This window comes from Athene noctua, chromosome 4 (assembly GCF_965140245.1).
Source record: "Athene noctua chromosome 4, bAthNoc1.hap1.1, whole genome shotgun sequence".
Classification (NCBI taxonomy): Eukaryota; Metazoa; Chordata; class Aves; order Strigiformes; family Strigidae; genus Athene; species Athene noctua.
In genome coordinates, this window is record NC_134040.1 from 76,566,643 (window position 1) to 76,710,821 (window position 144,179).

The window sequence follows — 144,179 nt, forward strand, 5'->3', positions numbered from 1 at the left end:
ATGGTTAGAGTCTTCTGGCAAAATACGAGATAAATCTCCACTCACTGGTTCATATGCTGGCTGTGCGATCTTCCACTGCCTGCAGCTTTGTCCGTCCACTGACTTTGAAGGAACTCTTGACTGCAGAAGACTCACTACTCCTTTCTGCAGAGGACCTGACCACACGTCTCTCTGCTGGGAATATTTTGAATTCTCTAGTATCTCTCCAGGTATGAAATTAGCTGGTCTCTTCAGCCTCAGCTAGTGATTTCTGTGCTCAGCTAGTGGTAATTACTCTAGTACAATTACTTTGGCAAAAGTTTCATGCTGTTTTCAAATTATTTTATATAAATTCTTAATCATGGAGAGGCTATTTAAAAAGGAAGCACTTCAATATAGTCTTAGATAGATTTGTAAACTCCCTGAGATCTTGTTTGCTTTTCCAACCCTCTGATAAAATATGTCTGTATATATCATGTTTAATTTTTATTTGGAGTAGAACTGTTAAAATTTCTGTAATACAGTTTCATAGTTAACCTCCTCAGCCCTGAGTTAACTGAAAATTGTTGAAACATGAAAGCTTCAAAGCCACCTATTGTTAGAAATAGCTCCCTGTCTTCCTTTTCACTTTCACCTATTGCTAAATTGCCTTCCTTTTATTACCTTTTCGGCTGTTGTGGGGTTTTTAAATGCTTCATTCTTCAAGGTCTTTGCTTAATTTGCTGCAGTTCTGTCTCAATTGTCACTCAGAGCCAAGAGTTCTGCTCAGAGTGCACGAATTTTGGCTGGTGGATCTGCAGTCTGGGTCTCTGCCCAGCCACCAGATCCCACTGCCTCTGGAGTTAGATACGGATCAGAAGAATACCAGTCAAAATCATTGTACCGGTGGGCAGTAGGTATATAAAGGATGGATGGCTAAAATCAAAAGTCATTTTTGCTACCGGAAGGATGTTTAAGTACAATGTTAATTCTGGGTGTCTCCAGAGATCCCTTTGGTTTTTGAGCTGAAGATCAAGCAATCAATCACACATAACAGAAAAAGACTGTACATTTTTATTACTCAGAACATATTGTCAGATGGCAAATTCTATCTAATGATAATATACAATACACATGAAAGAAATCAGGGACTAATCATGGTATGGAAACTGAGTGGAGGGGAGAGACATATGAAAGAACAAGGAAAAATCAGAAGTGGGAAATCCAGGTTATTTGTGTCCCTCTGTTTTCCAGGAGGTTTTGTGAGTTCAAATTACTGACAGACTTTTCTGAAGATTGATTTGGATGACAGTTCCAACATAAAATATATTTCACCAGTTCAGACTTCCTATTGAAAGCCCAATTTCACACTCATTTACACTGAAATCTCTTCAATTTAAGCTGGTACTCTTGGAGTTTTTTATATTATTCTTGTTCTCTGCAATCAAGTTGACTATTCTAGTTTTGTCAAAGCAAAAAAATGCAGCAGCCACAGCATAGGCAAACACAGGGAAAAAACCGCAAAACAAACTAAATATAAAAATATAAATTGCTTTGAATTCCAAGGGGGGGGGAATAAAAATTATTTATATTAAAGGTTAAATATACCCTAAACTATAATTTTACAAGTTTTGTAATGTGATGTCTCTATATCCTTTTGAAATACATCATCAATCCACAGCCAAATACCACAGACACTGTACATTTTTTATCTCTACAGAACAATATTTGGATACCATTTACCTCTGAGGCAGTTCTTCTGGAAATTATAAATATATTTCTTTCTTGGGATCAAGAGAAAGCACATCAAAATGAATGATGAAACCTGCAAACTGAATTTGCAGCTGTTTTATGTAAACTGGGAGAAAGTGTAAAATTTCTTGTTCTAATTCACTCTACCCAGAGTTTTGACTATAACAATCTGAAAATGTTCCATCTGTAATATTATTTACTTATCTTTAAGTAATTACCTAATACTTACTGAGCTGTATAAAAGATCGCAAACAATCGTTCTTCCTGGTGTGAAGAAGGATCATGATACTACAAGCTTAAAGTAACCCCATGCAAAATCATGAAGTTAATTCTATCTGGACTGGTAAAACACAACAGTTTAAAAATAGCATTTCTGAAGCTACAGTTCATCTTTAGTTGCAAATTTGCAGCACTCACTTTTTATCTTATACTAAAGATATTTTATTCCTCCTTCTGGTGATCCAGAACACCAGTTCTGGCTAGAAATTACACTGATACAGACTTATCACAAGATTGCATACTACCCCTCTTTTATGACTCTCAGGACTTTGATAAGGAAGACATCCATGATCAAGACAGCTCTCTGCTAGAAGCTGGAGAATATTATGTATAGAAATCAGTGGTCCAAAATGACTGAAAATATTTTTAAAGCTGAATATAAACAGATAAGCATTACTAACTGTAATCAATTACAAACAATTCAGCAGGATATCAAAGTCGATTTATAACTACAAAAATTCTTGAATCTTCTTGTAACCTATACAGCTTGTAGATTCAAAGACCGGTTGTATCACTAAACCTACTATAAAGTAATTAAGATTATTTTATTTTTCAAAGATGCGTCTTAATGTCCTCTGTTCTATTACATGCATTATTCTTTCATGGTACCACTAACACAGTATTGTGGAAATGCTGTCACTGTGCATAGAGCCTGCTTGAAAGGGAAGACCTAGACAACGGTCTCATATGGCTAATTTGCAATACTTCTATTGGTGTACTATTGTGTGTGTACGATGACTGTCAGTTCATTAGAATTTAAATCCGCTTATAAATATTTGATATTAAATTCTTTGTTAAAGAAGTTTTAAGCCTTGTCTAGTGTAGTGATATGTTTATTGTTTAAATTAAGCCTTAATATTTGAGTTGCTCTGATGTTTTATATGTCAATAGAATTTTACAAGGGCTTAATAACTATTGGCTAAACTTGCTCTATTGTCATGAAAATGTTGGGATTTTATTTTTTTGCACTTTCCATTCTCATTCCAGTCACTCTCAGTGATTCTGAGATTTAAAGGCTCATGTGTTCTCACAGACATAGTCATCTACTATACTATGCTGCTGTGACTATTTCATTATTCTGTTTCTTGACTTCATGCCCATGTCATCAATTCAACTATTGGTTATTCAGTTTGTTAATGAAGGAAAAGTGCAATGACCATTCAATCAAATTACAGAATATAGAAAAGGTCAAGGTACTATAGTACATTATTCTAATTCATGGAATATCGTACATAAGGTGATATATTTTCCATTCCCTGATACTTCATTTCATAACAAAATTATTACAAGAACATAATATGGCATAAAATTAATCCACACTAAGAACAAAGCCTGCAATTAAAATGTTACATGGCATAACTTGAATCCTTTCTTTTGACAATTACTGAAGTAAGAGTAAGGATTTAATCTTGTACCACATGAAATCATAATTTTATAGTTATCATTTGCCACAGGATACCAAATATATTTCATATCTACAGCAAGACACGGATGTCGAAGTGCTGCCTAACCTTTCCACCTGATAAGTAACTAAGTGCAAATTAAAATCCTGCTTAGTTTCATCTCATACTAGAAACATATGAATCCCACACAGTAAAGTTTTTGATCAAGGAAAAGACCGCAATAAGGAATACAGCCAGAATTTTGTAGCCTCACAGTTTCTAAAATCACCCATGATAGTCAAGATCAGGATGACAGTCCTTGCCCAGCAACTAAGCAAATATTCACTCTAAAAACTGCTTTAAAACTGAAACTCTCTTCCTGGAGCGGAAACTAAAGTCTGATCTCCAAATGGTAGTCAGAAGACAGGGGAATTCTGGTCATTTTCTCTGGTTTTGTTTGATTATTCTTTATTATTTTACAATGTATGAAATTGAAAAGCATTGAAAAAAGGAGTTTTAGAAATACTTTTCCTTCTATCTCAACCACGGTGTGATTGTTGGGGTAATTCCAGGAGGTGTCAGATACAGTCTTTCATGCAGAGGAGAAATTAATTCCATGTCTTACCTCTCAACACTGACTATTTTAACCACTACAGTTTCAGATAAAAATAAAAAGAAGGGCTAGATTTTAAATGAAATAATGTTCTCTTTTTTATTCCTCATTCTCAATTTCCTGGGTAGTTTCTTTTTATCAGAAAATGCTTAGGTATGTAATGTAAGAGTCTTCATGTCAGTGAAGGCAAGAACATCAATCCAGAAGAGACGTGGAGTTTAAAATACATTTTCTAATTTCTTAATGGATAGCATAAGTTCCCTGTCCTTTACTTGTAATCGCAAAGGCTGTGAGACATTTTGTGACTCCCAAACTTTATATTTAATTTAGCTTGGTATACCTTTAAAATTGCATCTGAGTGTGGAACTTCTTATTGGCATATTTTCCATAATTTTGGTCTTTCGACTAATCCTGCACATCTACCTACTTATTCCTCCGATTATCCAGACCTGTTATTATTTTTATTCATACAAATATGTGGTCTCTCATGATAGTCATACGAATTTGTATATTTCTGAAGCCTGTAATTTCACTTCTATTCTCTTTCACTAAATGGAGTTACTGATATTGTGATGAATTGAGTTATTGGACTGTGTCTCTTTCAGTTCTTTCTTGCCATTAATTACACTCCATTCATTAATATGACAAATTGCAAAGTTTTAAATTTTGTTATTATTTTCTTCAGTATTCTGGAAAATCAGTTTAGTCTTAATCAATGAAAATTAGAGCCTAGTAGCAGATAAAAAGTGAGAAGTTGAAAGGCAAATGACAGGTTGGGTCAGGCCCCAATCTGCATCTGACCTGTGCTCACAATAACTCTGAATTATGAACCAAGCTGCTTTTAACCAGCTAAGGGCTTGTTTTACATTCAGTCCCCACTGTCACAAGTAAAATAGGATTGCTAAAGTGACCCATTAGTCTCTAAAATTCCATTTTACATGCAAACAGCAATCACTTTGGGGCTTTTAGCAGCTTTTCACCTGTTTAAACAGTGCTCTTTCACCAGTCATTTGGGAAAGTGGGTATGTTTGGGTAAAAATAATATGCAGTTGTCATTTATTTCAGATTACTTTATTGAAATAAAATTTGGGAACACGTTGTTTAATCTATATTTAAAGTTACGCATTGAGAAGGTAAGAAGAGCATGTACTTCAACATACTATAGAGGATTCACAGTTTTGTCTGGCACATATGCTACTTGAACAATAACTGCACCTGAAAACCATCACCTTTTATAGCCAAATCCACTGTTACAGACTTGGAAATCTGAAAGACATAATTCAGATAAATCTTGGAAATTGTCAAAGCACACGTATTTCCATTGACACTTTTGGCTGTATTTTTTTCAAAGAGGATTTAATCATGTTGAACTACCAAAGGAGAAAAAGGTTATGAACATCTTTACACAGAAAACAGATAAAAATATAAGAAAAGACCATTATTTCAATACTGGGAGGCATTTGACTGAGGATTTTTGGTATTTCTAGTAACGTTTCACTTCTGCTTTCTCTGACCTCACATTATGCTCTTGACCTGTCTTCGTGGTGTTTTGCGGAGTTTTACACCACATATTTTTTGTCCTTTTTTAAAAAAAGAGATTAATTATGTATCCTAAAATGGACACCTAAACACTTTGGAATGGAAGTACGATATGCACGCATAAATTTAAGTATTATCCAAATATATTAATCAAAGGGCTGAAGAGGTGTAGAGGACATGATCTCCAATAAGCCAGAGACATTTTAAAGCTGGAAATGCTGCTTCTCTTACCTTTGCTGCTGTGGAAGAAAAGGTTGATGATTCTCTGGTGATTCTGTGATAGCTCAAGACACGTCAATGACTCATCTGTAAATATCTATTCCCCTGAATCTAGCAAGGAAAACTCCACAGAATGTGCTTGATAATATAAATCTCATCATGAAGTGATATACATCTTATAATTGCCACTTTAAGGGTGAAGGCCAGGTTTTCTGGCAGGTGTGAATTGGCATATCTCTGCTGAAATCACAGAACTGCCGTGTTACTTCAGTTTGAGAGTCTAGACCTGTTTCCTGAGCTATTTTTGTCGTGCCCCTAAAAACAATTCCTTGAGGGCTAAGGCAGTGAAGAAAGGAAATAACTGCCTACTACTGGGATATTGGTAACTACATAGGCTGCTGTCCAGCCTAAGACATTTGGGTTTTATGCTATCATAAATTATAAAATGTAATAAATCTATATAATATGAAAAATGTAGAAAATTAAAAAAAAAAAAAAAGATAAAAATACAAAATAATACATGACTTCTTGAAATTACAGTTTAGTGAATTTTCTTCTTCAGTTTGGACTATGTCAAATAGTCTGGATGTAAGTTAAAATAAATTAAAATTTATGAAGCCAGTGTTTACTTCTCACTTCTTCTAGCTTTCACAGTAGGGTCAGAATTAGACCCATAGGACTCCACACCAAGGAACACTTAAGGATTACTGAATGACCAGACTTTCCTGAATATTTGGAGTTATTTTTGTTATGATATCTTCTGGATTTGTCTTTATGGATAGCCTTTCTATATTTAATAGCACACATGACCCCATATTTTCCATCATCTCTGAAAAATCACAACAAACAGTTTCATTTTCCATGTTTCCCACCAAACTGCTTATTCCATTTCTCATTCAGATATCCCTTCTCTTCACTGTCATTGGTCTGAACCAGAATGCCAGTTTACTACATCTCACATGCTCTGATAGCAGTCAGTTCATCCACTCAGAATTGCTGGGTGAATTACTACTCCAGGATAAGACTCTGGTGTCACATTCCTTTGTGTGAGGCGTGTTCAACTGGAAGATTTACACAGGTTTATGGGGTTTATTTTGGAAATGACCTGTTTAAAGCATATAAAAAGTAGTTGTTTGATGAGAACTGTTTATGTTAACAACAGATTACTTGGTAAATCAGTCAGAGCAAAGGACTGGAAATCTGTGGGCATAAACTATGCATGAGATTTTCAGCCTCACTGAGGGTGTATTTGCCCAGATCCTTAAAGACGTTTTGAGGAAGTCAGTAACTGTGGCCTTAGCCAGAAACCTGAAGTAGGCGCATCTGCTTTATAGAGTATGTCTACCTGGCACAATGCAGACATCCTGGTCTAAATCACGTAAGGTAGTTTGTTTCCATATTAGCTGTAAATGATAATTTGTTGGCAGTGAGAAGACTGCAGGAGCGGCCTCTGTGAGAAGAGACCAGGGCTGTCCTGTGCCCAATGCAGCTGGTTCCAGGCAGCTCCAACAGACCCACTACAGGACACAGCTGAGACTGTCAGCCACGCTAGTGGTGCCTCTGTGAAAATCTATTTGAGAAAGGGCAGAAAATGCCAGACAGGTGGAGAAGGAGGAAAAAAATAGTGAGAAACAGCAGGCAGGGTAGAGAAGTCGGCAATAAAGGCATGGAGTTGGGCATAAGAAATTGGAGAGTAAAGGTGTTGTTTTAATGTGTCTTTGTTTTTCACTACCCAAATCTATTTGAATTGGCAATAAATTAAACTAATTTTCCCCAAAATGAGTCTGTTTTGCCCATGAGAGTAATTAATAAGCAATCTTCCTGACTTTATCTCAACTAAAGAGTCTTCTCATCCTATTTTTTCCCCCTATCCCACCAAGGAGAGGGAATGAGTGAGCAGCTGGATGGGTGATTGGCTCTTAGCCAAGTGAACACACCACAGGTTCTTAGAAACAGACTAAATGGGTGTACACAACACTGTCTGGGATGAATTATGGTATATTCATCTGTGTTGAGTTCTATGATCCTGTACAAATTTTGCTTCCAGCATCTGTTGCAGGATTTTTTGGGGTATCCCTTCAAGGCATTGCCAAGGGCATAACTAAAGTTCCAGTTTCTTCACACGTATCTTTGAGTTGCCTGGATTTATTCTTCATTAAATCCTTTGAGATCTTCATATGAAAACCAGTATATTGAAGCTGAGTTATTAAAATTTTTGCTGTATGAGCATAGATCATAATAGAAGACATCAGAAACTGACATGATGTTTGGGAATTTAATGGGATATATTTTCTTCTTGATAGGCACATATATTTCCCATTAATGCTAATGGGAGTTATATGTGTGCAACAAGAGAACATACCACTTTGCATGTAAATTTCACATTTTATTTTACAGAGGCTGTGTAACCCTATTATCACCAGGATCTTAGGTCTGGCACGAAAATTTGTCCCAGCTCGGTTGGTTATAATCAAACATTAAAATGATGTCGCTGAGCATAATTGTATTTTACCTTCCCACCACTTTTGTAATAAAAGTACTTTAATCCAAAGCATTTTCTGTGTCATGTGGATGAATAAATAGCTTTTTTCTTGAAGTTAAGTTGGTTTTAAATTCAAGCTAATAAAACTACTTATCTGCATTTCCATCAGAGTTACAAGTACAGTTAAAAGGCTTACACAATTTAGATTTAAAACATTCTACAGGAAGAGAGACTGGTGAAAGATTATATCCTTGACTTTTGAAAGTATCTTCAGATTTTATGAATCCTATATTTGACCTAGAAAGTGCATGTTTTTTTCCCCATACAGAGATTTTCAAGAACAAGGTATGCAGGTCCATAGACATAAATTTTAAATAGCACAAAGTCTTGTGTAAAGTCATGTGAAGCAATTTAGGGTAACTGACTATGCCTCACAAGTTGCATTAGAATTAGTGATCTCTTATATTTTCATCTTATTTGTATGAAATTTCTTCTTTTTTTCTCGACTAACCTGTCCAGCCGTACCAAAAGCAGGTCCTTCTTCCCTGACACATTCAAAAGGTGACCTCGTTCAGGAGAATTCAAAATCAGGACTCTTGGCTTGTTCAGGTACCACTTATATTTTCACTGAAAATAAAAAGAAAAATGGTGGATGTACTTGGAAACAGAAATGTCCTTTTGTTAAAATTCTGGAAGAGAAAAAAAAAAAAAAAAAAAGGAAAAATATTTTTTCAAAATTTCCCATAGATAGAACTGGAAAATATCACCTGAACATAGCTGAAGTGCTTTGCCTTGCTGAAAGCATATGAATCTAAGAAAATTGGCTTTATATGTAGTGTCAGGAATCCCAGGATATCAGATTCATGGCAAAGAGCTAGCTAGAGATTTCTATCATGAGACAGGACTTTCATTGCTGTCAGTCTCCATTTTCACAGCAGAAAGCCTCTGCGAGAGGTTTAAATCAAAAACCCACAGGATTTTGCAATAACACTTTGGTTCTTGAGTAAATTCCACCCAACTTCAGCCCAAATAGAAATCACGCTAGGGTAAAAAAGGTAAAACCAATAAGCTATGTCAACTGCTGGCAAGACTGAGTTGTTTTATTTTCCAGTCAAGCCAGAGGCATTGTAAAGGTTAAATGGGAGACTACAGCAGTTTGAACAATAACTGGAGAAGATCCAAGTTCCTTCCTACCATATAGAAGTAGAACTGATGTTTCAATTTTCACTTATAGGTGGAAAAATCCATAAAAGTTAATTTAAAATAACGAGAACTGTTTGGGATTTCATTCCCAAATCAGAAACCTGAAGCCAAAGGGAGATTTACCATTGACAGCCTAGGAGTAAAGTAGGGTTTATAATTTGACACAGGTAGACACCTTGTGATTTCAATTTCCAGTTATTTCTTCTGCTGTTTGACCTTCTCTTTCTCTTGTAATTCCCGCACTCTGTTTTCATCCCTTCTGTCTTATACTAATTTTACTTTTGCATCTTGTGTCAGATCCTCAGAAATCAAGGTGGCTGAAGTTATTCTAGCAGAGCAGTGGCTTTCGATATACTATCAATTAGTCTAAAATTCCAATTCTCTTTGAATAAGGCCTAAACTTTTACTGTCTCTGACAGTGTTTGTGTACTTCAGATTCTTGATATAGAGTCCTGCTACACAGTTTTCTACTAATATTAATAAGATATTTTTTAAAAATGATAATCAGTATAACTTAATTTTAACAATATTTTCTTAGTATTTAACTTACATTCTTTTTAATATTTATATTTCTTTATTTTTAATTTTGAAAACAGCATATATAAAATTCACCAGAGAAGTATTGGTCCTTAGAAGCTACCATAAGACTTTGGTTCAAGAATCATCATCACTGTTTGCCCAAAAGCATTTGATTTAAAAACTAACCTGCACATCTCTTATGCTGAAGTATAAGGGTAATAAAGCAAACTAGTAGGGAAAGTCACAATTAGCCAGTTTTAAAACATTCTTTTCTCAAGAAGACATAAAAACATAGTAAAGAATGACAACGTTTCTGCAAAGACGTTAAACTGGAAAATTTTATAATGGGTCTTCAGTATTCATAAATACTAATTCCATTATCTTTTAAAATAAAAAATGTGGAAAATGTGAAATTCTGTATTAAATCCTGTAATATTTCAAAGATAAGCCTTAGTGCAAATGTTGGTCACATGAAAAAAACTAATTACAAGCATAGAAAAAACTCATGTTCCATGCTGCTAAGCTTATGCAGACATTTTGGAATAATCTTGACTTTAGTTTCTGTAAAGTATCATGACTTTCCTCCCTACAGAATCCTTTAGAAGCTTCACTTCAATTGCTGATCTCAGTACAGAAAAAAAAGCATTGAAATAATTTTGAAGGGACTCCTGTGTGCTGGATATTTGGCTTTTCTCAGAAATCTACTAAATTTCATGAAATTTGTCACATGGCATTTAGATAGAGAGTAGGCTGTCTAACATAGACCAGTGAGGCCTGGTGGGAGTCAGCCAGCACTAGTGTTAGAAAGGCATTCTTTCTCAATTAACTGAATTCACTGAGGTTTTAAGCTACAGGCGGTATGGCTGGCCATTGGAAACTAGGTGTCAAAAAGATCCTCATTGAAAGAGACACAGAATGTCCCATAAGGGTCAGCAACTTTAGGATTTCAGAGGAAAAAATACATTTATTTTCTGACAGAAAAATCTCTGCCAGAAACATCGAACACTTTGCTACATAAAACCATTCTTTCAGTTTTAACAGAAGACAAAATTGATCCAAAATAGTGTCAACTTTAGAGCAATTCATACTTCATAAGTATGTTTTAAAGTAAGTCCGGAAAATTTTGGTCATTCCAGTAACTCTCTGATTTACACCATGGCTATCAGTGCTACTTATATGGGTGAGACAGAGCTAGAACAGTAAAAGAACTACTGTAATCAGAAGCAGAAGTTGTCCCAGAATGTACTGTGAAACCAGAGCAGCTGCAGTGTCAAACAATTCATAGAACACTTCAAAAAACCAAAGTTACCTTCAAACCAATATGGTAAAACTCTTTTATTCCTGTAGTTTCACCCTTAAAAGTAGGTTAGACTATTTGGATGTATGAGACAACATCTAAATTGAAAACCCCAAGAATGCCACATTTTTGAATTTAGACATAGATCCTGTGACATGTTTCAATTATTCTGATTTCGTGGAAAGGAAATAAAGAAGCTTGGGCCAACTGGGATACCTGGAATCAGGAATGCTGTAGAAACATCATTTTGGATATAGTTTGGACAACTAGACTTCCACTGATTTAGAAATTGTCACACTTTAAATTGTGTTTAACACATTGGTTTTGCACCAGCATCAGGAGTAGTAATGAGGGATTTATAAAAGTGGCTGAGGATCTGCTAAGCTCTACTTCATGTTGCCAAGATGACTAATGAGTTGCACCAGTCAACAGTCTCTGTGTCACTGAAACAGTGCAAAGGAAGTCAGAAGGCGGAAAAGGATCTATTCACATACTCGAAGAGATATTAGGTAAAATTTATGGGAATATGTAAACATCAGGCATGCCTAAAAATGTTGCAGCCAAATCCTCTCTCTGGTTCTTGAATGGAACCAAATTGAATTTTCCTAAGGATGTGATGTTAGCTCTGTAAATCTACTTCTCATGGTTTTATCACCTTGTTTTAGCTAACAGCTGTGTTTTTTAGCTGTGGTCTAGATCTACAGCTGGGATAAGAACTTGTAGATAGGAATTGATGAATGAAGAATCTATGCGCATGATTTTCTCACACTGATTCTTTTAAACCAATTTGATAGAATCTGCCCATCTCCCTACTTGTTAATATTAACAACTTTCAGAAGTGGTAAAATGAGCAGGTTGATCTAAAAGGGATAAGTGGAAACAAAATCATGTGCCTCTTTTTAAAATGAAGCCTTGAATATTTTTCTGTATGCCTCCTTGGATTTGTTGTGTCAGGTTTTTAATCAGACCCCTCGACACCATGTTTTTTTCCTAAAGAATTTCAGTCAAAAGGGCCATGGCTTTTGTGTGGACATTTGAGGCCAGATAACTGTTGCCCCAGGAAGTAGGGAAATTCTATCCATATTAATGTTAATTAATATTAGCTGAGATCAAGCCCTTTGTTTTCAAATATTTGTGTGTTAGAGAGTGTTTCTTCTAGCTATTGGAGGACCCTCCATGTTAAATCCTTGCAACTCACAAGGCTTTGTGTTTTTTTTTTAAATTCTTATTTTCTTGCAATTCCCAGATGGTACTTAGGTCTAGTTCTTCTGTCAGATAAGAATCACTAGAGAAAATGTTTAAAAATGACAAGTCACACAAGAAGAGGTTCTGCTAAAGCTTTCACTGGTTTAGACTGGGAGTGTATCTCAGCATTTCAGTCATTCTCCACAATGAACTTTTGAGCTGTTTGAGATTCATCCAAAATATCTTTTTCTCTTTTTAAGTAACATCTAAAATAATCCTAGCACATTAACTGTGACACTAATATACCTCAGGGCCACCTTCTTACTGCACAATTTACCTACAGTATTCATTAATGGCTGAGAAAAACACACCCTGTCATGGCTTACTGCAACCTAACAGACTTAAATTGCATCCAGAAAGCTGACAGGCCAGTGCATTATTAACTGAGCCACTGAGACACTTTAAACTGTATTGTATGTAAGTTTATAGAGCAGGGAGTATAGAATTTTAAGCTTGCACATTTTAATGTATTTAATTTGCCGCACTCGGCAGTTTGCTTTGTGAACTGTTAATCTTTTCAACCGATACAGCAAAATGTCACTGTATTCATTTGCGGAGTATAATAGGCTTATATCCTGAAACAATAAAGTTATAATAGCCTGCCTGCTGCCTAGAGAAGTTTTACAAATTCAGCATGTACAAGGTGTTGTGTGTCCTACTTACCCTCTAGGTTTTTAAAACTCATCTTCTCATATCTGTGCCTTGAAAATCAGTAGTGCACATTACTTTGGTGAGATAAAACCAAGTAAATGTCATGGATCAAACTCTGCTGAATCCTCTGTCTCACTCTCTGGAATTGCTTTCAGTACCTTTTATACTAATTCGTTGTTGCCATCTCCACCCATGACAAATGCAAGCTGAAGTCACAGACATTCAGATTTGTTCTGCACCCTTGGTACATGTACCAGTCTGGAACTGATGAGTGATACCTCCAGTTATGGTGGTGGTAGGAAACATCAGACAGGTAACCACAGATCTTAGGGAAGCAAAACTGCTACTAAGCTGTCCTCCAGCGAAAAAGTCCTACGTACTCCCTCAAACTTTACTGATGTTTCTTGAATTTGCCCTCCATTCTTCCTTCTGATCATCTCTGCAAAAAAATGTCATCTCTCATTTTCTACAAGTATTATGAAAAGGACTATACAGTCATGGTGGTATCACAGTGTTTCTATAGTAGAGAATCATTGCCCACAACAGAGAATCATGGGTGTACAGATGAAGATGATAAAAGTAATAAAGGTAGTACAGACACTACAGTTTTGGCATATAGAGCACTGATTATTTTTTGTACAAGTTTTCTGTATTTCTCAAATTAAACTTACTGGAGAAGGACTAGTTTGGTTACTTCCATCATAGGATTTTCATTCTTAGGAGTGGAAATGTGTCATCTTCTCACATTGAATTTCTGTCAGGTTGCTGAATGACATTGCAGTTTTATTTGGGCAAGTTTAGGTCCAGCCTGTGAAGTGTTTAGTTGACCTGCAGGGCATATTATAAAGCCTGTCTTTATAAAAAAAGGCTATATTTCTGCCTGAGGGAAAGGTTCATGGGGGTACTTTGTCCATAGCAGGAATGATGTGGGGGTTAGTTGAGCTTGCACACTTAGATACCGTTAAATTCTTTATAAAAAAAAAGATCCGAAAACAAACAAACCAAAATGCAATAAAAAGAAACCACTTGTCAAATGGAGCCTTTGTTTTCCGGATCATTTCTACTCATAGTGATTAATTAAAATGTAGCCTGAAGCAGAAGAAGGTCATGCATCTCAGTCCACAACCAAGCAAAATCTTTAGGGAAGGATCAATAAAATGATCCCTGGCTGATTCTTAAAAATATCATCTAAAGAAAAAGAAGATTCTCTAAACCAAACATAATACATTCTTAAAAAAAAAAAAAAAAAAAAAAAAAAAGACACACTAGTCATAAAATATAACTTTCTGGGTATCTTGGGCTTTAGTGGCTCTAAAGAGGAGAGGGGATCTGAAAAGGAAAGATGTCAGTTGCAGGAAGGAGGTAAGAGATCTACACTTTTTTTTTTTTTTTTTTTCTGCACAATAATTGTCCAGAGGCTGTACAAATCTGTTTCTTGTATCAAAGCAACGCCTTTAAATTATATCAACTCTGCATTTTTCAGTGAAGCCCTATTACTAGTGTCTCCTTTGTCTGAAACCATTAACAAAACCAGCCATCATCTTAATGAAAACTATTTATTTCAGCAAAAGCAAACTTTGCTTTTAAAACTATGCCCAGGGTGCAAAGAGAGTGTGACATGGAGAATTAAAAGAAAAATTAAACCTGAAGTTGTTACATAAGGTTTTGATGAATCTGTCTCTTCCTTCTTAATGAAGAAATAAGGTGCATTACAGCAAGAGTTCAAGAATTTTCCATTAGTAACAGCATTTATACTGAAGTGTTTTAGACCTTTATTCCAGGTACATCCTGGGCTTTTTGTTTTGTTTGTTTTTAATAGGTAAAAACCTCACAGATTCCATCTGCAGCTGAAAATAATGTACAGCTATAAGTGAAAGCATGGATTTGCTTCTTTTAACTGTGCTGATTATAGTCTTTTAAGTTTCTTTATTTGCATATAGAGTTCAAAGATTTCTATGGCAAAGTATGATTAATCTGAAACATTAAATTATGCATCTGCTAACATCTAGTAAATGAAATATTATCTGGCAATGGATGGTACATGCTCCTTTTTGGCCTAGTAGACCACGAATACACTAGGTAACAAAACTTGCCCAGCTACTGATTTTGATTCATGGGAACATGATTATATCTTTAAGGTCTTAGACAGTATAATATTGGAAGCATTACTTATTAGGAACTCATTGCTACATCTAGTTGTTTTATGTCTGCTATAATCTCTTGATTTATTCCTTTGATATTATTTCAGATTCAGCAATCAATGCTGGTTTTGAGGTCCTGATCATCTGAATGAATTTATCAAACTACAAGAAAAAAATTGTTGTAAGTGAAACCTTTTCACATTTTTGCTGTGGCTGGGGTCAGGGAGAGATTTAAATAAAATATTTAAGAAAAATATGAATATAACCCAATGAGAATGTGGGAAAATTACATTATTTCTTAGACTATTTTAACATCAAAGTTAGCACTAGAGAGATGAATAGTCATTAAAAGCTGAATTACAGAAAGTGTCTGGATAGTGCACTTAAACACATTTCAATCGAGTGAAATAATTTAAAATCTGAAGTGTGATCCTGAATCACATATGTCAATTACCATGTTGTCTATGATATTAAAAATGTATGCAGCTGGAGGCTTAATTATATGAGATCACTCAGAGTTAGAAACACTTCATCCTTTCCCCTTTTTTAAAAAGTGTGGTCTTTTTAGATATTGAATGCAAATAAGGCACAAAAGGATGGGAAAGGTTCTTCTGTCATTTGATATTATTGAAAGCCAGGATAACACTAGAGATTTGCAAAAATTAACTTCAAAATATTGTTGTGCTGATGGAATTTGATTACCTGATGATGATGTTGATTGACTGAATGTAATGAATTTTTCAAGTGGAACAAAGACTTTTTCATGAAGAATTAGTTAAAAGATATGGTGTCTACTGCATTTATATGTCTGCATCACTACCAAAGCTGTAATTTTTCTATCAATATGGTCGGCACAAAATTTTGAGTCATCTTTATTTTTCCTTAAAACTGATGCATTTGTTTTCTTTTCCTGTCCTAAATCACAGAAAAACCCTTGAAGCTAGTGCTGCTGAAGTTAATTTGCTGTACACTGCTCTGTTGTCTCAGTTGCCCACCTCCATGTTAACTTTAATGAGGGTAAGACTAATCACTGCAAACTATTACTCACAATGAGACACTGTGTCTTTCCTTATGTCATGACATGAGCTGAGGTCAGAAGAGATGCTTTAGCTACTTGCTTATAAAGGGAGGAAAAGGGAAAATGTTGGAATCCAAGATGCTCCAGGTGATTCTGGCAGAATACAACTCAACCTCAAATTTATCAGTTTTGGGAATAAGTACGCAGGTGGGAAGAAGGAAAATTTCTCTCCTAATTGTCTTGATGAATATCCATGTAAAAGCTGCTGATTTTTTTTGTTTGTTTATTTATTTGTTTGTTTTGTTGTAATGTGCAATTACTTATGTATGGATCTTGGCTTTTACTTAGTTGCTGTAAGGTTCTCCAAATGAGACACCAGGGAGTTGGATGAAACTCCAGGATGTGTGATTTGTACAGCAAATTAGAAGATATTTTCTTACTGGTGAGTCAGCATTTCTGGTCAAAAGCTGCCTGCTCAAAATTTTATCTGCCAGATTCCATTGTGTGGAAAGGTAAAGCTTCATGGAGAGGCATTAAATGGTGGTTTTGTGATGGTGAAGATGATACAGTGGAAACAATGCAGAGGTACAGATTTGCTGAGATCACAAGGACAGCAATAGAATTAAGAGAGCTGAAGTGTGGTGTAGTCCTGCTGAGAAGACTGAAATTGTTATGGCTGGATTTGATCAGCTTGTTTAACGGGCTAAGAGCTGGACTGCCTGAACTCTATAATACTGTGAACTGTCAGCATAAATTTTATAGTAATTTTTACAGATATTAGTTAATGATATTTCAGTATTCAGCACCTGAAATTCACTCTTCAGGATTCCATTATGACCAGCCACACAAATGATCCAACAATTCATTTTTATCAGCTGTTTGCTCAAGTACAGTATGATGACAAATAACAGTAAATAAGAATGCTTTGTTTCAGAAATTAGAGGAAAAGGCTTGTGAAACTGCAACTTTAATTTCAGCCAAAGTTCAATATTGCTCATTCTGTTCTTTATTCCAGTGTTGTCTTTTTTTTTAAATAAAGATTATTTTATAAGAAAAAAATCACAATGAAAGATGCTTTAAGTAGTACCCATCTTGTTTATAGACATAACCAGGAAAACTGCTTTTCAGCTGCTTCTGCAAGTATACTTTTTTAAAGGTTTCAATTCAGGTTAAAAGAGGTCCAGGAGTTTTTGATTTCCTTTAAGTTAAAACCAACATTTGGACTAGCCAGTCATCCTGGGCACTTATATTCTTGAGTCCTGTGTTGTGATTTAGAGGATTACATTTCTTCAGATGTTGCCAGAAACCTATAAGTGGTCAGAGGATTGAATGTCACCTGAAAATGATACCTTCCTTTTATGATCTGACTTGAAGATTGATATATTTTAGATGAAAAGTCTCCTGACTGATTAAAACTACAGTTATGAGAATTTAACACGGTCTTAACAGTTTACTCATTTGCTTTAATTCCTGTTTTTTTTAAGCAAAGGTTGGAAGGCTTGTCTTTAGTTAATACTACAGGGCACAGCAATTTAGATGGAAACTGTAGTTCATACATCAACATGAATTATGAATGTTCTTGTTAAGTCACTTGCAATAGCTTACATGTGCCATATTATTACTGTTGTGGTTGTTGTTGGTTTTATTATTCTTCTAGAAAAGGATGTGTTATCAAAGTTGAACAGTCAAATATGTTTCTGGCTGATTTTACAATAAAACGGTGTGGAAAATTTGATCATATGGTCCTCCTTTCAACTGTTAAGAAAATAGTGTATGCCGGGCTAAGAAAAAAATTCATTCAGGATTTTGAGTGTGTCTCCATCCTGTACAAAGACTGAACTTCATCAGCATCTCTCCTGGGTCATAAATCTGCATAAGGAGAGTTCATATGGAGTACGCATACTGTTTTTTACCTAATCACTACAAGTCTGTGGATGTTGTTTTATTTATGTTTATCTCAGGTAAAGGTTAGCTGAGATAGGTAATGGTTATTTTATTTATAATTGGTATTCTTGGTGGACCAAGAGACAAACTACTATGTTAGGCACTTTTCAAAAGCCAGTGACAGCTCCTGTCCCAAAGAATTTAAAATTTTCTTGTGATTTGTGACAATTTAGAGAACTGCCTGTAAAATAGCAAAATGAAAGACCAATTAATAATGACAGCACTTTTCCAGCAGAATGCAAAAGCAATTCAACAACATCCTTCAACAGTTTTAACCATAAATACAGATTTTTGAGCTCCAGATTGCCAGAACATGCTTGTCTACAAAACGTTAGCCTCCAACCACGTTATTTCACTGTCCACTGAATTGCATCGTCCACAGCACTTGGACGCGCCTCTATGCTACTGATCCGAACTAATTTTGGAACAGACAAGGGCTCTGACACCGTGCAGCTAAAGACAATTGCTGCATCCACAGAGGGCTCTCTTAAAATATGTTCAACTTTCTCTTAGAACCAGCAGTCACTGTTATGATGACAGGTGACCTAAGAAACCTGAATTTGTGCCAGCACATTCTTGAGTCCCGTTATAGCATCATATAGGTATTTTTCACCTGATGTAGGATCTCTGGTATGACCTTCTCTGAAATTTACTGACTTTATTGTAAGTGGTATCTTTCTAATACTGGCAACACCTTCATACATTTTAATGAGCTGCCCTGAAAATAATAGACTTTTGTCATCTGGTTCAAAATACCTCTGCTCCAAAAGGAATATTTTGCATCAACATCAATTCTTATACTCATATTCCCAGCCTCCCCTTTACATCCTGGAGGAAAAAGACAGCTTGTTCTCATTTTAATGTGGCAAGGGACATTGTCTTGTTATTGGTCTGTTTATCATCAACTTGTAATTTATTTGTATATTAAACTAACTTATTCTATTTTTAGTTATTTATTTTGTGCTGCAGCTATAGTCTAGATTACTGTGTTCCTGTCTGTGGATCTGTTCCAAGTAAGTCTGTTGAGCCAATCTAGCCGCATGATAGTCTGATAAAGCGTTGGCACTTACTTAGCAGTAGTTTTCCAGATGTCAGTGGGTTACTTCAAAAAACACAAGCTTTAAAAAAACCTACAACAACAACAAAAACATTGGCCCCAAAAGCTATTCCAATGCATTGATTGCTACCTCAATGTTTTTATGTATGAAAATGAGACATCTGGTACTCTAAGCAGTGGCAAGGAGCTGTATAACAATGCTTGTTTAGAGCAATGCCTTGTTAAATGCTGTCTTTTTTTCTCTTTTGAAAATTATAGTTTGTAACTAATAGCATTAGATATTAAAGTATGATAGGCATTAAAAATAAGTTATGTGATATTTTAATTTTTCTTATCCAAGTGTTACTCAGTCAAGTAGGCCTAGTACAGTGCATCTTACCATCCTACTGATCCACAATTAAATGACTAGCATAATTATTAAAAAAAAAAAAAAAAAAGGTAATGAACCACGACTACCCAAACCTTGTCAGGTGTGGTCGGTCAGGAATTAATATTTTTTTTCAACACAAGTAGTGAACGCATCAACTAATTTCCTTAAATACTGTTAATGTAGCAGCAGAATTATATATTTTAATATATTAAGGAAATATAGTAAAATCTTACGGATTGTATATATACAATGAACTTAATTTAGCAAAGCTCTTACCATTAACTTAGAGTTAGCCATGTGGTAAAGTACTCTCAATAACTTCAAATATACTACCCATATTCATGAAGTTAAGCATTTATTTAGATGATTTACTGAACTGAGAAATTAATCATTTGTGGTTTCTGAGACCACACTTAAAAACTTACTGAATTTATTAGGGAATAAGTTGTTACCAAAAAGAACATTGAAACATCCTCTAGAATACTGCAGTAGGGATACATTTTCTATTAAATTACCTGGGACTTTTCTGCAGATGAAAAGTTGAGTTCATATAATCCCATCTGGGAAAAAATAATCCAATAAAGGAGCAAGCCCTCAGCTAGGGGATGCAAAAGTCAATAGCAATGACATTTTGTGAAACTTTACACATGCTGAAGACACACTTCTTTATGGGATTTTAATACAACACTCAATATTACCAGCATTAGACAAAGTGTCTGAGACAGCATTATCAGCACTAGAAAATGTCTCATATGCACATATATTGACATAACTGCATCTTTGTGGGTTATTTTTCCCCTCTTCTGTTTTGAAAAAAATTCTCTATGCTTTCACTGACTTTTTTCTGAAATAAATAAGGAACATTATGTTTTGAAAAAAAACCCTGGGAAAAACATTTGGAACTTTTGCCCAGAATATTGTCATGTACATGTTTCATTGCAGCAAGAAATTCTGTGTCTTATTTTTAGTTAATATTGCTATTTTTCAACAAGACACACAGGCTCAGTTACATACCAGCTGAACTCAGATGTGCTAAGAGGATCACAACAGTTATTTCAGTCTTTAGGGCTGTCAGTTGAACTGAAAATTCATGGAAAGAGATTAGACAGATAGAAATAAAATCTCCTAAACTGAAAATAAATGGCCACTGATTTTCTTTTTCTTCCTGCTGTGTTGTCATGCTTTGAAGTTGTGGTGCAGAAGACAGGCTCCAAGACCCAGCCAGAAATCCCCCTCCACTGCAGCCCTATGCTCAGTGTGCTTTTGCTGTGCAGTGACCCAAACTTTCAGTTCCAGGCATCCAAAATAAATTAAAGAGTTTAGTTCAAATTCTCTGCTGGTATAAACTAATGCAGCACCACCAGAGTCAGTAAAGCTTTGCCTGTTTACACCAGTGGAGAAATTAGTCCTCTCTCTATAGAGATCTTGTAGTTCAGCTATCATGGAAGACTGATTTCCTGCCAATAATAAATGTCCTCAGTATCCTACACAAGTCTTCAGTTTATCGCCTCTGGACATTTTTTAATAGCTGCAAGTCTCAAGATGGAAGCAGATTTTTATGCTTTATTTTGAAGGGTGAGGATTGTTCAGAAAAGATACTTCATGAGCTGCCCAGGGAAAAGACTATTATAACACTAGTGTGGTTCAACCTATCAGCCTAACTTGCGTAAGAAAAGAAACTTATTTCTTTGTAACTTGTCTTTCATTTTCACATCCATTTGTTCAAAGACATCTGAAAGTCCCTGAGCACTGACCTGAATAAAATGAAGAAGGAGGCTAATAGAGTGTTCACCTACAGTATTGTTTCCTCTCTTGTTATTAGATGGATATGACCCTGTCTTTGATCTTCCTGCAGATGGTACAGCCAAGGGTGCCTGGAATAAAGAGTGCCACACTCCTCCTAGGAGGAAAGAAAGAAAGAGGAGTAGAGCGGGAATATGCACAAGCAAGAAAATGGCCACTGTGGTAATTACAAGTGACAAAGATAAATGAGTAAGAATGTGTGAACATGTTCCTCAGTGGGTCCTTAAATAGGTAGAAAATGTAAAAAATGCAGCGTGGGAGTCGATGAAAGCAAGGTGAAACGATACTGAAATAAAACCAGGACTTTCCCTTTGATTCAGTAACCTTGTAAGGGCAATGATTAAAGAAATACAATATTTTTAGTTTGTTTCTATCTCTTGGTGGTTCTTAACGTACCAGCACACCATTTATTTTTCAAGGGTATATCTCCTTATTTCTGACTGCTTGTCAAACACTGAACCTATGACTATTGTCAAACAACAGTGAAACAGTTGCTGTTTAGAGAGTCGTAAGCAAGAAATAAGGTAACTGCTTTGCTGCCTAAGGAGAGCTTTAACAGAAAGTACATCCTACTTATTTGATTGAATAGACTAAATAGGTTGCCTTCTTTCATGTGTTTATCCCAGTGTCTTGTCTGTTCATTGCTCAGGTAGTTAACTTTTGGACTATGCAGTTGGGAATTTGAATGAAGGAAAAACTATTGTCACTTTGACACTAGAGAAGAAACTTCAGAGTTGCTATGGATCCTTTTTTTCCCCTAAAGTTTTTTAAAATAAAATAAAATTACTGGACAAGTCTTTCTGGATTACAAAACATGCATTGCTGGATTGAGTCATAGATGAGTTCATACCATATTGGCGTTACAGACTCAATGCATCTATCTCCAAGCATAGATTTTATGAATCTGTATTAAAAAAAAAAAAAAAAAAAAAAAAGTAGTAAATAAACAGTTATGCTTCCAAATTTTGTAGATGTAAGTCAAAAAATAATATTGACTCTTTGACATCCTTCTGTGGCTTCCATTATTACCATGTATAAACACCGAAGAGGTACATCTCCATTTTATGCTGACAGCTACAGGACACTTTATCCCAGTTTTCACACAGTCCTGCTGCCACTGCACTGTTGCTGAGTGCAAAATGCTCTTCGTTATTTCTTTACCTACATGCTTGTCACACCAGGCTGTGACTGACATTGGAAGAAGAAGAGAGAATGGTAAAAGTTTCATATCTTGTCTTCACATTTTGTCAAAAATTCGTTATTCAGAATCGGAATCCAGTACTAGATCCCGATACCATCCTTAGCTCTGCTACTGACTCAGCTTGTGACATTGGTTGAATCACTCAATCTGTCTGTGCTTGTTTTAAGTGTCATTTAACCCCTCTGTTTCAATAATAAAAGATTAACATTTCTATCCTCCCCGGCCACTTTGTGATGTTCAAAGTTTGCAAAATACTTTGAGGTCTTTAGGTAAAAATATCTTGCCACAAAATTCATGAAAGCATTCCACACATCTTCAACTGCACATATGTAGGATAGCATTTGCTTTTGCTCTCACTTATAATTTACGCTTTTTCCTTGTTGTTTTTAAGGAAAATATATGAAAAATCATATGGACCCAAATAAGACCTCTAGTGCTGGATGTGATTAAAAAGTGAAATATGAGCCCATTCACTCATACCATCTGTTTTATTAACCCTCCAGAAGGAAACAACAGTTCTACATAGTGATTAAAGTGTATGGCAGATAATTTTATCCTGCACATTTCCTGATTGATTAAAAAGTAGAGAAATATAAATGAAGTAGTTGGAATTGTATTTCCTCCTAAAAATAAACTGTCAGGAATATTAGAATTATTTTGGAATGGCACAGCAGAAGTTTTGGAAGCCTGAAATGTCTTGATTATCTCACAGCACATTGATTCTTGCACTTGGAGAGTATAAAGGTATATATTATAAATGTGCGCCTCTCATAAAAGAATCTTAAAAGCCTATCTTCCATATGGCAGGGACTAAGGGGGAAATGTCAATGCTCTTAAATTCTTTAAGCAACAAATAATTATGGCTCTAAATGAAACAAAGTTAACTAAGCAACAAGGTATTAATTTTTTCATCTAGCATTTTCTAAATAATTCCTACTGAGGCCAACACATGAGCCTTGTGCTATTTCTCTGCTTACTTGCATTTGAAGCATTTTAGCAGTGCTGACTGTGAAAAGCCAACAAAATATGAACAGTGATTATAAACTTGAAGTGCAAAGGAAAGACCTTGAAATACTGTTAACTCCAATATTTCAGTACTCTATAGATATATCTTCTCTAAAGCTGATGAATCATTTGTAGCAAGTAAGCTTTTTCCTTAAATCTAGTCCTCTACATGTTTATGAAGTGTCAGGGAACAGACTGCTTTTTGAAATTAATGTGCACATTATTTTAAAGTGTTTGATAAAGGCCTTATCCAAAGTCCACAGAATCGATGGAAACACTCCTATTGGCTTCTCTTGACAGAGGCCAAATACAGTGTGCAAACATATTTTATTTGATGGATTGTTCAGTGGCTGTTTGCTGCAAATATTTTTTAGGAATGTAATTAATGCCATTCAATGTGGTCTTACAGCAAGTAAGTCTTGTCAAAGAAACCTTTTACAAAATTTCCTCAGAAAGGTAACTATATAGCTGAATTATTACTGAGGCATTTAGCATGTATGAATGAGGCATTAATGTATGAATTATAATTTTAATGTATTTAATATCTAAAACTATCACAGAAAGGTTAATGCTGTGAGATATCAGTGAGAAACATGTAGCTAAATCAAAAATTAATGAACAAGCTGATCAAAAAAATAACCGATAAATGGGAAACTGCTATTAAAGAGGTTTTTTAAAGGAGTTTCTGCAAGCTTTTCTTATTGGATCCAAAATTATTCAATACCTTTCTCAATAGTTTCTTGGTAAATTATATATATATATATAGGTAGAATTTGTAGCATTTATGGAGGATATAAAGACTGAGAGTATGCTTAAAAGATGAGGATTGATCTCTCATAAACTGACCAGGCAGTTTAAATAGACAATCAAAATAACATAGCCAAAGTTTTGCATATAAAAAAAACAGTAAGAGAAATAGATCTATAGAATGGGAAATAACTACTGAAAACAACAACTGTAAGGGTGATACATGTTGCTACTGAAAGGTTTGCATAGTCCTTGGGCATTTACGTGTCGTAAGTAGGAGTAGCAGAGAGTTTGCCTGTGTGTCCAGTGCTGGTGAAATCAGTGCTACATTGCTCCACACAGATCTGGGGTTTAACTGTGAAACTGAAGAATGTACAAAGCAGAGCCACAAACATTGTCTAAGTACTGCACAAAAATGACTTGTTATGCAAGACTTCAGAAGTGGCATCTATTTAGACTGTCAGAAGTAAGATTGGAAGGTGACCTAAATACAGAGTGTTAGCAGCCCCACTGAATATTAATTGCCTTATTTTCACTAGTGGAATAACTCATAACAAGAACCAGTGTCAGGAAACTGAAGCGAGATAGATTCAAACATGAAGTTAGTCACCTTTTATAATATTTTATTTTTGTTTTCAAAAATACAAGTGATTCACCAGTGAAACAACACTACTAATGAAAGTAACCAGTACACCAGGGCGAGTACTGGCCAAACGCAGCTGTTGTACCCAGAATACAAAAGGAAAGAAAAAAAGCAAAAGATGTGATTTAAATAGGCAGTATCATTATTAACTTAAGTCAGCTGGGATTTATAAGCAATAAGTCTTTTTTCAGTTGTTTCTGCTTGTCAGAGCCTCTGTCTGTGTTTGATCCCCAAGGCAACGCTTGGGCCAGACTCCATTTCTACCAGAAAGGAAGAAGCTGGAAGAAGAGTGCTATCTTCTTTCTGCTCTGAATAGTAGATCGCCCTGAATCCTATTTCATAGAACACACTAATAATTCCATGAAGTATAGGATCACCTGCATGGGAGGTACTAGCAATTAGTTTGGCCAACTGGTGCCTGCCTGCAGGTAGCTGCCAAAGAGGTAACATTACCATTTTTAGCAGAAGCTGTAGCATTCTCATTCTCTGGCTCTGAGCTTTGTTACTGGGCTTTGTAAGTAAGATATAATGACTTGCCATATACTGGAGATCAGATTAGATGATCTAATGGTTCCTTCTGGCCTTACATTTTATGAGTCCTTCACAATCCACTTTGTGTGCTGCCTCATTGGTCCCAGGAATCACATGCCAGTACTTCCATTCCCTGGTTTTTATGACTGTGACCTTTATAAACAGGAGTTCTTGAATAATTTAATGGAAGGAAGGGAAAGTGTGAAAGCAATCTAAAGTGAGGTAAATGAGCAAGGGATAAGAAAGCCTCAGAAATGTTAGGACATTTTAAACCTATTTACAGAGCATAATAGTCTGCCTGCATATAGAGACACCAGATTTTAAGCATCTGTTTTATTTCCTGAAGGAAAAGAGTGAGTGGAATGGTGTCATATCACTCGCAATGCAGTATCTTTTAGAACAAGTTCAATATTTTTTCTCTCACTTTGTTACTCTTATTTCCTTAAATTTCAGGTCCCCATACATGATTTCCAATGGCTTTATGAATTCTTAAATTATGTTTAATAGTCAATATCTTTGACTAAACAGTGCCTTTTGGGCTTTATCTGATATAAGAAGTGGTAGTGTATTATCAGAATTCTTCTTCAAGTTCCCTGGTTGTTCTGGAGATATTTTGCTACAGCTCCTTAAAGGGTGTGACATTTTTCTCCTGGTAGAATAAACTAACTCTGCTGGCTGATGTGTGACCAAGTTGAGTTTCTTTTCTATTTGTTTGCTACTTCGAGTGAGTTTACCCTGAATGGGTACATTACTGCAGAAATCACTGTACATATCTATACAGCAGCTAAGTTGTACTGTATTGCTCATGGTACTCTGCAAATGGAAAGGCTTCCTCTGCTTGCGCTGCAGGTGGCTGTGGCAATGCCAGTCATCAGCTAACATTTAACTTAACTGGTTTTATTCTGGTTTGTTTTTTTAGGGTTTTTGTTTGTTTGTTGGTTTGGTTTTTTGTTTGTTTGTTTTTCTCCAAAGAATGTTAGCTTTGGAAAGGTTCAGTTTTGTGAACGATATCATTTTACTTTCCAGAGTTATCAGAGCACTTTATAATTTTTATTTTTTTTTTCTGTTTAGGGCAGAATAATTTGAACCAACACCATCACTGAATGGCTACACTATCTGGTGAATTTGCTAAAAGTGAAGATGAGATGACTTATTTCCATGGAGAAGCCTTGTGTGACTCTTAAAATCAGTTTCTTTCCCAGATGAGTATACTAATTACATTGTTGTACTTCTACATTTTGGCCAATTATAGCCACACATTTTTCTTTTGTGAATACAGCAACTTTAGAACTAGGAACAAAAACGAAATTTCACATTCTATAAAGAATTGCATCATAGTGTAAAAGTCTCTATGGCAATATCTCAAAATGGATGTAAATGCAATTTTTCAGAAAAAAACAAGTGCTTAACTCTATTTGATTTCAGTGACACACAGATGCCTTAATGCTTTTGAAAGTCTATGTTATCATTACTTTGATTTTCCCCATTAAGCAGAATAACAGATCAAGAATAATTTCTCCTTGTCTGAATATCAGAATACATGAAAAATTAATCCCTTATAGATATGCATTGGCTTTCTGATCTATAAACAGCAAGGGTGATTAAATCTTTCCAATATATTTTGTTAGTTTCAGTTGTAATGTAATAATAATATAATACAACATTTATTTAGATAATAAAGTGGACTTATGAGGCTGTAATTGTTTCCTTTTTTTACATCTATAGTGAAGAGCTATGAAATATGTAAATATAGTTCAGCATCTTAAATGAAAATGTGTATTTCCTTGTAGCTATACTATGCAAGGGTCTAGGCACACAATGTAGTATGGCTTCACAGTATTCCAAATATCTTTGTAAAGCATATTTTTTAAGAAGTATTAATGTATTTTTATCTCATGTGGGCTTTATGTTGACTTAAGAAAGATTCGGTTCCAACGCAAGGTTTTTGATTCTTACTACACCCTGTTTAGCAAGATACACTACAACCATTGTGGCATCCAAAGAGAAACCTCAGTGTTAGCAGTGTTAACAAATACTTAACTTTCAATGAAGGTAAAGTGGGTTAGGTTCTGAATTGGTATTTGTGCCTCTGCTGTTGTTCCAAACCTTCTGTCTGGTAATTACTTAATTTCAAAATATATGCAATTTCTGTTATGCCAAGATTAGAAAGCTAATGAAATGGAGGGCTGGTGAATCAATTGTATAAAAAAAACTCCTTTAACTAGATTTTCAAAAAGTAATGTGATTAACATTCAATGTGTAAAACTTGACCAAAATGGCAGATTTTCTTATTCAGTGTAAGACAGGTAATTGGCTCTGTCTGGGTTATCCTATTATGTACCAAAGAATACCTTTTATCAAAAAATAATAATCACCAAGAAATTGGGTTGAACCTTCACCTTCTTCCCTATTACATAGAAAATAGAGAGGCTAGATAAGGAGCTTATAAAATGAAGAGTGAAAAAGGATAAAATTGTAAAAAAAAAAAAAAAAAAATCAGGTCCACATGATATTATCTTTATTGTAGGTGGCAACTGAACAATTAACAACTTTCTGTATTTGTTTTTTATCATTTTGATAACAATTAAGGACCAGATTCTATTTACTTTCTCATAACCCAGAGGTGGTGCATTTTCAAAGTCAGCTGTTATTCAGTTTTTTAGAAAAGATGGTAGAATCTGGCCTGAGGTCTGCCTTTGAAAAGTAGAGGATAGCTATAAGAATATCATTACATTAAGAAACAGAACTGCCATTTTAACAGTGTTCTCCAACACACATATTAAGCATCCCGTCAAACCCCATTCTGCTCATCTTTCCATCTGGTGACAAAATGATATTTTTTCCTCTTTCACTTCCACTTTAGCATTACAGTAAACTGCACTGTGGCTTCAGACACTAAGATGTCAAACTACAGTATATTAAGCTGGACTGTAAGTGAAGATGAATGCATGTCTCAGCAGAAGGGTCAGGCATGGGAGACAAATTAGAGATTGTTTTTCCTTTTCTTGGCAGCAGATTCTGCCCTCTGTTTTCACAAAAGACCTTATAGATGGAATTTGGTAATATTAAACTAGAGAAATATCGTAAATCAAGCCCACGGAGTACCATCTCACTTTTCCTCACAAAAAGGGTCACTTGTACAGGGTAACTTTAATGAACTGAGTAAGGAAGGATCGTTCTGGTCTTTAATACATATGAATACTTACTGTAGATGTAGGAATACGTGTGTGACATGGACAGGCCGTATTATGGAGGAGATCAGAATAATGGACAAATGGAACTCCTGTGAGTTTAAAACTCAATATGCTTGTATGAAATGAAGTGACGAAATAATCTGTACCCTTCTTGGGGGAAAAAAAGAAGTTGAATATAGATTTTCCTGATTAGTGAAACATATTTTTTTCAAAAACTTTTAGAAGCTTCAAAGTAGATTTTTGACTATTATCCTCTCATTTCCCAGTAAGATGGAGAATGTGGAAGACAGTAATTATATATTTAGCTTTCTTTCTGCTTAAAAAACCTGGGGTTTGTCACTAATGTACCATTTTTACAAAAAACTTCATCTGAGTACATGTTTTGAACTGCTTTTGTTATAGAAAAAAAACTTAATGGAAATAAAAAAGGATACAAGAGGGAATTTTGCTTTGCTTTTGTTAGGATGAGAGGTATTTTACTTTTGGCTGAAGTCACAAAATTTTACGTTACTCAAGTTAGAGAGTGGTTGAAGAACAGACACCTTTGTAAACCATCCCTGAGGTTTCCTCCTCTGATGCTGTTTCATCCCTTGGAAGCCTTTGAGAGTGTTTCTAATCGTGATTTGAAGTTGTGCCATCTATTTTACATAAAAATTTTGGGTTTGTCTCATTCAGTACTAGTGATGGTGTTCAGAGCAAATATTTAGGAGAATTTGAGAGATATGGTATAAATGCCCGACAGCAAATATTTGAAAATGTATGTGTAGTTTTAATGATCTATGCTTATTCCTTTCCCTCAGACTGTTCTGCTTTGCAGATGAATTTATATGACTTAGTAAATTCTAAAACTTTTTCAAAATAGTATTGTTTAATATTTTAAAAGTTGTGTCAATGTTTTTACCATCTCCCTTAAAATTAGTTCTGCAGAACTAAACCATTATCAGGATAATCATTACTACTAAAAGTAAAATGCTGTCTGTATATTAAATAAAATAATCACACAACTTGACAGAAATGCAGAATTATTTTCTATCTATCTATCTTCCTATGCTTTGTCCATTTTAGTAGATATTCGAACCTTCTGATTTAGTGTAGCAATTTAATAATTTTTTTTTATCTGTTTACATGAAATACGCACTGCACTGATGATGAATTTATCATATCTCAGCATTAAAATAATACTTTACAGACTGAATCTTTATGTGTGAAGTGGGAAGATACACTGTTGTAACCAAGGGAACAAACTCTTTTTTGGTATACCCAGACCATATCAGAAAATTAATAGAGATCAATATTCATGTCACAAGAAAAGTATTCATGCTGATCAGTATAACTTCCATTTGCTGCCCCATATTTCTGCACATGCCTTTGTCTTTTGAGTTGTAAGGACCAGTGTTTGGAGTATTTTGTACATGGAAAGAAAAATTATTTAATGACTCTATTAGAAATACATCGCTTTATGATGTACTAGTTTCGAATAAATAATTGTTTATGCATTAAAATGATAAAATATTTTATATTTCATTGGCTTTTGGCCAGATATTAAAATACCAACATTTGGCATCTGGCCTTCATTACAAGAGATCCTGGCTGGATAAAGTGTTTGTTTTGAAGTACATGGCCTTTAATAATTAAACATGGATGAGGTTGAAATAATTAGTATGGGTTGAAGATTATTTTGTGTGTCATAACTCAAATTATGGCATTTTTTCATGCTGCTGAGCATTGGATTGATTTATATAAATGTTAGTGATGATTATTTAGAGAACTGGCTAGTGAATTATTCATAGTACCAAGATGTGGTGGTGGAATTTTTCCTTTTTTTTTTTTTTTATGTTGAACAATTGAGGATACAACGAAATACGGTTTTAATTCAGAGGTTAGATAAGCTGGGCAAGTTTTCCATTTCGCTTAGTGCATACAGTGCAATGTACCCATTTGGTGTCTGGGCGAGGCAGTCTACTGGGTATTAAGTATTCCTTAGAAAGAAAAAGGTTTCAAAGTAGCTGGCTGAAACAAAACAAACATGGGTCATATTGTGGAAGAGATTTGATCAGATCATTTTGGTCTTCATTTAGGTCTAAACCTGGAAGACAACTCATTGGCTATGACCAGAATAAGAGATTTAAGACATGGCCTGAATAAAATCTCATGGAACTAAGAAAATAAAAACTGTCCATGCTTTCTCTTTCAGTTCACCATGTTTTTAGACAGTGTGACAGAGTGGTAGGGTCATAGAAAGGGGTCTAAAACCTTTTCCTTTTTTTTTTTTTTTTTTTTCTCCTTTTCTTTTCCTTCTCCCGCTGCCCCCTCCACAAGATTGTTCTTTTTCCTTGGTTATATGCTCTTGACATAAGAGAATGTCTCTTGGGCAATTCCATTTTCTATTCGTACTGAAGTGGTGGACAACATACACATGGAAGAACAAGGCTCCACAGACAAGAGACATACAGTTAAGTGTAATAATATTGAAAAATAAATGGATAATTATAATTTTTCGCAGAGTAAGGGATCAACCCGGACAAGGAACGTAGGCAGCTAGTTAACGTCCTCTTCGGTTTGTATCACTTCACTACAGTGCGAGTCTGGTTCGGCATTGAACACCTGTGATCGCCTTAAATAGCCACTGGATGTCGCTGCTGATCCACACAAATTCAGCTTAACCCTTTGAGTATTTTCTTGTAATGCGTGGAAGAATCAGCAGAAAGGGCACTCCCATGACTTTGGGGATTTGAATTGTCTACCATCAACATCTTCAAGAGCAGATAACTAAGAGACTCTCTAAAGAAATAGGGATACGATCAACAGCAAGGCATAGAATGAGTTAAGATAATTCAAAGTACTATTTGAATGTGAGAGGATGGCTACTTATGACTCTTAAAAATGTCATATCAGGCCTTCCTATATGTTTCAATACATAACCACCTAGATGGAAGGACATGCCTCTAATATTGTTCTGTGTTCTTTTTACAGTCTGTTCAAGCTGATGGAAATTTGGTGATTCATATTTAAATGTTTCAATAACTCTAGAATCTTTCTGGAATGACTGCAGGAATTCCTCCCCTTATCTGGGGATTCGAAATTACCTTAGCTGTTTAATGAGAAATACATCATTTTGCAGCATGTTCCTGTTATCTAAAAGGTAAAATTCCCAATGCCAGTCCACAGAAGAAAGTAGGTAGCTGCCTACCATAGCAAGAAGCGTGGTAGAATGAGAACAACATCAAACACAAAGCATTTATATTCTCCAACAGCAGTTGTTTCTTCTTATAATTGGCAAATTCATGATAGTGATGAACCGGTTCTTTCCATTCTCTACTAGTAAGTATATTAAGAGGAGAGCAGTGAGAAGTGCACTTGTCTATTGCAGAAACGAGGTTAAAAATAAGCTTTTTCAATCTTTTTGTGCCATTGCATTCTATCTGAACTTAAATAGCTTTCAGGTTTTTTTTTTTTTCTGCATGACAGAAGATTTTTTTTTTGCTTCTTCAAGCAGCAGCCATCTCCTTGAGAAATCTATGCATCAATTAATTATTTTTACCCCTAACATTTCAACATAATATTTTACTTGCTGCCTGATGCCAGTGTTTCCTTTTGTTCATGGATAGTATAGAGATAGTGATCAGAGCTTTTAAAGACTCCTTTACAGATAGAATAAGACACATCACAATGAATTCTTTTTACTGATAGGGGTTTAGATAGGTCATTAGCTATATGCTATGAAGCAATTGAATCTTTAAAGAAAACCATAGTGTGCTCTCCAGTTAAAAGAGTACTTAGCTGCCCTGTTGCAACTGAAAAATGATTTAAAATGTTACAAGCAGTTAGTAATTTGTCTGTACAAGCAACTCAGAAGCTAACAGATAATGTTCTAGGAAATGGAATGTTGCTTGTGAGGCAAATAAAAATTATGTTGTTTTAAAACTTAGCTTTTTCACACTGTATTTCTCAGTTGGCTTCATCATCCTATCTCTGTCTTTAGACTTGACTTTAGACAGCAGCTATGGAAAAAGATAAGCCAGGATCCAACCTGTCCTCCAATATTAAAAGTAACACCAAACCGATGAGGCATGTTTTGGTCCACATTGAAGTGAAATATTCTGGCCTCCATGGAGATAAATTATTCCTCAAAGTATATGATTTGACTATTAACATTAAATAACGAACAAACTAACAAATTTCTACTACTGATTATAAAATTAGCTTGCCTTTAAAAAAAAAAAAAATATCTTCAGGAATCCTTCTAGCAGTTGCTCTCCTTGCAGTGCATTCTGCCTGATAACTACATGCAGTCTAAGGAGAAATGAAACCTCCATCTATCTTGAGATGAATAGTTGAATTGTTTGTTCATGAGTGAAATAGTGTAGAGTCACCTGTTTTGAGAGGACTTTCATTTGTCAGGTCTTGTGTCTAAATACCACTTTCCCATCTAGTGCTGTAAAACCTGATGTAGATTGAGTGGGACCTGAAAATGATGTGAGGTACTCTGACCTCCCCAAGTCTTCTGTATTTGCCTTAGCTGCCCAAGCTGGCTCATTCACTTTTGTTCAGAGGGGAAAGAAGGGCTCTCCCAGAGGAAATTCGGAGATTCATAAAATTATATCACTCTACAAAGTACTGCCACACAGTAAGGGTGTCAAAAGTGTTAGTGGTCTTGTCCTGGCATCCACACTGTATGTTTCACATTAGGTTTTGTTTCAGTGGGGTTTTGCGTCACAACTGCTCTAGTATTTGGTGCCATTGACTGAATGTCCATTAGCTACTGGAGCATATATTCTTGGGTACATCCCATAGCTTGACTTCTTCTAACAGGAATCAAATTCATGTGCTCAGAGGCAGCTCCTTGATGTCAATCAAAGCACAGAAAGTGAAGGTTACACACTTAACAATGCACTCCTAAATGGAACTATAATGCTAATATGGACCCACTGTAAGGGTACTATAAACTTGTATAGAGATTGTCCAGTTAGTGTAGCTGATACATATGCCTTCTTATCTGTATTTTAGTCAATGATAAATATTGCTACATACATTTGGAGTACAGTTTGAAAGACATATTCTTTCTTTCTTGTAGGTTTGTTTTTTGTTTTTTTTTTTCAAATTCTGTAGCTAGACCCACAGGTAAAGGAGTTAAGATCCCATTTACTTCCTGCTACTGACTTATTTAACGATGACAAGTAAGAAATTTAGAAGAGCAAAAACTGGAAATGAGAATTTCATTTTGTCTTCCAGGAAGCACTCTAAGAAGGCAAAATTTTTTCCCCTGCACCCTGCTTTGTAGGCTTCGATGTTGCCAGATACAGTCAAACCCATAATATTATACTGAAAAATAGGATTTTGAAAAACTGTGAAAGAGATTATTATAATGCTTAAAGAAAACAAAACCAAGAACAACCAACCTCATCTTCTGAAAGGAAACAGAAATTCTTCATCATTCTTTCCAAGACCAAATATTTATAGATTAACTGCCAATGTGTGTGTGTCAAGAGATTACTATACATATTTGAAAAAGAATATGAATAGAGAAAATGAAACTGCAGAAATAGAATGAGCACTTACAGACTATGGTGACAGATTTATTAAACTGAGACCAGAGAAATAAAAATGAATCAAAGTACATTTAAGAACATCTGTGTGATTGGTGATTCTTTTCAGAGGCTCTTTAGTACAGAACAGTCAATACACAAAACCAGAAAACATAAAAGCAACAGGAAGTATAACCTGGCACCTTCCTTCTCAGGGAGGCCTTTATGGAGGCAGCAGTGCTTGCTCTGTCCTCATACACCCCCAACCCAACCTAACCTCCCAGGGAATAATTGTGTGTTCTTCCAAACTGAATCAAAATCCTTTGAAAGCATCTCCTTCACACCAGGGCAGCCTGTGCGGTGATTTTCTTTACAGGTGAGGTCTGAGTCTTCTTAGGCAGGAGAAGAGTCTGAATGTAGTATTCCCTGACTTCACATGCTACCTGCTGAGCTGTTGCATACCAGGGAAAGATGGTGAAAGCTCCATTTTCACCAGCTTGTTAGATGAAAGGATCACTTTTAGGCTTTGGTACTAACCTCCAGGAGAAGGCGCAAGGCTATGTAGCAAGTGTATGTAAGATAAGAGGCAAGCCCCAGAGATGAGCTGGGTTTAAGACATACCCTTTCATCTGAGTTTCTTTCTTTGCAACTTACATCTCTCTACGCACCCATGTTGGTTGTTTAGGATGTAATTTTGAGGGGCCTATCTCCCTTCATGCAATGTCTGGGGAACCCAGCTGGGGAACCAGCACAGTGAGTTCTGTTACTAGTGGTCAACCATCTTATCTGCTGCGTAGGCTTACTCTATTACATTAAATGTAGAAGCTAAGTGCTAAACTGTAGGGTTTTTTTGAAAAGAAAATGCAGTTTTCTGTCAGTTCAGCTTTTGGCTATACTCATATTTGATGCCTGCAAAATGGAGCCTTTATAGAGTACTTAATTTTTCATATAATGAACTCAACTAGAGCTATCAGGTTTCAATACAATATATTAAGAGGAAAAAGCCCAGAATTTGTAAAAGTAATCTGCTGTGATTTTAGTAGTAACATTTCTACTGACATCGTCTATTGCAGAGTTAGGAGAACACTGAGCGTGAGACAAGGCTCTGCAGTCTTTAATACTGAACGGTGCACTGTTTGGTTGTCCAGCATTAGAAATTTGAATCAGCACAGGAATGAGCTCACAGCTGTTTTGACAGATTAGCCAAAGGATATGAAAACCAGCGTATGTTATTTTTATGCTTTTATATAAGGTTTATGCTTATTACAGGAAGGCACAAGTTTTGTGATCTAGCAAAAAGCCTGCCAGTATGTACCCAAATGTTCTGAATAAATATGAGATGACAGAGTTTATACTCATATAGCTGATAGAGTGACGGAGAAGTGTTTTCTGTCATGTGGCTGCAGTATTTTTGATCTAGTATGAGCTACCTTAAAGATGAGTTGGCTACATCATTCAATCACAGCCTGAGTCTCTCAGGCTTTACCAGTATGGTGTTGAGTAGGTGGATACAGGCTTTATCTGTATGAGCTTTGCGTGGGCTGGATGGGATCCAGCTGTAATCTTGCAATTGTACAGCTCCTGCTGGCCTGGTGTGGTCATGAACTATCAGATCCTTTGAGAAACCTAGTTATGTTCTCCTAGGCTCAGGCTCTTGCTAACAGTCTGCATGTTGTTTGACCAGATTATAAGATCACAGAATGAGATATATTCATTTGAAAGGAAAATAAAAGGATAAACTTGCATGTTACTGCAAAATACTGTCCAGATGCAGCCTTAGAAAAAACCCATAGCATGCTCAAAAGTATCTTTTGTGAGTCATCTGTGAGAGAGAAGGGCAAAACCCCAGAGACCCAGAGCACTGCCATGTGCAAGTTTTGAGCATTGCCATCTTCCTGAACTAGTGATAAAATAGATACATGTGCCATCCAGGTGACCAAAACCTAATAAACCAAAAACTAATTAATTTGTCTATTTCCGTGTAGCTTTTCATACTTGTACACAAAGGAAAACAGGACTGAGTTCTCTCTGAAACTGTAACTTTTTATGGTTGCAAATCAGGGCTAAAATGTGTGCTAAAGCGAATGTAAATCAATAGACCTAGTATGTTAACTTACGAATGCAACAATGGTGGTTTTCCTCAGTTTACAAGCAGGGCCCCGGATATCTCTGTTGCAGACTACTATTTTTCCTGCTTATCCTGACTCTATTCACAGCTCCGCTACGTGTACCTCTGACAGAGATCAACCTGCTAGTGACAGCAATTCCCTTCTGCACAATCCAAAAGTGAGTGCTTTAAAGATGAGATGCTAAGAGTAGAATATTTTAAAAAATACTAGTATCAGAACTTCTTCAAATGTTTACTAGTTTGTTTAATCTGAAATTTTTAAAGGTGTTTGAGGATGTTGAACTGTTCTAGGCTTACTGAAAGTAAGGTGCCTTAAGCAGTCCTTGAAAATGCCAACTTTTGCTAAAGTTTGACTGTATCTCAGTACAGTCAAAATGCATGTAACTAACCAGTGTGGCTTCATATAACCCTTTAAGCTTCTTCTTCCCCTGTATTATTCATTACATTCAGTTATTGTGCCATTTTCTCATCATTTAGAATAATGTTTTCTAATAAATTATTCTAGTAAAGACGTTAAGTTAATCTCTCAAAAATACTCTTGCCATGAAAAGATACATTGATTTTCTGAGTAAAGCATATCTCCATTGCAAGACTTCTTCCATCAGATATTGCTAGTTGTAAACAGAAATAAAGCGTACTGCTAGCTGGCATTTGCCTCTAAGCCTTACCCTTGTCTTGGATGCTGACCAATAGATACATGCCTTTGGACCTGTGTGCAGTCTCTGAATTTAGTGGGAAGCTCTTCAGTTTGGAGAATTGGCATTCTCCATTGACTGTATAAGTGAGGTCTGCTGAGTGCTCTGTCATCCCCTGAGAGAGCAAGCGTAGCTTCAGTAAGTTGTGGTTCCTAATTTATCCATATAATTAAGCTCATTAGGCTGAAGTTAAACTCTGTGAATGTGATCCATGTCTCTCTATGTATTTTTAACTGTGCCTAACGTAACTATCCAGATCATAATGAAGGTTTCTGAAATTCTAAAAGGAAAAGCAAAGAATGAATAATATCTTTTTATCAGTCATAAGCTATCTTCTTTTACAAAATAAGCTTGTTGCTACTAGGGAAAGCAGCACTTTAGAGGTGAAGTTATTCACTATCGTACAGTAGAGCTCTCTCTGTAATCTCTTATCTCACCCCAAGTTATCTTTTTAACAGCTCAGAAGGCAAGTGTATCTGAGCTCAGGATTTTTTGGTGTCACTCTTTGTAAGGTTTCAGCATCCTTCTGTGTGTGGTGCACAGATGCAAGGACCTCTTAATGAAGGCATGCAGGTGAAAGAACAGATTCACAGAATACCTTTAAATTGCAAGTTGCAACTCTCTCTAACAACAGAGGAGGGCATTCAAAAGCCCAGGCACAGTAGGATGTCTTTGGTAGTTATAGACCCTTGCCATATGATCAAATTTAATGAAACACTTCAAGAGACCCTCAAAAGTCTCCCTGGATAGAGGGATGGAACTATAGGAACCATGGGATGTTTGTCCTCCAAGATTTGAGCCCCTTGTCTTCCTAAACAAAAGTTTGTGGTGATTTGAGTGATTGGTGATTGACAATATTTCCGAAAGAAACAAGAATATTTGAACTTTAGCATTTCAAAAATAACATGTTCTGGGGGTAATTCTAGATAATATTAACGAAGAAAAAGGAGATGAAATATTGAGGATGACACAAAATGTTTTTGTTCTATGTTCATTTTTCTTGTCGGATGTACTGGGTTTGTGTGGTGAGGTTTCAACAGCAGGGGAGGGGCTAGAGGGGCGGCTCCTGTGAGAATTGCTAGAAGATTCCCTGGATCCAAGTCAGACCTGCCTCTGGCCAAGGCCAAGCCAGTTAGCGGCAGTGTCTGCACCTCTGTGATAGCATATTTAGGAAGGAGAATCTGCAGTGGAGAGATGAGTAGGAGTGAGGGAAACACCTATGCAGACACCAAGGTCAGTGATGGAGGAGGAAAAAGGGGACGTGTGCCCAAGAAGTGACTCCCCTGCAGCCCGTGGTGAGAGTGCCGTCTGTCCCCCTGCAGCACATGTGTTATGGAGGCTCTCAAATAAACAACCAACCACCAAAAATTTATCATCAGCACAATTAACTAGTTCTCCACAAATTACATATTTGAATGTCTGTGAGAGGAGAACATCTTACTAGGGTTTAACGACAACCCAAAATGCATAGCAAAGCACAAATCCTCAGGGTTTTAAGGACAATCCAGAACACAGAACAAAGCCCCACTCCCTAGGTTTTAACAACAACGCAAAATGCTTTATCACTCACCCAACAAATGAGGACTCTCAACCTCAAGGACCTGCTCAGGGCAGCGTCCCGACCCAAGGCCCCTCGAGGAGTTTCCTTGGGCAGCGTCCTGACCCAAGGGGAGAGTCCTCGACTGCAGCTGCTGCTCCAGGGGACTCCATTGATCCCCAGGCCCAATCTGACCTGTAGTCAATAGTGGCTCCCACTGACCAAAGGTTCCAGCTACCATGAAGACCAGAGACCAAAAGCAATTAGTAGCTGCTACACTTCAGCAGCCAAGAAGCCCCATTTTCTTTGGGAAGGTGCACCTGCCACAGCATGGACGTCCACGCTGGAGCAGTTGCCCACCTGCAGCCCATGGATGACCCCACTCCTGAGTAGGTGTTGTCACCTGAAGCAGATCATGACTCTGAGGGAAGTTTGTGCTGGAGCAGTCTGTTGCTGGGACATCTGCAGCCCATGGAAGGGGCCCATATTGGAGCAGTTAATGAAGAACTGCAGCCTGTGGGACGGACACAAGTTGAAGGAGTTCACGGAGGACTGTCTCCCATGAGAGGGGTTCCATGCTGGAGCTGGGTAAGGGTGCTGGGAGTCGTCCCCTTGAGGAGGAAGGAGCAGCAGAAATGGTGTGTGATAAACTGACTGCAACTCCTATTCCCCATGCACCTGTGCCACTTGGTGAGAGGAGGTAATCAGGAGGAAACCTGAGCGTGGGAAGAAGGGAAGGGTGGGAGGAAGGTGTTTTTAAGATGTGGTTGTATTTCTCACTGTCCCACTCTGCTTTGATTGTTAAATTAATAGTGGTGGTGATCACTATTGTGGTGGTAGGTTTTTTTCCCAAATCAAATCTGTCTTTTGCCTGTAACCATAACTGATGACTGAGCTCTCTCTGTCTTTGTCTCAGCTCTTGATACTTTTGTTATATTTTCTCCTCCCTATCTCACTAGGGGGAAGGAGCAAGCGAGTGGCTGTGTGGTGCTTTGTTCCCACTGGGCTTAAACTATGATGTCAGGAAAATAAAAATATTTTCGTTTTTCTGAACAATTTTTATTTTTGATTTACTGAAATAGTGTGCATGTATGACCCAGAAAATGAAAATTAGTTATTCTCAGAATTATCATCTTGGTCCTTCCATTTAATTTGGGTCAATTATCATTACCAAGATACTTTTCACGGCATGAGTAATTTACTTACTATACCTTTATCATTAATAAGCATGGATGGACCATAAACTGATCCATAATATATCCCCATCCATCATGGATTTGAACTGAAATGGCTTCAGACTAGGCAGGCTAATGTGGCCTACCTGAGCGGCCCACTGCACAAGCAAGAACTTGTAGACCTACATCTGATCTTTCCTTTTGTGCTTTCTGTAATTCTAAGGGATTAATTGTAAACCCATCTTGTATCTCAGTGGTAAAACCAATTTGGAAGTTTTACAGTTTCACAGTCCTAAGAGATGTTGAATCTTTCATGCTGTGCAGCTGCAAGGAAGACTTCAAATATCACCATATCTCTAATAAGAAGACAGTACCTTGGAAATACAACAGGAAAGTTCCTGAATATTTGTTTGTCTTTTTCAAGCAAGATTTTTCTTGTTTGTCTTTTACTATTTCAGGTGATCTTGTCTATAGGCAGACAATGCCTGCATACCTCTCTAACTATATAAATAATTCCAATAAATGTAAAAGATTGTTTGACTGGGAAACTAGATAGCTCTTAAACATTCTACTGCATTAACCTAGATATACTATTCTAAATCGTCTGCTAACTGTTATATGTGTTTCTTTTTTTACCTGATAACTTTTACACCTAACATTTTATACCTTTTTATACATCCTACTCTCCTGTTTAGGATTCTTCTAACAATAATAATCCTAAAAATTACTAATTTCTTGAGCATTTATTGAGAGTTTTTATTTCTTGAGAACTCTTGCTCTCTTCACACTTACAACTTTTAATTTCACATTTTGTTCACTACTACACTTGATTTATACCAGGATGAGGTAGCTTGGCTTCTCTTGTTTCTGTTATGTTTAAAAAATACTCTGGGTAACATATTCTGCAAGGAAGTCTTAGTCACATGTATGATTTAAAAATAAATAACCTCAATTCCGAACTCAGGGAAAGTGCAGGAAAGGTGCCAAACTGACAGCCCTTCAGACTCCAACCCTGTCTATATTTACAGGATAACAACAGTAATGGAAACTTCCCCCCTCTAATTCTTTGAAAATTGTGTCTCAGCCTAGTCTCAAGGTAACCTCCCCCACACTGATTAAATCTTTGTCCTCTTGGCTAGGGTTTGCAACAGAGTTGTTACTGGTGGTGTTATTTAATGTGGAAACTCATACACAAGCAACTTGACTGAGATCACCAACTTGTTGGCAAAGTACTCCTATATATTTATTAATTTGTGTGCATCATGTCTTCCTCAAGAGTTAAGAGTGAAATGTGAAGGTCTTGTAGTGGCTTTAATTCAATGAATACTGTGCTATAAATAACAGACTGATAATAAAATTATTATGGCAAAACAGCACAGGCTGGGTAAAACACTAAGGAAATGTTATCAAGGAACAACATTTCACTGCTGAAACAAAAACTCTCTGTATTTGTTGCACTCAGTAAAGAATCGTTATCCAAACTTATCTTAAATTTTTATACTTCAGGAATATACCCACACCTTCCATAATCACAACAGAATGATAATATAATAAATCAGTTTTATGGGTCCTGTCTTTATTAAATCATGTGAATAGTAATTAAATTGTGCAATGAAGGAGCTACTGAATTCAATTTCAGCAAAAATCATCTTCCTGTCCTCTTTCGGGAAAAAAGATTAAGTTTAGAGGTGAGAAGCAAATGGAGTGAGATAAAAAGGAAAGGTGTACCTCACACCGTTTTTCAACTATGTTTTTCACTGTTTGGCATAGAAGGAAGTGTTGAAGCAGACTATGTATGGGTAACTGAATATTAGTGTTTGTAATTTAAAACTCAAAAAAAGTAGAAATCTAAGCTTTGGTAATTAGTATACATGTATCTATTGTTATATTTTGTGTTCAGTATTATGTCAAAAAGTAGGCCTTTATAGGAATAGAAAACAAACTTCACTCTAGAAAGGGTTGTCAGCAAACCTGAGCCTGTGCAGGCATTGGTCCTACTACCTGTGAAAGTTTGAAAAGATGAAATCTTAATTCTTTGCAGGTGGCATTTCAGTTCCAAGTACAATTATTTTTCTAAAAACAGACATTTTGAATGCCTAAGGGCTTTTGTTTCTTTTAATGGGTATATGTTCCTTATTACTTTATTGCCACTTCTTCACCTATACCTGCATAATTAGTTCATTTCAGCATAGGGACACTGAGCGAAGTTTGACCTGTTATTCTGTAGAAAGCAGGGATTTCCTTTAGTCTGAAGACAACAAATGATGGTTCTTCTGACCTCATGACAAAGGTCTATATGTCAGTTTGCATTTGCTTCTGAAATGAGATTTACTTATTTTTCAGTTTGACTTCTGACATTCCTAGTGGTCTCTATAAACAATAGAGTATAATTGTTTATATAAGGAATGATTTTCATACCTCATCCTCCTGATCCAGTTTCATTAAAGTTACTTTTTTTTAAAAAAAAAGTCTCAAATGTTATTTTACTCTAGCTCTATCACAAAAGCCGTTTTTTCTGGATTATTTTTTTGTGTATGTGTGTGGGTTTGGGTGGGTTTTTTACTCCCTCACTATGATTTTTTTCAATATTAGAATTGTTTGATACCTAATCATCCTTCCCAAAGCAGTGTACTGGGTCTGACTGAGATGGAGTTAATTTTTCCAAGAGCAGCCCTCATAATGCTGTGCTTTGTATTGGTATCTAGGAAGGTGTTGATAACACACCAGTTTTTTGGCTACTGCTGAGTGTGCTTGCACAGTATCAAAACTGTCTCTTCAACTTCCCCCCTCACCACTAGACTGGGGGTGGGCAAGATCTTGGGAAGGGACATAGCCAGGACAGCTGACCCAAACTGACCAGAGGGATGTTCCATACATATGGCATCTTCTCAGCAATAAAAGGTAAGAGAAATGAGGACGAAAGGGGGCATTTTTTTATTACAATGTTTGTCTTCGGAAGCAACTGCTCTGTGTACTGAAGCCCTGCTTCCCCCTCCATTTCTTTTTCACAATTTAGACATATTGCCTGCACAGAAGCTTCAAAACACTCTAGTGTCTGAGATGAACACTATATGACTGTATGTCTTTAACAGATGCACCTCTGCATAAGACATCCAGTTGACTTTATTCTAATGAAGTATGTAAGAAGTGCTTGCATACTAAAAGCTAAGCGTGTGCTAAAAGGCTTTGTGAAGTCAGATTCCAAATCCTACATTCGTTGGGATTTAAGATCTTGTTCAAAATCAAACCATTAATGTCCAAATGGCTTTGTAATCTTATCATACTTTTACTGGGCTCCCAAATCTCTTAGATATTATCAGAAGCATACTGAAATTGAATTGAATCGAATTGATAGATCTACCTTAAAATCTGCAGTAACAAATACAGGCTCTAAGATTCTATCTTATTGCAGTGGGAGTGCTGAAGGGCAGGCCCTTGGTAAAGGTTCATATACAGGGCTCAGCTCATTCTTTTTGAAGGGTGCAAATGGGCAGCTGCCTAGTTTGAGTTACAAATGTTGAAGAAGCTGAGTGTTTCTATGTTAAAAGACCAAAGAAAAGCACTGTCTGGATGAATTTCTGAAGACCTTTCAATATTGACATGTATGAGGGATACAGAACTACATTTGAAATCAACCTCAGAATACTCTTATTTCTAAGACAGTGGCTCCAAATTAAAGGGTTGTTACCTCAGCTAGCATGTATGAGAAGATGAGAGCAATCTAAACTCAGCTGCACAGGTGAAGTTCCCAGCTAGAAGTGAGTCATGAGCTCAGGTTGTGAAATGAGGAGAAGATTGCATTAGTAAAGAAACTAGAAACCTCATGCTGTAACAGAAAATAAAGCCCAATTTTATTTTGATAGCTACAAACACTTTTGGACATCACCATGTTTTCTTACCACACTGCAGAACAGGGTCTGAAGTGAAGACTTCTCTTAGTAGCTTCTTTTTTTTTTTTTTTTTTTTTTTTCTGTTTCTGAGGTCTGGAGTGTGGAGAAAGTGCACTGATGACATTGCAGCATTATTTAAGTGGAAGACATGTAGCAAATGTGTGATCAAAAAGATCTTAGATATTAGATAATTTCAAAAAGCTATCAGTAGTTATTTGCTCTAACAGAATGTTTAAATTACATTACTTTTAGCACAAGATAGCATTGTATGATTGTATGACTGTGGAGGTTTCATTCTAGTCTATACCGTTTGGATAGTTCCACTTCTTCCTATTCAAAGCCACTGAATCAGAACGACTTTATTAGATGGTGTTTTGCTGAGACAGGCATTTTCTTGTTTATCACTTGAAACCTCTGTATGGATGTTCTTAAGGAAACTGTGCTTATCAGAAATGCTCCTATGCATCACAGGTTCCAAAAGTACTTTGACCACCTTCAAGAAATAACATTAAAAAAAAAAAAAAAAAGGACAAGAAATTAATAATAATGAGTCCTCCAAAGTGAAGAGTAGAGTTAGTCATCGGTACCTTCCAAGTAGTCTCTAGTAATATAATGTTTGAAGGCCTTATATCAGTGTCTACCACAAAAGTACAACTGTTGTGCAGTAAGCTGTGTCATTACCCCACAAAGGTTCTACAAATAAAGTTATTATATACAAGTATGGAATGGATGAAAATTGTATCTCTTTAGTATAGCTTCCTCCGCTATTGATAAAATTGCAAGCCCTTTGCGTACAATTTAATCCTGAAATGGTTTTATTGGAAAAGAAAAGAAGAAAGGAATTTTTAATGTTTGGAGTCGTTGCTAATCTCTTTTTGTTGGAAATCTTTCTGATGCCTTTTTGTTTTACAAATCACAAATGCACTATAACTTGCAAGATGTATTAGTAGAAAGAGGTAAATTCAAGTTTAAGGTTTTAGTTTAGTGTTTTGACTTTCAAGTTCTACTTAATGATTTATTTTTTTTTTTCCAACAGAAGAGAAAAATCTTATATTCACGATAATAACAAAGGTGGTAGAACTATTCAACCATTCTTTCTTGAGTATGCTTGTCATCAGTACAGTGCTAAGGGTCCATTTTCATTCCCATAGTGGCAAGGAATGAGAATGAATCTTCCTTTCTTCCCACTGCTTCAGTAACACAGGGTAAAACTCTTTCTCTGTTTCCTCTGGTTCCAGATTTCCAGCTTTTCACTTAAAATGTATGACCAAGGGAGAAAGAGAATAGAATGGATTGTTAACCATGGTAATTACGGGACTGATTAATTCCTGATTACTTCAGTTCTGTCTCTCATTTATTCCAACTGTTGGGCACAGTTTTCCTCATCACTCGTCTTTCAGGAATTGATGTAAAGTATGTCTCAATCTCTGCTTTGTTGTATGGGCTACCCTGCTGCTCCTTTCTGGTTTAGCACTTACTTTGAACATGCCAATTTCTACCTCCAGTTTAGGGTGAGTGACAAAACAGAAGTGTTTTATTTACTGGACACCTTTGTTATTCTCTGCTTCAAACCTTCTAATTCCTCATTCATTGAGAAGAAAAAATACATTTGACAAGTCACATAATACAAATACGAAATAGTGAATGATGAACGGCAAATAGAGATAGCACTTCATTGTCATTTACCTTAAGGCCTCTTTTCACCACTCTGGCGTTGCGAAAGGATCTCAAAGTCAGAAAAAGCACCTATTTTGAAATTCCTTTCAGCTGACAGGTAGGTGGAAGGGAACTCATTATAAAGAAGTGTAAGCCGTAGAAAACAAATTCCCTCAAAAGAAAAATAATTCAAACCATTTACAAGTATGTATGAGTAATATTGAGTGACTTGAGCTCACTTTTGGAAAACAGATTAAATAATTGTATTACATGTCACATTCATCACTAGTAATTTCTCCCACACTTACAAAATGACCTAATTTAAGTCAAAGTTGGAAGGAAAAAAGACCTGACTTATTGTGAAATGAATGAAGTTGCAAATCTATAATTACTATTGACTCTGATATCTGTGAAGTGCTTTGGTGGGGATGGTATACACAGAAAACAAGAAAATCTGTTACATTTTTTATACTGATTTAGAGGTCAGAGACCACGATATGCCAAGTTTCTGTTTAGTCAGAGACAGTGAAAGTGCAGGCCTAAGGGAATTATTGAGGATTTTATATAGATCTAGACTTTGGTAACTGAGTTGGATGCTTCCTTAATCTGGGATCAATTAAAATGAACCCCAAGAACTACCTCTCAGCTGAAGACTGCCACTTCATGGCAGGCTGTACTCATAGCTTCAGCCTTACTTACTGGACAAGACAAGTGAGAGTCAAATGTCCTGCTTAGGTTGTGGGAGAGCAAGGCCTGTTTGCCTTCTACAAAACTGAATCACTGTCACTCCCGAAAAATATTGCATGACCCATTTTCTTATAAAACTTAAGCAACATACCTGACAGCTTAGTTGCTTCACGTGCTCTGGGTCACCCATCCCACAATCCTACTCTTCAAAGCTCCCTGCTCTCCTTCCCAATTGCTTTGCTATTCCAACCTATTTTATGCAAAATCCAGCAGATGTGTAAAAAAGATCCTATCCTTCTGAGTCAAGGGTCGCGTGCACACCAACTTGTTGAAAATATGTGTGAGCATTTTTTTTATTCATTAAATTTTTGCATAATCATATGTATGTAGCCATAAAGTGTTATAAAGGACTTTTTCAAGCTTAATACATTTCCATTAGGCACTAATAAAATGAATGGAAAAGGAGTGAACTCCCTACTTTTGTCCTGTCAGAGCAGGGATACCAACTTTCAGCTCTGCCCAGCAGAGAGGAAGGAGGAGGAAAGAGTGGAGGTGAATGCAGGAATAGCACAGTGCTAGTCTGTCGACTGTCTGGCCCCTCGACTGACACATGCAATAAAGCCTGTGGTAAAGGAAATCTCTTTGTGGCTTCCATCAGGAAGCAACAGGGAGTATACAAGAGAGATGTTTCCTGGAGGATAGAGTTGGAAACTGAAAACAAGAGATGCCCTTTGATTCTGGCTTTAGTGTAACAGAAATGACAGCTCTAATATTCCCTAACTCAGATTTACAAGATTGAATTTGTTTACATTTTGAAATAAAACCACTCAAAACACTTAATCTCGTCAGTCATATTCAATCCCAGTGACAATGTTACCAGTTAGCTCATAGGTGGTAAGAAGCACGGTTAAGACTGGAAAAGTTGAATTCCACTTTGAAAGTGGAATCTATCCATTAACAACTCAGATCAGGTTTTTCTCCTAAAGCTAAATCAATGAATTCTATGAAATTATTTTTGTGTGTGTGGTTCATAATTTTTATTCCAAAAAGAATATTATTCAAAATTTCTATTATAGTGCACCTGTCATTAACAGTTCTGGAAAAGATAATGAGCCCCTAGCAAGCCATAGTGAGCAGTTATTCATGTGAACTGAACTACTGTCTCCGCTGAGTGAAGAATTCAGTATAACCTTAAACCACCAGAGCATGGAGAAAAGTCTCTGATCTCACTAGAAGAATCCACCATAGGACAGTGCCACCAGTACGATGCACTTGATGAGAAAACTACCACGTCGTTGCAATGACCCAGCTGTTTTTAACAACTCTTGTAGTAAGAGTGATACTCAAATAGAGGCATTTCCTCACACATGCCATAGATATAAGTGGAATAATGTCTATCATAAGAATGTAACAGCATTATGAGATGTTTCTAGCGTTTTATCTTTCAGTTCACTCTTTGTGTTTTCTGGATGAAGTTCTGAAGGAAAATGGTAATAAGAGTTCTGGTTGAGCAGTTTAATTACTTTTTAGACGAGTCCCCTGTAGTGATAACACTCCAGTTTCTTCTCTCTTTGACACAAGACTCATCTGGGGACTGAAGGAGGCTGGGGGAAGGGGAAAAGAGGAAAATGAATCCTCCCAAGTAATCCTAAACAGAGCAAAGAAGTGCAATGTGCCTGCTTTCTCTCCCAGTTTGTGTCACAGAAAACTCGTCTTTGTTTCAGGAGAGAAACATGCCGATTCAAATTGGTACTTATCGTCTCTATTGGCAAGTTAAACATCATCAATGGTAATGTTTTTAATTGAAACTGATTCGTATGGTGCCAGCAGAGTTCTTGTGGAAGTCATTTTTGCACAAGGGAGCAGGAGAGATGAGCTCAATGAAACAAGGAACAAACCAATTACAGAGGTCAAGCTGAACAATAAACCCATTTTAAATTAAATTCTTCTGAGTTAAAACATTTGGCACTCAGACCCTGTCAGTACAACATGTTCTACTTCTTATATTCACCTGCTGCTGGCCAGTGACAGAGACACTGCTGTGGGCTTTTGTTCTGACCCAGTATTGCAGCTCTTATATTCTTAAAGATTGACCACTAGCGGAGCTGTATTGTCCTAATATCCTAAGTCAGACATGACTAAATTAGTTCTTCACTACTTTTAGAAAGTTCTCTTTACTTTGTTTTCTAGTGCTGTGAAGCAAAAACATCAAAACTATCACTTAAAAAAATCAAACGAGACCTGCAGCTGAGGCAAGGACAAATTATTTCAATAGGCGAGGGATTGTTTGAGTCTGTATTTCTGTTTTGAAATCTCAGTCCTTTTGCTTTAGATCTTGACATGCAGCCACACTATTTTCCAAAGGATTTGAACAGTCATACAATTAAGCACAGAGCCTGCATGTGTGCACACATCAGCCCCCCAGTGGTGATTTTCAGTTGGATATTTTATTCTTTGTACTTGTATTTTTGAGTGTGAATTAAAACAAATTCTTATTTTGTGCTTTGTTTTCAAAAGCTTGCCTACAGTTTTCCTTGTCTTTTGTCTTCTCCTTTTATCGTTTGAGCAATGGGACATGAAATGAAGAAAAGAAAGATCAAGAAAATGATAGAAGGTTTGGAAAGTAAGATCTGTGAGGGGAGAAAAAGGTTAATAAGATAAGTGGGATGTTCAATCTAAAGAAAAGAAGACCTAGGAAAAACATGATAGCACTCTGTAGATATGTAAAGGGACAAGGGAAATTATTCTCATTAGTCACTCAAGACAGAGTAATGTGCTTGAGCTGTTGCAAGGAAAATGTAGGTTAAATATTATGAAAAACTTTGAAACTATAAAAACAGATAGACAATGAAACAAACTGCCAAAGGATATTAGGGAGTCACTGTCTCCAGTGGTATTCAAGGTGAAATAGCTACTCATCTATTAAAGATGGTTTTGGACCAAACAAATTAAAAGAAGTAACATGACACAGGAGGGATGAAATGGATAGATGAGCCAGCAAAGGTCCTTTCAGACTCAAACGATTCTGGAGACGAAAGACAGTGTTTGAAGGAATGTTAAACACAGTAAGACATGACGAAGAGTGCATATAAAGTGGCAAAAAGAGAAAAATGGAGAGAGGGCTTTTGAAAAGTTATAGTGTTTAACAGCAAAAGAAATGAAAACCTTAAGTTTTTATTATTAAAAAAAAAAAAAGTAAAAGAAATACCTCATCATGGCCATTAAGCCTAAATCTTGCAAAGAGCTTTGGATACTTGCAAATATACATATCTGGGTAATCTTTTTGCACTCAGTTATCTATGAAAGCAAATGCAAGCACACTGAATGTAATCCAGAGATTGTATAAACTCTCCCTGTTTTGATATATGTATCCAGGGAGAGCCTTGTTTATGGAAGAGTAGAGTGTTACTGGATTATTGTAGGGGCTACTATGATTATTGTCAAAAAAAAAAAAAAATTAGGCTTCTTCATTTTGAGCCATAACTTGTTATCAATATAACAATATTAATTTCAGTAGAACCACTTGAAAATGAAGATATCATGCATTATGAGGAAGAATGGGGCAATCTGGCCTCCTATCTTGTGTAATAACTATAACTATTTATTAAGCATGAGGATCATTTATGACTTAATATTTCCCATTCCACTGAGAAAAAATATTCACATGTATTTCTTATACACTTTGGCTTGATAATGCAATTCCAGAGTCTAAATTCATTATGGATAGTGACATTCAACCAACGAGAAATACCAAGTAAGGACACCTTATGTACAATGGGTAGTATACTTTTATTTAGGTAAAAAGCATCAATATGGCCATACTGAAGGACATATGCAACACTAATGAACCCCATTATCATGCTGATCAGGATAAAGAGTGAGACAGCTCACTGATTGCTTTTACACAATCACAGAATCGCAAAATAATCTATGTTGGAAAAGACCTTGAAGATCACCTAGTTCAATGATTAACCTAACACTGACCGTTCTCAACTACACCATATCCCTAAGCGTTACATCAATACAACTCTTAAACACCTCCAGGGATGGGGACTCCACCACCTCCCTGGGCAGCCCATTCCAACACCTAACAACCCCTTCTGTGAAGAAATGCTTCCTGATATCCAGACTAACCTTCCCTGGCTCAACTTTAGGCCATTCCCTCTTGTCATATCACTTATTACTTGGTTAAAGAGACTCATCCCAGCTCTCTGCAACCTCCTTTCAGGTAGCTGCAGAGGGCGATGAGGTCTCCCCTCAGCCTCCTCTTCTCCAGACTAAACACCACCAGTTCCCTCAGCTGCTCCCCGTGCGACCTGTGCTCCAGACCCTGCACCAGCTCCGTTGCCCTTCTCTGGACACGCTCGAGTCATTCAATGTCCTTTTTGTAATGAGGGGCCCAAAACTGAACACAGGAATCGAGGGGCGGCCTCACCAGTGCCGAGTACAGGGCTCAGATCCCTTCCCTGTCCCTGCTGGCCACGCTATTGCTGACACAAGCCAGGATGCCATTGGCCTCCTTGGCCACCTGGGCACACTGCTGGCTCCTGTTCAGCCAGCTGTCAGTCAGCACCCCCAAGTCCCTCTCTGACTGGCAGCTCTCCAGCCACTCCTCCCCAAGCCTGTAGCGCTGCTGGGGGTTGTTGTGGCCCAAGGGCAGCCCCCGGCATTTGGCCTTATTGAAACTCCTCCAGTTGGGCTCAGCCCATGGCTCCAGCCTGTCCAGGTCTCTCTGCAGAGCCTCCCTACCCTCGAGCAGATCAACACTCCCACCCAGCTGGGTGTCATCTGCAAACTGACTGAGGGTGCACTCGATCCCCTCGTCTAGATCATCAATAAAGATGTTAAACAGGAGTGGCCCCAAAACCAAGCCCTGGGAGATATCACTCATGACTGGCTGCCAACTGGATTTAACTCCATTCACCACAACTCTTTGGGCCCAGCTATACAGCCAGATTTTTACCCAGCGAAGCGTGTGATCATCCAAGCCTTAATCAGCCAGTTTCACCAGGAGAATGCTGTGGGAAACCGTGTCAAAGGCCTTACTAAAGTCAAGGTAAACAACATCCACAGCCTTTCCCTCATCCAATAAGCAGATTTCCATGTCCTAGAAGAGATCAGGTTTGTCAAGCAGGACCTGCCTTTCATAAACCCATGCTGACTGGGTCTGACCACCTGGTTGTCCCGCACGTGTTGTATGATGACAGGCCTGTAATTTCCCGGATCATCCTTCTGACCCTTCTTATAAATGGTCATCACATTGGTCAATTTCCAATCTGTTGGGACCTCCCTGTTAGCCCTCCCCCTGATTCTAACACAAACTCACTCCACCCTGTCTTCACTACACTTGTGCTCAAAGTAATCATAACAGTCCCTAACATACAGCACCACCCACCGCCTCTCCTTCCTTGTCTGTCTCCTCTAAAGAGCTTGTAGCCATCAACTGGCTCAGTCCAGTCATTGGAGACATCCCACCATGTTTCTGTTATAGCCACAACATCATAATTTTCCTGCTACATCCTGGCTTCAAGCTCCTCCTGTTTGTTACCCATGCTGTGTGCATTGATATAAATGCACTTCAGATGGGCTGATGTCCCCAGCACCTTTTCGCATTTAGAGGTCCTAATTCCAGCCTGACTTTTCACAGGTGTTACCACGGTTACTGATCCATCAATATCCCTTGCATATTTGTTGTGCGGCATGGCTCCATCCCTTGCCTCCACTGAGATGGCAGGGAGAGGTTTGTCGCTGGCACACCATCCCACAAACTCTGGTAATCTACTCTGGGAGTTCCAGTTTTGTCCCCTTCCCCCTTCAAATCTAGTTTAAATCTCTCTCAATGAGTTCAGCTAACTCCTGCCCCAATATCCTTTTCCCCTTCTGGGACAGCTGCATCCCATCTGATGCCAAAAGGTCTAGCATCCTGTATATTAACCCATGATTGAAAAATCCAAAGCCCTGCCAGTAACACCAGTCTCAGAGCCACAAGTTCATCTGTTGACTTTCTCTGTATTCTTCCTCATTCATCCCTGCAACTGAAGGGATGGAGGAGAACACAATTCGTGCTCCAACCCCTTAACCAGTTTCCCCAAGCCCTGAAATCTCTTTTCACTGATTTTGGTCTTCTCCTGATAATATAATTGCTACCCACCTGAAAAATTAAGAAAGAGTAGTAGTTTTTAGGTCTCACTAGAGTGGGGAGTTTTAACATGAGGTCCTTTACTTGGGTCTCAGGGAGGCAGCAGAACTCCCTATGAAGCTGGGCTGGTCTGCATATTGGACCTTTGACACCTCGCAGAATGGAGTCACCCACGACAATGACCCTTCTCGGGTTCTTTTTAAAATTGGTTTTAATACCTGGTCCAGCGTGACCCAGCCTTGGTGGACCTTCATCTTCCTCCTTTATTTGACTCATTTTCTTCTTCCTTCTCTGCTTCAGTCACAAGTTCCATGGCCCCATATTTGTTGTGAAGGGGCACCATGGAAGGTGAGGGAGGTCGGGAGGGGATTTTCCTACCTCCCTGAACATGGATCTGCTTCCAATCTCCACCATCTGTTAGGTCCCCTTCTTCTGTCTGGTAGCAAGAGGGTGAGGGATTGCCTGCCTCTTTTGGAGGCTCTATTTGCCCCTGTTGCTTCAGGGATGCTAAGGTGTTACTCTGCCAGTCAATTTCTCTTTCACATTCCCTAATATTTCTTAACCTTTCAACCTCTTCTTTGAGTTCCGCCACCAGGCTGAGCAGGTGGCGCAGCTGGTCGCAGTACACACAGGTGCTGTCACTGCTGCCCTCTAACAGGATTGACAGTCTCAGGCACTCCCTGCAGCCTGGGACCTGGACCAGATATAATGGGCTCAGATATATGGACCCAGATATGATAGAATCCCTGCAAACCTGGTATGGCAGTTCTGCAGTCTTTGCTTGAGTTTATGCATGGAAAAAGCAAATAAGTGTTGCACCACAGGTCAGAAGGAGATTATTGTCTTCAGAATATGTATTTGTACAAGAAGTATCCCAGATTTTTAGGCTTCTCATATAATGACTTCACTACAAAGCTACATTCCCAGAATCACAGAATCATTCAGGTTGGAAAAGACCCTTGGGATCATCGAGTCCAACCATCAGCCCTACTCTACAAAGTTCTCCCCTACACCATATCCCCCAACATCTCAACCAAATGACCCATAAACACACCCAGGGATGTGACACCACCACCTTCCTGGGCAGCCTATTCCACTGTCTGACCACTCTCTCTGAAAATTTTTTTCCTAATGTCCAGTCTGAACCTCCCCTGTTGAAGTTTAAAGCCATTCCCTCTTGTTCTGTCACTAATTACCCGTGAGAAGAGACCAGCCCCAACCTCTCTACAATGTCCTTTCAGGTAGTTGTAGAGAGTGATGAGGTCTCCCCGTAGCCTTTTCTTCCTCAAACTAAACAGTCCCAGCTTCCTCAAAATTGCTCCTCATAAGATTGGTTCTCCAGGCCCTTCACCAGCTTCGTTGCCCTCCTCTGCACTCACTCCAGCACCTCGATATCTCTCTCATATTGAGGTGTGCAAAACTGGACACAATACTCCAGGTGTGGCCTCACCAGTGCAGAGCACAGGGGGACTATCACCTCCTACTTCTGCTGGTCACACTGTTTCTAATACAAGCCAGGATGCCATTGGCTTTCGTGGCCACCTGGGCACACTGCTGGCTCATGTTCAGCTGTTTGTCAATTAGAACCCCCAGATCCTTCTCTTCCAGACAGCTCCAGCCACACCTCCCCAGGCCTGTAGCCATGCAGGGGGTTGTTGTGGCCCAAGTGCAGGACCTGGCACTTGCCCTTGTTGAAGTTCATCCCGTTAACATTGGCCACCGCTCCAATCTCTCCAAGTCTCTCTGTAGAGCCTCCCTGTCCTCATGCAGATCGACACTCCCACTTAACTTGGTGTCATCTGCGAAATTACTGATGATACACTCTATGTCCTTATCAAGATCATCAATAAAGATGTTGAACAGAAATGGCCCCAACACTGAGCCCTGAGGAACACCACTTGTGACCGGCTGCCAGCTGGATTTAACTCCATTGACCACCACTCTCTGGGACCAGCCAGCCAGCCAGTGACTGACCCAGCAGACCGTTCGCTCACCCAAGCCATGAGCAGCCAGTTTTTCTATGAGAATTCTATGAGGAACTGTGTTGAATGCTTTTTGAAAATCCAGGTAGACAATATCCACAGCTTTTCCCTCGTCCAACATTCAGGTCATCTTGTCATAGAAGGAGATCAGGTTTGTCAGGCAGGACCTGCCTTTCATAAACCCATGCTGACTGTGCCTGATCCCCTGGTTGTCCATTATATGGCTTTTAATGGCACCCGAGATGACCTGCTCCATGACCTTCCCTGGCACCGAGGTCAGACTGACAGGTCTATAGTTTCCTGGATCCTCCTTTCTGCCTCTCTTGTAGATGGGTGTCACTTTTGCCACCCTCCAGCCCAGTGGCCCCTCCCCAGTTAGCCATGACTTCAGGTAAATCGTGGACAGGGGCTTGGCGAGCACATCTGCCAACTCCCTTAGCACCCTTGGGTGTAACCCATCCAGTCCCACAGACTTGTGTGCATCCAAGTGGTGCAGCAGGTCTCTGACCACCTCCTCTCCAACTGTGCTGCCCTCAGTCTGCTTCCCCTCCCCATCTCCCAGCTCCTGAGGCTGGGTGTCCAGGGAACAGCCAGTTCCACTGCTAAAGACTGAGGGAAAGTAGGCGTTGAGCACCTCGGTCTTTCCTCATCCTTAGCGACTATGTTCCCCACTGCATCCAATAAAAGAGAGAGATATTCCCTAATCCTCCTTTTGTTGTTAATGAATTTATAGAAACATTCATGTGTCCAGGCTGGTGATTCCATGCACATTTAATAGCTGATGAGTTTTTTGGTTTTGCTTCCTTGAATAATTTTAAAATAATTTATCCACTGTTTCTGTGGGTTTATGGTAACTTACTCTCTGGGTTTCAGCCTGTCATAACATCTTTCTGTTCTATGACTTTTCCACAGAGGACAGTGGTAGGATGTAGGCATTGGGCAGGACATGAACAATGACAAGGCACAGGTGGACTGTGTGCCATCCAGTAGTGATGGCTGCATCCCAGAAAAATAATCTGCCATCAGCATGGGATTTAGTCAATACTGTGGTGAACCAGTTTAAGCATAATGTCCCATGTAACTCTCAGATAAACAAATGTATGTTTATGGACAGGATTGAGGAACAAACAAACTGAAATACAGACTGTAATTAGCTCCTTAACATCAATACTTGCATAATAACTCAGCCTATGGTATTATATTACTTCAGCTATTTTATTTCTGTTATAAATCATCTTACTCTTTCTTTGACTCACTGTATCGTCTGTATTGTCTCTTGATTCTTTCAGTCAAGGATCATGCTAGCGTACTCATACCAGAAAAACCTTCAAATGCTCATACTTCACATGCACAGTAAATGAGATGTAATTAACATTTACATATTGAGTGTATGGATATTATTGAAATATTATTGAAGACAAATATAAGCAAAGTTATGCTGCTATCTATAAATTGTTTAGTCAAATACAGCCATCTAAGCATAAATTCAGAAATTAATCCATTTTCTAGGTAATAATTTATGGGTAATCTCTGCTTGGTTAGTCAGATACTCTTCCATACTTTCAAGCACAGATGAAGGTGCCTGTAAACCATGGCTGCTCAAGGTACCATGACACTGTTACACTATATTCTGTCTGAACAGTTCTATGCTTCTATTAATGTGGAACTAAAAAATATAGAAATTACTTTCTGTTGATGTGACATTGTGTAAAGTATCAGTTTCTTTTCTGTTGCTCGATTAATCCAAGATTTGTAGGTGTCTTAAAATTTGAGAAAAAATAAAACAAAAGGCTTTTCAAGGAGTCTGAAACCAAAATTAAACATCTATTAGAAAATTCAGATTTTTATGTTCTCTAAGATCGTGATGCAGAAAGTTAACACACATTTTTAAGAACGTTGTTTGTATCTCTTGGGCATGAGGGTTATTATTTTTTTTTGTCCTTCCTCTTCGGTCTGGCTTTTGTGCAGTCAGATTTCACAAAATCGAGTTTCAACACTTTAAAACACTGAGATTTTCCTGGAACAAGGTCATTGATGCAGTACTATTAGTTGATACCCGAAAGAGATAATTCATTAATTTCTAACTGACAAGTTTTTCTTATTATAAATAAAGGTAATTTATAAATATTTCTTTCTAGACAAACATAATTGAAGTATTTAATATACTTCATACCTTTGAAATTTCATCTTGTAAAAAACTACCACCAGTTCCTGCTTCCCACAAAAGTAATGAAAGTAAGACTTGAGGAGGTCCCTGTCAGGAGTCCAGGTGGGCATTCTTTTCAAGCAAGTACATTTAAGACCAAATATGTTCTTATATCAATATAACTTTTTTTGTGTGTGTATGTTAATCTAGAACTTAATACTTTTCCTCTGGGGCTTTTGAGTATATCCATTATCACAAGAGGAGTTCACACTGGGAATATTCAAATATTTGTGCCAAGGGTTAACTGAATTAATAGTAAATTCTTTCTTTTCTTTTTCTGTTTATGTAAACTGCTGGTTTAGACTCTAAAAAAAATTTTTATTTTTTAGATTTAATTTCAGAGCTAATTTAATAACTGTTTAATAACTCTCTTGAGTTTTATGTAATCCTATGTATCTGAAAATATACATAGCAGTGTTCTAAAAGAGTGAATGTGATACAGGACCCCGAAGACATGTATAACGAACCAAGGACCTCCTAGACCTCAATTTACATAGCCAAATCCTTTCCTCTCAACCTTAAATCCTTAAAACACAATTTATTTAATCCCTACTATAGTCAAACACACTGAGCGTGTGTAACAATACGTCAAAATCATTAGCACAAAACCTTAAAATAGTGTATTGAATTTGTATAAACCAGCCAAATCCTTTGAGAACTTAGGTTTCACATTTAGACTTTCTGAAGGAAACAGTTTTAAAAGTTGGTACCAAAATGATATTGCTGGTTCTTCTGTCCAAGTCCTATAACATAATGTGCTTCCAGCAATAATTTTTCAATATCAAAACGGGGAGACTAGACAACTCCCAGAGGTGATACTGGAGTATATTGCTTTTCATCTCTAAGGAGTTGGCCACACTGTAGTTGTAGATGTGAATTAGGCTTTTATAGTATATTTAAGCTAATTCTAAACTATCACAATTGCAGGCTACATTGTAGCTGCAGGTCCAGCACTGCAGAGGGTCTGGTGTGGTTTACTGCACCTCTCTGGACCTATTAAAATACTGGGTTAATCTTTGGGAAACCACTGATAGATGCACTTTTGTTTTTAACTGGTGTAAGTCAGCTTATGTATGAATGTTTAAGCTGCAGTGTAGAAATTGTGAGGGTCACTAGATCAAATTTAGCCCAAAGGTCTGCTGATTGTTTAATTGCCTGAACAAAAGGAGTGAAATAAAATGGAATGAAATTCTCCAGGTCCAAATCTTGAGGAAGTTATGTCCATCAATTAAACCCCATAGTCACATGCATCACTTGGTGGTGGAGTGAGATAATACCTGTGCACTGTGAGCTGATCCCTGACGCTAATATAGTCATGCTACAAATTAGAGGATCCTACTCTGTTATTGTGCCTGTGCTCTGAATTTCTGTCTCTAGGACAGTAATTTTTTATCCTAGAGTAAAACTTTCCAAAACACTTTCGCTATCAGACAATGCATCAGCACTTAAGAGCCTAAATACCAAAGGCTAGGTTCTTGTTTTGTTTCTGTCATTTCTGAAAATGGATTTGGAAGTTTAATTTTTTCTAAGACCCTTTGGTAGATGTTCCTCCTGAGCTCTATAAGGTTTGTTCTCTTGGAATAATGCATTTTTGAAGCTAATCTCTGACAAAAGGGATGTGAGAGTAGTTTTGTTACAGTCGTTACTGTAGTTCAGCTTCAGTGAGAGAGGTACCATGCAGCAAGTGTCTACACTCCACAAGGATTCGGTAACCATGAATCGGCATTTAAACTGGATTGGTGATCCAGGAAATCTAAAGAAAGTTTTTTGGAGGGCTTTTGCATTCTGGGAAGGTTTACAGGTTTTTTTCTTTACACGGACCTATTTTTGTTGAAAGTTGAGGCTGATTCATCACTTTGTTATTCTAATTTTATGCTGGCATAAATCCATTTTCTGTAATAGAATTTCTCTGATATAAAGCAGGACTCATGCAGTAGTGAAGCAAAGGCTACATTTTTAAACTGGCACAGTCAAAACCACGAAGCCTGATAAAGTTTCTCAGTGGTAAATTGTAGCTGCTAATTTCAGTCAAGAGGAGCTATGTTTGTTACACTAAGCATTATGTGAGCCATGCTATTAAGGAAAGATTTTTTTCTCTCCTGTGGTTGAATCTGAGCCACTATGTGACAATAATGCAAGATTCAATGCATCAGGAGAATGGGTAAGAGCTACTACTACAGCTGCTATTACAGCTACTCCTCATGGTTCTGAGTTGTGTGAGAGGGAAAGTTTTGGTTTTAATCCAATGGCAGTTGCATGTGAACTGTATAAATAGCCATGGGGGGAAAAAGTAGCGTAGACCTCATAACATCCTCTTTCCTTTTTTTAAAATACTTTTTCTTTTGGCACAATGGATGATCCCATATCCCACTGTATCTCTCTTCTTCCTCATGAGTAGCTTAACCTACATCCTGGAGAGTGATGACACTGAAATGACTGCTTCCCAGGAGTGTACTCTAACCAGGAGGTTAGCACTTAGGAGGTGGGGAACAGTATCATGGTTTTCAAGGAACTGGTGCCAATGAGCTAGGGCACGTCTTCAGATTTGAAATTGTCAATGCTAAGAAGCCTTTCATAACAATTAGAAACACAGCCCAAGAAATTAAGTGTTTTCTGAAGTTGCTGGATCACAACTTTTGACTTGGAGACCTCAGGACAGCCCAAGCTCTTATTTCAGAGTCTGGTTCTGCCTATGCACTTTCTGTATGAGAGCTGTGGGTGGCTAAGAGCCTAACTCTGCAAGAAAGCATTTATTCCCTATAAATGTGGCTTTTGTCTGTTTGCAAATTTCTGGAGAAAAAGAAAAAGAGTGAGTTTAACAGAGGTCAAGTATGGTTTTACTTGCTTTTAGCATGTATAGTGACCAAGACATTTTTCATCATTTACCCATGTCTAAAAATAATTAAATGAGAAACATGGAGCTAACACTTCACAGGACCCAGAGCTCAGGTTATTGATGCTGAGATAGGAACAAATAAATTTTTCCTGGTTACTGGAAAGTTTATAAAGCCTTGCATCTTGCATCATATAGACTAATTAGAAAAATATATATCCAGGTACTGTTGAGATTGAGTGACATTCCCTCATTTAAACGGAAAAGCAAGTAAATTCTTCTTTTAAGAAGACACAGTGCTTTCCTAGTTTAATGTGGCAACCACTCAACTTACTTCATTTCTTTGCAAAATAAGAACTTCAGAATTTCATTTTTTATCTTTTATCATTAGACTCCTACAGCTTTAAAATGATTTTCCCCCCAGAAAATGCAAATCTATTCCTTTGTAGTGAAAACTGTATTATACATGCAGCATGTAACTTTCAAAACTTTAGTTAGAAGCAGTAAAGCAAGCTGTCAGACATTTCAGTAATTGAATTTCCTTGAGAACTGCCTTAGTTTGTCAGCTCTGACTTTGCTGTCAGAAGAAAAGAAAATAGCCAGGGAATTAATTTAAGATAACACAGGGGGTATTTTGATAATGCCAAGACACAAACATTAAGTGTTTTCTCTGGAGATGTTCTGAGGTAGGGTTCCCCACCCCAATCCCTGTGGATTCATTTTAGTCTTGAGTCATTATTATCTTGTGCAGAGTTCTGAGAATTAACTAATGACCTATCAAACTGCAGTACAAAGGATCTTTTCTTCCTGTATTAAGATGCACAATATCATTGCTTAAAAGGCCCAATATACCCTTTGTCAATTACTTCATAAGTGCAATTCATCTTTTACTGCTTCCGCACTTGGATTGCTTGTAAAATGTTTAGTGGTTAATTAGCCTGGAAGGAAGTCCAACTTATGAAAAACCAAGGAGTGGGAAAAAATAGCCATAAAATTAATGGCTTACTCTCTGGTCCTTATTTTATAGGAGAATGTTAATCAGACTCTGTTGGAACTGTACTTCTGACTAGCACTCAGCCTCCTTTATAATCAGCATCAGAAGTATTCCTCTCTGGGTTTTCCCTTTTGGCCTGTACTTTCCTCCAAAGGACTTGAATGCATTAGGAAGAGAATGACAGCTCTCCTAACAATTGCAGCCAGTCCTCTAGCTAAAGGGAAACATGGGGCTAGTCACTTTTATTCTATTGGAACCCACCTGGAGTTACATTTGAGGTATAAAACTGTTATCCAAAAAATGAAACTAATAAAATTTATACTGCTGTAGATAAAATAAGCAATATTTGAGCTGTGAAACCATCATTAGACACTGGATAAAACTGGAAAAGGAAAGCATTGTATAGGGAGTAAATTACTGTATTTACAGCTAGCTCTTTATACCTGCAGAGAAAGATACCAAAATAATCAGGTCCCAGGGACAACTTAGCCACTGAACACACATTCTGTTTCAGGTTGGTCATAAGGATGCTTAGGGAAAAAAAGAATCACTGGTGAAACAGATAAAATCTTATTTAAGCATATTCTCCACATATTTTGGCAATTGATCTGTCTGCAATTCTTGGATTGAAAAAAATAGGGTTTTGGTTTGATTTTTCTTTTTGCAGGCAATTTGCTCTTCATTTTTAGAGCAAATCACAAGTAGAGCATCACTTTTTAATATGTTGTAAAAATTGTATAACATGGCACTTTTGGTTAACTCTGTGTGTTGGGTCTTACACAAAACTGTGAGTTTTAAGGCTTTGCTCCTCATTAGGTTGACTATGTAAGGACATCCAACTGCATCAGCGATACCCTAGGGCATTGCATCTGGCCTCCAGCTGTCATTGCAGAAGGACACGAGTCTCACATAAGTCCTGTATCATATCAGTAACATTGATCTTGGGCAAATCAGGACATCTTAAGTGATGTTAGTCTAAATATGGGGTTCAGGCAATTGATGTTATATGTCAGAGGAAGCCAGCCAAATGCCACGGTCTCTAATAGCACTTTTTCCTTGCCAATACAAGATATAATACTTAAGCCAATGTTAACATAACCACACAAATTACTGTGCTAAGTAGTCAAACAGCTCAGCCTATAACTGATGGTCAGTTAGTTCTTGAAGGCTTTCTCCTTGGACCTGCAGAGGTCTCCTGATGTACTGGGACTATCACCATAGTATCACCACAAGGATGCACTTGTCCTGTTTGTCCTTGTTCCTGGGCTCCATTGTTTCAGTATTTGGTTCTTGCATGATCTTATTAAACTGAAGCAGAGTCCCTTACATCCCACCCTTCTCACTCATTGCTCTGTCATAAGTCTGTATAGCGTGACAAATTCATATAAGAACTTTGTGACATGACTGCTGTTTATGGCCATCATTTCTCATCTAATGACTTCAACATCATTTTGTTATAGTGGTAGCAGCTCCCACAAAATTACACCTTTGCCTACCTTATCTATGACATGACATGTTAGGAAGATCCAAGTGATCCTGACATCAATTTCTAATACTGACAGAATTCTTGTTTCTATTCTTCCCTTTATTAAAATGCTGGCAGGTACAAAATCATGTTCAGTTGATGCTCTTCTGGAATTTAACAGCAATAGAGGTGTATCAGATACAGGTTGTCCAGCTCTTTCTTGTAGGGACAATACTATTTTTACACTGTTTCTTTCCAAGCAGTTGAACAAAGATGACGGGAACTAGCTGCTCCATGTCTAAACTACTTAACTGTAAATGACTTAAACTCATACTGTAAAGTAGGACCTACTGTTGTATATTACTCTGTAAATTATAACGCCTAGGAAAAATAGGATATATGCATCAGCTCCTTAGTTTTTACCTGTTCCAGTAAAAACTGTCTGCAGAAAGTAAGACAAAAGCGCTAGAATAGGATGTTACTTTGAAGAAAAAAGTCTAAACTAAACTACACTTTCCAATAGTGTTTTTTACTGTGATATCAGCAGGAGCTCTTCCTTGATGTGACCTATCTTTTTTGCATATGTGACTAGCCCTAAAATCTTTCCCTATGTCAGTGTTCATTCAGGACAACATAACATGTATGTGAATCTTACCTTAGGGTTTTTTTTTTTTATAGTCTCTAAAAGAAATTCACATATTTTTTTTTTTTTTTTTAAACTCATGACAGAATACATAGTCATCATACCGATTTTTCAATAACTGATTTCATACTGAATTTTCCTCCTGAAAACATTAGCAGAAGTAGAGAATACAGTGTCTCAGACACCTGTGCTTAATTACTGTCTGCAGGGTCTCAGTTTCACCAATAATTCTGGTAGTCACAGTTTGTTTCTTTTTGCCAACTCTAAGCAGAATTATTAGGTTTATTAGGGGGATTTTTGGTGGTTTCTTTCTGTTTAAGGGTGGGTGGGATGATTTATTTTTAAAGTCAGTACATATATTTCAGGATGGACTTGATCTCGCTATGGTTTTTGTTTAACATATTAGATATCAGTGTTTGGAAATCTAGTCTTTCAATTTGGAGATGATATATTTTTAGCTAAGAAAATCCTGCTTTACTGTTCGCAGAGTATTTGTCAATCCCCTTTTGAAAATGACACTAAATGATTTGCACTCATGTTTATCTATTGCTGACCTAACAAAAATGTGACTTTTAAAAAACTTTTTTACACCTAATAAGTTTGTATTATATTTACATAGTTAGCATCCTGTACTCAAATTTGAGGAGAAACCAGTGCAAAATGGTTCAGAGCTTCCCATTGTCAAAAACTGTTCTCTTTCTAGTGCCTGGTTCTTTCAGCCTTGCAATGAAATGTTATTTGAACTTCCATGAGTTGTCTTCCACAACTTGTAGATCCAGTCTCTGGCAGAGCTTTCAAATCCTCGTTTTCTCCTGAGGCATCATCTTAGAGGGTATTTAAACTACAGCCAAAAGTTTGACAACAGCTCAGGTAGACGTCCCTAGTTAGCTGGTACTGTTAGCAGGATAGCTGCCACAGCATGTTGCTCAGCGTGGGCTAGCTGCCAGGATATCTGCTGAACTTCTCGGAATAATCCGAGTTGTATTTAGCTTTCACAGAGCACTATATCACCCAGTCTGAAAATGTCAGCTAACAGCCCTTGCTGTAATGAATGGAAATTCAAATTCCATTACTAAAATAATATTGTCTGACCAGAAGTTAGGAAATTCCACCTTGAAGTTAGCATTTAATTATTATGTCCATGCACAAAACTTTCCCTGAAGTTCTACTGAGTTCATCTGTAGTTGACTGCAGTATTTGCTCTGAAAGATGAAAACTTGCATATATACCAGTATATTCTAATATTCCAGTGTCTCAGGGTAACAAAACAGACTACATTTTAGTATGCTGGTGTTTCTGTCATTATGTATTTTTGTGTCTGAGTCTAATAAGGCTGTCACAAAATTTCAAAAGACAGGGTAGATTTTACCTTACATATTTAATATTGTAAAAGATTTAAAAAAAAAAAAAAAATCATCATATCCCCTTACCATTTTTGGTGGTTTGACCTTGGCTAAATGCCCGGTACCCACCAAGTCGCTCTATCACTTCCCCCCCTTCCCCTTGTTTTCTCAACAGGGCATGGAGGAGAAAGAAAATAACATAGACCAATCTTTGTGGGTAAAACAAAAGCAGTTTTAATATAAGCAAAGCAAAGCAAAGGTCCATGCATGGAAGAAAAAAAAAAAAGAAAACAGATTTATTCTCTACTTCCCATGAAGAGGCGATATGGGGCTTTCTCAGGAAGCAGGGGGCTCCGATACTTGTACTGGTTGCCTCGGAGGACCGAGGGTGACCCCATGCCCTTCCTCCTTTCTCCCAGCTTTATACTGAGCAGACGTCATATGGTCTGGAATATCCCTTTGGTCGGTTCGGGTCAGCTGTCCTGGTTGTGTCCCCTCCCAAGATCTTGCCCACCCCGTCCCACTGGGGGAAATGTCAGAAAGAGCCTTGGTGCTGTGTAAGCCCTGCTCAGCAGTGGCCACAACACCAGGGTGCTGCCAACACCCTGCCAGCTCCCAACACGAAACACAGCACCGTGAGGGGAAAACTAATTCCAGCTCAGCCACCCAGTACATTCCCCACCCCTTATTTCGTACCATTTGCGTCATGCCCAGGTCCCACATAATATTCATTTATCCATTCCATAAGCTTTCTTCATTCCTCCAGATGTTCAGTGACTTGGCTCCCATCTGTCAAGATGGAGGTTCAGGACAGAAGTATGTTTGACTGTGGGACTCCAGCACCAGCTAGGTTTGGGTTGTCATTGCATGTATCTGATTCAGTCTTCATCATTCCTACTTCCTCCATCACTTTTTGCAACATACAACTCACCCCACAGATTGCTTTCCCCCCAAGGTTAAACGTCCTTGAGGCACACACTGAGTAGCCCCATCCTCCCGCATTACCCACCTAGTACATCCAGGTCCCTGAGCAAAGACAATCCCATGAGTGGGCTTGCCTTTTCCCAAGGGAGGAGCAATCCACACTGCCTTCCCCAGCCATTTCCCTGTGTGTGCTACAGGGACCTTATCTCCTCCCACAGTACGAAGGGGGTTTGTTTGGGCAGGACCAGGACGGTTAACAGATCCTCTGGTGTTAATTAGCCAAGTGGCTTCTGCTAAATTTATATCCCAGTGCTTCCATCCCCCATTGTCCAATGCTCTCAACATAGTCTTCAACAGTCCATTGTATTTTTCAGTCTTTCCAGACGCTTGTGGGTAATAAGGGATGTGATACACCCACTCAATGCCATGTTTCTTTGCCCAGGAGTTTATAAGATTATTTTGAAAATGGGTCCCATTGTCTGACTCGATTCTTTCAGGAGTACTATGTCACCATAAAATTTGCCTTTCAAGACCTAAGATGGTATTTCGGGCAGTGACATGATTTACAGGGTACATTTCTAGCCAGCCCGTAGTTGCTTCTACCATGGTGAGTATGTAGCGCTTGCCTTGGCGTGTTCGTGGCAGTGGTCCAATAGAGTCAATCTGCCAGGCCTCACCGTATTGAAAACCCAGCCATCGCCCTCTGTTCCAGGGAGACTTTACTCGTGTGGCTCGCTTGATTGCAGCAGCACATGTTTCACATTCGTGAGTGACCTGTGAGATGGCCTCCATGGTCAGGTCCACCCCTCGAACACGAGCCCATCTGTACGTTGCATCTCTCCCAGGATGCCCTGACGTTTCATGGGCCCATCGAGCTACAGATAGCTCACTCTTGTGCTCCCAGTCCAGGTCCAGCCGAGCTACTTCAATTTTGGCAGCTTTGTCTGCTTGCTCATTGTTTTGATGTTCTTCGGTGGCATGGCTTTTGGGCACATGAGCATCTACACGACGTACCTTTAGAGCCACATTTTCCACTCGGGCAGCGATGTCCTGCCACAATGCAGCAGCCCGGATGGGTTTACCTCTGCACTGCCAATTGGTCTTCTTCCACTCCTGTAGCCACCCCCACAGGGCGTTAGCCACCATCCAGGAGTCAGTGTAGAGATATAGTACTGGCCACTTTTCCCACTCAGCAATCTTTAAGGCTAGTTGGATTGCTTTTACTTCTGCAAACTGACTTGACTCACCTTCTCCTTCAGTGGCCTCAACGACTTGTCTTGTGGGACTCCACACAGCAGCTTTCCACTTCTAATGATTTCCTACCACACAACAGGATCCATCAGTAAAGAGAGCATAACGCCTTTCAACTTCTGGTAACTTGTTATATGGCAGTGCCTCTTGGGCACGAGCCACCTCCTCAGGCAACGCTCCAAAATCTCTACCTTCTGGCCAGTCCATGATCTTTTCCAGGATCCCTGGATGGTTGGGTTTCCCCAGTCGAGCCAGCTGTGTGATTAATGCTACCTATTTACTCCAGGTAGCACTGGTTGCATGGTGTGTGGAAAGGATGTTTCCTTGAACATTCAATGTAATACAGGCAGCCGTGGTGCCAAGAGGAGTTGTGCTTCTGTACCAACAACTTCTGAAGCAGCTCGAATCCCCTCATGTGCTGCCAGTATCTCCTTTTCAGTCAGAGTGTAGTGGGCTTCTGATCCTCGATATCCCCGGCTCCAAAATCCTAATGGTCGACCTCGAGTTTCACCTGGTATCTTCTGCTCCACGTGAGGCCATGCTCCCCAGTTGCTCTGTAAAGTACATTTTGCACAGCTGGTCCTGTCCGAACAGGCCCAAGAGCTACCGCCTGAGCTATCTCCTGTTTGATGTGCTCAAAGGCTTGTTGTTGCTCAGGACCCCACTGAAAATTGTTCTTCTTTTGGGTCACTTGATAGAGAGGGCTCACAAGCTGACCGTAACCTGGAATATGCATCCTCCAAAATCCCACAGTACTAGGAAAGCTTGTGTTTCTTTCTTGTTGGTTGGTGGAGACACAGTTGCTATCTTGTTGAGAACATCCATAGGCACATGATGGGGTCCATCTTGCCATTTTATTCCGAAGAACTGAATCTCTTGTGCTCGTCCCTTGACCTTGTTTTTCTTTACGGCAAACCCAGCTCTCAGAAGAATCTCAATTACTCTTTGTCCTTTCTTGAACACTTCTTCTGCCTCATTGCCCCACACAATGATGTCATCAATGTTTTGTAGATGTTCAGGGGCATCACTCCTTTCCATTGCAGTTTGAATTAGTCCATGACAAATAGTGGGGCTGTACTTCCACCCCTGGGGCAGTCAATTCCAGGTATACTGGACGCCCCTCCACATGAAAGCAAACTGTGGCCTGCACTCTTCTGCCAAAGGAATTGAAAAGAATGCATTGGCATTAAGGAAATGGCTACAATATTTGTGTGACAGAGTGGCATGGTCAATTAGAGTTTTACAGGTCTGTTTAACAGAATATATAGACAACTAGCTCTTGGAAGCTGTTGAATATAAATTTAATAAAAATTAATCATAAACATACATTAAAAAACCAAAACAACCTCAAAACACATTCACTTCCTTACTTTTCTAAATGTAATAATTCCTTATTACGCATTTTACTTATAGCGCAACATAACAGGTTATCAGAAACTTGATTTGCTTTTTTTTCCTTGCAGTTAGTCATCTCAGAACTCTGTGAGGTTTGTATTATCTTGAGAAAATGTTGTTGGGCATTGTATACCTGCAATAAAAATTTGAAAGCTTCCACATTATTTCTCAGAAGGATCTCTAATAATAAGGCTTTGTAGGTCTAGTCTTTTTTACAGAACAGCCTCTGATTTTACATAACAACGTATAAGTATGGTATATCTCTGTAATTAAGACTGGTTTCTGTTTTTACATAAAATACAGCCTTCCTGTGCATTTATATTGTCAAACCACTTGTCACAATAATTATGATGCAGTATACTTTTCACTATGTTGATATGCTTTTCCTTCATATTTTCCTAACTGAAAGAAACAGTCAGGAAAGAATTAAAACTTAATTTAGTTTAATTGAGGGGAAATATTGTTTTTCATGCTTATCTTTTTTTCTTACAGTTCTACTTGTTAATTTGTAAAATTTAGCAATCTGCAATGTGACTCCCAGTGAGTAGTACAAATTAGAGCCTTTAAAGAGTTAGGCCTAAAAAGAAGTGCAGTTTTTTTCTGGAATTCCCAGATTCATCCTTAGAATCTTTCCTGACAAAATTCAGAGTATTAAGATCCTTTTTATTTTAGTTCTTTCTCAGGATGTGTATAAGTCATGTGTATATTACTAGGATGGTTACTCCATCCTCTAGCTTCCACTGAGCTCTCAGATGAACACAATCTGGTCCTTTTGATTGATTTCAATTGTATTTCTGAAGTTGTTCCATCAAGTCTTTTTGATCCCTTTATCTCTGTAGTGGTTTTACTCTCATTACCAGTAAAGACTAATCTGAGAATAGTACTGTCGTCTCTGGTACAGACCCATGCCAATAAATCATTTACTTTCCCTGCAGAATTTTGATCCTCTTTGATTGCACCCTGGTGGTCTCAAGGACCCATGGTCTTGCTTGTGGGATTCTTTTGATTTATTTGAAGAGTTTTTTATATGTTTGGTCTGTTTGTTTTTAAATCTTCCCTAGTTTTTTTAAACTCACCTGTCAAAAACTATGTTTCTGAGACAGTATAAAAGAAGGGATAAAATATATGAGTAACATAATACCTAGTAATAAGGCAGCTTCTCTCTCCTCTTTTACATTTCAGTATTTACTTCAAGATCTCTCTGCTTCCATTTTCTTTTATCTTTGTACCCCTAGGAACAGATGTACATGTACAATTGTTTCAGATGACAGGAAAAATTCTTGTTTCCTCAGTACTGTGGAAATTGTTTAGAAGGAAGGAAAGTCTTACCCGAGAAAAACTCTAGAATACTTACTTAGGCAAGACACTATAAATTTTGTGATGGGACAGTGCCTCTTGTACTGAAATTGCAATAGTAATGCCTGCAGATTAATATGGACTTTTCTTTCTTAGGTGTATTTTCCTGAGAAAGATAAAATTTTCTATTCCGAATGCAGTCTTTTCAGTTTAAGTAAACACAGAAAATAAAGAAATCCCTTTAGGGGCAAAAATTCTCAAACTCTATTACTCTATCAGGGTAGAAACAGGGAGCAAAAAGAAGATGTCACTCTTTAATCACAGACTACAGTGAGGGGCTGAAGAGGCAGCATCTTTGCCTTGCATTCTTGTTTCCATGATAGGGTAAAAGAAATCATTCTGTGTCAGGTCAAAATAAAATAGCTATTCCACACTACAACAAGGTGAACCTGACAAGGAAAAGTGTTTTTGAATCCCATCTCATTGGTAGGAAACCTGCACAGAAAGTTTGAAGCAAAAAACTTAGTCTAACTTATGTGCTCAAACATTCATTGGCTGCTGTATAGTAATGAGTAGTGGAAACAGCATTTGATCTTTGTGTCAATTGTTTTTCAATTTTCATAAAAAATAACAATTTCTCTTTTTCTTGTTTGTTTTTTTAAGAAAAGCAACAAATTGAACTGGTCTCATTTAGTATAAACACTGGATAGAAAACCATGCAGGTCTACATCCAGTAGAAATTACTTTTGCATTATTATGGCTTTTAACCAAAGATATTAGTTTTATTCACATATGTATCAGGAACAAAAAATATGTTTAATTTAGGATAGCTGTAATTGTGTGTGATAAATGAGTCTACGCAGTTAGAGCCAAAACCCTTGGGAATAATTCTCTATCAGTGGCACCTGCAAAGGAATTGCAAGCAGCTGAAGAATTTTAAACTAAATTATAAAGAAATACTCCAGCTTGACGGTACATATTAAGAAGTAAGAAGGAAAGAATGATAGGTAGAATGGGTAGAAGAGTTTTAAAGAAACCAAAGAAAACCTCAAATCTGCAATACTGCTATGGTACAGTAAAAGTGGAAATAATGATTTTATTCTGTTGACCTGTTGAACCTCAGGTGGAGTAATTTACCATAGCTCAGGTGTTTTCAATGAAGCTGTGTCCATTTCTACCAGATGAAGCTTGGTCTCAGAGGCATACAAAAATAATTTATGGGAAAATGTGAGTGAAAAAAATATTTTAAATTATGACATCTCTATTTCTGATGTGATTAATTATGCTTCTCTTGCTATTATTTTGTTGAATACTTCATGATAGAGATGGTAAAATGAATGCACGTTTTTGAAGTAATCATTTGTTAAATATTAGGGTGATCTAAATCTCCCACAAATACATTGCTTTTCAAAACTTAGTAAATTTTTAAATTATTTTAACTCTTTCCACAGCTCACAAATAGACAACTTTATTCTCTTTTCCCATAACTAATCAAAGAAAAGCTCTCATTATTTTGGTAATAATTTTGGTCTCTAACTCCAAGAGCACTTTATCTAGAGTTGTTTTACAGTAAATATTTAACTTTCCTTTTAGCAAAACCCCCTTGGTTTTTAAGCAGGTATTTTCATTTGAATAGTGCCATTTCCAATCAAACAGATCTGATGAACTTTATTCCACTGATACCAGTGAAGTGCTCATATTTATACCCTGAGGACTTTTTTTTTCCCCAACCTTGCTTAAACTTTACCTTAAAAAGAAAAAAGTATATTTTCAAAATCTCTAATAAGATTGAGTAGCCATTACTGTCACATTTAAACCTTCAAGTTTTGAATATCTTTCATCCCCTCATGCCAAACAGGTTTGTTATACACTCGTGTATGTCTTGTGAGTGTTTTTGGCAACAAGAAGGAATTATTATTTTTTTCCTTTTTGTTGTGTATCTCATCTGACCTCAGCCCCTATATAGCTGAATATTAGGAAATAGTGGTTGGGTTTTACAGCTTCAGAAATACTTGACAGCAAAAGAAACCCTGTCTTGGGGAAGGAGATTAATATGTTATACAGTGTGCCTTCAGCTCAGGTGCTGGCAAAAGGAAATTTCTGGCCACACTGCACGTTTGGTCTGTGTCACCTGAAGTATGCTTTGAGGACACTGAGGTAATATTATCATTTTGTGTCCCGATTTTGTGATGCCTACATTTTCTATGGGCGTAGCAGCTGAACCAAAGTAACCACTACCCTTCCAAGCTGGAGTTATTGTCAGGCTACATATTGTATTTTTGCAATATTGTTATACTATAGTAAATTGCTCCGCTGATGTATGTAGTCAAAATTACATTGATTAATGAAGTTTTTCCCACATATAACAAAGCAAAAGTCCTGTAATTATAAAAGATTTTATGCTCTTTTGCAAAAAATAGGTCACATTTTCTACAGTTGTAGATAGAAGCATAATACATTTGCAATAATGGGAACTAATCTACATATACCAGTGAAGCAGATAACATTACAGTCATTTGTGTGAGAAGCATTTTGTAAACTGTACTGTTGTAATGTCTCACAGATAATATATAATGTTCGAATTGTTAATTTTCCCATCACTAAGTGGTAATAACTAACAATCCTCATGAAATTTCACAGGGACAAAGTGTGAAAAAAATGTACAAGTAAAGACCCTGTTTTTTGAACCTGCTGGAGTGCATTTTGATGCATAGCTTCATAAAGTGTACCTGGGTTTAAGAAGATAATGGAAAAAATGGAAATCAAATGAATGATCAATAAAGAGTATAATGAAAAAGATTTAGCTAAATCTAAACACTACTTTCACAAACTCTATCATTTTTCTTTAAAGTCAACCTCAACCCAGAATAGTGATTCAATAACTATATTTTCTTTTCCAGTTAGGTGTTTTTTGTTTTGTTTTGTTTTGTTTTGTTTTTATAACATAGAAACATTAAATGGGATACTTTGAAAACCCAAACAAATGATTTCTCAGGACTATATGCATTTTGCACAAATTTCAGTAGAGATGTTTAAGTCATATGGGACTCTAATGAAGAGCAAGTATTCCCTGCTTAACCTAGCCAGATAGAAGAATTTTTGTTTTTCACATTATTGGCAAGATATCCTTAGCCAAAAAACCAGGAACTCAATTGCTATGCTCCAAATAAATCATAATCACCAGTGTACTTTGTTCTTTATAGTCTATACCTCAAGGATAAGGAGAACATTTATTTTTTCCCTTTTAAGGTAGCTACACTGATGCATTGCATTTGTAGATTTTTGCTTTTAAATTTGACATAGGCTTGCTAAGTGGACAAATGTCAACCTTTTCAATCAGCTTCATTTGGTGATTCCTCTTTGAAAACCTATTTATACACATGCTTCTGGAACAGGTACCTTTGCTTTTTTGTTTCTTGAGAGAGTTTTTTGTCAGGGGAAGCTAAGGATAAGGATGCAGAAAAAGAAATCTGAGCTGATCATGTTATAAAATAGTATATCTCTAATTGGCTATGCAAGTAGAAAATATGTTGCTTAAACTGGGATATTAAATATTTAGTGTTAAAAGTGAAGGTGCCTCATCTGATCCACTTACTGGGTCTTACTTCTCATGTAGGGTACAAACTTTTCATTTTTTTATAGGAAGGGAAAGATCCCAAGCCCACAGAGACTGGTAGAAAAATCCCATTGTCTTCTATGAATCTTGGATCAGGTCTTAAATAGGTAGTTCTGGTGGCCCTTGAGAGAAGCTTGTTTTCACATGACTTGATGCAGCATCCTCTGAAGCAATGTGCACAAATATTTTGAAAATTCTGCCATTCTTCACTGACTGCTGAATAATTTTTGGAAATGTTGCAGTATGTTACAGTGTGTCAGAGTATGTTACAAGAGTTTCTGCTCTACCTGAGCATGAAAATGGAGTGAACAACCTAAAATAATTACCGATTCAATGGTATTTGTGACTTTTTAAAAATGCAATTATAAAAATTGCTTAATGGAAAAAAATCAACTTTTAGGAAGTACTTAAGTAATGAGAAAAACAGGTGAATGGGATAATCTACACATTAAAAGCATCTTTACAAGGTGATTTCTGTGAGGTTTGGATGAATATGCTAAAACAGCATAAAGGAAAGAAAAACTATCAGTTCAATATAGAAAATACAAGGTGATATTTTATGACTTTAAAAGGAAATGAGTCTAGGTGATTTAAATACCCATAACTACCTTTAAAATCTATGATTTATGAAAACCTTGTTTCTATGAAAACATATTCAAAGTGAGATGTTCAGGAGGGCACATAGGGAAAAATGTGAAAGAGGTTTCTAATATCAAATTAATGGATGCAACTCTGATCACCTGCAAATTACATCCTTTTATTCCAGTTTTCACTGAGATAGGACTTGATCTTGTTTCTCATTAGTACAGAGTCAAATGTTTGTGCATTCTTAGAGTTAGTAAGAAAGACATGTTTTCTTTCCTCTGAATTGCAGCCAGATCTTGCACTATGAGGTTCATGAGATTTTCTGTTTATGAATGGCACACTAGTGACACATTAAGGAGCAGCTGTTGAAGCAAGGGTAGATGTAATATACCCTTCTGACTGAGGCATGGCTGAGAAAACAGTTGAACCAGTAAATCCTACAGAATCCAAGCACAGAAGAGTGACTCTATCCAATTTCCCCTTTTACTATTTTATCTTTTGAATTATATCTGAGAGCAGAGTTTGTCACAGACTACTAGTGTGTTGTAGAGAACTCAGGACTTGAGAACTCAGTGGAATATAAAACAAACACAGGAACGATGAATAGAACCAGGGACAGCAACAACCCCCAACAAAAGGTTTACTCTTGTTTAATTTGCTATCTTTTAAAATATTGCCAGAGAAAGTTGTACATAGTGAGATCCACATGTTAGTGATGTGGTGAAATTGGTCATTACCTGAAAGGACTAAATTTTTCATTCACTTAATGAAATGACTACCCACTCAGCCATTTTATGAAAGAGCTAAAAGTTTCAGGAACTTTATGAAAGACTAAAATATTACCTATGCTTTAAAACAGATATCTAATCAAAAAGGCTCAAAAGCGAAAACAGTTAAATGTATTTTTGTTTTATATTTTCCCCAAAGATAACAATTGTACATCACTTCACCAAAACTGACATTATCAATATCATTTGGTAAGATAATTGGAGGATAATAATACCAATACCAATAATAACAAGTTCCTTGAAATATATTCTCTATTTGAGTTTTATTTTGTGTGAGGACAGGACCTTTTAAAATTCCAAGGGTAAAGGTGTGGCTGAGTGGACAAAAATATCACTATTCTAAGTCAATCTCTTATACAATTAGGTCCATTATGGCTTGCTCTAGAGTAATTAAAGTAGTGGGTGACATATGAATCATGAAGTACATTCAGAAGCTCAGTTCCTGTATTCCTCTTCACTGCCTAGATCCAAAAATGTTTCTATCACATACCCAGAGATAAAGAACCAATTAATTTGAACATGCAGTGATCTTGAGGTAAAAGATCTACCATTTGCTGGTGTTTTACTTCCAGGATGAAGGGAAGACTTTAAATACCAGGGACATTAGGAAATGCTACATGCATGGATAGAAAAATGATTAGGTTTCAGTCAAGAAAAAATAACTACTACATATAAATATAATATAAATGAAAAGGAGATATAGTAGAAGGCTCTATTAGAGGTAGATAAGAGGAGCTGAATTCCTTATGGCATTTACCACCTGATATAACCAATGTCTTAAGCAAAAGCTGAGGGACAAATTGTACACACTTAGGTAATTCCGATAAAACAAACAAAAAAAATGTTCTCATGTTCATATGCTCATACTCTTACAGTGTTAACACAACTGTAGAAGAAACATGAGGGTATCAGTGAAGAGTGGCGTTCCTCAGGGGTCGGTACTGGGACCAGTGCCATTGAACGTCTCTGTTGGTGACACGGCCAGTAGGATTGAGTGCACCCTCAGCAAGTCTGCTGACAACACCCAGCTGTGTGGTGTGGTCAAGATGGAGGGAAAGGATGCCATCCAGAGAGACCTTGACAGGTTTTAGAGGTGGGCCCATGTGATCCTGATGAAGTTCAACAAGGTCAGGTGCAAGGTCCTGCACATGGGTCGTAGCAATTCAAAGCACAAACACAGTCTGGGTGATGAGTGGATTGAGAGCAGCCCTGTGAAGAAGGACTTGGGGATGTCAGTTGATGAGAAGCTCAACATGAGCCAGCAATGTGCGCTCACAGCCCAGAAAGCCAACGGTACCCTGGGCTGCATCAAGAGAAGTGTGGCCGTCAGGTCAAGGGAGGTGTTTCTCCTGTTCTACTCTGCTCTCATGAGACCCTACCTGGAGTAGTGTGTCCAGCTCTGAGGCCCCCAAGATAAGAACAACATGGACCTGTTGGAACAGGTCCAGAGGAGGGCCATGAAGATGATCAGAGGGTGACATGTCCCAATTTCTCAGGATGATGACTCAGATTTGCTGATTCCCAGGTGAAAAAACACCAAGGATACTTCAATTCAGAAAATTTAATTTTTGTTTGCTCACAACAGATATTGGCGTGAAACTTTGTCAGTAAGTCTTGCAACCTCTGCAACAAGTGGTAAACTTTATAACATACACCAACAAACCTTACAGCATACACCCACTAATGGCAGATCTTATAATGCCCGACAAGCCTTGCCTTATATGTGGCCATACAGAATAAGAATGGGAGATTAAAGGGGAGAAAGAGAGGAAAAGAGTGAGAGAGAAAGACAAAAAGGAAGATTTCACCAGTCCTATTCTAGTGTTGGTCTATCCAGCCTAGAGATCCAGTTCCGGAGGGATGCAGCCAGCCAGGGTTTTGGCTTGTGTCCTTTTATAATTTGTGCAGTTTGTACCTTCAAATTCTTCTGAAAATTGGTCAGTGGGCTTGGGGGTTGTTAGGGAGTCACTTCCCCCTTCCTGCAGGTATGACTCTTGTCTGACCTTTCCTTTTGGCACATGCATCATGAAAACAGCTTCTTTAATGGCACTTTATGGAGTCACTCAAGACAGGAAAGTTCAGCCTCCGAAAAGTGTGGTCCCACCTCCACAGGACCCCCTTTTCTTGCTGCATCTTCCTGCCATTACCTGCACAGACCTGGCATTTCCATAGATGCAGTTTCCTTTACCAAAGTTCTTTACCTGATGCTTGAGACATCAACTATGGTTTCATTGGACCGTCACAGAGGGCTGGAGTACCTCTCCTATGAAGACAGGCTGAGGGTGGGGTTGCTCAGCCTGGAGAAGAGAAGGCTCTGGGGAGACATTGTGGCAGCTTTTCAGTACCTAAAGGGGGCCTACAGGAAAGATGGAGAGGGACTTCTTGCAAGGGCATAAAAGAGTATTTACAAGGACAAGAATAAACTGAGTGTAGATTTAGTTTAGATATAAGGAAGAAATTCATTATTATGAAGGTGGTGAGGCATTGGAACAGGTTTCCCAGAGAAGTTGTGTACGCCCCCTCCCTGGCAATGTTCAAGGCCAGGTTGGGTGGGGTTTTGAGCAACCTGACCTGGTGGAAGGAGTCCCTGCCCATGGGAGGATGTTGGAACTAGAAGATCTTCAAGGTTCCTTCCAAACCCAACCTTTCTATGATTCTCTGTTATCATCAAGCTTTCAAAGAATTAGCACTTAATTCCAGAATTGAAAACGTTGTTTGTTTCATCATTTTGCATTATTACATGCATTCATTTTCTTTTAGAAGTCTTTCATCTTCTTCAGTTGTATTCATGCATTGCTGACTTCCACAACAAGATACTTGATAATAATATCCTACAGTGACACGAACTTATTTCTCTTAATATCCCAGTCAATAAGGAGTTGTTGGGGACACAAGTCAGAGTGATTAATAGCACACTATCCATAGAGATTTCAGCTGTTCATAGCAGCTATGTAATGGAATACTCATAATGCCAGGTTTTGTGGTGTGATTGTAGTCATCACAGCAGTCATTTCATGACCTTCTTGAAACCTTTTCTCATTTGAGAATGAATGATTGCATGACTAACATACACTTTCTTAAAAAACATAATATTCACCTACAAACACAGTCTTCTGAGGATCTTATAAGTCATTGAAATAAGTTGGAGCTCTTGCTCTGCTGAAAGAAAATATATGGTCAGAATTTAAAAGGGAATTTTATCTAAGTTGAATCCTGTTTATGTCCAAGACTGTATGGACATAGCTGCTTAATATACCAGAAAATAAACATAATAGTTTTGTATTCTGTCAGTTTGGGATTATTTATTAGTTTAAACAAATACGTGAGAAGTTTCTTAAAATGGAACTGAAATCCAAGGCCAATAGGTCTTTTTAAATTAAAAACTACATCTGCCTTATCTGTAGTGAAAAGATGGAAAAAATACGGAATTGTTCACAAAACGTCTTTTTCACAGTATTTTCCTTATACAGATTCTTTTCACTCCTGGAAAAACAGTTTAGTAGAAACTTCAGGATAAGGTCCTCATGCTTTGCACAAAGCTTCACCAATCGTTCAAAATTCTTCACAATAAAGAACTGTTGAACCTTTCTTGAAGTTTTTAACAAGCTGTCAACATCTGCAGACTTGTATTTATGTTCCTTTTCAGTCTGAACCATTTCAGTGATATTCCTTGCTTCACAGTGAAAGACAAATTGTAATACAGTCCACAGAGGGCAAAAGAATCATAAAGACCTCATATGAGAAAAGGAATGATTTCTGAGTTGAAAAAAAGGTACACAAAAACTTTTGGTAACATATTTTGCTACCTGAAGTTTTTATACGGGTGGTCCACATACCTCTGTACAATGATAGATATTGCTATTCTATAACGCCACCACAATATGTACAATATGTACCTTATAGATGGAGTATGAAAAGCTGAAGTACTTTTTAAATTTTAGAGTTCTTTTGATGGTCAGGACTGTAAACCAAATATCAAGATGTTTTACTCAATCTGTGGCACATGCATCCAATAGTCAAATAAGCACTTTTTTTTTTTTTTTTTTCTTACTTAATCCTGATTAGCTAGATGGTTTAACAAAGAATTCATTCTGTAATTTCAGATGTATACTTAAGATTTTCTGAAGCTGCTGTATATTACTGAAGAGCATATGACAACTCTGTCTTTCATGGACAGTTTTACTGCAGTTAAAATAGTCTTGTATTAGTAATGAGAAGTGTCTGATTTTCTCTTTTGGGATTTTGCTTTGTTTTTGACATATTAGAATCATTATGGTTGGAATGAAATTGGCATATGGGAAGTATTAGTAGAAAACATTTATAATTATGACTAAAGCTTTTATGCACAGTACTAAAATTTACTGCTAGATCTCAGTATACTTAAAAACTGTTTCTTCTTCCCTGATACCTTTCATTATATGCACAAAAAAATGTTGTTCCATTATCTTCTCTACCATTTTTAGAAAGGCAGTATAATATGAATACAATAGTCAGATGATGCAGAGTGGCTGGTTTCCTAGGGCTACGTCAGCCAGATAACAACTGTAATAGGAATTTAAAACCATTTCACATCCTTGACAATCCCTAAAGAAACATACTTGACAAACATGGCCGCCTTATATGTGTGCCAGACTTACCTTGTCCACCCTCCAAAAAGACCCACAGTCAAGTTTGAATTTAATTTAATGTGGATTGTATTTTAATTTTTTTATACTATCCACATAAGTCATAAAAGTCAGTTTTATCATTTTTCTGTTCAAAACCTGCTCCGGTGCTATACCAAGGAATTAATTTTACAAAAAATCTCAAGGCATAATTTCTTCCTTCCTCATAAAAAAGCATCACCTTTATACCCTGTTGCCACTTATTTTCATGGAGTTTTGTATCTCTTGATACTAGCAAGCTGTATGTGATTAGGGTGTATGTAGGAAGTCTAATAGTAAGAGACAAGCTATGATTCAGACTGATAGGTCCCTATTTATTTTTCCTTGTCTTTCATGTCATTCCAATATTTTTCACAGTCTTATAGTACATACCCACATGCTTTCTCATCTTCTATATTGCATATGGCATGAAACATTGATTCTTTTTTATTATAACTTACTATGAATTATTATTAACTGTATTAAAGATTCCAGAAATGTTTTATGTATATTAAATGGGTAATGTAACATATTTCATTCAGAATTCACCAGAGCATTCTCAGTGAATGCTACATATACATATAGTGTATATGAGTGCATTTCAAAGCTTTTCTTCCTGGTTGTCAATGCAGATAATGCCAAGGTTACAAGTGACTTTAAAATGCTATGGAACATTTGGTTTTGGTTGCCTGTGTGAAGCAGATCTGTGTAGCGGCCCTCCTTATGTTAGAAAGCAGATCACAGATCATATTGAGTGTAACTGTCACTAATTGGCAAAACTTGGCAGTTTGATCAGAAAGGCTAAAAATGAAATAGGCAAAGGGATTGACCTCCTTTTCTGAGTTAACACTGAAACACTCTGCTGAGCTAGTGCAGAGAAATCTGTTGACCCTACCCCTTTTCTATGGAGGGTTTTCCCCTCTGGGGCTGTAGTGCCACTAAAACTACTAATAAATAAAAGTGTAGAAATACATAGCAAAAGACTTGAAATGTCCACATTCCCAGAAGTATCTAGAAGGTCAGATTCTAAATATATACATCTGAAAGGTATATGACAGAATAGTGTGGTATGGTGACATACTGGATCTGTTATGTATCTTCAGTGAACCTTCATTCAGTATAGTCTGTCCTGTGAGCTATATTTGGGATGGGGGAGATGGAGATGAGAGATCTTTATCTTCAAAATTTCCTGTCATTTTTGTGGGGGAACATCAGAAAGCATACTAAAAGTTGGAAAATAATGAGTAATATCTTGGTATTGCTAAGCTGCCACTAGGCTTTTTAAACCTCTTCAGGTAGGAAATATGTTACACTAATACTTTATTACTCCACCTTACCAGGAAAAAGACAGCTTCTGCCTCACAAAATCCATGTATCTACAGCAGTACTTTCCTATCTATGACACAGACATATCTCAGTAGAAAACTTTCAAAGTTGTGTACGTTATATCTTAGGAACTAAGTTTGTATCTTAGTACCTAGGTTTGAGGCTGGTATTTGGCATTTGGTTTTCAGATTCAGTTATTCTCAAGAATTTTCAGATCCCAGCCTTTCTAGCCTGCAAAATTTATTCAGTGGCTTTGTAGCAATTTAATTCTGCCAAAAGATGCAAATTCATTTGTATTCCTAAATATTGTAATACTTCTCCTGTTCTTCACACTCCATAGACATTATTAGCCCTGCAATTGCTGTGCTTTGCTTTTTGGGAAACCACCCTGGGAAGGCAAACACTGCATATGAGTGACAGGCCTTTATCACCTTCTCCACCCCCTACCATCCAGCTGGCTGCTTAAGAGACTCCAGAATTTCTGCTTCAATGGATGGTAAATACCTTTGCAGCACTTGTTCTATGCCCTTGCTTACAGAAGAAACATAGATGAAAATCAAAGATGGGCCTCTAATGCATTTACTGTCTTAATGTGTTAATAATATATGTTTTCTTTCACCAGTGAATGAAAAGAAGAAAAACTGAAATTCTAAAATCTTTACTTTGTGGAAAGTAGACCGTAAATCTAAGAAAATATCATATGCAAATTTGGGATATTCAGGCCAAGTCCTTCCTGTCTCTGCAAAGACAAACAGCAAAAAATTCTTAAATAGAAGAGAAAAAAATGCATGCAAAAACCGTATGCGGTTTATCAGGCAATGTGCTGTTCGTAGCCTTTTGACCAGTCATGATAGGCATTCCTTTTTAAAGTTCATTGATTATTCATTCAGTTTTATCCAGGAAAATGTTTTATTCTAAAAATGCAAGTGAGCAATTTTAGTTCATGATTTCCTAATTTATTTATTCAGATTTATACACAGACTCTAAACATTTTGTAGGCCTTCACTTGGGCCTGTGGTTTATGCTATTTCCTATTCTTTTTCATTTACATATTGTTTACTTCTAATGACTTGTAGAGCAGAACAACAAACTGCCTTATCTCAGTATAAATTGGAATTCTATTAGATTACAACAGGTAGGGATCTGGTCCAAGAATTTAATGTCAAACAGAAAAATGTGGATGCTTTCTTGGGCTAAGGGTACTACATATTTTCAGAAGAAAGAGTAGGCTTTTCCACACTAATGCTCCCTGTTCATGTGTTACATTTCTTGTATAATTCTTTGAGTTTCGCTGAATATTACAGTCCCAGTAAACTTTGGGTCATTGACTTCAAAGCTACAGAAAAATATTACTTTAATAGAATTTGCTATTTTAACCACTATAAATCAGTATTTGCCCATATATCCTATGATATATCATCATCTCTGAAATATGTACAAAAAATCTTCTATACACAAACTACCTTTGTTGGGCTGAAAGAAGTTAGAAGCATAATTCAAACCGCAGAGCAAACCAGGCCATATTCCAAGATATTAGTACAGCCTTTCCCTCTTTTCAAAATCCTGACTCATAACTTTACATGAAGTGTTTGGTCACAAATTCAAAGAGCTGTGTCTGTCCATAGGAAGTATATAATATTGGAACTGTTGTCTCATCTGTGAAGATGACATTTGGGATTTTTATTTGCCTCAAGGCATCTGTTGGCCTTTTACAACATTTTCTTTTTTTTTGATGTCCCTAATAGAATGCAAGTGCATATTGAAAAGAGTTTTATTGCATCAACATTGCCTCCTTTACTTAGAGTAGTTAATTTATATATTTAATCTGTCACTCTCATCTTTTTGGCTGCTCTGCAGAGTCTCGTATCTCTCTCAGTATCTCTCACTGCCCATAAAAATTTCCTTTGCACATCCTGATGATAATCATACTAAACTTTTTGTCAGGTAATTAGTGATCAAAACTATGATTGGCATTTAAATATTCTTAGGCAGTTAAGGAAAGGAAAGGAAAGGAAAGGAAAGGAAAGGAAAGGAAAGGAAAGGAAAGGAAAGGAAAGGAAAGGAAAGGAAAGGAAAGGAAAGGAAAGGAAAGGAAAGGAAAGGAAAGGAAAGGAAAGGAAAGGGCAGATTGTAAGATGGAGGACAAAATAAAAAAAGGTCCTTTAAGTATATAAAGTTCTATACACGTGTGTTTATATATATACTGTCACTAGTGGACCTCAATCCTCCTCAGCCATAGAGGGCTGTTGGTGCTGTTTGTGTTCATGTGAGGGCTCTGTGTGTCTGCCTGTGATCTGTGTGACCGGCTGTGTATATATGTGGTGTCTATAGGTGCTCTAGGTGTATGGGAGCACACCCTTGCTTCTGGGGGGAGCTGGGGACATGGAGCTGCAGCAGCTTTGCCTCTCTGGAGCTGTTGAGTCCAGCATGATATATTTTCCTCTGTGTTGAGGATAATCATGATGATGATAACAACAACAACAACAACAACAACAATAATAATGATATAATAACAAATGCAGTAGAAGATATACTATTTCTTGGCAAACATGTTTCAGTTTAAAGAAAGCCATGACAAAAACCTTCAAGGTGGAAATGGTGACTTCCAGTCATTGTCAGAGGTATGACATGGAAGAGATTAATGAAAATCAAAAGAGAGGAAAAGTTTCTGATTGTTTACTTAAAATTATGATAAATGTGTCAGTTCCAGTACTCGAAAAGTCCTTGTGAGATGGAACCAGAGAAAAGCAAGCAGCGTGTGGCCTATGCACGCTAACGTCTGTGTGTCCAGCTGCCCTGCTGGAGCCTTGTCTATACTGTGGTCAGTGTTCAGCACACGTGGTTACACCTACCTTTGCGCTTAACTCAGGAACCGTGATCCCAGCAGTCACTCTGATACATGTTTCATGCAAACCAGCCTGAAATCCTCTGAGTGTAGGAAGCATGATGAAAGTCCATGCTGTTCTTTCACTAATATGAACACCAGCCAAAGCTAGCTTGATTAAAGGTATCCCGGGTACACCTGCGAGGCAACTAGGAAACTACTTCTAAGAGCTGTAGTAATACTCTAACTGCTGTAGCCAATGGGATATAAGTGAAGCAAAACTGTCTTGTCAAGCTGCAGCTTAGCAAATTTATTCAGGTTTATGCTTCTTGATGGAACAGATTGAGCAATGAGGTAGGGTACCTTTGGGCAACATCTATACTGCTAAAGAGCTGTGATATCTTGGAGATCCCCCACCTTTCTTCTACCCACCTAGCTCTGCAGTAGCAGCAACTTCTGAAAAAGAATTGAAGCAGTGTGGAGGACCTGACATAGTTTCCTTGTGGCACATTTGAGGGCTCAGAATTCAGAGCTCTTGTCACAACGTGCTTCTGTTCAGCCTTGACATACTTAGCTGTTTACTGTTGGCATACTATTTTCTAGCATAAGATGAGGACAGAAAATGGAACACCCTTTCAAAAAGTAGTACAGGAATCCTTTCATGTTGTACGTATGAATGTGAATGTAATAGACGTAGGACTATATAGCTTGCTGGAGACTCTTTATATGTTTTTAAAAGAAGAATTGTAGTCATCACAGTCCTAACTGAACTTTAAGAAGGATATTGTAACCTGTGTTTAAAATTACTGATATTTTATATGCTATTTAAATTTTCTTAAAGAAATGCTTTCCTTTCAGCTGCTTCGTCCAAATGTCGAATATTGTACTAATGACAATTTTCACACTAAAATTGTAGAAGGTTTTACACTTCTCATTACTTTTTAAATTCCACTTGATTTTCTTCTCATCATTGATACACCTCTCTGGACAGATCAAAGCAGTTTTTAAGAGATCTGTTAGATTTAAAACTGTTGGTCATAAAATATTGTGATGAAGGCTGCCAAATGATCTATGAAGTTGAAAAGATTTAATGATAATATGTTGAAAACTGTTTTGGTCTACCAAATGCAGTACTGTTTCCAGAAGAGTTAGTCTGAGATACCTAGAATCCCTTCCTTCTTTTTTTTTTTTTTTTTTTTTTTTTTAAAGCTCCTGAATTATACTTGTCTGTTTGCCTGCTTGCCTATCAAAAATGTTTGTTATAAAACTAAAACTGCTTCTGTTTCTCCTCCTGCCTATTTTACCTGATTAGCTTGAAGTTTTTACTGAGAATTAATACAATTAGCAATGTTTAAAATCATTCTGATGTATATTTCTGATTATTTTTATTTTGTTATTCACAAAAAACCCCCACACCAATTTCTGCAGTTTTGGGTTTATGGAATTAAAGAATCTAAAGTTTGAATGTTTCTTCATTTTCTCATGCTTAGATTTACTACATACTACACAGAAGAATGTGACTTTACAGGCTGAGCATACTGCAAGCTTTGAGTGCACTGTTAACTGATGTTAGTGAATTAATTATTCGAGAGGGTAGCAGTATGGCAAGTGGCATGTGGGTAGGAACTCCAACAGGATTTGATCTACAGGGGGTTCTCTCTATCCTGTCTAATCAGAGGAGGAAGCTATCAGTCAGTTTTGAATATACTAGGAGACATGCAGTATTAGTCAATGATAAAGAAGCCTTCAGGTTCATGAAGTTATGATATAGTTATCCAAATTTTCCGTTACATATATTTTCCCATTATACAGTTAAATGAAATTTCCATTAGCAAGATTCTTCTACCTCATAGCAGAATTTTAAATCATAAACAAAGTATGGTAAACTTGAAGCCTTGTAATCCATCTGCGGGTTGCTGGTATGAATGTTGTTCCCCTATTTTGCCTTCATGTGTGTTTTCTGAACATGAGTGGGTAACGTGATCTTTATGTAGAGAAGTATGGATATCACTAAAATGGGTAAGTCAAATAGCTATTATGACTTTTCTGGGTACATACATCTTTTCGAGGCAACTTCAAACCAGAAAAGTTTGTTGAGTTTTGCTATATAGAACATAGCAAAATAAAACAGCTGATTGTAATACTGCCATCAAAATTCTATTATTAAAAATACATGTATATCTGAATTCTGTTAAAATAAGATTTTTCTTCTATGTTCTTGCAGGATATCTTAATGGCTTTAGCTAAGTGAAACTGGCAGCAATCAAGACATATTCTCTATACACCTAAGCAGATAGCAAATATTTACTTGCAAGGTGATGTATTGCAGTATGTCCTAGGAACGTAGTAATGTTCTAATGGAATTTTGATTAAGGTTATGCTATTGTTCTTCCAGATTCTTTATGTATCTATTTTGAGGAAATGCTGAGAAAGTCAAGCTTAGCATCTTATTTTTTCTGTTCTTATTGAAATTTCTTACTGAATTTGATGTTTTGCATTTCTAATAGAATCATGATGGTCATTAATAACTTCACATTTTTTCAAAACTGTCACCACACAGAGAGGTTAATTACCTTTGGTGAAAAATAAAAGGTATGAAAAGAACAACGTTGCCAACAAAGCTGAATCTACAAAACACTGACAGGTCAACTTTGTTGAAACTTCACAATATATGTTTCTATAAAATGTTAATGTTAATAGATCTACTTTAAATAGTGATTTAAATGTGATCCAATGAAGAATCCTTAGGACATGCATATCAGATGCTCATCAGAATGCAGGGAGCTATGAATTAATGACACTAACTGAATTCAAGGACAGGTGAAGATAAGTTTTATTTTTACCTCACCTGACTTTGTCTTCAAACAATATTGGAGGATGTTAAATGTCAGTTGAAAAGGATTCTGGGCAGAGCTTTCTCAATGATTCATGTGGTTTTTATACTGAAGAATCTAAACAACATCATGAATGAAGTCTACAGAATCATCTGTTCATAATCTGAAGTTGCTTACTATTTAAAATAATAATCAATAAAAAAGAATTAGAAAGTGGCTTACAATTTGAACATAGCAAAATGGTGTTCACTCATGAGAGCTGGAAGTTCTGGAGCAGTGTGGTCCTTGTTACTTGCGGGAGAGCTGAGCACGCACACGACCAGTGTGATCAAGCAATGCCCGTTTATTACAACCAAGAAAGCCCTTTTATAATGTTCTCCCGCACACGTGAGTAACACGCAGTACAAGTCCTCAAGATTGGACAGTTAACTTAGCCCGTGCTTTAAACCTTCATATGATTGGATAAAAAGTGCCACATCAGCCTTGCCAGGCTTCCTGCCTTGTGTAACTTCCTCTTCCGTCCCAACCCCTTCCGGGGGTTGTTTGTCTCAAGTTTCTCCCCCCTCATTCAGGGTCACATCCTTATCGCATTCTTGCTCGGCTGAGACTCTTATCAGTCTTGTTCTCACTCAGTATTGCTCACATGGCCATTCTCTCGCAGAAAGCCCTTTAGAATCCCAACAGTTACTGACCACAGCTGTACCCTCCCAGGTATCTCCTCTTGTCCTCCCAAGAGGGTGAACTGTTCAAAATTATGTCTTTTCCCAGACTAGCACACACTTTCCCTTATACATGGGTGTAATACTAATAGCACAAGAGCATAGAAGTGGAAGATATCACTTTGGCCAATGAGTTTAGTCCTTGTCACTCACAGGAACTATATCTTCTATTTCCATTAATAACTAAGAAAACTCCATCTGTTGGGCTTTTTCGCCAACTTCTCAAGTTTGTGTGCTGCTTCAGAATTTACCTGTTGTGACGTTTAGCAAACTCTCCCTAATCCCCTGTGAAAATATATTCAGAATACATTCATAGTCACTTGCTGACATGGCACTTCATTTAAATAATTGGATTTCTTCTCTCTGATATATTTCTAGTCTCTTCCTCTCCCTGCTTTTCCTTCTGTCTTCTTGATGACTTCTCTGTGATAGGCTTATGAGTTACTCATCTATTTTACTCATATAACATTGGATCTCTTTTTCTTGTGATTCTAGTAACTCATCCCTCTACTCTTGCTAGTTTCAGCCATTATCCTCAGGTATTCTTTCTCTATTTTTCTTTTTAAATATTGTTAATTATCCTGTTCTTAATTCTCCGTCCTATGTATCATCCTTTTTATTCTGCATTCTTTTCTGTATTGACAGGATCTTTTGGTCATCAGAGTTCCTCTATTTTCTGTGTCAGTGTCTTCAATGGAAATAGCAAAAAAGATCACCCCTGTTGATCCTTCAAGAAGTCTGTTATTAATCTTTCTCCAGCTTTACATTTTCCCTAGCAGCAATAACTTTTAGCAGTTTCTCCTTCCCGGAGATGTTAAACATCTTGCTGAATTCCTTTGACAATCATTATCTTGGATTGTAACAGAATCATGCATATACTATATTAGTAAGCATGACTTTACAGAACGGGTTGTTAGGCGTTGGAATGGGCTGCCCAGGGAGGTGGTGGAGTCCCCATCCCTGGAGGAGTTTAAGAATCAGGTAGACATAGTGCTTAGGGATGTGGTGTAATTGAGAACGGTCAGTGTTAGGTTAGTGGTTGGACTGGATGATCTTCAAGATCTTTTCCAACCTAGACGATTCTGTGATTCTGTGCTATACTTATGTATGTAAAGGCCGGATAGCCAAAGACTTTTAATCAGTCCATTGAATTCTATACATTTACTAAACGGTAGTGTATTTAAAAAATATAATGCACTTTTTTTTTTTTTTCTTTTTTACATCTGTGCTTAGATGAAACACATCTTTCAAACAGAACATGATAGATTCCTTCCCTAATGTTAGAACCTAAGGTTTTATATGTGTTTCAGTCATGGGAGCTATAGATTTGGGCTGAAATTCTGACTTTATTGTAATTAATATCACCATGTTCAGTAATGTCAGTAGGAGAAGATTTTTACCCTTATTCTTAGTTTATTTCAGATGAAAACAATTATTCATATCATATTTGGAACAAGGAAGTCAGTCATTTTAAATACTGTATGTGCTGTGTTTTAAGCCCAGAGGACAACTGAGCACAGTCACTCGCTCGCTCCTTCCTCCTCAGGGATGGGGAGGAGAAGATAAAATAAAAGGCCTAGGGATCTAGACAAGGACAGGGAGGGATGACTCACCCATTATGATCATGAGCAAAAGACAGACTCTATTGGAGAAGTAAAAAAAGAACATTAATTTAACTTGAACACCACCACCACTAATTTACCAATCAAACAGAGTAAGGACAGTAAGAAAACTAATCACAGCTTAAAACCATCTTCCCTTCTCCCACTCCTCCATTCTTCTTGGGCTCAGCTTTACTCCCAATTTCTCTACCTCCTCTCCCACAGTGGCACAGTGGAGCCAGGGAATGGGAGTTGTGGTCAGTCCATCACCCATTGTCTCTGCCACTCCTTCCTCCTCAGGGGGAGGGCTCCTCATACTCTTCCCCTCCTCCAGCATGGGGTCCTTCTCACAGGAGACAGTCCTCCACAAACTTTCTCTTACATGAGTCCTTCCCATGGGCTGTAGCTCTTCATGAACTGCTTCAGTGTGGGTCCCTGCCACAGGCTGCAGTCCTCCCAGCAACAGACTGCTCCAGCATGGGCTTCCCTGAGTCCCAGCCTTCTTCAGGCACAGACACCTTCTCTGTCATAAGGCCCTCTATAGGCTTCAGGTGGACTTCTGCTCCACTGTGGACCTCCATGGGCTGCCCAGGAGCAGTCTACCCTCTCAACATGGGCTGCAGGGCAGTCTGAGCTCTGACGCACCTACCCCTCTCCTCCTCCTTTGTTCAACTGACCTTGGTGTTTGCATAGGTATTTCCCTCACAACTCCTCCTCATCCCAGGTTCCCCTTCTTAAATATGTCATCTCAGAGGTGTAGCCGCTATTGCTAATTGGCCAGAGGTGGGTTCAAATTGAAGCCAGGGGAGCTTTGAGAAACTTCTCACCGGAGTCACGGCTGTAACCTCCTCCCCTACTACCAAAACCCTGCCACACACAGACCCAACACAGAATATGCTAGGAAGCGCAGGAGGAAGGGATAGGATATAGGATATTAGCATCACCATGGTTCTACACTTTTTTCAAAGTTTTCAGTTTATTGATTCGAAGTACACAAGGCCAGAAGGCATCATTACACCATCCAGTCTGTTGTATTGTATATCACAGGCCATTACATTTCAGTTAACATCTATTGAGCTTGATAATTTGCATTTGCATAAGGATCATTGGCTAATACTTGTCTTCCAGGAAATATAATCTTCACTAGAAGACAGAGAATCTATCACTTTCTTTGTTGCTTGTTACCAAGGTTAATAATCTTAATTTTATAATAAATTGTGCTTTACTTCTAATTTGATTTTTTTTTTTTTACTTCAGCATCTAGACATTTATTCTTGTTATGGCTTGCTGTTCTAGATTAAAGACCCCTATAATACCTATGGTTTTGTCCATGAAAATCAGGAACTTTCTTATTTTCTTCAGGTATTCTGTGTGTCCATACTGCAGCAATGCTGAATGCATGTCTGCTCAATTTAGATCAAAAACTGTTATACAAAACTGTTGGGGTTTTTTGGGTTTTGTTTTTTGGTTTTGGTTTTTTTTTTTTTTCAGCAGAGATTTGGTTTGCAATGGAATTCTGAAATACCTGTAACTATTTTTTGCATCTTCTAAGTTCTATGTTAGCATGTAATAGGACCACAATGAGAAAGCCATTCTCCAATCTCTTTTTTCCCCCAACATTTTGACATGTTAACTGCTCATTCTGCCATCCCACTCTGGTATTTTGAGCTGTTCTCACAGAATTCTATGTCTCCTTTACAAAAAGAGAAGCAGAACAATTTCTTGGTAACAACATAACTTGATTTTGAAAGTAAATATTAAAAATCCCTTGAGCCAGTGATGTTAGCGCCTTGAAATAACCCATAAAAATAATGAATCAAAGAAGGAATGTACAAGCTCATTCAACAGGTACATAGGCATAAACTGGTGAAGATTTTTATCTGAATGTCTGATTATATTAGTTTTAGAGGTAGGAAACTAAGTTCCACAACATAACATCAACACTTTACTATAGAAGACAGATGTACTCTTTTGGAATAAAAAAGCTATCTCTTGCCATCAGCCACTATTCATGAACAACATTTGTTACAATTTTACTCAATATATTCCATTTTATGTGACTTTTAATTTTTTGATATCTGAAAAGATCAGTTCAAGAATCAAAATAAACAAGGAAGATGTAAGACTTTTCTTCCATGGGAAGAAAAAATATATTTTTGAGTAAAATATTCTACTTGACTGATATTTTTCTGTTCAGTTATAGTTTTTTCTGCGTCTGTATTGCCGTCTTAGTTCAGACTCATAATGGGGCCTCAGGTCCATCTGAGGAGTCAAACCTGAGGTCTATACCCCATGCATGTTGTCTTCTAGTCTGGCTTCTCAGCCAGAGCTTTCTGTGGAGCTGGAGAGAGCCAGCTAAATGTCTTCACAGGGAAATTTGTAGTCACACTCAGCAGCTACAGATACTTTGGCTAAACTAAGCTGCCCACCTTTGGCAACTTGAGGTTGAACTCAAGCATCTGTGTTCCTAAGGCAGTAAAGACATAAGAGACAAACCAAGAAACAGAACTGCTGAACTTTTAAGACTTGTAGATATTATCACATTTATACAAATTGTCAAAACCTAGGGGTATTGAAACTTGGCTATTTTTCACTCGGAAGCTTTAAAATTCATTCCAGAATTCACCTTAATAACAGGTCAATTAATTCTGAAAGGCAATTGTTGGCTAAAACCTTTGCACACCAGAGCCTCAAATATTGTGTGTACTCCAGATGATGTAAGTCTGGAAACACCAGCAGAAATATTTATCAGTTGTGAATTATTCTTTTATAATAATGTCACTTGAAAATGGAATTTATTTAGTTATTATTGGTCCAAACAAAAAATGTCTTGGAGGAAGAAGAAATTATAAAACCAAAGCCAAATTCATGATTTGATAGTTGCTATATAATCACATTAATTCAAACTCGGTGGAACAGGGTAGGCAAAGTTATCAATACAATGTGGAACTGTTTAACAATTACTGCTCTGTATAGTCAGCCTTGGAGAATCCAAATCTGATGTTGTGCCACACTGCTGACAAGGGTATATACAGTTTTTCTCTATCAATTAATGTTTTTCCAGTCAGTTTGCCCACACTCAATTCAAATACCATTACCTTAAGCCCAAGTCCCGTGGAAAGAATTTTTAAATTACAGGGTATGAAGACAGACACATTTTGTATGTGCTAACTTTCTCAAGGTGTATCCTGACAATTTGTCCCCAAATGTCCCATTGTCCCATATAACTTGATAAACTTATCAAGAATTCTCAGTATTTTTGACTAAAGCATATGAGGTTTCTTTTTTACATTTTTTGATTTATTTTCTCTTCATGATTTCATTACCTGAGTGTGACAATTGAGTCAATTGTTCACAATGAGAAATCTTTCTGAAAAAAATGTTTAATGCCTTAAACGATAGTATAGGAAACAATTGTGTGGAGAGTCAGCTTGATGTGACAGTCCAGGTCTCCATGAGACTTAAACAGTCTTTGGGTTTCATTAGCAAAAAGGTGATACAGTAACAAAGCAATTGCTAAGGGGTCTACCTTCGAAGTCCAGCATCACATTCTGAAGTTTAGAGTTAGCATAGTAGGCCCTTTGCTCCAGCTTGTACTCCTGGTACTAGACCAAGGCTATTCATGATTTTAGATCTTTTTCCAATTTCACTCATTGTAGTGCCTTCCATCACTGTCATTGTTCTGTCTGCTGCCCTACTAAGTGCACAGCTGGAGCTCTGATTGGAATGGAGAATTTTGTTTGAATCCTTTGTATAAAATCTGTTTTCGGATCTTTAGTTTTAATACTTGAAATAAAAACAAATGTTACATCTTGATTTACTGGGGAAATACATGCTTCAGGAGAGCTGAAATTAAAATGTTCGGAAGTAGTATTTCACATTCCGATACAAAATGACAAAAAAACTTAATCTACTCATCAAACATGGGTAGATTAAACATGCCTCATCAACACAGAATATGGCTCATTGACCTCAAAACACTTTTTGAAACTAAGAAGAATTGGCAGTAGGATGCACCATATCTGAAATCTGATGAATGCACACATACTACAAAGAAAGTAAACTTAGAACAATTGTGGCAGCTGTTTTGAGAGCCAGGGCTAAATTAAGAGGCAGTCAAATTTGACAAAATGTATGGCAACCACAGAGGTACAGAACTGGATAATTTCCTTGCACTAAATATTTGTTACTAACAGAATACTTACCAACAAGCCTTATTAATCAATGCTAATGTAGTGTCCCACAGAAGAACAATGGTTAATATGTTAAAATGTCTCAGTACAGTTACCTTTGCACATTCTAAAACTGCCCATTTTTCTTTTCATTCAGTAGTCAGGCAAAGTCAGACACTGGATGTGCTCAGAAGCACAACATTTTTCTTTGATATTGGACTTCAGCATGCATGCTGCTGCTCTACGGATCTCTTTATTCAAAATTGTTTGCGGTTCAGTGTTGTTTGCTCATATAATACAGCCGCTCGCTTTTAGACCTCTTTATTGCTTTGAAATTTTCTTTGCAGTTTTCATTTCCTGAATAATATTTCAGCCTATCTATCACTCATTTTCAATGAAGTATTCTAGCTCAACTATAAGCAACATAAGTTTAGACCTGAAAAAAAAAAAAAAAAAAAAAAGATTCTGTCTCAACAGTCGTTGACTACAAGATGTTGAAACAAATTCTAAAGTACAGTAAATTTATTCCACAGTACAGAGTACAGAAATCATAAAAAGTTGTCACACTGCAATGACAGTGCTGGTGTCACAAGCTGTATGTTTTTTTTCTCAAATTAGTCGAAAGTGGATCGACTTTATAATCCTAACAAACATGTTCTAAATCATAGTATTCCATTAGATAAGCTTTTTTTTTTTTTTTTTTTTTTTTTTTTATGTAAAGAAAATGTCATTTAAAATATTTGTCATACTATTTTCTCACTACCTGGAATTTTAACAAAGTTATGCTAAACCACTGTTATAAGAGTTGCTTATAGCAAATACAATTCATAGTTATGTGCTCATGCAGCACACCTTGACTTTAAAGAATGCTCCAAATACTGTGCGTTTTGCGAGTAGATGTTTGCAAGGAACTTGCAGACCAAAAGCTGTCAGAGTAGGTCAATTTATTTATCTCTATTTTTAAGCCATCATCCTAAATTTACTTAGGCTGAAATCACAGCTTTCTTTATATGATGAGTCTGTGTCCCCTCAGTATAAACCACTGAGCATTTCCTTTAAAAGTGGTTTTTTTTCAGTGGATGTGTTGCACGAGTTATGTCTTCTTTTGGAAATCGTTTGTGAATTAGAAGAACGTAAAACCAAATCTGATCCTTTTAATTTCTAGTTACATAATATGACTATTGTCTATTTCTGTGAGATTTCTGTGGAATATATATCCAGTGCATGAAACAGGATAATGCAGGTTTTAAAAATTTTGCTTAATTTTAAACTCTGATAAATCTATAAGATATTTTAAATATATTATTCTCTTTTAAGATTCAGGACTAAAACAATAAAATATTACCTTAATATACTTCTCCTGTGTGACAATCTAGAGAAAATGGAACAATAAGAATAGAGCATATGAGAATGTACTTTCTTTAGAATTTTTTCTCTCTTATTTTCTATTGAAAGATTTCTGAAAGGAAACTGATACCTGAACCAGAAGGATTTTCTAGGATCTGTACAGATGTAGAGGAGGATAAGTAGAACATTTTTGTGTTTTTTCCACAACTTTGACCCTTTTTTATTTGGGTGCAAATGCTTAATATAAGTTCAGCAAAGTAACTTCAAACCTGGCTTCATTTTTAATATCCTGAAAACTTTTTATAGACAATTAATTGAGCTATTTGAAACAGCCATGCCTCCAGTCGGTATCTGGAGAGCTTATCATACTTTCCAGAGTCAAACAACTCTTGTTTACATTCTAAAAAAATGATCTGACATTCCATAAATAGCAGATATCTTCATCTAGAAAAATAGATATTTTGATTAAGAGTTGAAGATATAAGAGATAACATAAAAGCCAGTAATACATTTAAGCTATTCATTGTGTCATTTAATAGCAGTAGTTTGTACTGTATATTGCTATTACTAAAATCATAAAATGTAAAACTAATAAAATAACTAAAGTAAAAAATATAAAAGAAGTTCCAAAATAAAGTACCATGTAGAATAAATAACTACTTGAACTTTTCACAGAAACTTTAATTTAGAAAATGCTGGCACCTCAAATTTCACCTGAGTTGACATAATCTCACATACACTAACAGTATAACTGAAACAACACTTTCCAGTGAAAAATATTCTGTCAAATAGTTTTCAGCAACTAGTAATTTTCATCACCGCTTTTCTCCTCCAACCTGTTATACTCACTTGTATTTTTGTGATATAAATTGGACTGTAAAATTTTCATCACAGAGACTGTGTCTACCAGTCTGTCCAAAGCACTTCTGAGGTTCCCTCTTAATTGGAATCCCTGGCAGGACTGTGTCATACCAATATTGATAATATTAACTTTACACAATGTAGTGTACACATTGTGTACATGTAGTTCGTGGCTTTTTATAACTTTCTATAAAGTCTGTAAGATTATGACTGAAATGCTACTGTTATTTTAACAAAGGCTGAAATTAAAGAATGCTACTCACTAACAAAAGCCCACTTTTTCCAAATGTTGTTTTTCATTGAGCCTGGAATTTTCTCTCTGTCTCAGAATTTGCATGATAAAAGGAAATAATGAATGGACATGGGAGTGAAATGTTTGGGAGAGGAGTCTGTGACAGTTCCTTTGAAGTTTTAAGAGTTTATAATGTAAATAAGTATTTAGGGGATTATTAATATCCACATATTTTACCCCAAAGGCTTTCTGTAAGGTCGACTTTTAAGCAGTTGAAGTATGCAGAAAGAATTGTTAAATGTACGCGTAATCATGTTCAAAGAGTCTGTGCTGCAGAATGTTTTTATTTGACTTTTGATATAATATATGCCAAATTAGTGTATATAATTAGTTGTCATCAGATATATATATACAGCATAGGCTCTGGGAGTTCTAGAACTTAAGGAATTCTGAACATTTTTTTTTTTTTTTTAAATATAAAGTAATTTTGGTTCCAAAATACCACAAAAGAAGAACAGACAAGGCTAAGAAAAAGATCTTTCAAATGAGATTTAAAACCAAGCAGAGCACTATTTTTTTATGGCCACCAGAAAAAAAGAACTTATTCCTCAGAAGTATAGCTAGAAGTTCAGTGACTGAACTAACTTGTTGATTCCAATGCAAATTGAAGTCAAATAAAGACTACTTCATACAGCTGTTATCTAAAGCATGACTGAAATCCAGTCCACTTCTTTAGATGTCCAAATGCATTTTAGATGTCTTGAAGCGCACATTTTTACAGTCACAATTTGAAGCAAATGACCAGTGGATCTCTAATTTTTACTTAAATTATTAATACTATGATATAATGGCCTCATGATGCATAATAGTTTTGTGAGACTTATGGACATTTTTATTTGTTGCACATATTATTAAAATGCTGGAAAAAAGCATCTTGTTTTTCCTCATCCAAATAAAAATAAGTTATGTGAATATCTAAACATTATCTTTCAGGTAGAAATTAATGATACCCACCTTTTTTTCTTCATACACCCATGTTGACCTGAATTTTCATTTCACAGCAAATACATAGATTATTCAAAATATTTTTGCAGGTGTAGTGGATTCCATCTCTCTCTCTGATACTCCACCACTGAATTTTCATGAATGATGATGTATCCATTGCTTATACTAACTATTATAACTTCAGTCAGAATTTTGACTATTTGACAAGCAAGTATGTTGACCCTAATAATGAATTTGGTAATATTGTGTCCGTTCATATATTATTGAATTACTTATACAGTATGCTGAAGCTACAGAAAGCTGTCAAAAGGTGCCTGTCTTCTATAATCATCATTTGTTATTTCCCCTAGAAATCTAATACAATTACACCCGTCAAGAATAAATCAAGAATAACTTCTGCAAAATGAATATTCCTTTCACTCACTGTGCCTTGAGAAATCTTTATCTCCCTTTTGTCTGTATTTCAACAATTTACATCGTAAGGAGGAAATGACAAAGGGTATAGCAGGAAAGGGAAAGAAAATAATGTTGGTTAGCACTCCTTCTTGAGATAAATTAGTTCAAAAAGCTGAATTATTCATACACCAATAAAGTCACACCTAGGGAAGTGCAACGTTGCTTATCACAAGGAGAAAGAAGGAAATAATTCGATCTGTTTACTAACATGTATAATGCAGCCTTTCACTTAATTCTGCAAACATTTTCTTATCAAATTGCTTCTTAGAAAATGAGAAATAAATTGCCTGACTGTATTTATACATCGCTTATATAGCAATTTTCCTTTAGTATTTGTCAAACACTCCCAATAGCCATAACTGCTCTCTATCTGTCTTGGCTATGTAGGAAAACAACAGCTCCACAGTAATGCCAAAGTCATGTGGTTTCCTCAGAGTTTTAAAATAAGGTTAGAAATACAAGTTGGCATTTTTGTGCTAATCTGCTGTATAGTCTCATCCAATTAAATTGCAAACATGGAGATATGAAGAAAATTCTGAATTTGAAATGCCAAAATTATAATATGAAAAAAAATTCCTATTGACATATAATAAGAAAAGGCAGTTTTCATTATCTAAAAAAGGTAACCTCTCCAGGAAGCAGAAATTAGAAATTAATCTTGAACTGCACTAACACTCTGCTACATTACTCGTGAATTTTCATTTGAAAATGCAAGTATATAAATAACTTTTCCAAGTATGCATCAATTAAACAACAAACCTACAGTAAAGATGCACAATTTTCTTCCACTGAAAACACAGAGTTTTTTGGGTACTAGGAAAATGTGCTGATTGTAAAATGGAAACACCTTGAGTTCAAAGGATAGAATATTAGTCATATGTGTTACCAAGAACCATTCATTCAAGGTGTTGAAAATTGCATAGAAATTGTTATAATTGCTCCATAGAAATATTTATATATAAATGCATGCCAATGCAAATTTAAAATAAGAAAAACTAGTGTTCTTTCTGCTTCAAAAGTGCTTTTAAATGGAGGAAAAACAAAGCAGAAAAAGCAGAACCACTTCTGTTTCTGGCTGGATGACTTAGAGTGTCATTCCAGTTTTCATTACTCTATAGGTAAGAACATGGATTTTCAAACAAATTCTGAGAAAGAGATAACCTAGAGCATCTCAGATGTCACTAGACATCTGTCTTCAGTCAATTTAAACAAGCCTCTGTTGTTTGTTAGCTGAAACCTCTCTACACTTCCCTGACTGTGTTTTTTAGGGGCTTGACTGAGTTGTCCCCATATAGGTGGATCATGCCAGTTGAGAAATGTTGAGAGAACATGGATGTCCTGTAAATACCATGCCAGACTTGTGTGGTTGCATTGGATACTCTGAAGACTCTTAAAGAGCGTTGACATCAGCCTGTTGGACCATTTCGGGTGGTACATGGCTATATATTTAGCACAGAGGTAGAAAGCTATATTTATGGACCTAAATATACTGTCTTACTCAGGAACTGAATCCCACCCCAATATATATTTTAGTTATATATTTATATTATATAGTCTATATATAATAATACTACCCTAGTTTTGGCCAGGATAGAGTTAACTTTCCTTGAGCTGAGAGGGAGAACAGCTAGAGGGCCAGGCCCGGATCGATCATTGGAGTATTCCATATCATGTGATGTCACTCTCAATATATAAGCGGACACGGGCTCTCTCGTTCCATTCTCCAGTCAGTGCAGTGGGATTTTTGGTGCAGTTGAGATCACTGCTGGGGGCAGGCTGCATAGTAGTCACCGGTCGGTGAGCAATTGCATTATATATTACCCGTTTGGACTTACTATTGTTACTGTTGTTTTGTTACTGTTACTAAATAATTGTTTTAATTCAACCTACAAATTTATTATTTTGTCCCTCCCCTATTTCACTGGGGAGGGGGGGAAGTAAATGACTAGCCACATGGTGATTGGCTACCAGCCGAGTTCAAATCATGACAAACACATATATAAATATACATATTTTTCTTGGCGTTAAAGCTAGAAACATGACTTCATAAACTTGGCAGGTAAAGTTATAATCATTAAGGTTAAAGTTTATCCTTGAGCCAACTTCATATTACTGAAGAGAGGAAGAACAGAGTATGCAGAAAGAAAAGGAGAACACTTGAAAAGTACCATGTTACAACTCAGAAGCAATAATCTTAGATGAATTTGGTCAATTAATTTGGAAACTGGTGAGTAACTGACAGAGATCATCAAACTGCTCTGGTGAAGAGGGTGACTGACTCTAACTGCTAATTTACAGCACTTGGGGGAAAACCTCATCTTGTGAATGGAGAATTCAGTGCAGCTTTCAAATACTGGGGATAGCTCAAAGATCTGAAGAAAAGATTTGAAACTAGAAAAACTATAAATGACAACTCCTTATAAAGAAATTGTCAGATTTAACACAGAAAAAATGTATTAGATCTTATCTTCATATGATCATAGAATCACAGAATGGTTGAGGTTGGAAGGAACCTCTGGAGGTCATCCTGTCCAACACCCTTGCTCAAGGAAGGCCACATAGAACTGGTTGCCCAGGACCACACCCAGATGGCTTTTGAATATATTCAATGATGGACACTCCACAACACCTCTAGTCAACCTGATGCCAGTGCTCTGTCACCCTTTCAATAAAAATAGTGTTTGCTGGTGTCCATTGTGTGTTTCAGTTTGTGCTTATTGCCTCTGGTCCTGTCACTGGGGACCACTGAAAAGAGCCTGGCTCTGTTTTCTTCACACCTTCCCTTCAGGTATTTGTACCTATTGATGAGATCCCCCTAGAGTCTTCTCTTCTCCAGGATGAACAGTTCCAGGTCTCTCAACCTTTCCTCATAGATGCTCCAGTCCCTTGCTGATTTTTGTTGCCCTTCACTGGACTCTCTGCAGTATGTCCATGTGTCTCTTGCATTGGGGAGCCCCTAACTGGACACATTACTCTAGATGTGACCTCCCCAGTGCTGAGTAAAGGGGAAGGATCACCTCCCTTGACCTACCGGCAACACTCCTCCTGATGCTGGATCCCAGAATAGTTAGCCACCTTTGCTGGCTCATGTTAAGAAACAGTAAGTGATGAAATTGATCACAAAATACAGATAATAATATCTAATATTTCACGGTCACTGTGCTAATTACTATTTTCTTATTAAGCAGGAACGAAGTAATGTGCAAGTCTAACAATACTTCTATATTTGTAGTTTAAAAAGACCTGAAGAGCTGAAGTCAATGAGCAGAATGTAATGGGCAAGATTATTTTTTTACAGAAGCACATTAATAATAAGGCAGTTGTTAAAAATATTTTGGCACATGACAAATATTCATAATACCAAATCAAGAATTCTCTGCTGCATTGAAAAAAAAAAAAAAAGACAAATCTTTAATTTGACTTCAAGTTGAAACAAAAGCAGCTAACAAGTGTCCATTAAGACATATGTATGTTACAAATGGAAGAATATCAATTCAAAATTTGAAATTTCAGAAGACTAATGTGAAAACTAGAAGTACCCATGGAGAAATATAGACAAGCTAAAGTTAAAAAGCAGAAGGTATTGTGTATGTCAGGAACAAGAGAAATTTTAAGAACACATTTTATCCATTCATGATCACATTTACATATTTCTGTTTTATATTTATGAAAACATCATATGGTGTATTTAGATTATTTGAAAAACAGGAAATTCTTTCCTTTTTGAAAACTAGATTAATGTTGCGCAACATGTGCTAAAGTTTGGCATTTTTAAATCAAAGGGTCTACATGATTTGTTACAAAATATCTGACCAATGAGCGTTCTGCACCGTTAACATTGATTTTCTGTAAGTCTTGGAACATTGGGGCAGTTCTCCAGAGACTGAAAGAAAGATGATGATGTGATAATATTCAAGAAGGGTGAGTTGAATGACCTGAGTGATGTTATGCCTGTCAGTCTGACATTGATCTCAGGCAAAGTAATGGAAAGAGGCTGATAGAACACTTGATTAATAAAGGAGTAAAGGAGGTAAATATAATTAATGCCAATCAAAATAGGCTTATGGAAAATAAATCTCACCAAACTGACTTGATAACTTTTTCAGCAACACTACTAATTTGGTTGATAATTAAAATGGGATTGAAGAAATACACCCATTGCATCAAAAGCTTTTGTCTTGATATTGTACCACACTTTGTCTAATAAAGAAGGTACAAAATCAGTCACACACAATAAATAGATGAAAAGCTGTCTAAGTGAAAGGTTTTAAAATTAATTGAGGATCAAACAACATCATGTGACATAAGTTTCTAGCAGCAGCCTGTTGGATTTGATATTTTTTGCATTTTACTGTTGTTTGTTATGTATGTCTGGTAGGAAAGCATTACTCTTCATTGATTAATTTGATAAGAGAATGACCGAACTAATTGAATAAGACCACTTACTAATATTACAAAGTCTGATTTTTATTTTTTTTTTTTTAATAAACATGGTTCAACCTGTGAAAAATGTTAAGTACAGTTAAGTACATGGTCACAAATCTATGAATAAAAAATTAGGCTGTATTTGCAGCAAGGTGAACACTATCATGTGAAACAGTGGGCTGAGAGAGACTCAGAGTAAGTTAGATAATTAGTTGGGAATAAACTTTCACTGAGATTTTGTAACTCACAAGAATAATATAATCTGTGGATACATAAATAAAACAATTGTGATTGAATATGTTTGGAAAATCTCCCTACTTTCTTAGCTCAGTTTTTAGTCTCGTGTAATTTTAAGTCAGTAACAGCTAATTTTGGAGTTCACATCAGACATGAGGTTTAAATAGAACAGGTTAAAAGAACAGTAAAAATAGAGAAAAAAATGAAGAACTTTTCTGACATGGAAATAATCTAAGGATCCTCCCCAAAAGTTAAGATATAACATGTTGTTAGTCACTAAGATTTATAATTAAAGGAACAGATGTTTGGCAAGAAAAGTTTATTTAGTCTATCAGAAAAAATACATAATAATAACAACACTCAACGGTTTGTAGTTGCAGATAGATATATTCAGATTATAAATAAGATCATTTTGAGAGTAGTATGAGACACATTTTTAACAAGTGACCACCATTTCTTGTTCTAAAAATTCTTAAATGCAAGTTGGTTCCCCCATGATGCTCTAACTCAAGGAGGAATTAATTTAAGTCATACTTTACACAAAAAAAAACATACTGGATGATTGAATGGCCTTTTCTGGCTGCAGTTCATGAATCTATAGAAACAGGGAGAGCTGACTCCTTTGCTCTACTTGCCAAGAAACTGAATTAAGTCTGATCTGCATGGAAAATGTTCACTAGCAGAATAATGGTTGGATGGTATGCGATTTTTTGATTAAATAATTATACTGATAAAATCTCTATTGTAAATACACAGGGAAGTTCAATCTTTTTTTAAAACCAAATAAACATTTTTTTTTATATATTGGCATTACTGGACGTTCATTTAGAGACTTTAAGCAAGCTTAATTTACATTTATGTTGTGCTTAATATTGATAATAAATAACATAATGACTTAAACATGATGAGTGATCATGAGAAAGAAAATTTTTTCACCAAGCTGAGAAATAAATTTTGACCAGCTTTATCAGAAAATATTCTGTGCCAGGTTGGTTTTTATACCTAAACTACCCTGTGTATCAGTACAGGAAAAAGTCTTCCGCAGTATGAAATACATTTCTTAAGGCTTTGTGTGACAAGGTTTTGGTAGCTGGGGGGCTACAGGATAGCTTTTGTGAGAAGCTGCTAGAAGCTTCCCCTATGTCCGACAGAGCCAATGCCAGTCAGCTCCAAGACAGACCCACCGTTGGCCAAGGCTGAGACCATCAGCAACGATGGTAGTGCCTCTGGGATAACATATTTAAGAAGGGGAAGCAAACTGCTCAACAGCAACAGCAGCCAGAGAGAGGAGAGAGAATATGTGAGAGAAAAAACTTTTCACACACCAGGGTTGGTGAAGAAGGAAGGAGAGGAAGTGCTCCAGGCGTTGGAGCAAAGATTCCCCATGAGAGCAGGTGGGTGCCTGAAGGATGCTGTGACCCTGTGGCAAGCCCATGTTGGAGCAGGTTTCCTGGCAGGACTTGTGATCCCACGGGGGACCCACACTGGAGCAGTCTGTTCCTGAAGGACTGCACCTTGTGGAAGGAATGCACGCTGGAGCAGTTCATGAAGAACTGCAGTCCTGTGGGTAGGACTCATGTTGGAGAAGTTTGTAGAGGACTGTCATCTGCCAGAGGGACCCCATGCTGGAGTAGGGGAAGAGTGTGAGGAGTCCTCCCCCTGAGAAGAAAGGAACAGCAGAGACAACGTGTGATGAACTGACCACAACCCCCATTCCCCCTGTCCCCCTGGGACACGTGGGGGGAGAAGACAGAGAAATCAGGAAGAAGGGATGGATGAGAGGAAGGTATTTTAAGATTTGGTTTTATATCTCATTACCCTACTATGATTTGACTGGTAATATATTAAATTGATTTCTCCAAGTTGAGCCTGTTTTGCCTGTGACAGTAATTGGTGAGTGATCTCCCTGCCCTTATACTGACCCATGAGCCTTTCTTTGTATTTCTCTCCCCCTGTCCAGCTGAATGGGAATGATAGAGCAGCTTTGGTGGGCACCTGGCATCCAGCCAAGGTCAACCTGCTACAGTCCCTTCTGGCACCCAACAAGGGCATTATGAGGGTTGCTGTGGGGAAAATTAACTCCATCTCAGCCAGACCCAATACACTTTAGACCATGTTTCTAATTCCCATACAGAAGAATAAGGATTCTAATAGGCTTGGTCCAATACTCAAATGGCATGACTGTTAGGGCAAAAAGGAGAACAAGCAGATCGAGAAGATAGTAGTGCAGCCAAAGTAGCAGCCTGTGAAACCTGCTAATTAAAATTGCAGTAATCAGGATAATATTAATTATGTCTTGCCTTGAATGCAAATGCAAACCTACCAAAATACTGTAAGAAGCAAAAGTATATAAAACCTTTGTGACACTCTGGTGGTATGCCAGATACAATATATAAGCATTTTTTCTAAGTATGGGAGCATGTGACCAGCCAAAGTACAAACAAAAACACATGCACTTGCATGTAGGAGACATCCAAGTAACAGAAACTGCAATCCCATGATACAGAACAATGAACAAGATAAATACAAGGGACTGTAGGGAAGTAGAATACCCTGCCTAACGTACAAGAAGGAAGACCATCAAAACCAAAACTAAGATAAGCAGCATCTGGAGCATCATCTGACATCACTTTTAGGTGGAGGTGGCAAGAGGCATAAAATGTCAATGATGAACTTTAAAAATAAGACAAGCTCACTTTGGTTCTTATTTCTCTCATCAAAGACCTCTCAAGCTTGATCACATACAGAATCACTACAGATCACAACCATCATACACTAACCATACAGCATCAGCTTTAAGGTATTGTATGCTTGCAGCTAATTCAGAGTATGATTGTCAGTAACAATCATTTTGCTATATGCCATGTTAATGTTTAATAATATATAAGAAGTTACTATCAGCAGAAAGGGATTTGTTAATGAATTAATTTAATAAGATTTGGTTTTAAAGTTTAAAGAATGGCCTAATCTCTCAGCCTGTTAAATATTCCCATCACAGTAATCTCAAATTACCTGATACACACACATATACACACAAACATGTATGTATAAATATGTATGTATATAGATACATTCAGTTCAAAAGTATACCTCCTACACACTGTTGTGTGATTACATTCTGCACAAAAGCATGCTCAGACACAAAAATAAAAGGCTCCTGCAAGGTAAACCAGCTTCTCTAGTTTGCCCCTGAACTAGGCAAATTGCCTGTTTATGGAAAATAAGTACGTCTTTTAAGGCTACTTTCTTCCACCTGCGTGCACTCACATTTACTGCTGTTCTTGAACAAGAAAAACAGAGTAAGAAGTCAGGGACATTCTTTTTGACACAATATAAAAACTTTCAAGAAAAATGTTTATTTTTTTTCTAATAAGAAAAGATGTTTTATTTTGAGTGTAGATTTGATAAAACTACCATCGTTCATCCATGTCTTCTATTATTAGCTTTTAATTACAAGATAGGAGAGAAAAGGGAAAGGAAATTAGTCTGAAGCCATATGTACAAATTAATTATTTATTTGATATTTTAAATTTCTTATTCTTGTTCCCAGTGACTTCAACCACCTTGGTGTTGTCCCTGAGAAGTCACTAGAAATTAGTACGTGTTTATACTGCAATTAATATAATCCTGTTTAATTATGCCAGCGTATATATATTATGTATTACTTGCCTGATTTACAAGATCGGAGCAAAGCTCCTATCAACACAAACACCATCTAAAAGTGAGGCCCACTGAAGTCTATGGAGCAAATTATCACTAAGTAGCAGGGGTCCAGGTATGGGAAAGTAACACAGAATGATCGTGTGTAGAGAGACAACTTTTGGCAAGACTTTGTTCGAATCTTGCCTACAAGTAGCAATCTTCAAGGTGAGAATCTGAGACTGGGTTTACGATAAAATATAATTTAACAATTTGTCGTATATACTTTAAACTTCATCTCCGTTCTCATCCAGTCTCTAACCACACAGGTAAAACAAACAGCTTTTCACCTAAGCTTTTTTATTTTAACAAATTACATGTCCCATGTCTACAGCAGAAAGCACCACACAACCACAACAGGGATAGCTGGATGAGAAAGAGCTTTGTCCTTTTTATATGAAACTAGTTGTGAAAATGCTTGTCCATGAGTCTGGTGATGGAAGTTTTAAGATGAACGAGTACTAGAATTATATATATGTAGTATACCCCAGAACAGTATCTGCATTATGAAATGCAGTCAGCCTATCCATGCACACACACATATATACATGCATATATATGTGTATGGAAAAGTGTGGACTGGGAAGTTCTCCTCTGTGTTTCTCCATCCAGGAACAAAGAACAGATAAGAAATAGTGATCTATCTTTGAGATGAGAAGGAAAGCAAATCTGGAATGCATTAGCACTCTGGGTAATACACAAAAATGGGCACAGTCATTTCATTTCTTTCAGATATCTTTTAAAAGAAAATTAGGAAAAAACCATTTTAGCACACAAGCAAAGAAAGAAACTTTGACAAGAGATACATAATTCAGGATGCTACTTAGCAGAATAGATATTAGCAAAAAAGATATTAGATATGCTTCTCTCTTAGACATTTCATATTACTTATTTGAGGCACTTTATTCCAAGCATACAGGGTGGTGTGAGTGCTGTTCTGAAATACTTCACTCTGGCCATTCATTAGATAGGGAACTTAGACATCCACTCTAACTTGTTGAATCTCACTTGCAGAACTGATTCTAATGCAGGTTAACTGTCTGCATCGGTCTGATATGGTTTGTTTGTTAATGAGCAAAATGGTTCTGTTTGGGGTTTTTTATGTTTGCTTTGCTTTTTTTTTTTTTTTTTTTTTTTAATTCCTGGAATATTTTGTATGGGGTTTTTTATAATTTAGATTAAATATATGATTTTGAGTCAAAACTGGTCCTAACATTAATAAAAGATACATCAGGAAAAGATCTTCTGACTGGAATCCCAAAGACTAAAATCTACTCTTATATTCATCACTTCAGGAATCAGGTTCAATACTGGTGCTACTTGCACATAAACCCGGTAGACCCATGAAGAATGGTAGTATATTGCTCTGTAAGTCAACAGTTACTTCAGAAGAACACACACATATAAAATGAAAATTTGCAGTGAAACTAAAGGTCTGGAAATGAAAGTGATCCACTGATAAGTAGATCTTTCTTTGTGTTTTATTCTATCCAGAAGACTCAGAGGCCCTTATTACCGAAATGATTGTTGGTTCATTTTTTTTCAGACTATATATAGCTACAAGTAGAGAGAGATAGAGGGTCAGAAAGAAAGGAAATAACATCCTGGAAAAAACAGCATTCACTGAACGGCTACACCAACAAAGAAATGGAACAGAGGATTATGACACTATCCAGGACACAGGTTTATAAGTCTATAGGAATTGAAAACATGTGGCCAGGTGACTCTGTATGAATTTGCCTGATATGAGATGTGTCTACCTGAATGAAATTTGGCACAGATTCAGCTGAACTATTGTATTATGCTAATTGCAGCAGATCAGTTTTTGTCAACCAGGTAGACATTTGTGTTGGATCTGCATTCTCACATCAGTCTTGTTGATGTTCTAAATTCTTTTAAGTATGGCAGCTACTTCTATTATAGACATTATTTCTCCTAGACCTAGTACAGTCCAGCAGTCATGTCAAATATTTAGATCTGGAATACAAATTGCCCAAATCTACAAACGGCTATGTAGATGATAGTATTGCATGTAAATATAGGTTGAACCCCCCACCCTCCCTCCCTTCACCACAGCAGCATTTCCGTAGATAAGAAAATGTCTAGTTTTTAAATCTGGTGATAGGTTATATATTCTTTAGGTTTAAACAGTTTCAATCCTTTATACACATATTTCTCTCCTGATAATAATAATGAGGACAGCTGTATGTATAAACAAAATGTTTTCAGCCACAAGTGTTAACCATACTGAAACACCTCTTATTAAAAAGAAGTAAAATATAAAAGGAGGTAGAGCTCTGATCTGTGCTGGCTCTAGAGTAATGAGTGGAAGTGAAGGAAAAAACCCCAAGGTTTAGGAAGAGCTGGTTGTATTACCATGATCTCAAGAGGGAGAATGGGCAGTCAGACTTTTTCCGGGTAAATCCAAACTTCTCAGCATGTAACTCTGGCCTCTTGATAAGATCAATGAAGATCTCTTTTTCTATATCTGTGCCTGCCCTTTTCACTCCATGTTATTAATGAAATACTGATCCCTGTCAGAAAAATGAACATGCAGGGGATCATAAGAAAAAAATATTAAAGGTATAAAAAGTCTGCTGTGAGGCAAAAATAAAATGATTGTAGCTGTTTCAGTTAGACTCTATAGAAACTATAGGGTCTCTCTATATATAATAGAAATTATAACCATGCACTAAGGACTAAGAAATATATATTTTTGGTACTACTTAACCTCTCATCTTAAAAAAATGCAGTTAAGCAGAAAGGAAATTAAGTTTAAACTAACAATAAAATGTTTTCTAAAAACACATCAAAAATCCTTGGAACTTACTGCTACATCTGGAACTGAGAAGCTATGCATGTGTTAGACATATTTTGAAAATTATGGAATAGTTTGGAAAATTAGAACATATGATTCCTTTGCAACTGAACAGCCCTCCCAAGACAAATATTCATTTCTTGTAGAAAGATGTATGCACTTCTTTACGCAACTTCAAGAATCTGTGAGAAGAAATTACTTCTTAATCCATATTTCACATTAATACCCAGAAGTTAGGAATCCTATTCTTTCTAATATATCGAAGGGATCAGTAGGAGTGGGAATTGGTAAGAGGGAACATTAGCATTCTCAGAAGTAATTTACTAGGGCATATGGTATAAAAAATTATATTCCTTTACCTGTGCATAGATATTTAGTAACCCTTGACTAATTTTCTCTCTGTTAAAGTAAAAACCAAACACAAGTATAATTTCATGTAGTACATATAAATAGTTGCACAAAATCCTCATCTTAATTGCCATACTCTTCTCTCATCTGTAGTTAAAAAAAAAATAAATTATAAGAGACATGTGAAAAAGGAGCTATCAAAGTGCCAGAGTGGTTTTGACATTTTAACAACTGTCCTGGTTTCAGCCAGGATAGAGTTAACTTTCCTTGGGCTGAGAGGGAGCACAGCTAGATGGCCGGGTCAGGACTGATCATTGGAGTATTACGTATCATGTGATGTCATGCCCAGTATATAGGTGGACGTGTGCTCTCTCATGCCCCATTTCGGCTTCTGGTCAGCATGGTGGGATGTTCTGGGGAAGTTGGATTGCTGCTGCAGGGTGGGCGGGCTGCATACATGTTGCTTCGCTCGTTAAGCCACTGCTGTATTTTTACCCATTTTGGATTTATTATTGTTACTGTTGGATATTTTTGTTACTATTAGTAAATTTTTTTTATTCAACCTATGAATTTCTTCTTTTGTTTCTTCCCTATTTCACCAGGGAGGGGGGTGGGGAGGGAAGTAAACAACTGGCCATGTGGCGACTGGCTACTGACTGAGTTCAAACCACAACAGCAATGATAGGAAAATACTGCTTTTATGAAACATATATATTTAGTTCTATCACAGAACAAGGTGACTACCCCTAGTGATTTCTGTCATCTCAACTCAGCTTATATTTCCATGGACAGCCATCAACATTTGTATTATTGTTCATCTGTCTTTCTGGTTAATTAGCACGTTACATCCTTCCCTTTTGTGATTGAAAATAAATGTGAGCATGAACAGTCATTCTTATTTCAGATTTTTATATCCCTAACTCCAAATCTGGGATTTTAAATTTCATCATCCACATTGACATCGATTTGTGAACCAAGTTATACATCAAGACTCAGTTTGAACAAGTAAGAAGAAAATCACTTAAAAATTTACAAGATAGCCAAAGGGATGATAACTGATAGCTGTCAAACAAAATGTCTTTTGAATAAGTATATGCACGCTTTGTATCAAATCTTAATTTCTTTTCTGTGAACAATTTGCAGGGGGAAAAAGTCATAATTTGGGCTGGTTAAGTAGGATTGCTTTCCTCTTCTCATGGCAAATTATGTTTAGATATTTTTGGTGGCAGATGAAATCTTGAGCTAATTTTTGCTGATTCTTTTCATTTTAGTTTATTCCTCTCTAGAGCATGATGCTCTTGGTTGTTCTGTGAGATGCTTACTTTTCTAAATATTAAACCTAAAGTATTAATTCACCACCAGCATCTTCAGGGCTTTTTATGAAAAATCTCTGGGAAAAATACCATGTAATTGGTGCATAATTCCTTGGCAAATGTATCGGTGGAGGCTACAGATATGTAACATATATTGTATATACTGATTGTTATACTTAATATGCTTATTGGATAACATCTGCAAAAAACAGTAAAGCCCCTGATAGGTTAATTTAAAACTAGATGATATCTCAAAATGCACACCTTAAGATCAGTGATCTCAAAAGACTAAAAGAGCCCAAGATCTAGTCCCAGTAATTCACATAGAAGTAATGAGGTTTTATCCTAACAGTTCAAGATATCAACATATTATTTGATAAACTATTATTATCATAGCATCCAAGTCCTTTTGTAAATGGTAAATTGTAAATGACAAATAATATTGAAATTGGAATTATCTGAGTATATTAGTCATGAATTACTGAAACTGATGAGTTTTTAAAAGATAGTCAAGCAAAAAGCTTAAATTAAAAATCCACAATTTTAATCATGAAAAGATGGAAATTCAGACACTTAACTATTAACTATATGCATGTTAGTTTCAGATTAAAAGAAGTATAGTTTGTGTGAAAAAAAAAAAAATCTAATGTGCAGTAATGATAAAGGTAGAAACTGTAACTTGCCTGATTTGTAGCAAAATATATACGTTTCAGTTATTTCTACTAGGTGTTTTAAACCAATACAGCTTCTTCAATGAAAATGTAAGTAAATCTATCTATTCTGTTTAATCACAGCCACATTATTCTTTAAACTGTATTTTGAAAGGGATTACTGTATCTTGAAACACATGAAGATCCCCATCTGTGCTGACTTTGGTAAACATGCTTGGGTTTAGGTTCATATTCTCTGAGCCAAAGTTAGTGTCAGTAGGAGCTCTGCTCCAGACTTGAGTGCACATGTGACAACTCCTGATCACACCCACACCATACCTCATCAGGAAAGAACTTGAACTTGACAAATATCCCCAAATCCTTTGCTTCCCATGCTAATTAATATGTATGTCTGACCTTACTCATTGAGTCTACTAGATAAACCTACAGCATATATCTGAGGAGAAGTTGTTTTTCTCTGTGGATCCACATAGAAATGAGGTTTCATGTAGTTGAGACAGGCAAGGCTAAAGAAAGGATGCTTTAGTCAAGTGTTTTCTGTAACTGGAGGCTGAACTCCCACCCTAATATTGGCCATAATGACTAACATCTGTAGTACTAGGAGCTCATACTTCTTTTGGTGATGCAGTCTAGCAAGTCTTTCTAGTATTAAGAAGATACCAGAGTGCAAACATATATTATACATTGTACTTCACAGTTTTTTTTCCCTTGCCTCTTGCATCCCAATCTGAAGACCAGTGCACCTCAAAAGTTAGTTATCAGACTGTTTCAGGATGATCATTAATTCAGAATGTTAAATCTCATACAGGATTTTGTACACATAACAGAAAATAAGGAGTTCATTTGAGTCTGATGGTGTGTTTTTTAACTCCAGTGAGAACACCAGAAAGCTGTTCTGCTGGGACAAGGAATTTTAAATGTCACTTCTCCAAGGAATATTTCAGTGGGCTGAACTTAAAATGAAAGAACTACCTATAATTTACAATCACGTGTGCCAGCTTGTCAAACTGCATCATGCACTAAATTGCTATACCTTGGAGGCATGGACAGTAACACTGTTTCCTCCAGTAAGTCTGTAATTTGCTCTGACCTTCTTTACATACAGAATGGATCATGTGCCCTTTTCAGTTCTTTCAAGCATTGGTCTCTCTGACTTGCCTCCCTGACCTATCTCACCCAGATTGATCCTGTGGGCAAATATCAAGCCAGGTCACGCAATGTCATAAATCCTGGAATCCAAGTTATTAATCAGTGCTTTTTGGCTGCCTCTCACAATAATGTTTCACACTCATAACAGCTCTCCCATATGCTCTCCCTCCTTGGCACAGAAGATGTCCCTCTCATCCTGGAATGCCATTTGTGTTGTCTATAAAATCTCTCATTCTGGATGTCCTCTCACAGGAAGCTGCATCGAACTGTCAGACAGGGGAAATGAAAACCTGAAGACTCAGAATAGTATGAGATCTTCAAAAGACCAAACACTCTGTTTTTTCATCAGCATTTGAACATACGTATAGCATTAAGCGATAAGGAAATATATACCAACAAGTGCATTACATGACAGAATGAAATTGGAAAATCAGCAATATAAAGCTACTTTACTCCCTCGAGGCGTCCATGAAATAAATGTTCTGGGGTCACTTTTGTGCCAACATGTGGCCTTCTGTAGTCAAACAATTCAATAATGTTTATCTAATTGAGGGGAACCATTCAGGTTTCGAAAAGACTACAGTAATAAATAAGTGAGGGTTTACTTGTGTTGAAATAGATTACTCAAAAAACCAAATTAAAGTAAGTTCCTCACTGCCCTGCTAGATGCAGTGTTGAGCCTGATTGTCTACCAAAAGTGTAAACAAATTGAAGAAGTAATCTTCTCTTTTGCGTGCAATACATTCATGAAAAAAATTGGTGGGAAGACAATGACATCAGTCACCCTATTTACTCATTTGTCTGTAAACTTTTATCCCCAGCAGATGTTTTCTCTTGCCTTTTTGGCTTTGTCTGCCACCCTGAAATGATTGAAGTAAGTCAGCAGCAGAAGTTCATTTCTATATGCTGACCCTACCTTAAGGCCTGGTTTTCTCTCCTCTTGATTCTCTGGAAAAGCAGGGAAAAAATTCAGAGGAAATATGCCTGCCTGAGACATCCGTAACAGGAACAAGTTTGATAAGTGATGGTTGTTGCTTATCCATTGATTGGGGCCTAGGGCTGAGAATCCCTCACAGGACCTATATGTCTGTCTCGATGTTCTCCTTCAGATGTGTCAGCAGAAAAAAAAAAAGAAAGGAAGATACATTAGTGTTTCCCAGAATCTGAAGACATAAAATATGATTCACTTTTAGCCAGCTACAGCCTGCTGACACCCTAACCCATGGCCATATTTGTAACTTACTCTCTGTATCCTCTGGCAGATTCATCCCTTTGCAGACTTTTTCTTAGGAAGATTGGTAACAGTTCTAGACAGAGTGGCAAAGCACTCTGGAAGAAATGTTAGGAATGTCCTAGTAACCTCATGAAGATGAAGGAATTGAAGATTAGCATTGTGGCTCTTCACAGATCTCTCCCGAAATCATGAAGATGCAGCTTTGTGGTCCAGGGCCATGTCCCCTTTAATAGGTCATGAGACAGGAGTAAAACCCTGCAAAACAGTGCATGATGGAAGTACCTTGTTTTCATGTGAGTAAAAATATCTTCCCACTCAGTCTTTACACAGAAATAACTTTTAACTTTGAATTATCAGATTTGTTAGTAGATTCACTTTTAGATTATGTATTTGCATGCAAAATTGGAGTGACTGCATTTCAAGGCTCTACTCTACTGGGAACTTTCTGAGCAAAGGTCTTTGAAAGAATTGCTACTCATCACCAAAAGGTATTTCTGCTATGACTTTAAGAAAAGTCTTTTTTATAATTACATAGTGATTAACAACTGTATTTGTATTTTCTTATCTTGGTGTCATAAATATCCCCCTTTCTGAAGCTGGAATTAATATGAGCTTTGAAAAAGCATACCGATAGCTCTTTTGAATGTTGAACAATATTTTCTTTGAGGATTATGCAAATTAGTTTTAAAGTCTCATTAAATGATAATTTCAGAGCCAACTCTAAAACCAAACTCTAAAAATTCTTAGTTAAAATTCAAATCAGTGGTGCATGAAGCTAGGAGGTAACATCTTGCTAGATAGGTTGTTCATACTGCTACTTTCTGTAAATATTTTATAGGCATTTAATATTTTCAATGTACTAATTTTCTAATATATCCTTCAATAATTTTCATAATATATTTATGAATCAATTTACATATTATAAATTTTACAATTTCAACTTCTTTTAGGCAAATTAGACTACGCTTTCAGAGAACCTTTAGTACGATAGCTGGATTCTGACAAGGAATATAAGTAATTGGTTTTTAAGATAGTGTAGCGGTGTTTAAAGATAATTAACTCTAAATTGGATTCTTTAATCATCTAATCACTACTTGCAATCCTAGTCCTGGAATAACACTGTTTTTCATACAAAACAAAGTTTAAACAGTTCATAAGCTTCTTTTCTTATCATGCAACGTGTTAAATAAGTGTGACAATTGACTATGTCAAAATGTGTGTCAAATTAGAGAGCAACTAAACAGATTTATTGTAAAACCATTTAAAATATCTTTTAAAGGAGCCAGGAGGGAACTGTGGAATAGTAATATTAAACAACGTCAGAAGTAAGCTTGTGGGGATTTGAGCTTGGGTGTCTACTCACTTATTTTCAAAACACATGAAATTTCCTGCCACATCTGAGAGGGAGAGAAATTGCACTAGTCAATGCATGTATTAAAGGAAATAAGAAAGCAGTAGCCCCCAAAAGGCAAATAAAGCTGAGAAAGAAGTTGGGAGATGAAGATAACACGCTATTCCCAGATGAATCTTGCAATATTTGTTTTCCATTCATTTTTATTTACGGAGAATTGGGTTCCTTCATAAATATAAAAACAGAATTACAAATAAATAATAAAAAAAAGAAGAGATAAATAACCTTGGACACTTTGTAGATTGTTTACAACAATCTATTTCAGCTGAGTAACAAATCAAAAGCTGCTTTGTTTAATGTCAACAGATTTCAGGTTCTGAACTTGTGCTACAGCCTAGAATATATTAACTGTGTACATATCACTAATTGTAAATGTATTATTAAGTAGAAACACTAGATAAAGCTTCCTGTGTTCACATTTCATTCTTCTTTGAACATCTCTGTATTATTTGTCAGGAATTACTTTTCTTCTACAGAACATTTCAGTGATGAGTGACCCTTTCAAAAAGAACACCAGTGCTTTGATTTATTTTGAAGGCATTCTCATTAAACTGTGTACTACTATATTGAAATACATGATTACTCTAAAAGTGCTGACGCAAATATTTTTTCATATTACTCTTTAAGTTGGTTGATTTTCTGTGAATGTTAAATCAAGGACATGAACATACACTTCTTCATCTGCATAGAGATGAAGATGCTTCATATATTCATTATTCCTTCCTCTGCTGTCAGTTTTATGTATATAGACTTTTGGAAGAAAATATACTAAGCAAGTGTTTAATAGAACCAGCAGTTTTATAACTCATAGAGAACTGTAATTTTTAAAGTTCAATTATAGGAATAAACTTATCTATTAGTAATAACTGCACCAATACACATTTCTATAAATATTTCAACACAGTTGAGTAAACATTTATTTGTTCATATCTTTATAGCCTTTCTGTGACTAAAGTTATAGTTATTGTTGAAGAGTCGTTCTAATTTAGCACCTGTTTAAGGCATTTATAATTTTCTACAAAACATTTGGAACAAAGTTTTTTAGGCTTTTTCTCAATGCAACAGACTTTTTTTTTTTTTTTAATCATATATTTTCAAAAGGATTTGAACTTCACAGAGGTCTTTTTGTATTTTGAACATTGACTGCAAACAAGTTTAGAGTGTGTTAGAAGCATGCATACTGATTTTAAATGCATTTTAACAGAGATTTGTTGAGACGTTTTTCTGTTAATATTTCTATAGCCAGGTACTGCATGTACGTGCAGTTTGCATACCTGATTACACTTAGATCTGCTGATATTTACTAAATAACATTTGTTTAACTGAAATACAACATCCTGAGTGTGTGAATGAAGTGGGACTTTGTGATGAATATTTTGATCAATATGCCTGTTTGTGAAACATTTGCATATATGAGCTCTGTTCATGCAATTTGGAAAGAAAAGGATGACCATTTCCTCAAAGTTACGTATGTTTATTTAACATCCTTTTTCTTTAAATCTGTAACCAAAAAATTGTATCAGTAAACATAGATGGTGAAAAATTTAGAGAATTTGTTCAAAGTTTACTCTGGTTTTGACCTCTGAGTCATCCATGCTGTCATGCTGTCATACTTTCATGAAGATTTAGGCATTTTTTCAGATTCTCTAAATTTGTTTGATGTTCCTCATCAATATCAGAAAACTAATTATCCAATTACTTGTTGGTAGCTATTTAAAACAAGGTGGTTTGGTTTTCAGTTTTTTGGGGGGGGGGGGGGGGGGTGTTGTTTGGTTTTTTTGGTTTGGTTTTTGTTTGTTTGTTTGTTTGTTTTAAATAAGCCTACTTGCTTTTCTTTCTTCACCCCTAACACCACGGTTTGAAGCTCACCTAACATGCTGGGAGGCAAATTAGCATAGGCGTCTGGATATCATCGATACAGATAGTGTCAGAGAGCACTGAATTTGCTTTCTTATTATTTGGTAACCTGTGTTAATTACATATGCTCATTAACATCTTCATTTTTGCTGAAAAAATATTATCATCCTGCTCATCTTCTAAAAACAGTTTAATCCTTTTCCAGTAACAATAATAGAGAAGATTTCTTAGCACAAATGGTGACTGTTTCTAGCATATGTACCCACGAATAAGACTAATCTTCCTTCCAACTCTCTTCTATCATATATGACTTGCCCAAATATTTGGGGAAATATATGAAAATGACAGTACAAACTGTCAAGTCTGTACATTTAGAATTCCTTAAATTATATGAAGATTTTTTTCTTTATTATTTTCTTTACAGAAACCTGGACCTTTACTTCTTGAATAATATATCTTTGGAGAAAGAAGTAATCTCTCCTTTAACAAAGGAGATCTCATAAATTCTACAGATACAAGCAGCAATAATGCCAGAACTAATAATTTGCATATAATTTGTTCCTCTGTCCACACGAACCTTTTTAGATTCTAGATGAAGACATCTGAGATTTAAGGGCTAGTAAAGTGGAGATATGTGGATTATCACAAGAAAAAAAAAAAAAAAGGTGGGAAGAACAATTAAGGAGAAAAGATAAATGACAAAGGCTGTAAAAAATGAAAGGGGAAAGAAGCAGAGACGGAATTAGTGGAGACCCTGAGTTATCACTTTGACAGTGATAACTTCGAGAGGAAACTAGAAAGGTAATATGAAAGACAGAAAGAGGCAGAGACAAGCAGGATTATGCAGTACAGGATTGTGCTTGAACATAGTGCAGAAAAAAGCATCTGATTTATCAAGTGGAATAACTTCCTTTAAACACTGAAAATAGCTGAATGCTACAAGACTGTTTACTGGAGTTTGGCTGAAGTTTATTATATTGGTCCTGGTCTCTAATACTCAAATGATGTTGGTTCTGTGTGTGTGAGAATCTTCTTAGTAGAACACTGCTACAACTTTTATGTCTTTAACAGCTTTCAAGGTAATTAATTTTATTTTGGAATGACAAGAAAATATTTTGTGAGTTTGAGTGAAACAGAATCAGATTACTTGATCCTTAGGTTTCAAGTCAGTCCTTCTGGTCGGAAGCAATCTGGCAAATTGTCAAAAATCTCGTTACAGAAATCTTCATAAAAATCAATAAATCACTGTAGAATGTCTTGACTTTGAAAAACAGTGTATTTTGACAGATTACATGTTGTCAAAAATATTTTGACCATTTTACCTTGCCGGTTTAACCTTTTTTGTGGGGCTGTGACACTCAATCCCCCCTTTAGACTGTAACATACCAGATGTGTTGCCCATCATTTCAGAGCATGATGGGAAACTTCTTCCTGTCATGGACTTTCTGGCAAACACTAAATAATTTCACATGGTTGGTTTTAGAAGGGATGTGTGGAAACATCTTTTCACCTTTATTTAGTTTGTCTGGTTTGGTTTTATGTATTTTCAACTAGCTAGTGGATTTGGCTTTGCATGTGATTTACAAATATGTTGAGGTAGACATGAAAGATATTATCAGGCTCCCTACAGCCTGGAAAGTCATGGTGTTTAACTTAGTTAGGATCCAGGGCTCTACAGAGTGAGTTCAGAATACACTCAGTTTTATGACTCAAACAGCAGGAATGGTAAGCCTGAGCAGTCAATAAAAAATAAACCCCAAACCAGCCTTCTTTGTCTTCCTTACCCAGAACATGAAATATTTCTGCTCTCAATTCAGTCATTGTGTATGTACATTTTCTGATGATTCTTTGTGTAAAAAATATATACAGTTCTTGCAGGGTGCTTCTCCCTTTTTAACAGCTGACTTAGAAAAGTACTGCAGAGGTCCAGCAAATCAGGAATGCTTTTGCTCAGTGGAACATATTTAGCAGGAAATAGTAAAAAAAATGCCTATAACTATAGGATAAAACATTTCAGTTTATGATAGGGGTTTCAATTCATTCAGGAAGAGGCTAAACTTGTACCTAGGTTTTCCATACTCTATGAATGTTCAAATCATGGATCCAGTTTATGGAGGGGTAGTGAAAGACATATTGTACAAGAAAGAAAGAAAGAAATTTGATGAAGAATGCTCTTGTTCCAAATGAAGTTTCTCAGAGGGAAAGGGTAGGAAAAAAAACCCCCTAGCTTCTGAACCTTGACTATATTTGCATATGAGTTGGTTTAACTCTTAGAAACTTCCAGATGAGCAGATAACCAGAGCTCTAAAAGCATAAATTAATTAAAGCAAATCAAACCAACCTGTTTTATGTATACAGTTTCAATGCCTCCAGAAAGAAATAACCTGTAAGCACTTGTGACTGTGAGGCCTCTGTTCTGAACACAGATACCTATTTAGGCTTCTGTAACCTTAGGTGGTATTACATAACAGGTCTTTGTGACTCGATCCTGAAGAGGAAATTACAAGAGAAGTTTTGTGAAGTGACAAATATAGCAAAAGAAACGTATAGAAAAAGGCTGCCTTAACAAAATACTGCCCTGAAAGATTTAAAGAGTTTTCATCAAGTAGTACTCTTCTATCCCACTTCATTCAAATACACAGAATAAAATGTAGATTACAAACATCTTTGAACCTAATATATAGGAATACTGTGTCTTTACTTTTCTTAAACTCTTTATGTAAGAGGGATAAAGTGCACAGATATACACACATATATTTCTATATATGCATGTATGTGTGTGCGCTTTTAATATTTTCAGTGAATTTTGTTTTTATTAAACTGGAGCCAATAATAATAGATGAATATCATATGATACTTACAGATATTACAGAATTTTCCTTGAATATCACTAGTCTTTCACTGACAGATAATTAAACAAATACTTTATGTAGGGAGTTTTGAGGGACAGCACAGTCTCTTTCAACACAACCTAACACTCAGACAAGTTAGAACTTATATTGTAGGACCCAGAATAGATTTCTGCGCTAAATGTACTTTTTACATTAATTTAAGTTTCCAATTCTTATGTCTGGTATTCAAGTGTTGAAAAAATATTCTAATAATCAACACAGTGTATAGATGTTTTAATAAATTGCCTATGAATCACTATTTATAGCACATGTCCCCAAATATATTAGGTGGACTACAACAGTGACAATGTAATATGCATACATGCACATTTATTTTTATACTGAATGACAAAAACATGAATGCCAAAAGCATGTCCAGAAATGTAGAAGGTACAGAATATACTGTTCTTTCCTCCAGACTCTCATAATTTAAATATCAGATTCAATTTATATATACATGCTTCTTAGCAGTAAAAACCCTATAATTTTAGCATGATACATGTATATCCAGAAAAAAACCTGCTATAGCATATTATATATTTTTATTTGGATTTCTGTATTGGCTTTATAGACATATTCTTGATACATCTTTTAAAGAGAAATGAATCCTCAGGGTTGGTTACATAAAAGATTATAGAAGATTAGAAAGACACCAATAGTGTTTGCACAGACTTAACAGAATATGTCAGTTAATGTCAAAATTTAATATCAATTCATATTTTATAGTATGCAATAATCTCATTAAAATCATTTTAGGAATGCTCTAGAGTCTTTATGTTATGGACATTAAACAAATACAAAAGTACGTATGAACCATTAGCTATGATAAGACACAAGAAATATCTTTCTCCTCACTTATAAACAAGTAGATTGAACTATTAATAATTACCTCATGAAGTCCCCCACAAAATCGGTCAGTTTACATCAGTATAAAGGCAAACTGAGGTTATAATGAGGCATGAAAGGCTGTTACCACTTTCTAAAATTCATAAAAATAGAAATACATCCCTTAAGACCTCCTATATTCCTTTGAATGCTTTATCACTTAAAAGTTGTGCTTCTAGAACAAAGAACAAGCAGCCTTTTTGTGTGATTGCTTACAAAAATATTTTAGATATTAATTTTAAATATAAATGCACTAATATTTAAATCAATTATATTTAATAAATATAAAATACATATAAAGTTTTATACATATAAATGTGACATTTTATGAGGATATAATTTCTTAATAATTTCTTTACAAAAGCATTTCCTTTTTTTTTTTTTAATTTGAGATTTATGTATCAAACTCTTTTTGTTTTTTGTTTTTGTTTTTTTTTCAGGGGGAAAAGGAAAAAAGGGCCTAAAGGATATAAGAGAATTGTTCTTGGATTGCTCAGTAAAATAGTGAAAATCCCAAACTGGGACTGACAGAGAACAAGGATTTCCTTAGATCCAACACAGTAGTATGTTGAAGAAATATCTGCTTGTCAGAAGTCTTTCTCCTTACTTAAAATTTCTGTAAGATACTTCCCTCAACATTAACAGTCTATGTCAGGTTAAGGTCCAAAAGTAGAACTTACCAAAATTTGATCTTTAGCTGATGCCTTCTAACTGCAGAGGCCCTATGGAAAAGAACAATGTCTTGCATTTGGGGTTTTTTTTTGTGGTGTTTTGCTTTAATTTTATTTTCCTAGAGGTAAAAGCAAAATCATTAATATTATTTCAAAATATAAAATTTGTTCAGCTAGGATATAGAAATCATAACTGTATCTTATCCAAGTGCAGAAAACTGCTTTTTGCAACTTCTATGGAATAGGGTAGTGTAAGATATCCCTGATATCTTTGGGGCATCATTTTATATCAGGAGAAATACGTTTCCAAGGGCATCTGGTTTTAAAGAATTTCTCTTACGTCTGTTTCAAGGTCCATGTAGAAGTCTGTTGTATGAGCACATTAGTTTGTCCAACAGAAAAAAAATAGCTTTGGTACATAAATTTATCTTTTTTTGCAGTCATCTTTGCCTTAGGAAGCCCCAAGGCCATGCAACTCAAATAATATCTGAGAGCACCACTTCAGTTCCTTAAGTTTCAGCTGACAAGGTGCCCTTGGTGCAAAAAAGCTTAGGGCATCAGACCAACGTAAAATTTTAGAAAACCGTGTCTTTGAGAAGACTGAAAGTAGGGATTTCTTTAGAAAAACTCTGAGGCCATCAGACTCGAACTACCATATTAAGTCAAGTAATTATATAAAACCCCTCAGTTATAGCTAAAGAAATGCGCACTTCAGGAAGTTAATCCATGCCAAATAAAAATACAACTAAATGAACAAACAAACAAGCAAGCAAACTTCCCCAAAGATGCCTTAGGGCATCAGCTTTGTTCAGGTAGTTTTTTGCTAGGATGGCTTAATGGCATAAATGAATAATAAAATGTAGTAAATCATATCCCAGGTAGACCACACACACATGAAGTGAAAGATAAAGGAGCTCTATTTTCACATAATTCTTTTTGTAAGGTAAGAAAAATGTGAATTGAAAGGGAAAGAAGAAATGTATGTTAATAAATAAAGACAACTTGAAATGGAAATAGAGAAGGCATAAGGCACAGCTGAGGATGAGAATGAGAGAAAATAGAGGAAGAAATGGTTAAGAAGAGAGGAGGAAGGAAGGCAGATGGTTCAGCAGGAAATGACAAGACATCCTTTACATGTTACAGTATTTTACATTATAATAGAACTGTATTGTTGTTATATGCTATATTATACATTATAGTAGCGCTTTTACAAACTTCTGATATAGGCAGATATAGATATTTCAGATCAGAAAGTAAAAAGTTTCCTCTCCAAAAAGTTAGAGCTTTACTGAGACATGAAGAGTATGCAGTTATAGCTCAGCCAGAACAGAAGAGCAGTAGATAGGAAAACAAGCAGAAAAAGTAGCTTGCATTCAGCCAGGTCATATGTATAAAATTAATACACAAAATACCTTCAGAAGACATTCTCACCTTTTATATTTGTTGATTCTTGTAGGCATCATGGCAAATTTCTGTACTGAGATTTATGAGACAGGTGAAAGTAGAGGAGAAGGAAGAAAGAGGGAAGAGGAAAGAAGAAAAAAATTACTGAGACAGTAAAGGCATTAAATCACTGTCTCTAGTCTCCATCTTTAAAATACTGATAATAAACTATCCTTCTTCCTTTTTGTATTAAACAAAATATTGATTCTGCAATGATTTATTTCAGTTTAAGCTATGAACTTTTCCAACGAATGATTGGTAATGTTCAAGGATGCTGTGAACATTTTGCTGCTGGTGTAGTCCACTTCTGCATTTCTAACCCATGTGATTGTACTTAGTTAATTTGTCTGAAGAAATTAATGAGGAGGACACCAGGTTTTCATGTCTAATGTTCTGTCTCTGCCTTTATACATAGTACAGGGTAGAGTAATTTGGCTCAGAAGCATCCAGAAGTGGTCTGTAGTAACTACAGAATTTGCTTTGTGAAACACGTTACATATTATTTAAGCTATATAGGAGAGGGTTCCTGTATGCAAGCAGTAAGTATATTTATCCTACAGGTATTTACCACCTCAAAGCAATGCCATGAGACCTTGAGCAGGAGGAATGAAGGGCAGCTCTGCACACTCTGCAGGATCAACCAAGCTGTTAATAGTAAAGGCTGGGTTAAGCACTTGTGGCGCATAGTATATGGGAATATTCTATCAGTCTTACTGATTTTTATCATCTTTATTGATTAAGGAAATGCTTCATATAAAAAAAATCTTGTTTGACAGTGATGTACTTGAAGGTTTTATGGAGAAGAGCTGGGATTATCCCAAGTACCCCATGGCTTGCAGAATTTTTATTTATCTACTAGCTAGTTGCTTTAAATTAGAATATGGCCTCTGTTAAGAAAAGGTCAAAGCAGACAGGAAGAAAGAAGGGCATATGCATTCTTAATTGACTTTGCTGAACACATGAGGAAATTATGTCTTTTGAAGTAAGAACCTCAGAAAAATCCAATGAATAGGCTTCTCGTCTGCAGACTCCATATAAACTATTGATTCCTTATTTGGTGGCAACTGAGGCAAGTTAAATATTATCCAAAGGGCTGGATTTCTGCTAGCTGCCAGAAAACCTTGGACGGTTAGTTTGCTGAAAGAGTTCTGAAATGTTTACGAAAGAAGTGATATGCTGTCATTCTTCTCAAAAGCATCCATGTGATGCATGTTACATAATACTATTGCAGTAGGAATAAAAAAAACCACTCTGAAGGAATTCATGTATGTCTCACAATAAATCTGCCATACTGTCATACTGCTAAAGCTAAAACCGTGCATTTAATAACATTAAATAAGAGAAAGCAGGTGGAGAAATCTATATAAAGAACATTAGATTATTTGTAGAGCATAAAGAACATTTGCACAGTGTAAAACATATAGAGTATAAAGAACATTACAGTATTTACTGATTCATAATATATGTTTAAAAAGTATTCATAGAATTCAAAATATATTTATAAACATTTTATACCAGTTTCAATGCTTTGGGTGTACATTAAATATTGAGTAACAACATAAATGGAGATGTTAAAAATTGAGATTATTAGAATCATTATTTATTATATGTAATTTTCACACTTACATTTTCATAAAGAAAGAATCATTCAGTTAAAATTTTAGGTTATTTTCAGTCATTAACTTTTAATGGTATGAACATTTTCAGGGGCCTATACTTGAGTAGTAGAGGAAAAATACTCTCCATTCTATGTATCAACGGGGAAAAAGAAATTTCTAGGTGAATTATTTAACTGTCATTTAACACTTCTAAATCTGCAATGACTTCAAGGATCACAGAGAACTCAGAAAAAAATGCAGAGATCATTATGGTAAAATTGTTTATACAGGGAAAATCTATAGCCTTTCTGAAATTATACATTATTTCTAAAAAATCTCTGATGCTTAAACTATTTAACAAAATAGTCCTGCCAGACAGATAATCATTCTATCTCCTTTTATGATCCTTTGACTTATTCCTCTAACTCTTGGTTAGTATGGCATCTAGAAGTATGAAGTACCATTTTTGCTTTAGTGTTAGCAAAACCATCCACATTATGCTGAAGGAAAAATAGGAAAAAGAAGAGGTGATGAGATTAAGGCAAATAGGTGAAACCTCTCCATGCAGAGCAGCAAAGGGAATTTAAATCCCAGCATCATCTAGATAAAAATGACATCTCAGTCAGGCTGAGAAAAGAAGCATTGAAAGACTATTAGATACATGAGGGATTAAAAGAAGGATTAAACCTTGAAAGACAGACTGCATGAAAATTGAAGTACATGGTACAGGTCATAGAATCAGAGCATCATAGAATATCTCCTGTTGGAAGGCACCCATAAGGATCATCAAGTCCAACTCCCTGCTCCCCGCAGCACTACCTAAAACTAACCCACATGACTAAGAGCATTGTCCAGATGCTCCTTGAACTCTGACAGGCTTGGTGCCATGACCACTTCCCTGGGGAGCCTGTGCCAGTGACCGACCACCTTCTCTGTGAAGAACCTTTTCCTGACCTGGACTTCCCCAATACACCTTCATTCCATTTCCTCGTGTCATATCTCTGGTCACTAGAGAGAGGAGATCAGCACCTCCCCCTCTGCTGCCCTCCTTGAGGAAGTTGTAGTTTGTGATGAGGTCACCCCTCTGCTTTCTCAGAGTACCCTACAAAGTTGTTACTTAATGGGAAAGGATCAGTGGCAACAAATGACTGCCAGTCACAAGATAGATAATTGGACACTGTCAGATAACAAGACAGTGTCACAGCAATAATGACGTAACATTGAACCTTGTTTTAAAAGGTTTTTTACAAAAAATTTATGAAAGACTATGTTCTCTTGGTTAGCTTTTACATACCACAACAACAACTCCAGGTATTCGTTTCCCAGTGGAAAGTTTAGTACTAAACTCAGAGTCAGAATTCAGTTCTTCCTAGCCTTTCTTCTGGGTTTCTTCTGGGCGAGATGGATTCTTTATAAGGAATTCCATGAGAAATTTTTTTCTCTCCAGGACACGAGGCCAAAGTTATTCTTCATGGCTCCGTGCAAGAGGTGGACATGAAGTAGAAGAGAAACGTTGTACCTCACATTGCCAAACTAACCCACTACACTGGCTGTTGAGGACATACAAGAGATGCTGAGGGAGAACTCAAGAAATGATAGAGCTGGGGGGACATTCAGGGACCTTGGACCAGCCCAGGCTGTCTGTACTCCTTCCCAGATGGGATGGGTGCCATCCACCCATGGGATGGGCGCCATCCACCCATGGGATGGGCAGTGCCTGCTGGCAGCTGCCACACTCAGCTGCCCACCCTTTTGCCAGGGTGGTGACAACTGCCCCACAGAGCAGGGAAGTTGTGTAATAACTAAAATCATGCATAGGTGTGTGCAGTTCAAGTGTCTTGGTATCTATGAAGTCTCCTCACTCTCAGTTTGGTCTTAAACTGTGATACCTTCTGAAACTCAAGAGAGTTTCATTGGGTTTATCTTGGGATTTTGGGTCCATCTGTGTTTTTATTCAAAACTGAGTTGAATTACAACAGATAGAAAACTTCATAGAACCATGTGGGAGACATTGGCCCGCCAGCCCTACACAGCCTCTGAGAAACAGCTAGTCTTTGATAAAAAACAGGCCTTGGAAGATAGAAACTGCTGAGTTCTGCCAAGGTGGCAGGGGAAAACGGACAGCTGCAATGCTGAACTGTGGAAAAGTACTAACCTGTGAGAAGTTACTGCCGTGTGAACAGCGCGTGAACAAGAAAGTGATTGGTCTGCACAGCGTGTGTTAGAGTGGTCTTATGCTGATAGAAGAAAAGGTTGATAGCTCTCTAATTTCTGATTTACTAATTATAAAGTAAGAGCTTTGGCGAGAGCATAAGTATGTACTATTGTAATAATAAAGGGTCTTTCCTTCTGCAATTCAATGGAAAGTCCGTGCCTCAGTTGCCACAGAACGGTACAAAGGAAAAAGCATGGATGAATCTCTGCAGGGAAAAATTGTTTAAATTGAAAAATATCAGTTTCAAAGTTTTAAGAAAACATTATAGACTCTGAACATTGCTGTGCAAAAAAGGACACACACACACATACTGTCCAGCCTGGTTTTACAGGTGTGATTACTGTACTCCTTAATAATAATAATTTTATTTCCATCTTCCTGCTCCTTACCCTATATTAGCACCACAGAAATGAATATTGTTTTTTTAGAAACAAATTATTGGGAATAGAGATGTTCAAAGGCAAAGCCCTCTTTCGTCATTCTGAGGCCTACAGATTTACTGAGAGAGAAATAAAAATTAGTCTTGAATCTATAGATCCTTGGCAACAGAAAATCATATAAACCACTAAGCACAGAATATTTCTTTCTTACTTGTACTTTCAATCTGTTGGTAACTCATACCTTAGAAAAGGATATTTTCTGGTTCTAATAACACTCTAAGCAGTCAGATACAGTTTTATAATAACTTTTTCCTCCTGTTTATCTTGGTTTGATTACATTTCTCAAGTACTACTTCTGTTGTCTAATTATGCTTTGTAAAATATTGTTCATAGCATGACTGCTTTTAGAATAACTTGGGTTTTGAACATGGCTGGTTGCTATTAAGTGGTTTTATGGTTCCTGAAACCATAAAATAACAACTGAGACATAATTTTTGCAGTCAGCAAAAGTAGATGTCCCCAAGTAGTTATTATAGACACCGCTTGTTTATTTGATGGAGATAGCTTATTATTTGTGGCTGAAGTATCTGGGCAAGCACACTTAACATTATTTGAGAGTTTATTATGAAAGTATTCAAATGTTATGAAGCACATTTCTCCCTATAAATGAAGATGATTTCCTTAGAAGAGCACAGCAGCTTTTTGTTTTGTGTTACATAAAATGGCACTTACATATATAAAACAAAAAAAAATCATTGGAAATCTACTAGAGATGTTGAACTTTGTTATATATTGTGGTTTTCATTCGGTAAAGGTTTGCAAGGGGATGGGTTAAAACCTTTATGATGATAAAATTTTAAGGACAACATGAACACAAAGGCAACTTTAGATATTTTTGTTGTATTTCATTGATATTTAACTCAAGTACTAAATATGTACACAATCTGATTACTTATAGACAACAATATGTAAGTGTAATCCTGCAAACATTTATTCATGTGCTTACTCAGGTCAATGAAACTACTTATGAATTACAGCCAATAGGTCATTTTTTTATAAGCACTTACTGCCTGGCATTATGCTCACTATGCAGAGGATAATGGATTATTCATGTCAACAAGCACATAACCTACTAATAAATGTTTGCAGGATGATCCTTAAGAACATTTGCAGGATTCATGTTGTCCGATACTAAATTCTATCTGCAAATAAAATGAAGTTTGTAATCAGAAATGAGTTTCATAGGTGTAGAGTAATCAATGGGTATTGTACCTTATCATTTTAACACCTCATTAGCCTCTCTGGAAGACTGGGGTTCATTTCCAAGCAGTACCTAAGGTACTTCTGAAACTAGAAATGTGGGGTTTTTTCAAATGTTGTTAGCAAAATAAAGTTGACCAAAAGTTGAAAGAAGTGTTAACATTGTCATGTTTAAATTAACTCACTTTGTGTCCTTTCAATTTTCCACACATACCATGGTAAATAGGTCTGTTGTCAGAACAAATTGTCATTAGAATATCAAAAACTGAAGTCAAAGTTATGGAAAACGGGTGTAATTCACTAGGATACAGATATTTTTGCTGGTTGGTATTGTGCCATGAATATCTGATTAATAAAAAAATGAAACAAAGTACGTATTTACCTTGTTTTGGCAGTAGTAGTACTGTAGTTATAGCTATGATGGTCAATTTAAATGAGGCAAGGTTTGTAGATAAAGGTTAGACCAATTTTGGTTAGACCATTTGATTGTTAGACAAAGAGAGCTTGTGAAAGATGAAGTAGACATTTCGGAAAGACCTTCAGACCTGTAAGCCAAGTTCTTTGCTAATTTTTAATTTTGCTAGACCAGCTATTAGCTATTACTACCTAGTCTTTCATACTACACATAATACATTTGTTTCATTATGGCTGTGCAAAGGAGCTGGAGTTGGTAAATCTGATTCAAGCTCATTTGGTTGTACCTGGAAATATAAATCCAGTTGCATGTTCCATCATCATATCGCAATGTATCAACTGGATGCAAGCAGAAGTTTTGAATCCTGACAAGCCACTGCAGTCTCTCCATTAACAATGTGCAGAAGAGAATATCTATTTCTGCATAAAAAAGTATTATTCAGTAAATTCATAGTTCATTGCTGAAAACAGAAAAAAAAGTTTAAAAATATCCTGGTAAGTTATTTGTTCAAAATTATTTTTGCTATCCATGAAAAAACAACCGCTATCAACTAGATGGTTAGTAGAAAGAAAATCCATGCCTCTCAGAAAAGTGTGTACAGTGATGGAAGTTGCTTTCTACCACGTAAATTAATATCCACCCGAGCACCATCATTAAAAACCAGAAGTCTGTAGAATGTACACAACTGCAAGTTTATCCCCTGCAATTCATCAAAATCTCTTCTAGAGGTGCAGGCTTTCTTTTATTAGTCAGGATAAAAAGGGTATATATGAAGTCCTAAAAAGCAGCCAAGAGACTCATGGCTTGAGGTCCCAAATTCAGAAGTGGTTTAATCCTTTTTGAATGAAGCGAAGCACATTCCTACATTTTACCTTGTCCTACTCCACGTTTTACAGAGCTGACTGGAATACTGATATTGAAGAATATAAACAGCATTATAAAGTTATGGAACAATGGGAAAAAAATTGAGGCTTTAAATGCACAGAACACCATCAAAAGAATGAAGATGTTAAGGATGTATCAAGCTGTCGGTGAGGAAACTAACTGAACTCCCAAACACAAACATCCTCTCTTACCAGGAAGTTTCCAGGTGTACTGTGGCAATCAGAGAGATGCAGCCTAAAGGCATGGGGACTTCTGGTGATACCTAATCAAAGAGAGGAGCAGGTGCTGTGCTAGAATCCCCCTCAGGCTCTAGAGAGCAGTACTACAAATCTTTGCAGCCATAGCGTACCTTTAGCCCACTGGGAGGGATTCATTGCAAATGCGCGTTTTGGGTAAGAGAGTGAGGCTAATTCTCTTTGTAATTCCCTTTTTTATTTTTTTTTTTTTTCCCTACATATGCATAAGTAAATTATTAGCTATGTAAGAACATGGTGCTGGCAAAATGAAATTCGTATGAGAATATATTTGTAGAATGTGAGTTCAGGGAGAGAGACATGAATTATCCCTTTCTAATGCAGCTCCAGGCTTAGTTCTATGTATTCAGTTTTGAACATTGCTCATCAAGATCTTGTGAAAAGTCAATAGAAGTATATAACAGTATTTCTGAAGATGAAGCATCATTTCCTAACATCTTCTATGATGCATCCACAAGATAAATTGCATACATGTAAATACACATCTGGGTCTCATGAAAGCTTTAGGAATATGTTTCACAGAATGCTGTTTGCAAAACTGTTGTTATATTTCCTCTCACTTTAAAATCAAACACTTTCTGATGAAAGGTGTTTGTAACTAACAAAAATGGATTGGGAATGAAATGAAAGCTAATTTTATGTGAGCCAAGGGAACAACATTAAAAGTGCAAAGCTGGCAGCAATAGCAGAAATATACCGTAGCACCCACAAAACCTGCTTTAGTTTTCTAAAAATACACACCAGTGCACTGTTGTTTATAAAATATGCTTGAAAGCACAATGCCAGCACCAGGATTATAGAAATGTACACAGTTGCATGCTGAAAGCTGTGGTGAATGCCATAAAAATACAAATCAGGACATAGCAGCAACACCTAACATTGCGTTTCAGATGTTGCACAAGATAGAATGAACATCATACAAATTCATATGAGGATATGTTCATAGTCATATCTTGGACTCTTACTGTTGTAGCTATCTCTTTTCTTTTATGTCTCCTACGCTTCTTCATAATCTTTTACAATATGTTATAGTTTTAGTTCCCATAAACCAGAAACTGGTCCTCATCACTGACATGTAAAGCCAGGTTATCCTATGGTGAAATCCAGATCATAACAGATGTTCACATAATAATAATGCACACAAAATGTGTGTGAAATCCATATGAAAAACCTGCATTTACCAGAACTCTAGCTACCCTGAAAATGTGTATTTATAATAAACTCTTCATAAGAACTTTAACACTCAACAACTTGTTTTCTACTTCGTGGTAGTGAGGCTTCAAAATAAATGCTGTTCTTGCCATTGCATCTTAATGGAAAAGCATATATGCATACAAAACTAAACTAAACAGGTTTAATTTTCTTGCATGGTTTCTAGAAACGAGATTCTGCTCTCTAGAAAAGACTAGGCTTGTTGCTACATATGATTCATCATGTGGAAGGTACACGCAGCTAGTACATTGTTAGCACTGATAGGAAGAAGACACATAAATCCAGTCTTTCTTAATAATAGAATTTTTACAATAGCACTTTGGCTAGAGGGAAACCTCATATAAAGAGTATCTCACATAAAGAAGTGATGTTCTGAACTTAGGTTGGTTGCTTCAGAATAGGGAAACAGTTTGGAAGGAGAGAATATCTTCCCAGTTATGTGCCCTTATATCACACACAGTTATGTGTCTTAATAAAATTGCACTGTCTGTAATAACTCTGTCTGTTGCATGCAGACCCTGACAACCATCAGTCAGGGGGATCAGGTTGTGGTCCCAGCTTCTGGTAGAGACTTCTCAGCCACACTACAGAAAATACAAAGTACAGTTAAGGAACTGGATTTAGGTTCACCCGAGACTTCATTGCTTCAGAGGGGATTTTTGGACACATGTGGCTGAGTTCTATGATTCTTGTATTGCCTATATAGTCCAAAGGAAAAGAATTATTTTAGGAGACCTGATGCTTTGGGCTGCATATAGACAAGGAAAATTATCAATTCAATGTTGGTTTGAACTAAATTAACTGAGTATCACTGTAGAGTCTCACATCATGTATCTCAGGCTGCAGCATTTTTTTTTTTTAATTATTTAACCTGTTTATTTCATAGTTACAACTGGCTGCTGGATTTTAGAGACAGCAGTCTCTAGAAGATTGTAGCCTTTTACTGTCCTTGGTGAGGAGAAATTTCTGGAAAGCTAGAGTGCTATCAGAAGTTGATAAAAGTTTGGGAAACACACTGAGAGCATGCTTCTAGTTCTTATATGTTCTCTCACAGGATGAACAACTTGTTTGTCCTTTGTTTATTTTCTTTTCTGTCTCTTCTCGGCAATTTGAACCTATGATGACAGGGTGATACTTCTACTCCTAAAAGGACTTTTGTAAAATTGCTCCTGGGAAACCTTCATCAAGACTGTTGCTTCTTTTTAGAATATAGGACATTTAGGTGCTCCGACTCAATATAAAAGAACCCTCAGAAAGCCCTCAACATCTATATGTAAAAAAAAGATGAAGATATCCATCTGAATACCCAAATAAGAAGTGGCTCTAGCACAATTCTGTGAGTGGCCTATAATTTTGATTTGCACTGATATGTAAATTGTTTCTCCAGCAGGCACAGCAACTTGTAAAGCCTGAAAGTCACATAATGCTGTCCCAGAACAACTGGTGTTTAGCTAAGAAACATCAATGTTACATGCTTCCTAGCATTTGTTTTTGTTGTTGTTGAATAGTTCAGAAATAACTAATAGTGAGGCTTGTTATAAAATCTGAAACTCAGATATTGCTTTTTCAAATTATTTGCTTTCTCAAGCAAGTATCAATAGTAGCACTGCTCACCTCTCCTAATGTTTTTTGGTTAGATATAGCTGTGGAAAGTAAAGTATATACTGACTGTAGAAACTTGTTATACATTTTAAGATGCAAATGCCAAGAACAGGAAAACTGTTGGGCTTGTCAAATTCTTGCCTAAGTAATCTATATGTATCAGAAAAGAAGGAAAAAAAATGACACAGAAGAGGTAAACAGAGAAAGGCAGATATGTGACAGGGTTGAACAGTATCTGCAGATAAAAAAGTGTTATGTCCAGCTCTTCGTGCCTTACAAATTTTTTATTCAGTTCAGAAGAAAACCTGCATTTTATATTACTTATATGGCTGGTCACTCAACTTGACAGGCAGAAATGGAAATAGAAATAAAAACCCCACTATCTACCAAGAGGATAATTGATTCCAAATAAAAAAAAAAATCTGCCCTTAGTGCTGTCTGTTGACTGATAAATCATAGATCAAAATCCCTCCTATAAAATATTGAAGCAAGACTTATACTCCTCAGGCATAGATTGGTACTTTAATGATTTGCACATACTAAAGACCATTTGAATCCAAAATAAATTCAGGATGCTGTACTGGTGTCTGATTTCATCTCAATTTTACAGCCATCTGCTTATGCCAACTCCAATTGTAATGTTTCTGAAAAGGAGATGGACATTCATTAAGAGTGCATTTAAATATGCAATCCATGGGTGTGTTCACTTTTAACAGGATGGTTAGTTTTTCTCCCTTATAGACCTCCAGATATAGGCCAACATTTAATGGACATGATCAGCAGCTCATATGTGTAACCTCTTCAGCATATAAATCATCTTTAACCTTCAACGAATTTTTTTTTTTCTACTTTTTTGTTCTGAAATGAAATATTTGACTCTTGTTTTTTCAGATAGCAAAATTCGGTTTCTTCTGAAGACATTCCTTCTGTAAACAGAATTTCTTCTGTCTGTTCAAAAATGACATGCCTCATTATCCTAATAAAAAATGTGCAAACTAATGCAGGTAGAACATATCAAGCAGATAATAAATTGCTGCCAGGACTGGCTTGCCAATGATAAAAACTAAGGTTGTGGCAAATTTTCCTGGAAGCCTTAATTGTGTCCCCAAATAGAAAGTCAAGACATCTTTCTTTATCTAAGTGATACCTGCAAAATATTTAGTTGTCCTCTACCTTTTCAGTGAATTCTCTTTGGCCTCAGAAGATACACATACATTTTCATTCTTTGTTCACTTGATTAAAAGACAAAAAACATCAACACAATTAAACTACAATCAGGCTTTGAACTAAATCTTATGTTCCTTTTTCCTCATTGCATAAAAGAAATTGCAGGCCATTAAGTATCAAACCTTTGCCCTCAGGCATACTTTTACACTTTGAGGAGACCAACTGTTTTGATATAGCCAGAACTCTGTATGAAAATCCTGTGAAATGCAATGACGCTTGAGACTCGATAACACTTTTAAAAAGTTTGACAGCCATATTCATACTGTTTTGAAGCAATGGCCCTAAGGGATGGATTTTTCATAATTTAAGTTGATGATTTTTTTTCTATGCAAGAAGGTTTTGATATATAAATAATTTTCTGATTGTACATAGTACAGCAGAATGAGGCAATAAAATGTTTTAATTTAATTTGAGCCCCAAAATGTAAAAATACTTTATTAAAAATTCTACAATGATTGTATGGCAAAGTCAGCATTATTCACCTGTTACAACTACATCTCTTACAGTAGGTTGTTTTAAGTTTAGCCTTAAATCCAGCTGTCCTGTGTTCATAATATTGGATTTCAGGATAATGGCAACATCTTCATAGCTTATTTATTCTCAGGTAAAGGATGGAGAATTTCAGCCATAACACACTTTTAATGAGATTTTTGTCATGGAGTAAATTTGGAGCAATGTTCACTGCTGGGATAAATTGTTCCAGTGCCACCTTTAGACAATCTGCATTCAAAAGTTATGATAATATGGGAGACAACACATTTTGTATCTTTCATAAGAATTGTTCAAGACTGAGCTATATGAAGAAGGACTTGCTAGAAAAGGCCATTGCAAGCTGCCAAGACATTAAAGAATATGCACTGGCAAAGAGAACAGTGATATCCTGGATTTATCCATCAAGCACTGGTGCATTCCTAGCTTCATCTGAATCCTTCTGGAGCTTGCAAGTTAAGCCTGACAAGTTCAAAGAATCGTTGTCTTCCCACAGGGACACCTCTCCATCTTGAATCACTATTTCCCTCCAGCTGTGCTCTTTTAAGAGCAATGTTTTATGCCCAGTATTTGGATTGTGTCCATTCTGAATAGTCATGTGTCAATTAGTCCTTTCTTTTACCTTTTTTTTTTTTTTTTCCCTTTCTCTGTCAGAAATAAACAATTCTGTCCTTAAGTCTGTGGCCAGTTATATAACCTGAATATCTGCCATTTATTTGTTTATGACTAGTTCTCTTAATTCCTACCAGTCATCTCACTGTAATATAAGCCTAAACCTTGTCAACGTGGTAATTTCAGTTTCTTTTTCTAGCAGACAGATTAATTGATTTCCTTGGCTAATGCCATCATCTCTCCCTCAGAATCATCAAATGACCTGAGGATGTCACACCAAGTCATTATTAGTAAGTATTCTCTCTATCAGTACCAGATACAGGTTGGCTGATGGTTTTAGCTACTGCTTGTAAATATCTATTCCAAAGATGCTGTTTGTTCACTACCTCTTGTGCTTTGGAATCAAGCATTTCTCTGTATCATGAAAGATTTTCTTTTGTAAAGGTGCTTCTACATAACCAGCTTTCTTTTCTTGCCTTTTTTTGGGGTATTCTTTTAATCTTTCTACTCACAACTGGCAACTGTGTACTCTATTCAGCAGACAGCTGGGAAAGACCTTGTCATGGTTCCACAGCTTGTGATTCCCAGGACTGTGCTAATGCTTTCCTTCTTCATATTGCTGAAAAGGTTATTTATTGCTGATGCATTCTAGAACAACTACAGCAGTATGCATGGGTGTGCTACTACATCTGTTAATGGCATTGTATGTATTTCAAGGGGAAGCATTAATATGAATTAGTAGAACTATCATGGTTTTAATTTCTTAAACATGATATGACTTGTAATTCTTCTGATGAAGAATGTAGGTAAATACTATGAAGCCTGAAGAGCTCTAAAGGCACTCAAGATAGTTTCAGATCCTGTCACTATTCCTTCACCCAAGGTAATCCTTCCTACCATGGTGCTAGTATGCTTTACAACCTTTAGCTTCACAACAAACTGTTGTGATGCCAGCAACTGTTGCAAGGCTGTAGTTTTAGGATTGGAGACATCAAGCACAAGGCTAATGGGCTCCAGATCCACGGATAGACTGAGGTACCTCATGGGATATTAGACTCTTAAATGTAAAAAGCCTCAAAACTTTCATTCAGCTGCCATCCCACTGTACGGATTTCATGCCTGAAGACATGTCTATGTTAGACCTTCAGATGTTTGATGTCCTACAGTTCTATTTCAGTAGAAGCCCTGAAGTGCCTAAGGCTTGACAACATTGAACAGTTCAATATTAAGCACATGTCTAAATTTCACTAGGATCCACAATTAGTTTTTTTCTCTGTCAGAGAAGGAGCCTGTTCCACCTGGTATCCTCAGAGCATATCTGCCTTGAGAGAACTGTCAGATAAACTGATCCTTTCCTTTTCTTAAAACATAGCTGCTGAAGGAAAGAATAATGGTGGTGGTAGTGCCCCACTTCTATAAAGACAAGAGTAAAGCAACCTGACAGGATGTGAAGAATCAGGATCAGCTCTCTTCACCACCTTTCCTCCCTACTAGAAAGAAATACAAGCTGTGTCACCCACTTTACAATTTAAGGCCATTCTAAGGCATGCAGGGTAGGGGACATCTCTAAATCTTCATACTAAAGTGTTTCTGCTTTCCACAGTATATTTGAAGACTCATGTGGGGTGAGAAGATGGCATAAGAATTAGAGTCTCTTATCTCTTAAGAAAGGCATTCTCTTTCCAGTTTCAGCTCCAAAGAATATTTATGTTTTTCAGTGAATGGTTGCGAGAGATATATGAGACTTTTGAAGCACAAAATGGAATTCAGAAATTCTGCTTTCATGTGACTGTCCCGTTTCCTAAATGACATTAGAAAAGTGTACTGAACCCCGTTCTCCTCAACTTAAGAGTTACTGTACAATCAAAAAGGTGGGCAAGGGACAGCACCATCAGCTTTCCTGGCAGAATCACCTGTATTTTAAAGAAAGGGAGCGGACAACTGAAGAGGGGCTAGACCTCTTTTCAACATGTTCCTACCAGCTTTCATAGGTGAGTCCCGGAGTGCAGTGTGATTGCTGCTGTGATTGCTATTCTAAGACCCCTGAGTCTCTCCATCTCAGAGGGAGCCTTGTCACCCACATCAGAACTGTGGTTACGCTGCAGCTGGAGCTGCGGGAAGGAAGTGTTTGACAGTGATCAAATTCGCTATAAGTCCTTCTTACAGTCCTCTATGTCAACACCATTACAAAATATGTTAACGCAGTTTCACAAGAATAATTTAATAGAAATTTCCAGTTTTCATAGTTTTTCATGCATTTTGCATGGAAGTGGTCTGATAAGAAAGATCTCCTAAACATATCAACAAATTCTATTGTTCATGTAATAATCACAGTTTTTAACATCCTAAGTATGATTAAATTGCATGCTATTCTGTCATCTTTTTCACAAGATGATCTACAAATAAAAATTGCTATTCTAATATTTTAAATGTTTTTCATGTTATAAAGAATTAAATATTTAAAGTATAAAATATAAATACAGAAAAGCTGTTTTTAAAAAACACCATATCTTCATCATCAATGAATTTTTACACCTTATTCAGACTAAGTAGCACTAGTTCAGAAGAAAAGATGTCAGAGCAAGGAAAATTCTTGACTGTGATAATTATTTAAAAAAAAAAAGTTTAAAACATAAAATAACCCCTAACCTACATAACGTATTTGTTCAAGAAAATGTTTAAGAACTAAGGAAATATACCTGAAGAGGCAAATACCATTTGTACTGACAAAATTTTTGTGGCACTGGTGATTCCAAGAAGACTATGAAACCTTGAATCCAAGATCTGTTTATTGTTGCTGGATAAGCATTGCCAGATTGAAGTTCAAGCCAGTATAATGACAGTGAGATGAGAACATTTAAAAAACCCACCTTAGATGTTTGAGCTTGTTCAGTGTCTTGAAGACAGAGTAATAAGCAACTATATGAGCAAATTGTTATTTTCCTGTGTTAAAACTTGATGGACAGACATGAAGTCAAAGTCTGATACTAGTTCACTCTGGCAGAGAAATTTGCTCAGTGTTTCTTAGAGATGTTTTTACAGGGCGGTGGGGAACTGGCTGTACAGGAGACAGTAATCTGTACATTTCTTAATGGACATGAACTCCAACATGCCTACTGACATGAAAATGGCCGAATGAGAAATGATATTGAGTGCCTCTGACTCTAAACTTTGGCCTTAGTGTAATTACACTTTCAGATTCCGAGACATAAACATCTTTGTTGTATTTCTTTTTATGTGATCCCTGTACCAGTGCTTTCATATCTGACTATTCAGCATTCTATCTGTAGTTGTACCTGCTGCTAGCATGGTAGCTGCTGGATTGCAATGAAACTGTAAGATGCTCCAGTTCAGAGCCTTGCTAATGCTGACAATTGATTTAGCATTGTAAGCTACCTCAACAGTGCTGGGCTGGTTTTTGTTCAGAGATTTCTGTAGGGAGTTATTTTAAGAGATATATTTCCTTTGTTGGGGTAAAAAAGCACAGTTTGTCTTAATTATCCCTGACGTTTCAAACCTCATACCAGGCGCTTCCTCTAGGGACAGAAACAAACCAGTCTCCTCCAGAAACCAAGTGTGAAAAGAATAAATAGGGCTCTGGTTGCTCTAATGGCATAGCGCGGTTACTATTTTTACTGTGGGGGGAGGATGCTGTCTAGATTGTTTCTTTTTATCTCTGAGGAAATTCAGGGTATTGATAGGTGAAATATTGTGGACAATTAAGAAAGGAAAAAAGCTGTTCTAAAAAAACAATATTTGGTAGGTACTTGGTACTATTCATTCTGAGAGCTAAGTTTTTCTCAGAGGAAAGGGAAGGGAACAGAGCAGCTATGCATCATGAGCAGAGGCTGCTGTTCTTTCCATCTGCAGTTTGTTGAAGGTTTTAGCAATTAGAAGATTCTCTGCATTGTTTTATACCTTTTTCAGTGTATCTTTTAATGCAATTTTAATTTATATTTCATGTATAGTTTTAATGAAATATTTAGTTGGGGAACTACTATTGTCACACCCCTGTGCAAAGTCCCAGAATCTTGCAGAGAATCTTGATGAGGCTAAGGGTAATGATTCCAATGAAGAAGATTATTAAGGAAACAATTATTAATTTATTTATTTATTTTTAATGCTGGTAGATCAATAGATAAATTGCAGAGCTCTTTTTCTGAGCTGAAAGTAAGTATTAGATTTTGATTAGAAAGGTCTTAGGGCTCTTTCATGTGGTTAGTTATTCCTGTGTTTCACAGTATGTACTAAACATTGAAACACAATAAGCCAGGAAAAAAAAAAAAAAAAAAAAAAAAAGTTGCTCTATCTTCAGCATATTTTCATGAGCTTGTAAAGGTGATGCTTTCTAAGAAGGAAGTCTGCATTGCTGTTGCTGCTTGGTGTGATTTTTTAAATGAAGGCGTCTCTAAATTGAAACTTGGCATAAGGGCATTGCTGGCTGGATTCTTAACAGCCCAGAGAGAGACAAGTTCCATAGCATAAAGGACAGTCTGGCATCTTTCTTTTAGTCAATCTCAGACTGTTTGTGGTATCCATGTGAAAGCAATGCCTGTTTGTGAATAACCAGGGAAGTTCTGCAAGTTATTATTATTCATGAAATCTCTTTTATAGCACTTCATGGCCACAAAACAAACTTCAGACTGTGGCCAGCTGAAGATTCAAGTGGTGATTATGGGTTGCTGATACACAAAGACAATCTTCCAGTAAAGAGAGCTGAGATGAGCAGCTCTGCCTAGACGCAATTTATGACAGAGCATGTGCTACAATTTGACAAAGGAGATTGGTGAGGGCAGAATGCTTCTATGTTTCACAGATGTGTAACTGTTGAAGAAGCTGGGACCATCCTCTACTGAGAACAAACCTTAAGCTAATGCTGACTCAAGAAAATACCAAGTATGGAAGAGATAGATTTCAAGGCTTTCAGTGTGTCTTCTGCCATGATCATTAAATTCAGGTAGTTCCTTCTATATCCATTTTGCTACTGTTAGTACTTAAAGAAGGTATCAAATTTGCTGGTAAAGATTTGCAAAAGGAAGTTGGAAGGTGTCATACAGAAAATCCATACCTTGCTCTGAACCTATCTATCACACTGAAATTCTTACAAACATCCTGAGGGCATGGTATGCAAACTTTGTACCCAAACCCATGCATGCACATCTGAATTCTAAACTTATGGGAGTATTCAAGCACTCCTAACCCCAAATAATAGAAAAGATTATCAGATGCATTTGGTGTGAAATGAATAAAATGCAAAATAGCTTTGAAAGGTCCTTGCCTGAAGACAGAATTCTAAGAACAGCTATTCATTTGCTATTGTGATATATATGAGCCTAAGTTCTCTAAATACCAAATATCTTCAGGGTCGTTCAAAAAAGCTTATATTACCAGTAATGTAACACTAGCAAAAAGACAGATGTTTTAAGGACTGTAGTGCCACTTCTGCCTAGTGTTTTATATGAAATATCTTATAAGCCTTAATTTATAAATACATAGTTCAATATAGTTCTGTCATCAGGATTGCTCTTGTCCTGGTGTCCTGTTGTTACGGAAATGTTGCATTTGTAAATTTTTTCCATACCTATTGAGAATCTGGCTTCAGAAAAACTCAGCTGAATGCAGCAATTCTTATTTTGCTAATATCATAATGATTCAGTTATGCAGCATAAATGAAAATGAATTAATTGGTCACTGGCTAGTCTCAGTGAAAACCAGCATAAAATGGGTCAGTGTTTCAAAATTTAGAGCATGACCTCTATAAAAATATTGTCTACTAAAATTAGAGCACCATGTTCTAGAGCTGAGGTTTACTTACTTAGCTACATAAAAGATGCATTAGATATCAGCATATGTTAATATCTGTCTATAAAAATACCTGTACCAAAACCAGAACAATACCACAATATGTGCTAAGAGATTCTTAAAGGATATTATAGAATTTTACACAATATAAACAAAACTGATTATTTGCTCAGTGATTAAACTAGTTAGACAAGTACCTTGCTTCTGTTCACAGTGAGGTCAATTAAAATTTTTATTTGTTTGTTATTTTGATCTTATCCATTACAGACAATGGAATAGATTAAAGAAAAATACAAAAAATATTTCAAATGATAAAATAACACCATAGTGAATTCTAGAGTCTGACATGGAGCTGAAAGTAAACAATAGCCTTAACTATATCAGCTAAAATGATGTTAAATAAAGAATATAGCCATCTATGTTTATTTTATAGTAAAGCGGAAGATCCTTGGAGAAAATCTCTGAGAAGTCTATGTCTTTTTCATCTCATTTTTTTTTGTAATTGAACTGCACATCAAACAAATCCAGCTATCTTTCTTTGTCATACGTTCCAAGGTAATGGTTTTGGGTTGGTTGTTTTGTTTTTTTTTTTTTTAAATTTTGCTTGGGACTTTCTTTTTTTCATTTTCAGAGTATCTTTAATGACATATTATTATGAACTTCACAATAAGGAGTTCTTTCTCTTATGGCGTTCCTGCATCAACTTCAATATTTGCACTTGTGTATGCATGTGCATGTGCATATGTATGTATGTGTAATGCTAAGGAACATAAGTCTTTCAGAGTCTCTAACAATCCTATCTAATAATCTTTAGGCTATACTGATATATTAGCACAATTCTGATTTATTCAAGCTCATGATAAAAAATTTAGGAACATTCAGAATCTTTTATTTTCTCAAGGCTTGAGTGAAAGCCTGTTGAAGATAATGTGGAACTTCATGTTCATTTCAACTGGAACTCAGAAAAGGTCTAAAATTGAAAATTTTATATCAGTTCAGAAAAATAAATAATAATAATAGCATGCGCTATTCCATAAAAATTATGTTGACTGAAAATAATGCAAAACTCATTTGAAGCTCTTCAAAATTGGTATGCTTTTATCTTTGGATGGATATATATGTATATCAACTAAATGGAATTTAAAATTTTTCACGATCAAATCTTTTCAAATAGTTAAATGGGCATGGTCTCATTTTTTTTTACACGAAACACTACATAAGAATTGTGTAATACACTGCTTGAATGATGCTGACTCTTCTAGACATATTGAAGGTATTCAGACTGAATATATATTTTTTTCAGCAAAATACTTTTCTCATAGGAGGCAAAAAATACATATTTTTACTGTGGTCACTAAGCCTACAGTCCGTCTAGGCACTATCTCTGAACTCTGTTCTCATACCTGTTTGATTTTAGGAAACATACCATAGCGTGCTTGTTGATTTCTTCCTGATCATTATTTACTAAGCTACAATACACAAAAAGTTACAACTGAAAGGCAGATTAATAATTCATACCTCTATTATAAAAATCCGTAAATTGTATTCCAAGCAATGAGCTGCATCTGTTACCTAAAAATAAGAAGACAGGCACAGCATGGTAACAATTTAGAATATGGAGCATTGCACGGCAGGAAAGTTCCCATTGAGATGACTTTGGCTTAGATGAAAGTCCTAGCTGTATACCTTCTTTGATTTAACAGTTTCATTTTTTTTTTTAAGTAAACACTACTACATATTCTGTGAATATTGCCAGTCTCCAAGAACATCAATAATTCTTCCCGACAAAGCCAAGCTGAAAGGAAGAGGTTAGATTGAGGGTACTGCACATATTGTTTCACAAAAATTATGGGAAATTTCTTTAGGAAACTGCATGTTCCTGATATATAAGAAGTATTTGCCTAGAGACTAGAGTTATTTGTAACGTATTCTGTGCTGGAAAAAGTAATAATTTGTAATAGCAAAAAAAATACCCCAATTAATTGACTTTTACATTCAAGCTTACTTTAAAAACTGAAGCTATTACTCACCATACAATCTTAATTCTTTCTGCAGTGTGGATGAAGAAGGACAATACGCCACATTATTAACTGATGAAATCTAGTGGAATTTTTCTAAATTTCAGTGTGATCTTTATTACATAAAAATATTGGCAATCTCACAGCTAGTCTACCTGTATTTTAAAAAGGTCTATATCTCATTATATTTTATACACAGTTTGATAGATCTCATCCTGGGAAAAATCAATGACATTTTCACTTTGTTGATACTGAGGGCAAAGTTCCCAATAATTCCCAATAATTTTGCTGGGAAGTCCCATGCAAATTGCTTTGACTTTTTCTTCAGACTGGATTTTCAAAAACTAAATTAAAACCGAGTACCTTGCCTTTATGACGCTGGGTACAATGACATGATAATAACATATTGTCTCTCAACATTTGTGTATCGTTCATTATTTAAGTGCCAAAGATAACACCTTGACACAGGACTCTTAACCATACTGACAAATCTAGCTACTCGTATCATAAACAAAGTACTCCAAATTAGTGAAAGGGTTTTTTGGTTTTGTGGTTTGTTGTTTTTGGGTTTGGTTTGTTTGGGTTTTTTTCTTTTAATTAGCCTCAGTTACCCTTCTGTGAAAACAAGATAGCAGTGGCATGTCTCTATACAGAAATTTGAGAAAATTAAATCAATTAATACCTGCTACGTGCTGTAATGATATTACGTAACATAGCATCAGAAAGTTCACAGAGGCAGGTATCAGAACACAGATAAATCAGTTAAAAGCTATAGTTCTACTTGTATATGCTGTGTGTACCCAAAATCTCTCTTCTGTACAGTGGAACTATGTTCACAAGAAACACTGAGAAAGTAATGTTCTACTTTTCTGTTTCCCTCCTAGCCTGAGCTGCAGAGACAGGTATTTTTGGGAAATCTTAAATGCAGATTTATTTTGAACTCTGACTAGCTGAAGGCAGATAGAATGGAAACTGGATGTTCTTCTGCTCAGACAACTTTTCTACTAAATAAGCAGAAATATATAACAGAAAGATGCTTCTCCTTTCTGGAACAAAAAACTATAGCTGGTGACCACTGAATGTTATAATTTAGGGAGTCTGGTTCCTGTGAGAAGTGAGGGCTAAAGGTGTGTTTGGTTTGGTTTGAACTCTTCAGGAAAGTTAGACAGAGAAGAGTGGTGTTCTTGGAACCTGTTTGATGATAATGATGCAAAAAGTTCCGGATTCCCAAAATTACTGCAGTTCTAACGCAGACATCATGCGCAAAATCTTTATTCAAAGAATAAAGGGGGGAAAAAAAAGTTTATTTCAAAGAATAAACTGGGGGGGGGGGGGGGGAATCCTGATTTATATTAAAGTGAACCATAAAATATTACATTTTTATTTTCTTGAAGAAAAATTATGTTGCGATTATGTTGCGTTCAAGCTCTTACTGAAAGGAATATATTAAATGGAAATTAGTCTTCTACAAAATTGTGCTGACCAGTCATTGTCAGATCTAATAAACAGGTATCACTTCAATTTCAATACTATGATTCATTTGTATTAGACTGCTCCTGGTCTTTTATAGAGATTTCTTGATTTACTTTCCAGTAAGCCAAGACACTCCAAAAAATTATCTACTTGGCCAGGATGGGTAAGGACAATGTATTTTGTGTCAGTAGCACACTGAATGTCTCAGTTACAAGAAAGATATCTTAGACCTGAAACATTTTCCAGGTTATTTGTTCAGTAAGACAAGCTGGCCAAGCTGATTCTATTGATAACTCAAAGGCAGTAATGGGAGGTCAGGCAGCTCTTTTCAGTTAAAGTGAACATTTTGTATACTATGTGAACTTCTTTAAAACACCTTTTTTTTGTACACACAATACTTTATCATGGAAGTATTACATGATGTTATTTCACAGTAATTTTTCACGTTTTCTGTGAAAATGCATGCAATTTTACTACTCAGAGCTTTGCAGAACGTTATATGCTAACGTTAAAGTGTTTTCATTGACTTGGAATGAAAATGGTGGTGTAGTTACAGCATCCACCTTCAGGATCAGAAGGACATAGACTGTAAGGTCAGGAGAAAGGGCAAAGTCTCCTCTGGTTTGTAGAGTGCAAGTCCTGCCCATCTTCTGCCTGAGATACGTTAACAACTGGTGCTTGCAAGGTGAGGGGAAGGTTGTTCCTACAGGCTGCCTCTCTTTTTATTCAGGGGATTGTCCTACTTCCAAAGTCTGGAGACATAGGTGAGGAAGAGAAAGTGATCAAAGCTAAGAAGTTCTCGGCTTCATTTCTCATTCCCTTGTAGAGTAGGATCTGCAGAACAATAACAACACTACTAGCAGACAAAACCTTAGAGTGGTCTCTCCTACAACTAACTCATAAAGCCAGTTCTGGATGAATTTGGCCAACTTCTTTTCTAATATATTCTCTTCAAAAGAGAATAAGCAATTAGTCCCTGTTGTGTATTAATCATGTGTGATAAAATTAAATTAAAAATTAAACTTGAAGGTAAATAATAGCAGAAGGTTCTGAACCTAGATAAACAATTTATTTTGTTTTATCATAAAAAGACACCCGGTCAAAACAATGTTGTCTCCTAAAAAGACAGAAAGCTTATGTTCTGTATTTCAGTTTGAAAAACATCTTTAAACTGGGTAACAAAGTTCTGAAAATCTGTTTTTGTTCCATAATGAGAATATATTTGGAACACATTGAACTCTATATTTCTAAAGAAGAAAAGAAAATTCCTGTCCAACACCTTATCACTCATGTGAGTGCTTACATGTTTAAACAAACCTATGAGTTATTTGGCTTACTTGCCTAAGAATATGTTACATACGTCCACCTCAGGTCTGGAAGTAGGGTGAAACAGGTAATGTTGTTTGTCACCCAAATTACTTTTCTTGCTTTGTAGCAGACTACATTTTCAGACACTTAAAAAAACTCCCACTCAAACCAAGATGATAACTTCATAACCTTTAACAGGTTTTGTGCATTTTTTATTATGCTGATACTAAAAGATGGTATTTTCTTTTGACTTCCTAATGTATTCTGACACCTTGTTGAAAATGAATGCTACTTGGCATCATTCCAAAGAATTTTATCCACAAAGTGTTAAATTGAAATACACAAATTTTTGAATTAGAGATAACTGTAGTGGAGTTTGCATTATGAAAAACCTCAGTTCTTTTGCATTTCTATTCTCTGCATATGGAATATAGTAAGCAATGTATATTTTTACTCATAAGTACTTTATTCAGAAGAATGTTACCTTCAAGTCACCTTCACAGAAGTTTGAGACATTTGTCTTTCAGTAGACAACTGTGTTTTATTCACATTCTTTCTAACCAGATTCATAGCCTCTGCTCACAAAATTATCTAAGTTTCAATAATAAACAGACTGAGAGCAATTTTGTAATCTAGTGTATAGGAATGGATAGTTTCTCCACAGCCCCTTATGCCCTTGGATGGGAGAATATTTAAGACTAGAGAATTTACAGTAACTTCTGCAGCACAGAAGGGACAAAGATTTCAGTGCTATGAGGCATGTAGATTCTCTGTGATTTCTAAATTAAGGAGTAACAAAACCAAATATCCT